The 144,179-nt window shown below is 44.7% G+C and overlaps 1 protein-coding gene across 1 annotated transcript; it reads left to right on the forward strand.

Moving 5' to 3' along the window:
* The first annotated feature begins 37,570 nt into the window (after window positions 1-37,570).
* On the forward strand, window positions 37,571-67,963 carry DYNAP (dynactin associated protein). Its single transcript, XM_088453008.1, has 9 exons — window positions 37,571-37,709; window positions 39,551-39,790; window positions 51,470-51,676; window positions 53,527-53,760; window positions 55,075-55,228; window positions 60,210-60,319; window positions 63,522-63,635; window positions 65,612-65,758; window positions 67,646-67,963. The coding sequence occupies exons 1-9, from the start codon at window positions 37,614-37,616 to the stop codon at window positions 67,778-67,780; spliced, it is 1,437 nt and encodes a 478-aa protein (XP_088309134.1). The 5' UTR covers window positions 37,571-37,613; the 3' UTR covers window positions 67,781-67,963.
* Window positions 67,964-144,179: the final 76,216 nt, after the last annotated feature.

A 144,179-nucleotide genomic window follows, 5' to 3' on the forward strand; every position in this document is an offset into this window, starting at 1 on the left:
CTTAATGGAGGGGCACTCAGCTTGAAAAAGTCCACAAGGGATGTCAAGATCACAGACCAGGTCACTAAACACCAGAGCAATGAGCAGGGACCGGACCAGATTAGTAATCACCAGAGACAACCTGACATAGGGTCTGATTCAGCGATGGACGGATTAGCAGAGCCGCACACAAGTGGATGTGCATCCATCTCTAATGCAAATACAGAAGACAGGTGTCAGACACCTCCTTGCTGCATTTCATATCGCAGCACTGCCACCAACATCGCAGACTGGGATCACCATTGCAACCATTGGTCACGATGGTTGCTCCTTTGGTCAGGCTGCAGGAGCTGAAGCTTCCCGTAGCCTGACCGGGTGCTGGTCACGTAAGAGGCAGTGGCGGATCCAAAGAGGGGGGGCGGGGCAATTGGAGCTATCACCCCCCAACATCCTTGCCTATCTGCTCTGGCTCTCGGGAGTCAGTTACAGCAAAAATTTCCCCAGACACTGCGCAGCGTCATCATCCACTTGCGATGACAACTGTGGCAGTGCTGCTGACTGATGGGCCCCCCATCAGTCTCATCAGGCTCCCCCTCCTGCTCCTGTGTCCAGGGACAATGCATGATCAGCACTGAGTACTCCTCCTGACCACGTCACAGGATTACAGTAATGTCAGAGGAGCAGCGGCTCCGAGCAGTAGCAAGGGAAGCAAATGTTCTTTTACCCACTGTTATAGCCCCGCCCCCTTGTGGCATTATGCCGCGATTCGGGGTGGGGGTGGAGCCAAAATGATTAGCATCTATGAGATTTGCATCATTTTAGTATCACCCACTCCCCCAGATCTGTGAATAGCAGGATTATGCAAACTGCCCTGCCCGCCCCCATCAACAACCTGCTGCACCATCTCAGGATGCCAAAGTAAGTGAAAGTGTGTCTGTGAATATATAAGTGTGGGTGCGTATGTATGTTCCTACGTAATATACAGTATGTGTGTGCTATACTATGTATATATATGTGTGTGTGTGTGTGTGTAAGTGCATGTGTGTGTCCTATGTAATATATGAATGTGCTATACTGTGCGTGTGTGTGTACAGTATATATATATATATATATATATATATATAGAACCCGCTCCTACAATTCCTGTGTTTCACGCTGGCCACACACTGTGGAGGAGTCGACGATGGCTGAGTTACCAAGGGGAGGAGTTGGGACCAGAATGGGGTGGTGTCAGGATAGAAAAGAGGAGGTGCCAGGGTTATTATCATTAAACAGCCCCTCCTAAATGAAAAGTCTAGGTCCTGGTAAGAGGCCATGTATCTGCGTACATTGACGCAGACTGTGCCCCCTTTTCTAGGAACGGTGACCAGGCACACCCCCCAAATGCCACAGCATGTTAGTCATGTGGCTTGGGGGGTCTGCGAGTGTGATCGCAGGACCCGTTCTGCACATGCGCAGAATGGGTCTTGCGCAGACGGAGACCCTTAACAATCGGAGATATACAGTACGTTCATCGTCAGATGAGCGTACATCTCTGAATCGGGAACATAGTCAGGAAATGGACAGGACCAGGAATCACCAGGGGACAGAATACAAGATAGGAGTCAGAGGCATTAGAGGTCATATACAGAGATTCACAGAAGACAGAGCCTGAACAGTATCAGCAGAACCAAATGACTAGCACGTGAATAGAGACCTCATACTCTGGCAACCCGCAAATAAACGGGATCGGTATGGACGCCGGAAGACCGGCACCATTGAAGATCCTGACAGCTAAAGGTAAGTACTAACTAACCTAACCCCCCCCCCACTAACCCTCCCTTAGGGGTGCCTGCCTACCCTCTCCCCCAAGTGCCTAACCCTAACCCCCCCTGTAAGTGCCTAAACCTAACCCCCTTTCCTCGCTGCCTAAACCTGTCTCCCGGGGGGGTGCCTAACCCTAACCTCCCCACGGGGGTGACTAACCCTAACCCCCCCCTTCCCCTAGCCTGAACCTAACCCTCCCGGGGGGGTGCCTAACCCTAAGTCCTCCTCCAGTCGGGATGCCAACGGTCGGCATCCCAATTGCATCCCAAGTGAACAACAGGCGGTACCCTATATATGGGAACTAATCCAATCAAGGCATTGAACCCTTCATGCAATTAGAGTGCTTAGCACTTACAGAACACCTGAGACCTATACCAGACTCAGGCACACGAGTACGAACTGTGACATGCGGAATCTGAGTCGTGTATTTACTCATGTATTTAGAGTTCTGGTACTTGTAAGGCAATCAGCAATCAGAATGGTGGTGAGACATGAATACTTGCTGGTACACACTGCACACCCTGCACCCATACTTTTTAAAACTTACCTCTCCGAAGTCCCACATCGGCTGGTGAGGCGCTACACAAACAACTGGAAAATGGCTGCGGCGGGCATTTTCACAGCGTTCTGCGCATGCAGTAGACTCTGGGCATAGACTAGTGCCTGGAGTCTACTGAGACTGTGTGCAGCGGCGGCCGCCAGAGACAGAGGAGGGGGCCCTGGACAAGTTGTGGACACGGTCTCCCCCCTCTCTTATTACGCCCCTGATTACGAATATGACCCAGTACTCTGATAGAGAGGTGATCTAAGGACTGCAGTTTTTCCAGAATGGTCATGAATCATGCCAAATTGTGCTAACTAAATGCAATAAGATCTGCTGCCACCAGTGCCAGGACTTTTTATATATTGCCACCAGTTGCCAGTAGTTCCTGAATTACAGGGAAAGTTTGGATTCACTAGAAAATCTCTATTTATATTTGCAAATGTAATACATTTTGTGTGTGGCCCTCGAGAGTTTTGTAAAAGTGACAAGATAGCTCCTAGAACTCTATCAGAGGCCTCTATTTACAGGAAAAATATCGTCAGAATATTAAAACGATATCCTTACTCAGAGTGGTGAAAACATACAGGGCATGATTCAGAGATGGCCGGATTTGCAGAGCTGCACACAAGCGGCTGTGCAAGTCCGTCCATCTCAGGGTAAGTGTCAGACGCCTCCTTGCTGCATTTGCGATCTCAGCACTACAACTGACGGCGCAGGCTGGGATCACCATTGCGACCGGCGGTCACGATGGTTGCTCCTTTGGTCAGGCTGTGGGAGCTGAAGCTTCCCGCGGCATGTCCGGTGCCAGGTTACGCTAGAGGCCAAGAATCTGCGTCCGCCAATGCAGACTCTGGCCTAGTCCTCCCGGAGAGTGGGGACGACCAGGCATGTCCCTGCTCCGCCTCCCAAACGCCGCAGCATGTCAATCATGCTGCAGGGGGGGGGGGTGGTCTGCGAGCGAGATCGCAAGACACGTTATGCACATGCACAGACCCTTAACCATCGAATATGTGCGTTCATCCACAGATGAATGCACGTCTCGGAATCAGGCGCTTTGTGTCTCAGGAGACCATCGAGAGATGCTAGTCTGGCAGATTATTATGGGTGTCAACATTTTAAAGAGATGTCAGATAAGCAGTGGTAATACTAATAATTGATGTAGCCAATGAAATGTTGATCCGCCCTGACGTCTTTTGGAATGGGCCATTCATGAATGACCTTGGTCTTGGCAGGATCCATACATAACCCCACTGGGACTCTTTCTCAAAGGAACATTTTTTTTTTTAACTTAGCAAAGAAGTTAGGGAAGACGAGCTAATACAATTCATATGTATCTCTGGTGCTCAGCATGGGACTGGAAATACATAGGATATCATTCGAAAAGTCCACCAGGAATCAAACAAGTATATTTCTCAACACATAGGGGAGCTGATTCACAGTTAGAAGCAGAGCAAACAATACACCTTGGTAAAATCCTATTGCACTGCAAATGGGGCAGATGTAAAATGTGCGGAGAGATTGAGATTTGGGAGGGGCATGTCCAAACTCAAATCTGAATTGCAGTGTAAGAATAAAGCTGTCCAGCATTTGTAGCAGACTTGCCTACACTCCCAGAAGTCGCGGGAGGCTTCAGATTTTTCGGGTAAACCCCCGCACCCCCGTAGGTGTAGGCAGATCTCCCGCATCCTGCCCACTTCCTAGTGAAGCAGGCAGGATGGGGAGATTTAGTGGAATTTGTGGATCTGCAAGGAGGGGGCGAGGCTAAACTACACGATTTGCGTCATTTAGCCCCGCCCCTCCTCACGGACCCGCAAATCGTGGCCTTTTCCGTGAAAGGGACGGGGCCTGATTATGTCAACAGTCAGGCCCCGCCCCACGAACTTGGCTGCTCACGGAAAGGATTAGTACAAAGTCGGTAAGTATGATTTGTGGGCTACATGCAAAAGCAGCCAGTATTGACCCTGCATGTAAAAATAATAAATGGATTTGCACACCTCAAACTAGATTGTAAATGTCATAGAACTACGAAAACAGCCGTTTCCCGAAGATTGTGGCATTAATTAAGTATTGGGGTAGTGTACTTAAAAGGGTAGCTCGGTACATATCATAGGTAGATGTGTCAGTCTCTCGGCTATTAATTGCAATCCCATATGTACAGTATCAAGCTCCGAAAAGCTTGTGCTGATCCCATCATTTTCATAACTTTTTTATGGAGAGGGATCCAAAGGATTCATCACCCTTAACTAACGTGACCCGATGACTGAGCTTGTGTATTGACAAAGATTGGGAATAATGTGGTCAGTGGAACATTGGCCTCATAGTGAGAAATGTGTCTCACTTATTTAAGATAGAGAATGCAGAAATCTTTGTTTCTAATGATAAATTAGTAGAGATGTGATTAAAATGTCATTATAGTATTTTTTAATTATTATTATTATTATTATTATTATGGTTTATTTATATGGCGCCACAAGTGTTCCGCAGTGCCTTACAAGGTACATAACCAAAAAAGTGACTTACAGTACAATACAATACAATACAATGAAGGACAAGGACATGGATGATATACATTGATACATTGGTGGCCATAACACCCAATTAAGCAACACCCACATAAGCACCAAGTGTTAGGTGTCCTATTGGTGAGTAAGAAGTAGATGAAAATAAAGTAAGGAGAAGCACAAAAGGGTAGAGGGCCCTGCTCACAAGAGCTTACATTCTCAAGGGCCAACATAAGATCTGCTACAGTAAGTGCACTTAATTATTAACACAGTGCCTCGTAAACTCAATCCATTTCCTTCTGTGCAATTGTTACTAGATTGTGACATGCCCAAACTCTATTAGCTACAGATCAATTTTTGCTGTGACACTGAAAATGCTGTGATTGCCAGACCTATAAATATGACGATGTCTTGATTATTACACAAGCATAATTTAGATAATACTGAGATAAGTTATAAATTTATGTAGTCACTCAGGCAATTTTTAACCTACAATTTGCTAAACTTGATTTAGTGTAATAGCACGGGCAGAACAGCGGTTCCTTATAACAGTATGCAAATGTATTTTATCACAGAAAGGAAAGATAGAATGTATCCTCATTTTTATTTTCATCACTGTGCTGTCCCTGGGGACTTGTCTCATATTAACTTTGGTCCCTAGCACACTATGGGCTCTATTTATTAACATTATTTTTACTAAAATAAAGTGAAAAAGGGTGTTTTCACACCCTTTTCACATTATTTTAGTTTCACCTGTAGTTATTACAGGGCAATTGGAGTAGAATTAGTAAAATTCTACTCCAACCCCCAGTATCACTTATTTTTAGTAAAGCAGATCGCATTTCCCATAATTGTAATGGGAAATGTGATCTGTGTGCAAGTTACTAAAAATAAATTGTAAAAAAATACCGGGGGAAGCCCTGTGATAATAACGCCACCTGGAGGTGGCGTTATCCAGGGTCTCCCCCGGTTACCGGGCTCCCACTCTGCTCTAACGGAGAGAGCAGAGGCGGGAGCCGGTACCAGTAATCAGCTATGTGGTCTAAGTAGACCGCAAGCTGATTACTGTAAAAAAAAGAAAAAAAAATTAAACATTTTTTTTTTTCCTTACCTGAATCCAGGGACCAGTGATCGGGCCTCCGGTGATGGCTCCTCTCCGGTCAGCTGGTCTCCCACAGTGCACTGGGGCCCGGTCATCAGGTGATCGGGTCCCAGTGCAGTATGGGAGATCACCTGATCGGGAAGCCCGGAGAAGATCACCGGAGGCCAGGAGGATGCAGGTAAGTGTAATGAAGAAAGGGGGGGTCGCGGGGGGCGGGGCTTAGCGTCAGTGGGGGGGATAGTAGCGGTGGTCGGTCGGCGCATGCGCGGGCTCTTAGTCGCGGTATTTTTTCAGAAAATACCGCGACTAGAGTGCGGATGGGATCCGCAGGGACAGAGCTTTATCGCAAGCTCTGTCCCTGCAAGGGATTTATAGTAAATCCCTGTGATATTGCCTGAATTCGCAATGCGAATTCACTCGGTAATATCACACTACAATCCGCATTCAATATGCGGATTGTAGTAAATAGAGCCCTATGGGAGAATTTGGGCTTCTTTTCCAAATGTAAATCGCTGTCCCCTCCGAATCCTCCTTAGCTGGTGCGTACCAGGAGACGAAATGAAAGATAATTGCAGCCTAGATGTTCTACATTTATTATGAAACAATTATTAATATGTAATACTGCCCCCATAGTATTATTAATATGTATCAGTGCATCTATTAACATTTAATATATGTGTGGTCCATTGATGTATGATATACATTTTGTTTTGGTCCCTTTGTTGCAGTCGTTTTTTTCCCGCTAAAATTAATTACTTAACTACAATCGCGTTTCTTGATGTGACTTAGGGTCTGATTCAGCAAGGATCGCAACTGTTAAAGCGTACGCAGACGGGCGATTGTTGCATACTGCGCATGTGTATGCCTCACAATGCGCATGTGCGAATGCCTCACTGCGATCGGGACTGCGATCGCTGTGAGTAGGCAGACCCGTCGCAGAATGATTGACAAGAATTACCATATGGAGGTTGTCGAAACTGGATTATTGGCTGAGACAAGATTAGTTTAAAATTGAATCGCAGCGACACCATCTTGCGACTGGCCGCAAGACGCCATTTTGCGAAATGGCCGCCTAAGCGCCATTTTAGATAAACTCACACTTTAGTACATGTGGCGATAATACTATTAGCATCATGCGAATGCATCTGTGACCATCGCCATAGGTTACGGCGATTCACCAAAAGCCTATTTCATTACATTACGTATTATAAAGGATATATTTCAGAAATGGCTTTACAGTATGTCAAAATTTGATTGCATTAGATGAATAGAGCAAATGGCCACGTCACAACTAGCTTGTGTAGATAAGCTTCCTGGATAGTGTTTGCCCTCACTACAGGTGGTCTGGCTCGAATACATATCTTACATTAGCAAGCTTCCTGCAATGACATGATTTCAAAGACTAGAGTGTCATCTTAGGTCTGTCTCTTGTAGCTGGGCTATTTGCATTTCACACAAGAGACTGGGAGAATAAAGAGTTTTTCTTTTGAAGCCTGGGACAGGTGGGGGGGACTGCTGACAGGGTGGGCATGTGGAACTATCTGGCTCAGCATGTCACACTGCTAAGATGTTCACTTAGTGAGAGTTAAGTGCACCCTTCCTCATACACACATTAATACGTCCTTATATCAAACCCCGAATACTCACACATTACATATTCACACATAAGGTTTAATAAGCTTTAAAGTATATGATTTAAGTTGGTTCAGTTAGTTTAAATGCTGTGAAATAAAGATATTTGATAACTAAGGTTCTATACATGTTAAGACAGCCGTGTTTGTGTTCATACTGATGCATACTCTTTCAACAGAATTCCGGTACTATCAGTGTGGAGATCGCATCAGGCATTCTCAACTTATGGACCGCAGAAACTACAAGCAACAAAATGTATATTTTATGAACAACTGTTAGGATGCAGCATGGGGAGGCGGGAGGGAAAAGACCCTCAGTTGTTAGAGGCTGGGCGAGTCTATTTGAACCAGCCTGTTAAATGCACTGTAACATATGCTTCTCCCCTGGGAACCAATGGCATAAGCAAGAAACTTCTCTATTGTCCTGTCTATTCTGGGGGGGTATAAACATGTGTGCTCAAACACTGGGTCTTTAGTCTTCTTGCTGAATGCCGATTGACGGAGGTTTTCTTTCTAAATGCCGGGATCTGGTCCAGAGGCGCTGCATATGTATACTGTACTTGGGTCTGTATAATTCCTTTGCGCTTATTATACACAGATCATAGCGTGTAACTGACTGTACTTTTTACTTGAATAATACTTTGTGCTTTGGAACCACATGTTCTAAGTCTGGAGTCTCTATTTACTGTATGACTGTGTACGCAAATTAAGCATCATCCTTAGAGGTTTATAGGTAGGATTTTAGAAGGTACAGGCAGGGGTATATAGAGGTTCAATTTTAATATTGTCAGATGGGGGCTCATCGAGTGAAGTCACTTACCTACTCACACGGCACATACGGCTATCGATATGTCAGCAAAGGGTGGAGTGGCCACATGCTGGGTTTTCCTGCAACCGCTTTGTGCTGAAAGATCGCTATCTGTTTTCGTGTGAGCAAAGGAAGCTGACTAGAATCCAGGGACAAGAGAGGAAAAAGTTTGTTTTCCTTTGTTGATAGAACCTAACGTTTAAAAGGGGTGCCGCAGTATTGAGTACGCGGCTGAGTCGCAGTTTTGCGCACAGCAAAGATGCACTTTTGCGTACGCAGTTAAAAAAGTCATTATACGGTTGTGTGGTAGTCGCATTATTGTGTATGCGGCTGGTCGCACAATAGTGTATACGTACTTCCGGTTCTACTGCCACATGTTTAAACAAAGCCGTCGAGGTTTACCTTTTTCAATTGTTATCAATACCTGGGTTAACGTGTATTTTTCTGCGCAGGAAAAAAGTGTGTAACAGTGAATATTTGTTGGACAAAGTTAAGGGTATCGTATGATCCTTAAGGGCTAGGTGCAAGGGTTAGTCTAGCCGCTCGGTAAGTAGCTTTACCGTTCTATACACAGTAGCAGGTGTACATGTTGTCTTTGTTGTAGAGAGGTGCGTGGAAGTTGCCTTTTTCAAATCTTATCCAGGTGTGTGGGCGCATCCTGTTAATATCGTCCACAGGTAAGTGAAAGTATCTTGATTGTCTTTCACCAGTTTAAATCTTTATTGAAAAGCGTAGAATTTTGTCTCAGAATGGGAGCCATGCAAACAGTAAAGATGTTAGACAATGATGTGCTGCTAATGGAGGCGCCGATCGGATCGGCCCGTCGTATTATGCATACTAAGTACGGTACTTATGCAATAAGGTATTGTGATGTATGGTTTAAATTAAAATGACGATGAAGAGTGTTAGACCGTTTCAGTCTGAGCGCTCCCGAGAAAAAAAGGTCAAACATTTTGAATGTTTAAAATTGTGGCAGCATGAAGGGGATGCGTGGCTTAAAAATGTGCAAGCGACGCAAACTAGCGTCGCAAGCGCATTGCCAGAAAATACATCCGCGACGCTGAATTGCAATACGGGCGAGCCGCAAAATGGCTCGCACGTGCGACAAGGTAGTGTTGTGGAGAGTATTGCAAGCAGTTCATGCTCACCTCCCCCACCTTATGTGGATGGAGGTGCAAGTACAGTTACCAAAAATACCCATAAAAATGTAACAAGCAATTTGTACCCTCTCTTAAGCAACCATAAAGAAAATGTTTATGATGTGGATGATGAGCCTATTGTAATGTCTGCCATTTCCCATGCTGTGCAAATGATAGATGCTGCATCACCACAGTCACGGGTGGTGCCGCCATCTCCATCGGTAACAGCAAGGGAAGTGTTAACACACTCTGCACCCGTAGAGGAAGTTGTTGATACCATACGTAGCAGCAGCAGATTAAACCCCCAGCCAGGTAACCAGGTCAAAAGGTAGCAGCGCTGCTGTTCTGCATCCCATTCGGACGATAACTGTTCCGAATGGAAATGCAGATGCGAACGGTGTAGTGCCCAAGAGGGAAGTAGTAATGCATTGTCCCTGGACAAGAGCAGAACTAAATTCCATCATAAATGATTTCCCCGATCCCAAAAAGGAACTAGCCAAATGTCAAAGATTTTTGAGAAATTTGGGTAGTTCTCATGAGCCAACTAATAAAGATTGGCGTGTGGTGTTAAGGGCCTGTCTGCCACGCAATACCGACGTGACAAAATTTATCACGGATTGTGTATTGGATGGTGACGTTCCCTTAACAGACCAAGTAAACCAAGGTAACATTTCCCGCATTGTAACTCAATTGGGTGTATATTTTCCAGTAGTAGTTAACTGGAACAAAATTTTCACAATTAAGCAAAAGGAGAGTGAATCTGCACAGGATTATTGCGATCGGGCTCAGCAGGCTATCACCCAGTACACTGGGATAGAAGATATTAAAGATAGCACTCACCACAGGGGAATGATAGTCACGGTACTCAAGGACGGTCTGAGAGACGACTTAAAGACTCGGGTTCAGACCTCACAGCCTGGCTGGAGGGGACTTACAATAGATAACCTCATAGAGTCTGCCATAGAACATGATAAAACTATCACAAAGAAGAGAGAGACCCAGAGCGAAAAACTAATGGCTGTCAGTATCCAAGCTCTGGAAGGAATGACAATAGCATCACAGCCAACCGACACACCTGCACCAGAACAATTACACGTCCTCACCAATCCCACACCACAGCAAACACATCCTTACCCTACATATCATACACAACCACAGGTCCCATACTCATATCCTTACCCTCCCTATCCTTACCCATACCCACCACCTTTCCCTCTTGCTCAAATCCCACAACAATCTTTTCATCCACCCCGTTCAAAATTATGTTTTAACTGTCACCAAGTGGGACACGTAAGTAAGAACTGCAAAGTGAAGAACACCACACAGGAACACGAGTTTCCCATGGGTTCATAGGTAACCCCAGTATCTTCTCCCAGGCCTTATATGACTGTTTACAATCTTTTCAACCTATCAATGGATCTGTTCTAATGTAAAATGTGGATGATTTATTGTTGTATTTTAGGTCATGTTTAAATGATATTAAACTGTTGTGCTTTATCTCCCACTCATAGGACACAAGGTTGCTAAGGATAAACGGCAGCCATGCCAGGCTGAGGTCGACTACTCGGAATACTATCCAACCTAGTGGCACAGGCATTATTTAGGGCAGTAGCTATTAATAAAAAGATTTAATTGCAGGAACCTGTATGCAGATACTATATCCCTAGAATTATTAAAAATGATAGGGTGACTTATTTTACAGGTGACGTTTCCAAGAACATGTGTAAGGTGATGGGTAACAACACTAAGATTATCCCACTGTCTTTTCCTTTATTTGCCCCACTTTGAGATACTGTTCAAACAGGCAGCCTCATGTGAAAATATGATAATGAGGTTACTGTGCAGGGTCTCATGAAGATGAATGAAAATAACCAAAATTGAAAGAGTTATTAACTAACATATTTAATGCAAACTGTCATGATGTCAAATCTGGAAGAATTTGTTATGATCCAAATTTTTTTTTAGCTCAGGTCGTTTGACTGATCGGTGGAAAGGTCCGTATCTGATGATACAGCATCCTCAAAGGGTGGCCGAGGAAGATACGTGGGTCCATTCCACTCACTATAGGGAGGTTAACCAACCAGTGGAGATACAAGGCAGAGACAAGGCCGATAACGTGGACCTGTCGATTGCGAACTTGTGCCTGAAGGATTAAAAAGGTGACGGTGAGATATCTGAGCTAAAGAAATGTGTAGATCAGTGCTTCCAGCAATGGAGTGGTCTGCTGTGGTCATCCTAGTTCTTTTTTTCCAGAGTTTTTGTCGTGATGATCTGTTTGGGGATACTCAGTGTCTGTGATGGAGGACCGATAAAGGAAATGTGAGCTGACGGAAGAGCTGATGGAGTGGAGTCAGGAGGAGGAGTGCAATGCCAATCAGGGGAGTGTCTGACCAATTTTAGTATGTAATTGTTATGTTATTTGGGAAGAATACTTCCAGAAGTTATGACCCTCACACATGTTGAAATGCTTGGTATACATAAAAACACACCATCACCATATCTTCACACGCAATATGAACACAGAGGCAAGAGAAATATGATACCTGGGGACGTGGATAAAGCCGCTCAGTTAATTAGTGAGACAACTGGCTTTTAAGTTTTAGTCGCACTGGATCCCACCAGAATTGCACGGGGTACATAAAATTTTAGATATATTCAGGAACTTGCTAAATTGATAGATAATATCACCGAGCTGTACGATGACACATTCAGATATACAGGGAGAGAATTGCAAGCGTACAAGAAAGAACTGGTGCAACACAGGTTAGTGTTAAATTATTTAACTGCTGTTACTGGAGGGTATTGTGTAACGTTAGCCACCCAATTTGGAGTAAAATGTTGCACCTATGTCACCAATGATACCAGCGACCCTAAGGAGGTGATAGACCGGAAGATGGATGAAATTCTGCAGCTAAAGTGGGAATTTTGCAAGAACCATAACGCTTCAGTGGCTGAAGTAGGGGAAAAGATAGAAGGATGGGTTTCATGGCTGAACCCAGTGAAATGTTTCTCAGGTCTAGGGGAATGGGTTCAAGAAGTGATCGCCAGCAAAGGCAAATTCTTGATCCTTATACTAATTGTCATCATAATAATTGGCATATGCGTCCGGTGTGTTCCTATTGTGTTGAAGTGTGGAAAATGTAAAAATAGAGTAAAACGAAAGAATGAAATTATGATAGTGGCCAGTATGAATACCGAGGTAAATACAGAACTGCATTACAACCCTGAGCTAGGAAATACCCTAATTTAATGTATTATATTTAGACATGCATAGAATGTATTATTGAAATGTTATTTTTAAAACACCTCAGATAATGTAAAGTCTAAATTAGTGGCCAGTATGAATACCGAGGTAAATACAGAACTGCATTACAACCCTGAGCTAGGAAATACCATAATTTAATGTATTATATTTAGACATGCATAGAATGTATTATTGAAATGTTATTTTTAAAACACCTCAGATAATGTAAAGTCTAAATTCCCCTTCAAGACTGCTTTTATAAGACTGGTGCATCCCCACACCTTTCACATGATCTTCCAAGATCCGCGGTGTGCGTATAATAGTAGTTTTATGTCCCCACTCAGAGACACATTATTGATGGATTAAGAACCACCTTGTGCCATCCCATAATAACACTAAATAATATATAAATATAAGCCTAAATTAAATTTTAAGATCAGACTGTGATAGCATGTTGTTCGCTATCAAAGGGTGGACTGTCGAAACTGGATTATTGGCTGAGACAAGATCAGTTTAAAATTGAATCGCAGCGACACCATCTTGCGACTGGCCGCAAGATGCCATTTTGCAAAATGGCCGCCTAAGCGCCATTTTAGATAAACTCACACTTTAGTACATGTGGCGATAATACTATTAGCATCATGTGAATGCATCTGTGACCATCGCCATAGGTTACGGCGATTCACCAAAAGCCTATTTCATTACTTTACATATTATAAAGGATATATTTCAGAAATGGCTTTACAGTATGTCAAAATTTGATTGCATTAGATGAATAGAGCAAATGGCCACGTCACAACTAGCTTGTGTAGATAAGCTTCCTGGATAGTGTTTGCCCTCACTACAGGTGGTCTGGCTCGAATACATTAGCAAGCTTCCTGCAATGACATGATTTCAAAGATTAGAGTGTCATTTTAGGCCTTTCTTTTGTAGCTGGGCTATTTGCATTTCACACAAGAGACTGGGAGAATAAAGAGTTTTTCTTTTGAAGCCTGGGACAGGTGGGGGGGACTGCTGACAGGGTGGGCATGTGGAACTATCTGGCTCAGCATGTCACATTGCTAAGATGTTCACTTAGTGAGAGTTAAGTGCACCCTTCCTCATACACACATTAATACGTCCTTATATCAAACCCCGAATACTCACACATTACATATTCACACATAAGGTTTAATAAGCTTTAAAGTATATGATTTAAGTTGGTTCAGTTAGTTTAAATGCTGTGAAATAAAGATATTTAAGGTTCTATACATGTTAAGACAGCCGCGTTTGTGTTCGTACTGATGCATACTCTTTCAATAGAATTCCGGTACTATCGGTGTGGAGATCGCATCAGGCATTCTCAACTAATGGACCGCAGAAACTACAAGCAACAAAATGTATATTTTATGAACAACTGTTAGGATGCAGCATGGGGAGGCGGGAGGGAAAAGACCCTCAGTTGTTAGAGGCTGGGCGAGTCTATTTGAACCAGCCTGTTAAATGCACTGTAACATATGCTTCTCCCCTGGGAACCAATGGCATAAGCAAGAAACTTCTCTATTGTCCTGTCTATTCTGGGGGGGTATAAACATGTGTGCTCAAACACTGGGTCTTTAGTCTTCTTGCTGAATGCTGATTGACGGAGGTTTTCTTTCTGAATGCCGGGATCTATTCCAGAGGCGCTGCGTATGTATACTGTACTTGGGTCTGTATAATTCCTTTGCGCTAAATTGTACACAGATCATAGCGTGTAACTGACTGTACTTTTTACTTGAATAATACTTTGTGCTTTGGAACCACATGTTCTAAGTCTGGAGTCTCTATTTACTGTATGACTGTGTACGCACATTAAGCATCATCCTTAGAGGTTTATAGGTAGGATTTTAGAAGGTACAGGCAGGGGTATATAGAGGTTCAATTTTAATATCGTCAAGGTGGTGATGGGAGGGTGGTCGGAGAAACGCAGGCGTGTCAGTGCGTTTGAACGCCATTGCAGGGGCGTGCATAAATTAGCCACTGCGATGAGCTCTCACTGCGTGCAGGAAAGTTAGCAATTTAGTGGTAGGGTCAGACCTGCCGTAAATGTGCGAGTGGCTCCCATGTGCTTTGATGTTTTGGCTGGATTGCAAGGTATTATGGATGTGCGAGAGGAGAAGTGGGCGTTGGCATGTTGTCCGTGTGAGTGCTTTGCGATTGCCATTATTAGCATGCTTTCGCAGCAGAACTGCGTGCGCAATTGCAGCCGTGATCTCATGAGCGATGCTTGCTCAATCGGTCCCTTAATCCATTGGTAAAAAAAATTCAGATGGACCGCTCACAAAGAGCTCCCAGCACAAAATTTGTTAATACTTAGTATGCCTGCCTACTTAATAGTCAGCCAATCAGGAATAGTCTCTCATCCATCAGAACATTTGTTTGGGGCCCCTCCCTAGAGGAACTGAATCAATGTTAAATAGCTTGAATTAGAATGAGCAAACTGTCCAGAAAGACTTTAGTTTATGAAGTTTACTTTAATGCGAAACAAGACACTGGCAAGATGGAGAAGACTCAGATTACTGCTTCACACAAAATGGATGACTTCCCCCTCAGTATTGTAATCCTAATAACTCCCACTTCACTGTTCTAATGCACCCTCACTAATATGGCTTTGGGTACTTACTTTGCAAGGAGAGAGATATCAATTTGTAACTTTGAAAAGTGTGATGTTCTATTTGTAATGCTCCTTGAAGGATGTGCACCACCTCCAGGGGTGTGTGTGACAGTGTTCAGTGGTTATACAGTGTGACTCTGAGGAAAGTGAGCCTGACTCGATGGGAAGAGTGCAAGGCATAAATAGAGGAGATGTATCAAACCTTCTAAAGAGGACTTGTGGAGGTTTCCCATAGCAACCAATCAGATTCTAGCTATTATCTGGTGCATTCTATGAAATGATAACTAGGAGCCGATTGGTTGCTATGGGTAACTTCTCCACTTGTATGTCTTTTGAAGGTTTCATGTTCCCTGCCAAAAGCTCAAGCCCAGTGATGGAGTGAAAGAAGGAGTCATGGGCTTCTAGGGGGAGATTTATCAAGCCTTGTAGAGAGATAGAGTGGAGAGAGATAAAGGAGTCTTTTCATGAAGTAGAGAGGGGGTCACCATGCAGAAGTTCATGACTTCTCCTAGAGCACCCCCGCTCCATGCCTGGATCGCTTCCTCATACAGTAGTATGGAGAGAGTAAGTCATAGAAGAATGGAAGGTTCAGCTTTCTGTTCCTCCGCTGTGTACAGACTCGCCATCTCAGGATGGCGTAATCTGTACTGCGAAACAAAAAGAGCAGGGAAGTTGCATACTTACCTGCTCTCTGCCCATCACCCGGTGCTGGCTCTTCCTCCTTCACATCAGCGTCCTTTGCAACAGGTCTGACGTGACCTGCCAATATCACACGCCAGCGCATGCGCAGTGAGAACAAGACGTATTGGACTCCTGATAATATCTGTCTTCTTGCTGCTTCCCGGGATCGTGGAGGGGCCATTTACCGGAGGACGACGCCAGACAGGCAAGCTTACGTGAATGGCTACATAACATTACTATACAGTGCATCCGGAAAGTATTCACAACGCTTCACTTTTTCCACATTTTGTTATGTTACAGCCTTATTCCAAAATGGAATAAATTCATTTTTGTCCTCAAAATTCTACACACAATACCCCATAATGACAACGTGTAAAAAAAATTTTTGAGACTTTTGCAAATTTAATTTTAAAAAAAGCAATCCTGAAGTACGCGCTAGCATCTACTATCCATCCGTGAGTTTGCGACAGAGTGATTGTGATGCCGCAGCTGGTCATGTTTGTGCATGGCCGGTAACAGAAATCTTGGGGCGCCATACACTGATGTCTCTGGGGGCCACACCACCCCCAGCCGCACCACCCTTGACCCCTCACCCACACATCCATACCCTGCATGTGTGATATGTCATGCATGATAATGTTAACTGAAAGATATGCCAGCCTTTAAATAAAGTAAAAATACACTTACCCCACTGTCTCTCTGTCACTGATGATGCAGGCTGTAGTTCTTGTCTGCTGTCTCTTCATAGGTCTTCTTGTTGACAGTGCTGTGAATGTCTCCGGGGTAGGGGGGAGGGTGTCTGCAGCCAGCTATCCTCAGTCCTCATCCCCTTATCACCTTCCTCAGCCTCTCATCACCACCCTCAGCCCTCAACTCTACCCTCAGCCCAAAATCCACTCATCATCTTCCTCAGCCTCAGACCCTCAACACCATCTTTAGCCCTCAGCACCATCATCAGCTATCAACACCATCCTCAGACCAAAAGCCTGTCTTTGCCTTTCTCAGCCTCAGACCCTTATCACCATCCTCAGCCTTCAGCACCTTCCTCAGCCCCCCATCACCAATGACTGCCCCCATCACCTTCCTCCAGCCCCTCACCACTGCAGCTTGCCTCAGCACAGGCGGGGATTTAAAATTTCTTTTATGAACAACATTATCACTTCTATCTTTAAGAATCTTTACTGTTGCACAAATATATGCCACTTCACTTCCTATAAATTAGAGATGAGCGGGGAATTCGGGGATCCGGGGGGATCCGGGACCAGTGGCGGGCTGGGCCGGGGGGCAGGGTGCCATGTGTCCCCCGGGCCGCAGCGTCATGCGGGCCGCGGGCAGTCTGTCACTGTGACACAGACTACACCGCGTGTGTAGCGCTGACCGGACGGAGTTCGGTCAGCGCTACACAGCACAAACACATAGCCGCCGGAGCCGGCATCTGTGTGTTTGCTGTAATCATCAGCCGCTGAGAGTCTGTCAGACTCTCATCGGTTGCTGCTGCTCCCACTGCGGGAGCCATCTTCCGGCTCCCGCAGTGGGTAATGGGAGAGACGTCTCTCCCATAATGCAAAGCGGCTGGAGGAGCCGGTAGAAGCGTCGGGACCAGGAGCTGGAGTTTCAGGTAAGTATTTTTTTTAATTTTTTATGAAGTCTCTCTCTACTGGGGGGGGGGACTACTGGGGGCACTACCAGGTGGGGAATACTATGGGGGCACTACCAGGGGGGGATTACTACTGGGGGCACTACCAGGGGGGGTGGATTACTACTGGGGGCACTAAAAGGGGGGGACTACTACTACTGGGGGCACTACAAGGGGGGACTACTACTACTGGGGGAACTACAAGGGGGGACTACTACTACTACTGGGGGCACTACAAAGGGGGGGCTACTACTGGGGGCACTACAAAGGGGGGGACTACTACTGGGGGCACTACAAAGGGGGGGGACTACTACTACTGGGGGCACTACAAAGGGGGGGACTACTACTACTGGGGGCACTACAAGGGGGGGACTACTACTACTGGGGCACTACAAGGGGGGGACTACTACTACTGGGGGCACTACAAGGGGGGCTATTACTGGGGGCACTACAAGGGGGGACTACTACTAGGGGCACTACAAGGGGAGGGGACTACTACTAGGGGCACTACATAGGGGGAGGGGACTACCACTGGGGGCACTGCATTGAGGGACCAATGCTGGGGGCTCTATATAAAGGGCAATATTGGGGGTACTGCATAGGGGGAGACTACAACTGGGGCCACTATTTAAGGGGCATTGCATAAGGGTTACCACTATTGGGGGCACTGCACGGGGAGTGGACTGCTACTGGGGGCACTATATAAGGGGCACTGCATAGGGGGTGCCACTATTGGGGGCACTATATAAGGGGCTTACTACTGGGGGCACAAGGGGCACTGCACAGGGGGGACCACTACTGGGGGCACTATATAAGGGGCTTACTACTGGGGGCACAAGGGGCACTGCATAGGGGGGGATCACTACTGGGGGCACTACTGGAGGCCTGCATAAGGGTGTTCTCTCCTGTGGCACACGGGGGCACTGCATATGGGCACTACGACAGGGGGCTGCCCCTAATCTTTATTTTTACCTTACATTAATCCCATATGGACCCGCCTCCTCCCTGAAACAATTGAGGGGGGGCGGCGCCGTAGCACGCATGTTCTTCGGGCACCCTGGCTACACGCTACTCCTCTGCCAGGGCCGCCTGCATGCATTTGCCCCCAGGCTAAAAGTTGCCAGCCAGCCCCTGTCCGGGACACAGCTCGGATCTCCCTGCCTGCTCCGGTTGCCTAATCGAGGCAAAACCTTGCAATCTCGCTGTTGGATCGCGAGGTTTTGCCTCGAGTGGGCTTAACGCTTATTAGCTGAGAGAGCCGTCTGTCACGGCTCTCAGCCAATCAGCGTTAAGCCCATTGAATATGGGCACAGGAAGTTAGGAAGATGCCCCCATCCCCCTTGCCTGACACCGCCGGCACCCCCCGCTGCCAACACCGGTGGTACCTCCTGCTGCCGATCCCCACTGGCAGCATCCCCCGCTGCCGACACTGCTGGTACCCTGCATTGATGACACCACCGGCACCTATGCACTGCCGACACCATCAGGACTCCCACACTGAGGACACTGTTGGCACCCCCACACTGAGGACACCGTTGGCACCCTGCACTGCTGCCCCATGTACTAAGGACACCATCAGCGACCTCACACCACCGGCACCCCTGCACTACCAACACTGTCAACACACGTGCACTGAGGACACCGCTGACACCCCCGCTTTGCCGACACCCTGCACTGAGGACACTGCCAGCACTCTCACACTCCCCATGTACTGAAGACACCATCAGCAACCCCACACTGCCGACATTGCTGGCAATCCCAAACTGAGGACACCACCTGCACCCCTGCACTGCCGACACTGTCAGCACACATGCACTGAGGGACTACTGCCCTACGTATTGAGGATGCCGTCATCGACCCTGCACTGCCGCTACTCCCACACCAAGGGCATCCCCGCACAGCCGACACTTTCAGCACTCCTGCACTGAGGACACTGCTGGCACCTCCGCTCTGCCGACACTGCCGGCACTATGCACTCAGGACACTGCCAGTACCCCCACTCTGTCAACACCGCCACACTGCCAACACCGCTGGCATTTCCGCATTGAGGTCACCACTGCACTGCCGTCACAGTAAGTGCACTATTGGTGTATCCAACCCACACTGTATAGCACACTGTATCCGTGTTGGAAGCTGAACTGCCACATGTTAGTGCCGCCCACTGCTGTCACTTAGCTTAGTCAGCCAGTTAGCTGGATGCAACCTTTTGGCCCTAAACTAGATGAAAAAAAATCAATATTGTGAGGTGGTCAAAATTGATTGGAAATGACTGGAAATAAATGTTATTGAGGTTAATAATTCTGTAGGAACAAAAACAGGCCCAAATTATGTGATTTTAGCTGTTTTTATGATTTTTATAGAAAAAATACAGATCCAAAACCAAAAACAAAACACGCAAGGGCGGTTTTGGCAAAGCCAATCCAGATCCAAAACACGAGGAGATACAGATCCAAAACCAAAACACGGGGTTCAGCGCACATCTCTACTATAAATAATGGATAAGAAGATCTGTCTTGCGGAGTCTGAGCAGGAACCAGGCATGAGCTTCAGCACTAGGAGGAGAAGTTGGTGATCGCGTCACCATAGGGGGCGTAGCCATGCCGGGCAAACACACTCCCTGTGCCTTTGCTATGTTTTTACATTTATTATATTTTTTTAAGCAGAGTGCCAAGCTACAGTAGATAGCTGTGAGTGCATCTTACTTTGGATTTTTAATGGAGCATATCGCTGCGATTCTCAAACTTGCAGCATATTTCATCGGGCGAATTGTGGCCCTCATTCAGAGCCGTACGCTCTGAGCAGAGCGCACGCTCTGAATGAGGGCCGGGCTCCATTTTCATGGAGCGTCCTCCTGGACGCTCGTATAGCTGTGGGTCACCACCCACAGGCTATACGAGCGTGCATTGTGATGGTCGCGATGGTCGAGACCATCGCGACCATCGAATTTGCGAGCCGGAGCCTGCGGTTGAGGTTTTCAACCGCAAGCTCCGGAGTGATTTTGGCTCTATCAGAGCCAAAATCACTCCCACTGACATCACTAGTGATGTCAGTGGGCCGGCTTCTGACGGGAGGCGTTCCCGTGGGAACGCCCCCGTCAGGGAGGCACGCCCCCGGCACGCCCACCAAAGGGGGCGTGCTGTCAATCAACATTGACAGCACGCCCCCTTTGATCGGACACAACGAGCGAAGGACTTTCCTTCGCTCGTCGCGTCTGGCGCATGCGCACGACGGAGCTCCCTCCGTCGTGCGCATGCTCAGTCCATAACATTGACCCACTTGCGAGCGGACAGCCGCTCGCGAGTGGGTCTGAATCAGGCCCTGTATCTTGTAAATTGAAAAATTAGGATTGTGGCCTGAGACAATGCATGTTTTAAATGCTTGTTTGTGTTTTTTGTGACCTCTGCAGCTATTCACATTGTATTACAGGCAAATCCCTGGCAATGCGCCAGAAATGTGATGAAAATAAAAAATGGGAAGTTGTTACATTTTCCCCTAAACCACCATTCATTCATTCATTCATTGGTTCGTTCATTTGTTCATTCATAATGAAGCCTATTATTCCTCTAAGAACCAGAGACATAATTGAGGTAGGAGGTACTGCTGCTGTCTTCTAGCTTGAGGTCTGAGAGCCTCATGAATCAGTGATGTCACTTGTCCCTAGTGTATCTTGTTCAGAATGTTATTCAAATATTTAAATACTGTACATTGGGCCTGATCCAGCACGGATCGCTATTGCGATCGTGTCTACGATTACGCACGGAGGTCTGCTGCAAAAATATGCTAATGTTTGCAACGCTCAGCCAGCATAGAGACGCCACTACCGCTTTCTCGCTGTCCTGCGTACACATCGGTAACATTGAGTAACATTGGTCCATCATGCACAATTACAGCAGCTCTGACCTGAGTCAGAAATTGCAACTCTCGTCAGTATAACGCTGCCCTTATATTGCTATGCAGCACTGTGTATATATTATTAGGTAGTTACAGTCTCAATATTATCTGAGTATCTCTATCATTGTACATTAGTTACAATCTCAGTTGTTTGCCCCTTGTAGTGAGGCAAACTGCAATACTATAGTGACAGTTTGTTACACTTGTGGATATTAAGCACACACAGCAGTATTTAATCAGTACATATTACGTCAGGAGGCGATAATGAGTGTCCATTAATCTCAATATTTATACAGGATCATTAACTATCGAATCAGTCAACAACTATTATTGCATAATTAAAATCATCATATGTGGATTTATCTAGTATGAATAAAATGTTAGTTGACTGACACTATTGACAGAATAATCACGATTCTGTGGTCCGCTAATTTCTCACTTACAGTGATATTGCTACAGTATGCTGTGAGAATTGATAGCATATCTTCAGGTTGAGTGTATTCAATCTATACGGAATATACTGTGACCTATTGACAGCATTCTTATTCTACTATTGATCCAATCAATATTGACAGTCTATATTCATTATTAATAAAATTGTATATGTTACTATCTTGTTACTTCATTACTTAATGGGGATTAAGTAATAGGATCCAATTATTATCGAGATATCCTACAGGATTGAAGTTATACTCCCTACAGGATATCCTACAGGATTGAAGTTATACTCCCTACAGGATATCCTACAGGATTGAAGTTATACTCCCCCAATATTTCAACATCTTTATTTACACACATATATATATATATATATATATATACTATATAACACACAGCGGAGCAATTTATTTTAATAAAACTTTCTTACTGTCGAGTCAACACTATATATGTTTGTCTTAAGTTTAGAAACATTGTGGGCCTGATTCAGAGCCGCTCGTTAGCAGCTGCTCGTTCGCTCCGAGCGATGTTTGCACAACTGCGCATGCGTACGGATTTTAATACGCATGCGCGAACCAGTCAGTGCGGCGGAAAATTGTTTGATCGCTAGATAGCGAGTGCCTGCTATTTTGAGTGACAGAATGAGGCGTATGTGGGTGGTAACAGGGGAAGGTGCTTGAAAACGGGGAGTGGAGATCCGAACGCAGGCGTGCTTAAAGGTCAAAACGGGCGTTTTATGGGTGTGCATAATTAAAACAGCAGCGTCATTGACCACGTCACTGGGTTATTTTATAGTCAGAACTGCTCGCAAGATTGTGGTAGCAAAAACCAACCACAAGAATAGCGAGCAGTTCATACGTTGGTCGATGTACTCGATTAATCTAATAAATAGCGGACATGACGTATGATGCGAGCGGCCAGGGGGCGTATTTTTCAAAATTACAACCGCAAGTTTTGCTCGCTCGTTCAGACTTTGAGGCGTGAACAGACCGCAATTAGCGAACGGTTCATTTGAATAGCCACCCCTTGTTTTAGAACGAATGACCGCAAATAGCGAGCGGCTCTGAATGAGGCCCAGTGTTTCTTTTAAATATTTTGCTGCTTCTTTCATGTTATTATTGTTTATTTAGAATGTAATAATCAATAAAAGTTAAGTTTTAATTAGAACTGTGCGCCTCAGATTTAAGCCACCTTTTCACTCTATCGTTGTTGAGTATGTTTTCTCCCTCCCTTCAGATGCAGACGTGCACAATATACAGGTGTGTAATGCATTTCTGTTTGTAATATGCATAATATTATTTATCATGTAAACCGTATAACCAGGACACGCCCACGATGCTCCCATAACACGCCCATTAGACAGATTTTTTTTCCGTTCACTTCAGATCACCACCCGGGCACGCCCAAGAATTTCCCACGCCATCCCTGTTACCATGGGTCCCATACGCAACAGAGCACTTGTGTGTACGCTCAGGGTAACGCATCTGCCGTAAAGTTTTTCAGGACATTTTGCACATGCGCAGTAGCAAATAATCGCTCAACTAGGTGAACATCGGCTTTGCGTGCAGTTAGCGCGCACCTCTAACTCAGGTTGATCCTTGGGAGGGGGACCTCAGTTTATTTTTGGGGTCCCAACTTTCCTGTGGATTGCCAGCTCAGGGCTGACCAGTTTGGGCCTGGTTTTACTTTATGGCGGGGGAATCCCATGCTGTGTCTCCCTGCTATAGTATAAGCCCCATGGCTCAGAAGTACGGGGCTTGTTATACTTTTTTTTGGGGGGGGGCAAACGCCATTTAATAAAAAAAAATTAACTCTTTATTTGCTCATTTACACCCCATAGCTGCAGGCAAACACGTCTGCCACAGGCAGGTCTATTTATTTCTTCTACGCTGATGCGATTTTGGTCAGGTTTGACAACACGATTCTCAGTACTGTAACTCTGTGATTTCTATTCTTGTCAATGTTAACTATACAATGTTTGGTCTCTTTGTCTAGTGAAGTCTAGCGCAGTCCAAAGTGGTGTTTGTCATGCGATCTCAATGCCAGTTTGCGTTTAGTACATCTCCAAATCGCAAAATCGCAAGGAAATCGCAGAAAAAGCACAAATCAGCCACATATCCCCTACAGACCTGTATGTTCAAAGACACCTAGAGACAGATGTATTAAGCGCTAGAAAGTGATAAATTGGAGAGTGATAAACTACCAACCAATCAGCTCCTAACTGTTATTTTTCTAACATAGCCTGTAACATGACAGTTAGGAGCTGAATGGCTGGTAGTTTATCACTTTCCAGAGCTTAGTACATCTCCCCCCTAATGTTTACTCTTTCCATCAATACCAATATAAGTTGCATGATCCTTCTGATTTGTAAGTTTCTATTCTGTCTTACGTTCTTCCTAATTCTTTGTAGATAATTCATTACGTTATGCGGATGATTCTGAGCAGAGCCGTAACTAGACTTTTTGGTGCCCTGTGCCAGAAAGAGCATTGCCGCCACCCCTATTTTTCAAATAGGGACATAAAGCACCCATAAAAGGGCCATGGCCTCATGGGGAAGGGCCAGGGAAGAAATAGGAGAGGCCAGAAGATGCTGCTTCTAATTAGGGGTGAGCGGGTTCGGTTTTACTCGGTTTTACCCGGATCTTTTTATTGGCTATGGCTGAACATGTGTTTTGGATAGCGAATAAAATCGAGCCAAATTTGCGGTAAAGTGGCGATAAGAACCGAGTAAAACCGAGTAAAACCGAACCCGCTCACCCTTACTTCTAATAAGAGGAAACTACAAGTGAGAATGATAATAAACAGAAAATTGACAGGCCCGAACAGCACCCACTGCCCTGCGGTGCCCTGTGCCATGGCACAGGTCGCACTACACTAGTTACGGCCCTGATTCTGAGTTGGGAGCAAAGCAAAAACAGCTAGTAACTGTGGGTTAAACTCACTAAGGGGTCTATTTACTAAGTGAATAGTGATAAGGTGCCAGCCAATCAGCTCCTAACTGCCATCTCACAGGCTGTGTTTGAAAAATGACAGTTGGGATCTGATTGGCTGGCACCTTATCACTTTTCACTCTGTCTCCTAACACTGCTTAGTAAATAGACCCGTAAGAATCGTATTTGACCTAAACCAAATCCCTGGACCTCTCCAGCGTTTTGGAGGTTCTACATGCAGTGTTTACTTACCATCGTGTTTGAGTGTCTATTGTCTTTCGATGGCATTAACCGTGGGTTTTTTTTATTTACTGTCTAAAAGTCTGTGGGATTGATATTTTATGATATGCTCCGCAATCAAATAGCCAAATAGATGGGAGAAACCTATAGAAAGTGTCAGAAATCAGAAACCACTTTCCTTTCGGTAGAAAGCATCACCAACTGTGTCATCACAATTCTCTTATAAACACGCCTCAAACCGCCCAAACACGAGCACTGTAATGGCTTAAGGAGGAAGGAGTTGGCACTTGTGGGAAAAGGTGAGCTCTGGCTAGTTTGGATTGATTTGGAGGAGTTCAGTGGGTTTTTTTGTGGTTGATTTTGTGTATAAGTAGTCTTGTGTATTTCTGCGATGTGTATTGTCTTTTTTTAAGTTTGTTGTATTTTTGGCATCTGGCGTCTTATTTTAACTTAATCTTGTCACTGTTTGTCTGTGGCTGTGGTGTGTTTGTGGTGAGTCTGTTATTAGTTTTATGTTAGTTTTTAGTTGTCTGCTTCTTTTTTATTGTCATCATAATTAAGTCTGGGCGAATTGGAGGCCTTTTCACATACAAACCAACCACTTATTTGCTAGTCTGTTTTTTTTTTTTATTATTGTGTTGCGATCCTTCAGAGTTTCTTTCGGTTTTACAAACATGATGTTTAGTAAATCTGGGATTTGTATTTGTATTGCTGTCTATGGAAAGTATTCAATGTTTGCTCCGGTGGGCTAATGCCATCTAATGAAAAAAAGTATTCCAAGGTGCTGTCAGAATAAAAATATATTTTTTACTCAAATAAATAATAAAACATAAATAAACATATAAAAAATACAGTACAATCAATATGGTAAACCTGAAACTATGACCCCCTAGAATTCTCTGAGACCCAAAAAAAAAAGGTAAATGTCTATGGTCCCATTACATTGTCTCTTTGTCTCTGAGGAAGCTGCTGACTTTTGCTAAAGGCGGAGAAACGCGTAGAGATGCCCTGGTGAGACGACTTGACCGGTCAATTACTGACAGCATTTCCCCGGATTTCATACCACGTGCATGGGCAACTTGGAGAAGCAGAGACAGTGAGACATATTCCGCTAATAGGCTTGTGCTGCACGCCCATTCACGGGCAGTGCAGCACGACACGAGAAGCTATGTCAAGAGCAGGCACATAGTATACCGATTGTGCTGGGAAGTACAAATATACAGAGTTGCTGTAGTATCCGTGATGACAAATGACTTGTCGGTAATTTACTATTGCATACGAGCCACATTACCAAGTACCCGCTCATTTACCCAGCTCACAATTTTTAGTGAACAGTTGACATCTTATACTCTTCACTAGCGCAATACATGCTTCTCTTTGCAAAGTAACAAAAATAAATATCCTCTTGTTAATGTTGCAGTTTGGAAAAAGGATAAATGTAATTATATGATTGGATCCATCTGTCTGCTTTGTTAGATACAGACTTTCAACTGTGTTATTGGATTCAAGATACAAGTATTTGGAATCTGATTAACAGAAACCTGCCCCAATTGGGACCATAAACATTTACCTTCTTTTTTTCTGGACTCAGAGAATTCTGGGGGGGGTCATAGTCTCAGGTTTACCATATTGATTGTACTGTATTTTTTTTTTATATATTTATTTATGTTTTATTAGTTATTTGATTAAAAATTATATTTTTATTCTGACAGCGCCTTGGAATACTTTTTTCATTTTCTGTGTCAGTTGTAAGCTGGTTGGTACTGTATATTTCCCCGCTTTGGTATTCCGGGTAGCAGTCAGAGACATATTCTATATAATACTACTTGATAAGTACGGTGCCAGATTTTTAACTTTCTCTAATACCATCTAAAGTCGGATTTTTCATGCGAATTCCCTGCGGATTAGACTTTAGTAAATCTCCAAAAGGGACTCCCTGCACCCATTATAAATACACCCCTGATGAAGCCACATCTTATATCTTTAGGATAATAACCTACTGGAATCTACTGCAGCTCATATAGCTTAGACTGCAGTAAGTTAAGCTGCTGTTACATCAGTTCCTCTCTATTTAAATCCATCAGTACACCCAAAGCGCTTATGTACAGCACATTGTAACGCTTATCACTGACATGGTGCATGCTCAGCAATGCTGGGTACACACTATGCAATATGCCGATTAGCCGATGAACGTCATATCGCATAGTGCATCGGCGGATGTGTACAGACGATATGTCGGTGAACGAGTGTGCTTACAGACATATCGCATCGGCCCTGCAGCACGGCCGATGCCGATATCTTGCAGATATATCGGCACATCTAGTTGTGTGTACGGGCAACCCACCGACCGTTCATACATTTGCTGGACCTGTCGGTGACTTACATCCCAACTGGGCGGTTGTGATGTCAGCGCAGACACACTGAGCAGCAAATTAGTAAGTGTGTATCGGCCTACCAATCGGCTGCTTGGTCTGTGGATCTCTGGGTGGCGGACCAGTTGTCCAGTTGTGTGCCCTCTTGTTCCTAACGTGATAGCCAAGAGCACAAGGAACATATTTAGTTACTATAAACACTCCAGTTATGTAAAGTACATTATTCAGTTTAGTATTACACAATTTTTGAGATGTATAATATCAGTGACTTTATTTGCTCTTTAAATGCATGTTTAAGCCCAGAGTATTGTATCTGTTACTATTATTATTTATTGTAATTACAAATCTGCTGATGATGATATTCTTATATTTGCTACACAGTAGACTATCTAAAGGAAGTTAGTCTAAAATATCCCCAGTCGTTATCCCAGACACTTGCACAATAGCACAATGATTTTTTCTCCTCACTGTATTGTTTCCTGTAATAAACTCTTGTATCTGGGATTTTTCTTATATTAATAATAGGAACCTTTGGAATAGGTGTTTTCTCTAACGCCAGTCATCGGCTCATTTACATACCGCATTGCTGCCACGTCTATCTCTTTCTGTTGAATGCGTTCTGACAATAAACTGCAATCATTTTTAGCCCAATCTATTTTGTCCGGGAAGCAATCGGGAAGCCGACTGCCTAAATACCGTCAGCCGGCTTCCGGACTGTCGTATCCCGGAAAGGGTGAAATGCCGGGCGTCTAGATGTAGACGCCCGCATTTCCCCGGCGCCGGGAGACCGGCGCCCGGCATCCCGATCGTAGTGATGCCGGGCGCCGCGAGCGGACAGCCACGGGGGGGGGGGGGGGAGGGTTAGGTTTAGGGCTCCCGGGAGGGACTTGGGGATAGGCACCCCCCCGGGGGACTTAGGTTTAAGCAGCGGGGAAGGGGGTGGTTAGGGTTAGGCACTTAGAGGGGGGATTAGGGTTAGGCACTTGGGGGGGGAGTTAGGGTTAGGCACCCCTAAGGAGGGTTAGGGTTAGGCGGGGTTAGGTTAGTAGATACTCACCTATCCACGATCGGGATTTCCAGCGATGTCGGGCTTCCGCTGCTCCGAACTCTGCTCATGTCGGCCGGCGGTATTTCATACCCATTCCATTTTGTCCAGTGGTAAATGACCTACTGTAAAGGTCACATTTAAATCCACAAAGTGCCGCGATGATGTAATCAGTAGATGTACGCAATGCCTATATTTATGCACATCGAGCGATTTTTTATTTTTTTTGCCATTGCACATGTGTATAAGGCGCACTGCGATCACACTGCGATTAAGGACACACATAGGAATACATTGCACAGTGATTGACAAGTAGTCAGCTTTTGGGGTTGGTGACGGGGGAGGTCAGAAGAACGCAGGCGTGTTTGTACGTATAAACGCAGTTACATGGGAGTGCATCAATTAGTCACTGCTATTGCATAGGCAGCAGCCCAGGCTCCCGGCGGTGTTGTGCAGCGCGGCAGAGGAGGAGTTGTTTCCTTTTAGCTGGAGGTGCCCTGCTGTCATGTTAAGTGCGCTGCCCGGGCGGCTTCCTCTGTCGAAGCGGGGCCAGACGGGCTGGCGAACACGTGGCCCGCCGCGACTCTGGGTCCCGACTCGGGTCACCGCTAATGACGATTGCTTCTGCAGCCCCGGCTCCCGGCACGGTTAGGTCTAGACTATACAGCGCTGATGGACCTGTGACATCACTCCTGCGTGACCCGGCCTGAAATGGGGAGGGGCGGGGATGCTAACGGGGACCAAAAGTGTCCCCTCGCGGGCTCGCTACGCTCGCCACGCTTCGGGCACGGTGGCTCACTGCGCTCGCCGCAAATATTTGTTCCTCCTCTATGCCCACGTGGATGGAAACACAGGAGCGGTCCAGCCCTCCTGCAGCGGTCACGTGGTGGATACGTCACAGAGGTCCTTTCTCCACATAGGAAATAGCAGCAACCCTCCCGGTATGGTGATGCAGCGGCGACGAGCCCCTGGGGGACACGGCCTGCGCGGCTGCAGCAGGCGCGCCCCTAGGGTCTGTATACATGACAGTAGCGGGGTCGGCAGTGCTTCCGCTTGTCCCTGCTGCTGCTGCAGGGCATGGTCCTGGGTCTCTGGTCGCTGCTGTCCCCGGCTGGGGTCAGCGGCGTTCTGGGCAGGGGGATCCTGTATGTGCTGGAATTAATGCACTGCCGTAGGCCATTGCTGACAGGTGCTGAGGGGCCCTAGACCAGGAAGAGGAGTGGAGCGGTTTTGACGGTCCCTGTTGGGCACCCTGCAGGCCAGGCTGGACCTGCGCATGGCTGCTGTATAGCGAGATATGATGCCCGATACAATAGATTTTAGTAATGATAGCAGTTTGCTAGTACTGCATGTTATTTTAACATGTGTCAGCCAGTGATGGGTGACCTGTGCACCAACAGGGAGATCTGGAAACATGCACTGTTGGGATGTGCTGCTATAGAGCCCATTATGTACATATATGCCCAGGGCAGTGTTAGATCGTTATGCTGTTCCCCCAGAACCCCGGACTTGCTCCAATGATCTGTAATGGTGCCCACATCTGAACTATAAACATTTAGTTCAGGCAGGATGGCCCTATTGTCGGATATAATGGCTTATTGTGATCGCTGGTCCTGTATATGCTGGAATTAATGAACACTCAAAATATTTTGTATGACACATATTAAAGCTGGATAAGTGCTATTTATTCTCTCTTCAGCGACTGGCCACACCCACTCTAACATCACGCATTGGGAGACCCTCCCCTTTAGAAATCCTTCGTTTAAACGCGTGTTTTTTCCCCGGCCGCGTTCGCTAGGTAGTGCCGCACCTGTGGTGCAACAGGCTCCATTACCTCGCTAATATGGAAAATAAGAGCGCGGCCTCCCCAGCATCAGCGCAGTCGTCTTCACACTTACAGAAAACATTGTCACCCCCCCTGACGGGTCAATTTTTTGCGCGTTTCCCATTTGCTAGGGGTATTAAGTCCTGGTGCTGCGCCTTTGGTCTCCCCTTCTACGTCTGTGAATGTGGTTATGGATTTTGTGCCTGTTCTCCCTTCTCCCTCCTCTGCAGGTGTTGTTGCGGCTGTGACCTCTGATGACTAGATTGATGGTGCGGTGGTTTGCTGCATATATGGGTTGCGTTGCTTAAATGGGTAACGTTAGCTGGGTGGACCAATTTGAATTTAATTTGCTCAAATTGGCATTTGCAACGGCGTTTCATGGCGCATTTCGTGATTCGGCGGCTGCGCTGCTTTATCGGGGCTTATTGTGCAGCGAGGATTATCTGTTGCGCAGGATGCGTTGTTTTAGCACTGACCAGATTGGGCGGGGTCACTGTCTAGCTTTGCAGAAATGTCAGGACGCCGGGACCTGCCCGGTGTTTTTGGCACATGTATATTGCAAACAGCGCCCAGAGGGCCTGATTCAGAGCTGCTCGTAAGCGGCCGCTTGTTCGCGCTGAGCGATGTTCACACAACTGCGCATGCGTATGGGTTGTAATGCGCATGCGCAAACCAGTCATTGCGGTCGGAAATCGTTAACTCGTAAAACAGCGAGGGGCTGTTAATTTGATTGACACAATGAGGCGTTTGTGGGTGGTAACAGGGGAAGGTGCTTGAAAACAGGGGAGTGGAGATCCGAATGCAGGCGTGCCAAACGGTCAAAACGGCGTTTAATGGGAGTGCATAATTAACAAAGCAGCGTCATCGACCACGTCACTTGGTTGTCTTTTAGCCTGAACTGCTCACAGTGATAGCGGGAAGTAAATCCTACCACAAGCACTGCGAGCAGTTCAGCTGCTTTTCGATGTTCCCGATTAATCTAATAAATACAGGAGAAGACGTATGATGCGAACGGTAAAGGGGCATCTTTACAAAATAGCGAGCGCATTTTTCGGACGCTGGCTCAGACATAGAGGTGTCCACAGACCGCAAAGAGCGAGCGCTCAATTTAAATATCTGGCCCCTTTTTCAGAACGACCGTCCGCAAAAAGCGTCCGGCTCTGAATCAGGCCCAGAGCGTGGAGAAGCGTGGTTGGTGCATCAGGATGAGGTTCCAGTTAGTAAATACCAATTTGGTCAGTTTTTTGCACCGATGTATTGCGGCTCTCGGTCTTCCTTCACACGAATATGGCGCTCATGCGTTACGAAATTGCTGCCACTTCCGGTTTTCCAATGTCAGAGATTCAGGCTCTGGGTAAGTGGAAATCAGGAGCAGTCCGTCTTTATGTGCGTACGGGCAGGGTGCTTGCTAGCGCTTCTGCGGCATGCTAACCAGGGGTTTAGACTACTCGCTTTCAGGGGTTTGGAAGGATTTTTATTTTTCCTACGGAGGCAACAAATAGTTCCCTATGTAAGTAGAAAAGATCCTAGTAGGTTTTGTTTTTACCTCCAGCCTGGTTAGCATGCTTGTGTTTGTCACTTACATCGTTATTGTTGCTTTATGTTGTTTTGTCTGTGGATGGATAGAGGAATGATGTGGCGTGAATTGAAGGGGCGTCTGATGTATCCGGTGCGAATGTTTGGTTGGCCTAAAGATGTTGATTCATCATGCACTCATGGTCTAATACGTGCATTTGTTAGGTCTGATAGGGACCTTGGTTTATAATGCACTTGTGACACCCTGTGTTAAATAGTTCAGTCTTCACATAACACCGGAAACCCATATATATATTATATATATATATATATATATATACACAGTCAGGTCCAGGTGTGGGCTATTCTCTTGTTATTTCATTATCAATTAAGCAGGTAAAAGGTCTGGAGTTGATTCTAGGTGTGACATTTGCATTTGGAATCAGTTGCTGTCAACTCTCAATATGAGATCCAAAGAGTTGTCACTATCAGTGAAGAAAGCCATCATTAGGCTGAAAAATCAAAACAAACCCATCAGAGAGATAGCAAAAACATTAGGTGTGGCCAAATCAACTGTTTGTAACATTCTTAAAAAGAAAGAACGCACCGGAGAGCTCAGCAACACCAAAAGACCCGGAAGACCACGGAAAACAACGGTGGTGGATGACAGAAGAATTATTTCCCTGGTGAAGAAAAACCCCTTCACAACAGTTGGCCAAATCAAGAACACTCTCCAGGAGGTAGATGAATATGTGTCAAAGTCAACAATCAAGAGAAGACTTCACAAGAGTGAATATAGAGGGTTCACCACAAGATGCAAACCATTGGTGAGCCACAAAAACAGGAAGTCCATATTAGAGTTTGCCAAACAACATCTAAAAAAGCCATTACAGTTCTGGAACAACATCCTATGGACAGATGAGACAAAGATCAACTTGTACCAGAGTGATGGGAAGAGAAGAGTATGGAGAAGGAAAGGAACTGCTCATGATCCAAAACATACCACCTCATCATTGAAGCATGGTGGTGGTAGTGTCATGGCGTGGGCATGTATGGCTGCCAATGGAACTTGTTCCCTTGTATTTATTGATGATGTGACTGCTGACAAAAGCAGCAGAATGAATTCTGAAGTGTTTCGGGCAATATTATATGCTCATATTCAGTCAAATCCTTCAGAACTCATTGGACGGCGCTTCACAGTGCAGATGGACAATGACCCGAAGCATACTGCAGAAGCAACCAAAGAGTTTTTTAAGGCTAAATAGTGGAATGTTATGAAATGGCCAAGTCAATCCCCTGACCTGAATCTGATTGAGCATGCATTTCACTTGATGAAGACAAAACAAGGGAAAATGCCCCAAGAACAAGCAGGAACTGAAGACATTTGCAGCAGAGGCCTGGCAGAGCATCACCAGGGATGAAACCCAGCGTCTGGTGATGTCTATGCGTTCCAGACTTCATGCTGTAATTGCCTGCAAAGGATTTGCAACAAAGTATTAAAAAGTGAAAGTTTAGATTTAGGATTGTTTAGTTTGTCCCATCACTTTTGGCCCCTTAAAAAGTGGGAGGCACATATAGAAACTGTTGTAATTCCTACACCGTTCACCTGATTTGGATGTAATTACCCTCAAATTAAATCTGAAAGTCTGCAGTTAAATCACATCTTGTTTGTTTCATTTCAAAGCCATTGTGGTGGTGAATAGAGGCAAAAATATGAAAATTCTGTCAATGTCCCATATATGTACATGATAAAGTTTAGGTAATAATGGTGTATATATATATATTATATGTGATTACAGCAGGCTTATGAATGCTCAATTTAGAAGGGCAATCTATTTGTATTATAAATAGGAGATTGTTGCTCTGGCTATCCTTTATGTGAAGGGAATGTACATGAGAATATTGAATTTGGTGGAGGCAAATCTCGTATATAAATGTTCATGTCACCACACGGACACATAGGTAATTGTGGATGAGTGGGCTCCAAACACAAGGACAAAGAAGGTTCCAGAGGGGCGCGCGGCAGGCGGGAAGGAGTGAGGCGCTCGTGGCAGTGAGGGGGGTAGGTTATAAAAAGGGAGAGTGCAGCGTCACCAGTCAGTGTGGAGTTCCCCCTTGTGTGCCCTCTGATCGCGGTTCCCGGCGCTGCGCTGAGGTAACCTGGCGGTTGGCGGCAGCTATAGCTGTGGAGCCGGATCTGATAGAGCCAAAAGCCCTCCGAGCTTGCGCAGACAAGACCCTACCGCAAGGGTCTCGTCGCAAGCCCGATGGTCGCGATGGTCTTGACCATCGCGACCATCTTTTTGGCCGCTCGCATAAGCTGTGGGTGGTCACCCACAGCTATGCGAGCGGCCAGGAGGCCACTCCAATTTTAGGTAGGACGGGCCAGATTCAGAGCGAGCGCTCTTGTCAGAGCGTCCGGCTCTGAATCAGGCCCTCTGCCACCGCTATCTTTCTCAGCACTTGGCATTCTATTTATGCAGGCATAACCTGTCAGCTAACTGAAAGGAGAACCACTATATTCAAAGGCTAGGATTGCATTATCATTTGTGATAATTACTGTCCATTCAACAGCAGCTGCAGCAGCAAAGGGGCACTAGAGTCCAGTCTATAATAAAAAATACCCTTAGTGAAGCCACCAGATCTTCAGCATAGGTAGAGTCTAAACCATCAAATACTGACATATATATATATATATATATATTATATATATATATTACATTACCGCTATTCTAGAGGCCAGGTCAGACAGTACACATAAGCAGCAATATACCAACGTAGTTCATCATTCCGATCTCCTCCTGGACCCGGGGGGCCCCCCTGCCCCGCACACACTGCACCCATTATAGATACGCCACTGGCTATAGCTACCAAGGGAGTATACAAAACTCTTTAGCACAGTTTGATGACTGCAACGCAAGGAAGAAAAGAAATGTCAGCTTCTATTTCATTCTGTTAATAGTGCTGGTCAATTAGACATCCACATATTGCAGTCACTTCACCAGCAAGGGACTTTTAATCTTATGAGATTCTTCAAATACTGTTGTTCAAAGACACTAGACAAGACATTCGGAGGAAGGGAATGTAACTTTATTGTATGTATTCAATTGTTGAACAATAAGTCATATTGCTCCCTTTTATGCAATTGTATTGAAGTGTTAATGTCGGCAGCATATCCTTTAGGATAATTGTATTCTTGTATACTACTATAAAGTGGGAGTGCATATTATTACCTTTGGTCAAGTAAAGAAAAAAAAGAGATCTGTGGCTTGTATATCATTATTTACCTGCTATTCCTGAAGCTTAGCTGTATCCAAAATGGGTCCTGAAAGAAAAAACCAAAGAGAACGTAAGTTAATGATATTGTGGGAAAACAATATATAAATATATGTTGTTACAATACACTACAATTACAATTGGGTTTTCCCGAGTATACCCATGCATATCATAAATACTTGGGTGGAGGCACTGATTAGACACAAGGTCATAATAGCAAAAGGCATGAAGGGGATCAGCATCTGGTGACCCTAAAGAGGAAAAATAAAAAAGGGGTTACACACTCATAATATAAGATGTTGACAGTGCACTTGGATGGACATGATGGGGAAGTTGTTGGTTAATTATGCACTCATGATATAATACGTGCATTTGTTAGGTCTGATGGGGACCTTGGTTTATCATGCACTCATGATATAATACGTGCATTTGTTAGGTCTGATGGGGACCTTGGTTTATCAAGCACTCATGATATAATTCGTGCATTAGTTGGGTCTGCTGGGGACCTTGGTTTATCATGCACTCATGATATAATACGTGCATTAGTTGGGTCTGCTGGGGACCTTTTTGTCAGGGGCATTTTTGCTTCTGTTTTGTGGAGGCGTTGTTTAAGGTGATGGTGGAGTTGGGTTTAGTTTTTTTGGTGGCGGGCTGCGGCTTTGAGTTGCCTCGCTTTGGCGGAAAGAACGGTAGTGTGCTTTTAGTTATACAAATTAGATGGGTGCGCTCTCCTGATTCAATGATAGGCCAAACCCGTCCCTTCCGGGAATGAGACAGCTCGTCCGGGTGTGCTTTTTGGGGAGAGTTGAACACCAACGGTGATGTGTTTGGTCTGTGTGTGTTTGTGGGAGTGTCCGTTCTTTGTGGTCCGCCACCATACTAACTTTAACCTCACAATTAATTTCAATTGGCAACATCTAATTATTTAATTAGATAACCCAAATTTAATATGATTAATTATTAATTAATTATTAATAATCTGATGTCAAATAAATTTGACCTTTAATTTTAAATCCAACTCCTGTTGTCCGTGTGTTTATGCTTAGATAAGTTTTAGTTGTGTTTAGTCGGTAAGGTATAGTGCGCATATCAATCACAGGGAGTTTAGCAGCATGGTGTTTTATATAAGGTTTATCCCCTCCAATTGTATATGAGGTGAGAGGTGGCAGGAGAGGAGGAGAAGTGAAGTAAGACCATTTTTGTGTCGACCTTTTGAGCCAGTCGACAATTTGTACCTGTCGACCTTCGTATATGTTGACCTTTTGTCCCTGTGGACCTACTGACTCTCTAACATCTGGGGGTAAATTTACTAAGATGGGAGTTCTATTAAGAAGTGATGATGTCCATAGCAACCAATCAGATTCCAGGTATTATTTTCTAGAAGGTGCTAGATAAATGAGAAGTAGAATCTGATTGGTTGCCAGGGGCATATCTATAATGGGTGCAGGGTGTGCGGGGCACACGGGCCCCTGGGTCCAGGGGGGGCCCTCACTGCACACTCTGCACCCATAGTATTATTTACCTCTCAAATGTCCCACGTTGGCGCGAGGGGTCCGGTGCTGTAAAAACTACTGGAGAATGGCCACCACGGCCATTTTCCCGTCGTTTGCGCATGCGCAGTACAGGGAAAATGGCCGACGCGGCATTTTCCTGGTGACCTGCGCATACTCTATAGACTCTGGGCGCACTCTAGTGCCCAGAGTCTATAACTCCAGCGCTGGCCGCGCACAGCTCAGTGCGCTGCCAGCCGCCAGACAGAGAGGAGGGGGCCTATGTCGGAGACTGCACACGGGCCCCCTCTTCTCTAGAAACGCCCCTGTTGGTTGCTATGGGCAACATCACTTCTTAACTAGAACTCCCATCTTAGTAAATGTACCCCCTGGTGTCTATCTAGACATTGTCAGCCTTTTTACTGTAGATCGATAGACCGGATCCCACTGTACATTTTGTGTAGTGTGTATGTGCTGTGTCCATTCTCTTCATTTACACAATTCTGTGTCTTGCTTTTAGTCTTCTTGTGAGAATATGTACAGTAATGTCATAAAAAGTAAAGAAAGTAGAGTTTGTTAGAGTTTTCCTGTTACTGGGTTATATTTCATGTCTCCTCAGCATGACTCACCCTGAGCTTATTGAGCAACAAACAGATGGATATAAATTTCCTCACACTTCTTTTAGAGAATATGCTGTATCGCCATTGGCTGTCTCAGACAGACCTGTATCACGTATAATAAACAAACACCACTTGTTTCCTTGTGAATAAAAACTATAAAAGGATTGTGCATAACACTAGTGGAATTCAGGCTACACACAGGCAGCCACTGAACACATTGTCTAAGAAACATTGGACCATTCTATAGAAGATCTGTCCACCATCCATAATGGAAAACCATGGGTTTGCGATGCAAGAAGATGGGCTGGGGGGTTCCTCCTCCAATAATAATCACAAAAAGCAAAACCACCCTGAATCCGGAAAGGTAAATGCTAATATATAATATATATATAAAGATCTGGCGTACATTTATTTAATTAATGTAATTACGTTATTGTGCACTATGGGGAAAGTTTGAGCTTGTCTTTACCAAACATGTTTCGAAATAAATATTTATCAATATTATTTTTGAAGAGCAGTTTTGTTATGATGGTTTATTTAATTTTTTTTTAAATGTCAAAAATATCTCTGTCGTTCCGAAAGATGGGCTGATATGTAATTTAAAACGCCCATGCTTTGTTACAGTATGTCATTATCAGTCAGTTTATAATTTTTCACTCCTTTCTTTTTATGCTTTTATAGTACATATTTTGTTTATTGGCCAAACTTAAGATCTTGGTAAATAGCTGAATAATGATGGAGCCTGTCAATGAATTAATTCAAAAGTGTGCTATAAAGACCATATAGTCCGGCTAAGTTTCCTATTTACTAAAGAATATTTGCGGTGCAGTATACCCAATGAAAATATTGATTTAAGAAGGGGGAGACCGCAGCGGATATCTCCAATATCTGCCGTGGCCTCTCCATCGCGGACCGCAAAGCAGCCCCCAATAGGTTCCAAGGAGGCTGCTGAGCTGTTAGATTTACCAAGCTACGGATTGCGCAGATGGCGTCGGCCTATGAGATATTGTGGCGCAGATTCTTTCCAAGGGGGATCTAATAAAATCTGCTTTGGACTTTATTATTTTTGTTGTTTTTACTGACGCATTGCTATTCCCGATACCTCCAGAGTGAAACTAATACCCCTTTTACACCAAAAACCCAGGTCCGACCTGGGTTTTTGGACATGGTTCCAACCCTGGTCAGACCCAGGTGAGACCCATTTACACTGCACCTTTGATCTGGGTTACTCCCAGGTCAGCCCTGTTCACACTGAACTCAGGTCTGCCCTGCTAAACCTGTGAGGTCATAAAAAGTGGGAGGTGAATGCTCCACAACCACTAATCCGCTCATTTTAGGTATGATCCAGGTCAGATAACCCGGGTTGCACCGTTTACACTGCACCATTACCTGGGTCCATCCTGGGTCCAACCCTGGTAGCTACCTGGGTTGGATTGCAGGGTTACTTGACCCAGGTTATTTTTCAGGGACCCTTTTACACTGAGCTGCGACCCAGGTAGACCCAGCAATAACCCAGGTTTTTGCTCTGGTGTAAAAAGGGTATAATAGAGTAATTCAATTTACTAAAGTGAGAGTTTTTAGAAGTGAGTTTTAAAAGTGATGTCGCCCATAGCAACCAATCAGATTCTACTTAACACTTAACTAGCACCTTCTAGAAGATAATAGCTAGAATCTGATTGGTTGCTATGGGCAACATCACTTTTAAAACTCACTTCTAAAAACTCTCACTTTAGTAAATTTACCCCTAAGGGTTATTTATCTTCAATGCTCAAAGGTCAAACTCTGCGGTCAAATTGTATTTGCATTTCCCATAGTTGACAAAATACGGTAACAAGTCTTCTTTAAATACTGTCTATAATTATGTTTTTAAATTGTACGCAATGCATTTTCCTGTAGCCTAGTCTTAGATCAACGTGCCCTTTAAATTTGAAGAATGTTGTAGACAAAAATCACATGCACAATAACATACATTTCTGTATGAAATTTATTTTATTCTGTTAAAACGGAGGAAAAAAAAAAGATAAACTGGAATACATTTGTGTAACGATAAAAATGTGATTATTTGCAAACAAAAGTTAAAATGTGCACAAAATGTAAACCAACCAAATAAACATTTGCATTGATTGTCTTGTAATAGATGAATCTGTATACTGGGCTTGTTCTTATCATCACAGGTAATAATGCATTAATCTCTCCTTCCTGCAGGATAAAAAACGTTCTTACTCTCTGATAAAAATCTTCCTGGTCTGCTTCATGGCTTGTCTCATAACCACAGCCATCGGGGTCCTGATTTTATCCTTGGTTTACGTGGGTCATTTTAATCAGAAAGACTCTAGCCAGGCAATGATCCCAGGCAGTGCGCCAGATAAAATGCCACCTCAGAACGGCAGCAATCAGAACGCTGAAAATCAATTTAGTTTTATGAATCACCTCAGCAAATCTAAGGTAAGGTTGGCAGGACTCAGATGTAGGCATGACATCTAATCATCGATTTGTATAGCCATTGATGCTTTTAGTGTGTGCATGTACAGAAGCATTCAGAGCTTTGTGCACATTAGCTGGGCTGCGGACAGTCTGCAGCCGCACAGAAGCAACCAGCCATCGAATGGGCATCGGAAAGCTGCATTCGATGGATGGCAACATGGAGTACTTCTATTAAATTGTGAACATCGATGGTTACTAACCATTGGCTTCCGATGTCCTTCCCTACTCAGAAGACAACCTGGGGATATCTGGAAATGATCTAGTTACTAGGACTAATTTAGAGTGAAGTCCTCATTAATTCTTTCCTTAATACTGGGGTATCTAACAATCACGGCCCCCAGAGAGAGGGAAACCAGGGTCCCACTGTACAATGTGTCGTTGTACGTGGGGGGCACGGTTACACGATTAACTGAGAATAACATTGAGTTCCCGAACCGCCCTCTTCTCTGTAAAAGTGGACGTCTCTGTGAGACTGCTCCACTCTCATGGAAGTTTGAGAGAGCTCCCCAAAAACTCTGGAGTCAACTGGACATTCCGGGAGAGAGGGCACGTATAGTACTGGCTCATGTCACATTGACGGTGAGTGAATCATGACTGTTGCAAGTTTGCAGCTTTTATTGTAGTGACAGTTTATCTCACTACAGTTGTCCGTATCACACTTCATTCGTTACAGGGCTCTGAGGAGCTTGGGAAGTGCTATTTTATAACCCAAACAGAACTGCCTTTGGCCTATGAACCATAGGCTTGATTCAGAGATTAACAGTACATTCATCCGATGATGATGTCGATGGTGAGCCCACCCTGCGTCGTCGCTCGCAGTGCTGGGATCGCAAATGCAGTGGTATCCGGACAATAAACAGTAAAAAGGTCAACAATGTCTAGATACATACAACATAAACAGTCAGTAGGTCGACAGGGACAAATGGTCGACATGGTCAAAATGTCGACACGAAAATGGTGGACACACAAATGGTTGACACTTTTTTTCACATTTTTTTAGGGTTAGGCACTTACCAGAGGGTTAGGCACCAGGAGGGAGGGTTAGGCACTTACTGGGGGTTAGGGTTAGGCACTAGAAGGGACGGTTATGGTCAGACGCCTACCCCGACGGTTAGTGTTAGGCACCAGGAGAGACACTTAGGGTTAGGTACCAAGGGGAGGGTTAGGGTTAGGGTGAAGATTAGGGCTAGAAAACAAACAAAACATGTGTCGACTATTTGTGTGTTGACCATTTTTGGGTCGAATTGTCGACCATTTGTACCTTGCAATCTTCTCCCATGTCGACATTTAGTGTGTCTACCTTTTATCCCTGTCGACCTTTTGTATATATACAATGCCAAATAATTGCTTGTTAAGGTGCATATCCACTACACAGCTAATGAACGACTGTACGATTACAACATCGTTATCGTACAATCATTCATTATACTGTGCAGTGGTTATTGTGCCAACAGTGAACGATATGTTGTTGAGTGCAGGCACCCTCCCTCATCCAGCCCGCCAAGAGCCGCGCCGGGCCCCAGTAAAAAGGGGGCATGGCCTAATCGCGGGAGGTGTGGTCATGCCCCCTTATGTTAAAAAAAAGTTTTGCAGCAGTGCTGCATGCTGGCGGGGGGGGGGCGCAGTGAGCCCCCTCAGCTCGGCGCATAACCAGTGGGGGGAACAATCAGCTTGAGCAGTCTCCCAGTGCAGCCCAGCACACAGCAGCGTGTGCTGGGCTGCTGTGATGTAAGGGGGGGGAGAGGAGTCGGACTCGGGCCCCTGCTGGGCCCCTCCAGCAAGCCCGGGCCTGGGTAATTAGTACCCGCTCCCCCCTCCCTCTCGGCGCCCCTGCCATCATCCCCGAACATGCACAACCTGTCGATATTGGCAGGTTGGGCAGTATGTTCGGGTGATGACAGATGACGATAATGACCAGTGGGAGCGCGCATCGCTGGTTGTTGCCAACATATTCACTACACGATTAATGAATGATAACAATGTTGTAATCGATCAATCGTCCGTTTATATCGTGTAGTGGTTATGCGCCTTATACTCAGTTGCTCATTAAAATTAAATTGGAGCTGGCCAATAATGATACATACCTGAGATACCTTGGAATATTAACCACAAACTACAGATGGGACTGCGCTTATTTATAGAGCCCAGTTGTGAGATGGCAGAAAATTAAGATAGCAGTCGGGTTTCCAAATAACATTAATTTAATCACAAATTAAAATATACATATATAACAATACACTTCAATAAATATTATTAGGAGTATTTATATTACTAAGATCACAATATGGATAAATCGATCTATGTACTTGCATTCAATATATTGGATAAACACAGTCCCGAAAAAAAAAACAGCTGATGGAACAATTAGATATTGCTGATAATTAGGTGGTGCATATTTATATGTGGAAAGTATCCCGTGCAGAAAGTTCTGTGGAAATCACAGATGCATAAACAGTTCCAAATAGGCAAAAGACGTAAGTATTTGTTTTATAAAGCTCTTGAAGTCACAAGCTATAGCCGCACGTGGTGTACCTGAACCACGGGGTTGCTCTGGGAGATAGCCTGACTCCAATCCAGCATTAAGTGTCCACCGGGGTCTTTTGTAAACACCTTGCGTTATCCTGAGCGCTCGCTGCGCTTCCTTACTAAAGTCCGTATTGGGGCGAAACCGGTCAGAGGACCCCCTGTTTACAGCACTTTTTGACCTGAGCTAAAGACCTTTTGTCCCTGTCGATCTGTTGTCCCTGGTATATATTGAAACATATAGTATGATCCAGCACAGGTTTATGTAACATCAAATAAATATATACAGTATACAATACCAAATAATTGCTTATAAGAGACTCACCAATAATCTGAATTACATGCTGTCCTATTCACAACCTATGCTCTCACTCTAGGTCAGGGATGGGGAACCACAGGCCAGGGGGCCATATAAGGTCCCCGGAATCATTTGGTCTGGCCCTCGAAGCTTAATTTTGCTAGCCTTATCTGGCTAGTGGTCCCTCTGATGCAGTGCCCTTTATATAGTGCACCCTGCAGCCAGAATCTATGCAGCAGTGCCACCTGGAGCATCCTTAGGAAGCTTCGGACGGTCACACCGCTGACCTTACAGTTCCCCGGAGCATTGCTGTAATCACCGGCGATTGTGGCCCCGCCCTCGTGTGACATCACACGGAGGGGTCGTGGCCTGCACCAGCCCCGCAAATAATATTTTATAAATCAAAATAGCCCTCAACAGAAAAAAGGTTCCCCACCCCTGCTCTAGGTATTAATTATACTCAATTGCTCATTAAGATTGCTGCCTGTACAAGTGATATATTACCTTTATTTGCATTAGTGAGATGGTTTTACAATTATTGCATTGGAAACCGTGACAAGATGTAGCAAACCTTTTCATAACATCGGCAAAGTTTAATTCAGCATTCACACTAGTACCTTATTTCTACCAACCCAGGTCAGACACCGTTTACACAGCACCATCGATCTGGGTTATTCCCGGGTCAGCCTTGTTCACACTGAACCCAGGTCTGCCCTGCTAACTTGTGAGGTCATAAAAAGAGGGAAGGTGACTGCTCCACAACCACCAATCAGCTAATTGTAGGCATGACCCAGGTCGGATAACCCTGGTTACGCTGTTTACACTGCACCATTACCCGGGTCCATCCTGGGTTCAACCCTGGTAGCTACCTGGGTTGGATTGCTGGGTCACTTGACCTGGGTTATTATTCAGGGACCCTTTTACACTGAGCTGCGACCCAGGTAGACCCAGCAATAACCCAGGTTATCGCGGCAGTGTAATACCTCTTTTCTACCAAAAACCCAGGTCCGACCTGGGTTTTTGGACATGGTTCCAACCCTGGTCAGACCCAGGTCAGACCCATTTACACTGCACCTTTGATCTGGGTTACTCCCAGGTCAGCCCTGTTCACACTGAACTCAGGTCTGCCCTGCTAAACCTGTGAGGTCATAAAAAGTGGGAGGTGAATGCTCCACAACCACCAATCAGCTCATTTTAGGCATGATCCAGGTCAGATAACCTGGGTTGCACCGTTTACACTGCACCATTACCTGGGTCCATCCTGGGTCCAACCCTGGTAGCTACCTGGGTTGGATTGCAGGGTCACTTGACCCAGGTTATTTTTCAGGGACCCTTTTACACTGAGCTGCGACCCGGGTAGACCCAGCAAAAACCCTCTGGTCTAAAAGGGGGATAGGTAGCAATGGAGAAGAATTCTTTAGTATAATCTCCTATAGCTGAGGTAGATAAATCACATAGGGGCCTATTCATCATACCGTAAAAATCGATGGAGGTAATTAGGTTTAGAACTCGCATGGAGTTTTACCTAATTACCAGAGGAATTCATCATTCCTTCTCCCCATAACTATCTATTCCAAAAAGCTGTCATTTTTGCGATGACAGCTTTTCGGGAAATAGATAGTTATCCCTGTCTGCTCTAACTTACCACAGCTGGAAACAGTGCTGCGCATGCGCTGTTACATTCGTAAACCCAGTGCATGCCCAGCACTACCTACAGCGGCGGTAAGTTTGTCTTGGCACCCTCAGCATTTCTTCAGCCTTGTGCCCTACCCTCAGATAGCTACACAAGCACTTTTACAGTGTCCCCAGTAGTGCCCTTTATAAAGTGCCGCCAGTAGTGGTCCCCCCCTATGCAGTGCCCCCAGTAGTGCTAGCAGTAGTGGTCCCCCTATGCAGTGCCCCCAGTAGTGATCCCCCCCCTATGCAGTGCCCCCAGTAGTGATCCCCCCCTATGCAGTGCCCCCAGTAGTGGTCCCCTCCTATGCAGTGCCTCCTGTAGTGCCCCCAGTGGTCATCTCCCTATGCAGTGCCCCTTATATAATGCCCCCAGTAGTAGTCCCCCTATGCAGTGCCCCTTACATAGTGCCCCCAGTAGTAATCCCCCCCTATGCAGTGCCCCCAGTAGTGGTCTCCCCGATGCAGTGACCCCAGTAGTGCCCCTTACATAGTGCCCCCAGTAGTAGTCCCCCCATGCAGTGCCCCCTGCAGTGGTCCCACCAATGCAGTGTCACCAGTAGTAATCCCCCCTAGCAGTGTCCCCAGTAGTGGTCCCTCTGATGCACTTCCCTTTATATGGTGCCCCCAGTAGTAGTCCCCCCCCCCCCAGCAGGTCCAGACAGACACACAGAAAATTAGAAAAACACCTTAATCCCCACTTTTGCGTCCGCTCCTCCGTCCTTCCGGGCCGGCCCGCTCTGCATTATGGGAGAGATGTCATGACGTCTCTCCCATCACCCACTGCAGGAGCTGGAAGATGGAGCTCATGAGGGAGCTCCAGCCTGGCTCCGGCAGTGGGCGCAGCAGCCAAATAGATTCTGTCTGACTCTCATCTGCTGCTAACACAAACACACCACCGCCGGCTGTTTGTTTGTTACTGTGTAGTGCGGAAGGCACTTATGTGTGGTCTGCACTACACTTCCAGCGGCGCCCTCCAGTGGCCGGCGCTCTAGGCAGCTGCCTAATGGTAGCGCCAGCCCTGGGTTTAAGGTAGAGATGAGCGGGTTCGGATTTACTCTGTTCTTTTCGCCTCTTTACAGCAAGTTCGGATTAGTTCGGATTTATTTTATTGGCTATCCAAAACACGTGATAGCCAATAGCCAATAAAATGCCGTTTTGAGATCCGAATAAATCTGAGTAAATCCGAACCCGCTCATCTCTAGTTTAAGGTAAGAAAATTTCTTAAAGACACTTTTTAATACCGCAGCACATTTATCAGCAAGTTCACCCTAATCACACCCTGATATTGACAATATTCCAAGGTATCTCAAGTATGTACCATTATCGTCCAGCTTCATTTTAAACACATAATAGGGATTAATAAACCTCATTAACTGATGATATATGAATCCTGTGACCTTTGTTATGAAACGGTTTGCTACATCTTGTCACAGATTCCAATGTAATAATTGTAAAACCATATCACTAATGCAAATAAATGTAATATATCACCTATACAGGCAGTAATCTTAATGAGCAGTTGAGTATAATTAATAACTATAGTGAGAGCATAGGTAGTGAATAGTACAGCACACAGAGGCGCGTCCTGCCTCTCTCCCCCCACTCTCTATGCTCTCCATGCGAGGATAAGCTTTACCTTGGAGCAATAGGAGAATCTACCCTGCACACTCTCATGCAGAGGCAGGCTGGGCCGGGGGGCAGGGTGCCATGTGCCCCCTGGGCTGCAGCGCCATGCGGGCCGTGGGCAGTCTGTGTCTCTGTGACGCAGCTGCCTGCACCGCACGTGTAGTGCTGACCGGACGGAGGGCCTGATTCAGACCCACTCGCGATCGCTATGCGCTCGCAAGCGGGTCGATGGTGGACCAGTGCACATGCGCACGACGGAGCGCATGGGCGAAACCCGGATAGCGATGGGCAAACCGTCGCTCCGGGTCTCGTACCAAAGGGGGCGTGCTGTCGATGTTGAGTGACAGCACGCCCCCTTTGGTGGGCGGGCCGGGGGAGTGGCTGCCCAAACGGAGGCGTTCTCTGTGAGAGCTGAAATCTCTCTGGGGCTTGCGGCAACGAGACCCTACCACAAGGGTCTTGTCGCAAGCCCGATGGTCGCGATGGTCAAGACCATCGCGACCACCTTCCTGGCCGCTCGCTATAGCTGTGGGTGGTCACCCTTCCTCCCAAGGGGGTCTATTTACTAAGCAGTGTTAGGAGACAGAGTGAAAAGTGATAAGTGATAAGGTACCAACCAATCAGCTCCCAACTGTCATCTCGCAGGCTGTGTTTGTAATATGACAGTTGGGAGCTGATTGGCTGGCACCTTATTACTTTCTTATCACTTTTCACTCTGTCTCCTAACACTGCTTAGTAAATAGACCCCCAAGTCCCGTAGTAACAGCAGGCAGCTCCCTCTCTCCCAAGTCCCGTAGTAACAGCAAGCGACCCCCCCTCCCTCCCAAGTCCCGTAGTAACAGCAGGCGACCCCCCCTCCCTCCCGAGTCGCGTAGTAGCAGCAGGCGGTGCCCTCCCTTCCGCTATAGCGGAGAACACGGGTGGCTACCTCTTAATCCCTGCAAGGCAGGGGCAACAGACTCCCTCCCAGCCCAGCTAACAACACGCTGGGCTGAGAAGGGAGGTCGCTGCCGGGCAGGGGTTCTAGAGGGGAGCCAGACTACATGTGCCGTGAATGAGAACACAAGGCGCATGCGCAAATTACAGAAAAATAAGGAAAACTTAATTCGTCAGCGCTGTTACAGAGAGAAAAAATAGCGCTGACAGGGTTTTTAACACTACCGCTCGCCGGGGAGCAGGTGGTTGTTCAATACCAGCCGAATAACGAAAAAAAAAGCGCAGAGAATGAAAAACTAAAAATATTACTCACCCTCAAACTCGTTTGTAAATGGAGCCCATGGTTTTACAATTATTGCATTGGAAACTGTGGCAAGGTAATGTAGCAATGGAGAATAATTCTTTAGTATAATCTCCTACAGCTGAGGTAGATCAATCTCATAGACATCTACTTGTCTCATATGGTTTAAAGTAAGAACATTTCTTAAAGACACTTTTTAATACAGCAGCACATTTATCAGTGAGTTCACCCTAATCTCACCCTGATATTGACAATGGGCCTGATTCAGAGCCGTTCGCTATTTGCGGTCGTTCGTTCAAAAACAAGGGGTGGCTATTCAAATGATCCGTTCGCAAATTGCAGTCTGTTCACACCTCTAAGTCTGAACGAGCGAGCAAAACATACGCTCGTTTATTTGTTAAAAATGCCCCCTGGCCGCTCGCACCATACGTCATGTCCGCTATTTATTAGATGAATCGAGTACATCGACCAGCGTATGAACTGCTCGCTATTCTTGTGGTTGGTTTTTGCTACCACAATTTTGCGAACAGTTCTGGCTTAAAAAAACCCAGTGACGTGGTCAATGACGCTGCTGTTTTAAATATGCACACCCATAAAACGCCCATTTTGACCTTTAAGCACGCCTGCGTTCGGATTTCCACTCCCCGTTTTCAAGCACCTTCCCCTGTTGCCACCCACATACGCCTCATCCTGTCACTCAAATTATCAGGCATTCGCTATTTTGCGAGCACATGAATTTCGGCCGCACTGACTGGTTCGCGCATGCGTATAACGATCCGTACGCATGCGCAGATGTGCGAACATCGCTCGGAACGAGCATACTGCCGCTAGCGAGTGGCTCTGAATGAGGGCCAATATTCCAAGGTATCTCAAGTATGTATCATTATTGTCCAGCTCCAATTTAAACACATAATCGGGATTAATAAACCTCATTAATACCCCTTTTACACCAGAGCTAAAATCCGGGTTATTGCAGGGTTAACTCGGGTAGCTCCTCGGTGTAATAGGGGCAAGGGTTGGATTCCCGGGTCGAGTGACCCAGCAATCCAACCCAGGTAACTTGCAGGATTTTACACGGGAACAACCCGTGAAACCCTGAAGTGTAAACGGGTACCCCGGCCATTCTGCCCGGTTCCCGTTTGCAGCATGGGTATTTCCGGGTTTCTCGGCGCTTAGAGATGAGGTAATCTCCAAGCGCCAGGAGGAGTGTTCCACTGCACCCGTGTGCAGTGTGAACGGCACCGATCCGGGAATAATCCTGATCAGTGCCGCAGTAGAAAAGGTCTGTCCTGGGTCTGACCCGTTTTAGAACTGTGGACTTGATTCAGAGTAGGGATGTGCAGGCTCGGATTAGTTCGGATATTCCTGCCAAATTCTGATTTTTCCCTCCAAAAATTGGGCCTCAGAAATAAGCAAAAACATCATCTTTCATGGACAAGCATCATCTTTCATAGACTTCTCTCCAGGAATGATGATGTTTGTCCATGAAAGATGACGTTTTGCCTCTTTCTTAGACCCGATTTTTGGCGGGAAATATCCGAAGTTGGCGGGAAAATCTGAACTAATCCGAGCCTGCACATCCCTAATTCAGACCCCCTCGCTAGGATGCATTAGCTCGTAGCCAGACGATTTTGCATTGTGCACATGCGTATGCATCGCAGTGCGCGTGCACGAACCAGTGCGAGAGATCGGGAAGCGTTCACTCGCTGTGCATAGACTGCCCAGCAGAGTGAGTGACAGGAGAAGCCGTTTGTGGGTGGTGACAGAGGCTGGCCATCAAAAACGGGTGGAGATGTGAACGCAGGCGTGCCTGAGCGTCACAACGCCGTTTCAGAGGCGTGCATAATTTAGAGACAGCGTCATAGTACAAGTCACCTGGCTGGATTTGACACTGAAGTGCTCGCAGTGCTTGCGGTAGAGTTTGGTTAGCCACATGCGCTGCGATCACATCCGATGGTACTCGATGGTACCGATGGTTGCATACACTTCCTGGAGATGACGTGCGCAAGTGGGTGCCTTAAGACAAGCTGCTGGGCGTCTGCATACACAATGCGATTGCATGCCAAGACATAGTTGCCGTGCTAATGCCTTGCCGTGCGATCGCCTGCCTTCCTAAATTTGCATACACATCGAGCGAGCAAACGCATCTAGCGAACAGGTCTGAATGAGGTCCTGTGTTCCAAATCTCGGGTCAGACCCAGGATTTAGGAGTAAAAGCAGTATAACTGATGATATATGGATCCTGTGACCTTTGTTAGGAAAGGCTTGCTACATCTTGTCACGATTTCCAATGCAATAATTGTAAAACCATATCACTAATGCAAGTAAATGTAATATATCACTTATACAAGCAGTAATCTTAATGAGCAATTGAGTATAATTAATGAAGACACGCAGAGGACAAGCCTCACAATGGCGCTTAGAGTGAATTATTAAACATCTCTCCACAGTCAATTTAGTGGAAATAAATTTCCTGCAAACAATTCTATGATAAGTAAATATGGTTGCAGCTACTACCGAACAGGGTGCTGAGCCCGATCTATAATCTCAACAGGAAAAATCAAAAATCAAAAAGGAGAGTGCTAACCAATTTAAATAAACACAGTAATGACAATAATATCAAACAAATAAAATGTGAAAATATATTAATAATATAAAACATTTTTACTAAATAATCAGCTGATCACAATTCCCATAAAAAACATAAATGACATACACATTAAACTGAACACAATATGAAACAATAAAAAAAGAATAATATGATCCTAATCATGGGTGCAGTTATACATATGTATTTAACACTAATCCATTGGTATAGGTTCTCCCAACCAATTAGAACAGATAAAAATGGAATATATTAAATACTACTGTATATTAATCAATCCTCAATTGGTATAAACAGCCTCAAAATCCTAGGGTCAGACACCTACCCCGACGGTTAGGGTTAGGCACCAGGAGGGAGGGCTAGGCACCAGGAGGTAGGGTTATGGTTAGGCACCAGGGGGAAGGTTGTGTAACATGATTTCACATTTCCGGACTGTTTAGCAGTGGCGTCCCTCCCCGCAGTGTCACCTGGTGCGGGCGGGGACGCTGTGCGCGCCACTGGAAAGGGGGCATGGCCACGTGGAAAGGAGGTGTAGTCACGCAGGTAGGGGGCGTGGCCTCATGGCCCGAACCCCCGTGGGTATTATTTAGGGGAGGGGGGGTGCAGGGGGTACCCGTGTGCAGTGTCGGCCGGCTGCCTCAGTGACAGGTGCTGAGTGCTGCGCTTAATGCTACAGGGCAGCACCCGGCTCCTGTCAGTGAGGGAGGGTCTGCACCTTGGTGTCACCAGGGTGTGGATCGCACCCCCTGCACCCACCTTGTGACGCCACTGCCCTTTAGCTCCATGCTAGTGATCTCATGTCTACAAGGTTTTACATTCATCAATGCAGATTGCGACAATCCATACCTATTACCCTGCACACACAATTTAATGAGATGTAGGAAAAAGGGGGCACAGGAAACAAGTGGTATTGCCCGTAGCAACCAGATTAAGGGGTCTATTTACTAAGCAGTGTTAGGAGACAGAGTGAAAAGTGATAAGGAAGTGATAAGGTGCCAGCCAATCAGCTCCCAACTGTCATATCACAGGCTGTGTTTGAAAAATGACAGTTGGGAGCTGATTGGTTGGCACCTTATCACAGACTTATCAGTTTTCACTCTGTCTCCTAACACTGCTTAGCAAATAGACCCCTAATTATCCTAGTACAGCTTAGATAATGAAAGCCACATTGTAGTCAGTTTCTATGAGTTACAGTACTTTTTCCATGTGACAAGATTTTCCCAGTTGTCCTCAATATCACCTGGAGATTATTGATGTTATAGTTACCACGTAACTAAACATAGAAAATATGTATTTTGCCTCCAACCAAGCAGTGTGTAGCATTAAATCTAACAGGGCAGCACTGATTGGCTGTCCCCAATAAATTTACAACCAATCATTGCAGACTTGGGGTTTATTTACTAAGCGGCGGCTTCCCAGTGTGTTTAAACCCTAAATATAAATAGGCAATGCTTTTAATACAGTAGCACGTGATTTGCTAGTAAAAACATAAACTTATACTGTCAATTTCTGCCTTAAACACTTTTGCAACCCTCCGCTTAGTAAATAAACATCCTAGAATCAAAATTTTTATTTTCTGTCTGTATGTTCTGCTCTATGAGCACAAAGCAACTGCCATTATAATGATGCAGGCCCAAATGATTAATATGCGCAATGTATTTTTTGTTTTTTAAGCTGTATCAGTTTGAAGGAGGAGCTATACAGTGGGCACGCTACAGGAACCAACCTAGTGATTATTTCAATGATGACGAGAAGCAGTTTGGTACCAGCATTAATAATCGTCAATCTAAAATGACCGTGGCCACTCTGCGTATTGTGAGCAAGGGGTTGAGAGTCCCGCATTGGCACTTCAATGCTAACGAGCATGGCTACCTGGTGCAGGTAAGTGTAGTATGGCAGGAAAGTAGCAGAGGGTGAGGGGGCGATCCTTAATTTCCCCAGTCATACTATCATTCTGGCAGCCAGTTAGACTGGTGTAGAGACCTATTTGTCTACAAATAAAGCTTTCACGTATTGAGTGAGACAAAATCCGCATCTGACGCTAACTTGTGTGAGTAAATGGGCGAATCTGTCCTTGCATGGACTAGTTTAGTGTTTGCCACATGTCACTTTGTCAGCCAGATTGTCCAGATGAGACACAAAGGGGTTATGTAAGAGGTTCTGAGATTAAGGAACCACCATGGTTCTGGCGAATTTGCTGCTAGATTTAAAGTGGCTGGTTTTGCCTTATAACTTATAGCCGCTTTAAATTTAGCGGCAAACTCGGCAAAATCCTGATAATATGACTGTGAGAGCTATGTACTAAGCCTTGGAGAGAAAAAAAAGTCCCAACAAATCAGCTCCTGTCAGCTTACAGGCTGTGTTTGACAGTTACGAGCTGATTGGTTGGTACTTTATCTCTCTTCACTTTATCTCTCTGCAAGTACATCTCCCCCTCTGACAGATGAAGGTGAAAATTTAAATTGAAAAGTGTAAGAACTTATTGAGCCGATTCAGAGTAGCAAGCAAGTTGGTCGCAATTACACGGAACTAAATGCATTTTTACGCCCGTCTCCTGAGTTGTGCTTGTTCATACAATCGGTTAAATCGTTGTCATCAATATCAGCGCGTTCTTGCATCAAACCTAAGCTTGGTGCAAAGGATGCATACCATACAGATCCCTGTATGGTATGCAGTCGGGAAACCGGCTGCCTTAATACCGACAGCCGGCTTCCCGGCTGCTTTATCCCGGCGTGGGATAAATGACCGGCGTCTATATCTAGACGCCTGTCATTTACCCGACACTGGGAGACCGGTGCCCGACAGCCCGATCGAAGGGATGCCGGGCGCCGCGAGCGGACAGCCGCTGGGGGGAGGGTTAGGTTTAGGGCACCCGGGGGGGGACTTAGGTTTAGGCACCCCCCGGGAGGGTTAGGTTAGGGGACGGGGGGGTTAGGTTTAGGCACCCCCGGAAGGGACTTAGGGTTAGGCACCCCACCACAGGACTTAGGTTTAGGCAGCGGGGAAGGGGGGGTTAGGGTTAGGCACTTACAGGGGGGATTAGGGTTAGGCACTTAGAGAGGGGATTAGGGTTATGGAATTGGGGGGGAGGTTAGGGTTAGGCACCCCTAAGGAGGGTTAGGTTAGTTTATACTTACCTTAGGGACGATCGGGATTTCCAGCGCTGTCGTGCTTCCGCTGCCGGGCTCTGCTGATCTGTTGGGCTGCCGCTGCCGGGAATCGAACTGCCGGCCATGCAGCAGCTGGGATTCCATACCGATTCCCTCTGTATACACAGAACTCAGTATAGCCACCATTCAGCCTGCATGCTCTTGACATGCTTTCATTAAACTTTGTCTACGTGCAATTGCCCCCTTACCAACCAGTTACACCCATTCAGCTGCCAGGGGAGATTCCGCTGGGATACCTACAACTCGGAATAGCGCCTGTATGTGAACGCACAGCTAAAGAGCCTTTGCAGTGCTAAAAATCTTAAGATCCGTCAGCACAATGGACCTGGGTGCAACTATGCAGCAGCCCCGTTACCTCTGACAGCCATGCCCTAAGCCCAGTAGAATGAGGGAGGTGGTGGTGCTGCTGCTTGTGACCTGATTGCACAGCTGTAGGTCTCGGTGTAGCTCTACAGTGTTCTAAAGTGCGCAATGGTAATATTAGATTTATTAACATTTTTAACAAAAACCTGTTGGGAGACATTTGTAGGGCTTCTGTAACTCCAATATTTGTTTTGCCAGGGCAAGGCGTGGGTTGGGATAGTTGATGACGGGGCCAACATTGTCACCACATACAACATTACTGCTGGCCAGCTCACCTTCTTCCCAAAGAACACCCTACATTGGTTGAAGAACGTGGGCGATGAAGACTGCCTTTTCGTTCTGTTCTTTACCACTCACGAACAGCTGAAAACTCTTGATGTTGATGACGCGTTTTACCTAACGCCGGAGGACATTGATGCAAGGTCATTGAAGGTCAGTAGTAAACATAAGACGTATATGAGGAGAACTCTAGTTTTGTGACCTTTATCTACCTGGTGGATTTATTTATTTAGAGCAGGTTTAAGTGCATCATATATATTTAATATTCAGGGGTCTATTTACTAAGCAGTGTTAGGAGACAGAGTGAAAAGTGATAAGAAAGTGTTAAGGTGGCAGCCAATCAGCTCCCAACTGTCATCTCACAGGCTGTGTTTGAAAAATGACAGTTGGGAGCTGATTGGCTGGCACCTTATCACTTTCTTATCACTTTTCACTCTGTCTCCTAACACTGCTTAGTAAATAGACCCCTCAATCAATTACATGCATGTTGTTAATATAGATAAAAAATACAATTGTTATATTTGTACGTAATACAAATAAGTTTATGTCAATATTTTTTTTGCTGTCGTTGTTGTCCTGAAATAGCTCAAGCTGCACTACCACCGTGGCAAAGAGCGGAGCATTATAGCACCATCACCTACCTGGAGCCTTGGGGTCTACGCCATATAGCAGCTTTCCTCTAGGCTCCATGTTAGGCATGGCCATCGGCAACTGATGGTTTACAACTATCAATATTCCCAGTCCCAGGCCGTAGCTCTTGTCATTTTATGCTGGGATTGTGATGGCCGCCACCAGTGCATGCTTCACCACATTGCGAAACACCGGTTCATCAGCCGCGCTCCTTTATTGCAAAAAAAACCTCTGACTTCTGCGCACGGCACGACGGCAGCATTGATGGGCTTAATGATTGATTGGTTTACAAATGATAGTCACATGCTATCGCAAGGCATGTTGGAATGGCAGCAACGCCGCCTTATTTCGATGGCGCCCATCCAATAGCCATTCTTACACCACGGTTTGTTTCTCATCCCTGGCTGGAAACTGGTGCCTTGTGATGTTTTGAAGGGAGTTTGAGTGAGAAGACCCGATGTGAAGCTGCTACCGTGGATATTACATCTTCTCATTGGTCCTCCCACTCACAATACCATTCTGCAGTCGCTTTAACGTGGTGGATAAAACTGTTTGAGGCTTTAGGTGGCGATGTAGCATTAAAGTATAAATCCAGCTTTACATACTTATTTCCAGTTCTATAAAGAAAATAGACCCATTGGTAGATACACTCCTAGCAGACTGCACCTAACATTTGTCTCCTGCACGGTTTCCATCTTTAAGAGGCCTGAACTATACAATTCCATGCATCAGACTAGCTGCCCCCGTTATCCAACATTATCAGTGTTAGTAGGGATGAACTGGCTAGAACTTGCATTTTGATCACCTGTTTCTTTTCCCTGTTTTTGTCCCATTCAGCCAGTAGGTGGCGTAGACTTCATCAGAACCTTTGTGAATCCAAAAGAAGACCAAGCTATAAACCTCCCCAAAAACCTGGCGGACCTAATCCAAAATGTCGACTATGTTCAGTCCAACGACTCGGACGTCTGGAAGTATTTTCACGACTTGATAGGTGCTTATCTCTTTCTGTTTTAATTATTACATACATATTGATAACTGTTACTGCTTATTAAGAATTTCAGTCCTATCCCCCCCGTTTCCTCCATCCTGTTCGGGGCAGCATTGTCCTGATCAGGCCGTCAGTTGGGTAAGTATGCCATAGCAGAGAACCAGTGAGCGGGTGTTCAGGGGAGGAGAAACTCTTGGGCCACGCCCCCTTTTCATGAACACTCCGCCCCCGCTCTTTTCTTGAGTCTCTAATGGTAAATGTTGGGCGGTATGTATCAGTCTGTGCCCAGATTCTTTCTTTAGACAACATTTATAATAGTGACATGTGCAGGTAAAAGAGTCATTTACAAATGAAAAAGGCATGAAAGGCTATTAGTGGGCTGTGGGTCTGATTCACAGTTAGATGGAGTTTGGAGAATTTTAGTATTTTTATGTTCTGCGATTTATTTGCAGTAAAAGTGAAACGATGACTTTAGAGTGTTGTATATTGTATGGTGTGGGAGGTGCCACATCACCGTGCAAGGGCGCAGAAGTCCAGTTTAGTGGCAGAACAGACGGCCATGCACAGGGGTGAGGTTCCAGCAACACAAAATCTTTCCACTTTGACTTCACCAGTTGCGCACAACGCTGTACCGCACTGTGGGCCAGATTCAGCAATGGTTGGTAATGCAGCCGGGGTCCCAACCGCTCTCGCAATAGCCATTGCGGGGGTGGGGTATGAGGGATAGACAGTAATTAGTTAGACAATGTCTAGATAGACACCAGATGTTAGACAGTAAACAGTTAGACAGGGACAAAAGTCAAACACTAAAGTTAGACATGTAAAGAGGTCGACAGGTACAAATGGTCGACAGGGTCAAAAGTTTGACATGAAAATGGTCGACACAAAAATGGTGGACATTTTTTTTTAGCCCTAATCTTCACCCTAACCCTCCTCTTGGTGCCTAACCCCTACCCTCCCTTCTGGTGCCTAACCCTAACCATGGGGGTAAGTGCCTAAGCCTCTAGTAAGTCCCTAACCCTAACTGTTTTCTTTTACAAAAATGTGTCGACCATTTTTGTGTCGACCATTTCCACGTGAAACTTATGACCCTGTCAACCTTTTGTCCCTGTGTAACTAATCACTGTCTAACATCTGGTGTCTATCTAGACATTGTCTCTAACTAATTACCGTCTATCTATAGTCGGGAACCCACATTGCGGGAATATGCAAATTCTAATCACAGCTCTCTTTTTGTGCGGGACGGTGTGCGATGGAGTTTATGAGCGGTGAGACGAAAACGTTTAGGCTGCGTGGTCTGTGCATTTGTGATAGGGATTGTAAACACTCCAACATCAATGCACCATCGGAATTTGCTGTAGCCTAATGCTGCCTATCCACTAGCAGACCTCAAAACGACTGTACGATTATGACATTGTAATCGTGCAGTCGTTTGTCATTCTGTGCTGTACCTACACTGAACGAGCAGTCGGTCAGTGTAGGCACATCAATCATCTGCAAACTTGCTGAACCTGACGTTATCGTCGGGTTGTCCAGCATGTTTGCCCATTGATAGATGTCTAAAATGACCAGCGGGAGCGCACATCGCTGGTCATTTCAGACATTTTTGCAAACGATTGAACGATAACGATATTGTTATCGTTCAATTGCTCTGTTTAATCTTCTAGTGGATGGGCACCTAAACTAGCTACTCTCCCCTAATCCAACCAAACATGGCCTCTGAAGCAATGGATTTGCGATTGCGAACGCAGCAGTGTTACCAGACACGCCTATAACACACCCATAAAATGTCCACTTTGTGTGACCACTTTAGGTCACCTCCCACCAGTCTCTACCCTGAAATGCCCAGGGATCACAAACCCCCTCCTCAAGTGTTAGCGATGCCATACACAATTGCGAACGGCACAAGACTCTTGGGTTCGAGGATGCGCTGTAGCGGTTTCACTGACTTTTCGCTCTTGCGCAGCTGCAAAAAATCGCTTTGCTGTGGGAGCATCAAAACTGCGTCCATCTCTGATTCGGGTCCTGTATTTATAAGTTCTCCTTTTATGGAATATATAGTCTATAAGTTGAGGCAATTGGTCATTGCATTCCGCTGTGGGTTGTTGCTGGGAGTTTTGTGTCCAGATGTGGAATGAGGTGAATGTTTTGCCAAAAAAGTTTCGAAACTTTCTATTGAACAGGTAAATGGCTCACAAATCACATCTGCTGTGTCTGCGATTAAGTCGGGATTATGACACAAACTTCCTCGACCTGTTTTATTACATGACCACCTAAGTGTCCTGACAGGGGTTAGGGGACTGTAATGCAATATTTTCTTTACTGAGTCTGTGATGTTCTTCCCGGAAAATGTGACTGTGGCTCCTTTGTATGAAAATAAGCAGATGCCGGCTGGAATAAGATTGCCTTACCTTTCTGCTGAATAATATATACTGACACACTCCTATGTATAGTGTTACCCTGAGTCAGATCACCTAGAATTGTGCAAGCCACCATCAGGGCAAGCATGAGAGATTTTCATAGGGGGATATCTGTCTGTCTATCTATCTATCTATCTATCTATCTATCTATCTATCTATCTATCTATCTATCTATCTATCTATCTATCTGTCCAGGGGGATTCTGGGAAACTGCACTTACCCCTCCCCCACCCCTGTTGTAATTGCCTAATTTTTTGCCCTCCTAGCGGGAGGTCCTAGTGACACGATGACGTGGTTGGCGTCATCGTGCCCCAAACTGTTCTGCACAATGATGTAGTAGTGTGGAGTAGAGTTGTGTTGCCATGGCGATATCAGTCCAGTCATCCTGCACCCCAATAACTTCCTGATGCAAATCGCCTCATCATGACCAGGACCACTCCAAAAGAAAGAGAAATGGGATCCGAGAGGGTGGCTTATTCTCCGAACTCCATGAAATTCATGAAAGAGTAACCAAATATGACCTCTGCGTCTGCCAATGATTTCCGCATTAAGCTGCACGGTTGTGGAAAAAGTGATAGTGTTTTATAAATATGTATATCTGAGAAGTGGTGATGTTAAGCTCGGTAACTAAACACCTGTAAGTGAAATAAGGAAATATTCAGTCCTCTATTTTCACGAATGACCTCATAGGCAAGAGCATGGGGTGGCATTGGCCGTGTTGTACAGATATGCTCTCATACACTAATCACATTTGCGCCATATGCGAGACACATGGCGTGACTTAGATGCTCAGACAATTTTTCCTAAATTTTGCATCTTATTTGCATCTTAGCTACAAAGTCACTTATATAATGTACTAGGCACTAGGATTGGTGCTTCTGTCACAAAGGAATTGGCACAAAGTCGCAGATTAAGCACAACGCACAACGCATGGCGCAGCTCACTCGTATCGGACTTCTGTCTTTTTTAGCCAGGTTAGCGTCTGAGACGTATGATGTAGCTGCACGCAATGCCTGCGCCAGTGTCCAGGGTGACCGTGCATTGTCATTTTGACGCATTAGAGAAGCAACTAAGGGCATTGTGTATGCAATAGCGATTACGCACACAGGGCCTGATTCAGACCCGCTCGCAAGCAAATAGCGCTCGCTAGCAGGTCGATGGTGGCCCAGTGCGCACGCATGGTGTGCGCACTGCGAGTGCGCGAGCCCCGGAGCGAGCGCAAAAAGCACTCGCTCCGTGGCTCACTACAAAAGGGGCGGCGGTCAATGTTGATCGACAGCTCGCCCCGTTTTGTAGGCGTGGCGGGGGGGTGGCTTCACAGAGGCGTTCTCATGCGAACGCCTGCCGTTTGTGGGCGGCCCCACTGACATCACCAGTGATGTCAGTGGGAGAGCTTCCAGCTCTATTAGAGCCAGAAGCTCTCTGCGGCTTGCGGCCACGAGACCCTACCACAAGGGTCTCATCGCAAGCCCGATGGTCGCGATGGTCTTGACCATCGCGACCATCATCCTGGCCGCTCACAATAGCTGTGGTGGTTACCCACAGCTATGCGAGCAGCCAGGAGGCCGCTCCAAAAAAAAAAAAAACGCCCTGATTCAGAGCGAGCACTCTTTCAAAGCGTCCGGCTCTGAATCAGGGCCACAGTTCAACTGCACTAATATGCTAATTCATTGCAATCTCAATCCCATAGCAGCACTACATAAGGATACACACTTTACTCAGCACACATACGTACTGTTTAGCAAGACTGCGAAACCATCGGTATAATCGAGTACCATCGCAGCCTCACGCACACTTGCACAAGATCTGACCTTACTCAGAAACTGCTAACTTCCATGCACGCTATGAGACCTCAGGCTGTATATAGCATCACAGTAGATAATTTATGCACACCCCTGCAACGGAGTGCAAATGCACTGGCGCACCTGCGTTTCCCCGACCACTCCCCCGTAACCACCTACAAACGGCACTTCCTGTCAATCACTCTGAGATGGGTCTGCATAGCCTCAGCGATCGCAGTCCCAATCGCAGCAGCCGGTTCGCACACTGTGAAATAATCGACCAATTACGTGTGTATTCGCAGTTGCGTACGATAGTGAATCAGACCCATAATTTCATACATAAGTGGCAAGACCCATGGCGAGGCTTAGTCGTAAAGTCCATGGCACATCAAATGGGTCTATTTGGTGCACTTTGATGTTAGGGGTATGTGGATACATCTATAGTTTAACTTCCATATTTATTGTTTGGGTCAGATAAATCTGCTAGCATACAAATCCATTATTAAATACTGGCAGATTGCTTTAATCTCTGTTACACGGATGAGTCACATAGAGCAACAAAGCCATGGGGGTGACTGGTGCTCACACAAATGCAGAGAATAATGGGTGTAATGGGGGTAAATTTTGCCTGTGAATAGTTCAACACGTTTTATCTCTTGGTGAATATTAGCAGTATAGGAGACTGTGATAATATATTATGTAGCGCTTTTTGTAAACATACAACTCTTCTAAAATAATTAAAATGTAAAAACTGTGTTAATAAGATGCCTGGATGTATTTTAGGGTCAAAACAATATATCTTCCCCGGAGGAATCATACAATGGGCTCGCTACAGGAAGAACAGCGCCAGTCTGAGTGCCAATGAGAGGACCTATAGTGAATCTATAAATTCAGTAAGTGCCTTCACTGTGTGTCATTTATTGCTCCAAGTATCGTTCACTTTCCCTTTGCATAAAAGCAAAGTGATATCATAAATTGCCTCTCAGCCTTTGATGGAGCAATGCTATTCTTTGGGCCAAAAAGCATATTCCAAATAACTGGTACTGACAGATGGAATGCAGGATTCTGGCTTGAATCACCTATAGGAATCAGAGCAATGCATTGTCAGTAAACTACCAGTGAAATCAGCTTTATAATGAGCAATGTGTGGCACTGTAGTTAGTATAATGAGTAATGTGTGGCACTGTAGCTAGTATGATGAGCAATGTGTGGCACTGTAGCTAGTATAATGAGCAATGTGTGGCACTGTAGCTAGTATAATGAGCAATGTGTGGCACTGTAGTTAGTATAATGAGCAATGTGTGGCACTGTAGCTAGTATAATGAGCAATGTGTGGCACTGTAGTTAGTATAATGAGCAATGTGTGGCACTGTAGTTAGTATAATGAGCAATGTGTGGCACTGTAGTTAGTATAATGAGCAATGTGTGGCACTGTAGTTGGTATAATGAGCAATGTGTGGCACTGTAGTTGGTATAATGAGCGATGCGTGGCACTGTAGTTAGTATAATGAGCAATGTGTGGCACTGTAGCTGGTATAATGAGCAATGTGTGGCACTGTAGTTGGTATAATGAGTGATGTGTGACACTGTAGTTAGTATAATGAGCAATGTGTGGCACTGTAGTTAGTATAATGAGTGATGTGTGGCACTGTAGTTAGTATAATGAGCAATGTGTGGCACTGTAGTTAGTATAATGAGCAATGTGTGGCACTGTAGTTAGTATAATGAGCAATGTGTGGCACTGTAGCTAGTATAATGAGCAATGTGTGGCACTGTAGTTAGTATAATGAGCAATGTGTGGCACTGTAGTTAGTATAATGAGCAATGTGTGGCACTGTAGCTGGTATAATTAGCAATGTGTGGCACTGTAGCTGGTATAATGAGCAATGTGTGGCACTGTAGTTAGTATAATGAGCGATGTGTGGCACTGTAGTTAGTATAATGAGTGATGTGTGGCACTGTAGTTGGTATAATGAGTGATGTGTGGCACTGTAGCTGGTACAATGAGCAATGTGTGGCACTGTAGTTAGTATAATGAGCAATGTGTGGCACTGTAGTTAGTATAATAAGCAATGTGTGGCACTGTAGTTAGTATAATGAGTGATGTGTGGCACTGTAGTTAGTATAATGAGCAATGTGTGGCACTGTAGTTAGTATAATGAGCAATGTGTGGCACTGTAGTTGGTGTAATGAGCAAAGTGTGGCACTGTAGTTGGTATAATGAGAAATGTGTGGCACTGTAGTTAGTATAATGAGCAATGTGTGGCACTGTAGTTAGTATAATGAGCAATGTGTGGCACTATAGGTGGTATAACGAGCAATGTGTGGCACTGTAGTTGGTATAATGAGAAATGTGTGGCACTGTAGTTAGTATAATGAGCAATGTGTGGCACTGTAGTTAGTATAATGAGCAATGTGTGGCACTATAGGTGGTATAACGAGCAATGTGTGGCACTGTAGTTGGTATAATGAGAAATGTGTGGCACTGTAGTTAGTATAATGAGCAATGTGTGGCACTGTAGCTGGTATAATGAGCAACGTGTGGCACTATAGCAGGTATAATGAGCAATGTGTGGTACTGTAGTTAGTATAATGAGCAATGTGTGGCACTGTAATTGGTATAATGAGCAATGTGTGGCACTGTAGCTGGTATAATGAGCAACGTGTGCCACTATAGCAGGTATAATGAGCAATGTGTGGCACTGTAGTTAGTATAATGAGCAATGTATGGCACTGTAATTGGTATAATGAGCAATGTGTGGCACTGTAGCTGGTATAATGAGCAATGGGTGGCACTGTAGCTGGTATGATGAGCAATGTGTGGCATTGTAGTTAGTATAATGAGCAAGGTGTGCCACTGTAGCTAGTATAATGAGCAAGGTGTGCCACTGTAGCTAGTATAATGAGCAATGTGTGGCACTGTAGTTAGTATAATGAGCAATGTGTGGCACTGTAGCTGGTATAATGAGTAATGTGTGGTACTGTAGCTGTTATAATGAGCAATGTGTGGCACTGTAGCTGGTATAATGAGCAATGTGTGGCACTGTAGCTAGTATAATGAGCAATGTGTGGCACTGTAGCTAGTATAATGAGTGATGTGTGGCACTGTAGTTAGTATAATGAGCAATGTGTGGCATTGTAGTTAGTATAATGAGCGATGTGTGGCACTGTAGTTAATATAATGAGTGATGTGTGGCACTGTAGTTAGTATAATGAGTGATGTGTGGCACTGTAGTTAGTATAATGAGTGATGTGTGGCACTGTAGTTAGTATAATAAGCAATGTGTGGCACTGTAGTTAGTATAATGAGCAATGTGTGGCACTGTAGTTAGTATAATGAGCAATGTGTGGCACTGTAATTGGTATAATGAGGAGCAATGTGTGGCATTGTAGTTAGTATAATGAGCAAGGTGTGCCACTGTAGCTAGTATAATGAGCAATGTGTGGCACGGTAGTTAGTATAATGAGCAATGTGTGGCACTGTAGTTAGTATAATAAGTAATGTGTGGCACTGTAGCTGGTATAATGAGCAATGTGTGGCACTGTAGCTGGCATAATGAGCAATGTGTGGCACTGTAGCTGGTATAATGAGCAATGTGTGGCACTGTAGCTGGTATAATGAGCAATGTGTGGCACTGTAGCTGGTATAATGAGTGATGTGTGGCACTGTAGTTGGTATAATGAGCAATGTGTGGCACTGTAGCTGGTACAATGAGCAATGTGTGGCACTGTAGCTGTTATAATGAGCAATGTGTGGCACTGTAGTTAGTATAATGAGCAATGTGTGGCACTGTAGCTAGTATAATGAGCAATGTGTGGCACTGTAGCTGGTATAATGAGCAATGTGTGGCACTGTAGCTGGTATAATGAGCAATGTGTGGCACTGTAGCTAGTATAATGAGTGATGTGTGGCACTGTAGTTGGTATAATGAGCAATGTGTGGCACTGTAGCTGGTATAATGAGCAATGTGTGGCACTGTAGCTGTTATAATGAGCAATGTGTGGCACTGTAGTTAGTATAATGAGCAATGTGTGGCACTGTAGTTGGAGATTTGTGGTTTGTTGAATATGACAGTTGTCGGGTTTTTCTCTCAGCACAGTGACACCCTCACTTTGGGGACCCTAAGAATAAAAAGTAACGGCCTAAGGCAGCCACATTTCCACTTCAATGCCCACGAAATGGGATATGTCATCAGCGGCTGTGGTCAGGTAAGTCTCTATATCCACTCTATGGCATTTTCAATGAGTTTGCCGTTACTTTATACCTATCTTCTGCTATAAGACGTACCAATTATAAACACATTTTACATGTGCTGCAATTTAGTACATCTCTAGGAGGTGCTGTATTCTGTGCTCAGGGCCTGATTCAGACCCGCTCGCAAGCGCTTGAGCGCTCGTGAGCAAGTCGATGGTGTGCTCTGCGCATGCGCAGCGGCCACACTGCACGTGCGCAAGCCCCGGAGCGGGAGAGAAAATCTCTCGCTCCGTGGCTCACTACAAAAGGGGCGGCTGTCGATGTTGATCGACAGCTCGTCCCATTTTGTAGGCGTGGCCGGGGGGTGGCTTCACAAACAGAGGCGTTCGCCAAGCGAACGCCTGCCGTTTGTGGGCGGCCCCACTGACATCACCAGTGATGTCAGTGAGAGAGCTTCCGGCTCTATTAGAGCTAGAAGCTCTCTGGGACTTGCGGCCACGAGACCCTACCACAAGGGTCTCGTCGCAAGCCCGGTGGTCGCAATGGTCTTGACCATTGCGACCATCATCCTGGCCGCTCGCTATAACTGTGGGTGGTCACCCACAGCTGTGCGAGCGGCCAGGAGTCCGCGCAAAAAACAAAAAAAAATGCCCAGATTCAGAGCGAGCGCTCTTTGAGAGCGTCCGTCTCTGAATCAGGGCCTCTGTCATAAAATTGGATGATTAGCTTTAGATAATATGTGATTTAAATAATTATTAGGCGCTAAACATTTCCATGATCATAGAAAGACAATATACAACAAGAGATCAGTTATGTTAATGTTGTGATAAATTGCATATTATTTGAGATGCACTTCCTGCTGTAAATTACAAGGATATTACAAGTCATCAAAGTGTTCTGTAACCTGTATAAAAGCACAAGGATATAGTAGGCAAAGTGACAATAGGGAGTGTGTTATATTCATTGCAATACACAAGTTTTCTTAATGAACACTGAAGTGATGACATCTGATCCACCGATTATAAGTGATTACATCAGAACTCACTAAAGATCTCCTACTGCAGTGCTGTAACAGGGCTCTATGCCACCCTGTTCTGGCCCATCCCCCTATACCCGTGACGTTATGATGTCACGCCTAGGAGGTGGAGCCGCTCTGGGCAGTTCCACAGCCTGCAGGGTGTCTGTCTGTAGCGTCCCTTGGTTGCTGTGGGCAGCTTTGCAGTAGCGCTAGTGTCTGCAGGGTGCCGTTCCAGGTACCCTGCAAGCCACATGCAGGTGCCGTAGTAACGGCCCTGTCTTACTGTACTGTAGATTACGCTTAGCTTTCTTAGCCATAGGCGTCTTTACAATGGCTGCAAGGTGTGCGGTGCACATGGGCCCCTGGGTCCAGGGGGGCCCCCACCGCACACCCTGCACCCACAGGTAATCATACTTACCTCTCCGCCGATTCCCGAAGTGCTGCTCCGCAGCGCCGGAGACCCGCGCATGCGCTGTAGATTCTGGCATGAAGCCAGAATCTACAGCACTCAGTGCCGCGCTGAGCTGCCGACAGAGAGGAGGGCGCCCAAATAGAGGCTGCACACGGGCCCCATCCTCTCTTAAAATGCCCCTGTCCCTAGCTTCTGCGCTGGTGCAATTGCCGAGTAGACTCTGGACCCCACCGTGGATACCTGGTGATTTCTCTACTGCGTAAAATCTTTGAGAAAATGGCGATTGTGCCAATTCCCTTTTGACTTCTGTTGTGCCAGACTCTGGATAGGCACGTACAATGTATGGGTGCAGGGTGTGCGGTATGACTGCCCCCTGGAATCAGGGACCTGTGTGGACCACACACCTTGCACCCATTGTAGACACTCCACGATGTAATCCCTGTGTCCATTACACCTGTAGTTACACTCTTGGATATGTTCCCACAAAGGCAGCATTTTATAGACTCTGGGCACTATTGCTCATTTGTGGCACTGGACTAAATAACACATTTATTTCTCAGATTGGAATAGTTGGAGAAAAGAGTATTACGGAGTTTTCAGTTGGCGTCGGCGATGTATTTTTCTTCCCGATCGGAACACAGCATTTCAGCAAAAGCACATGCGACGAGGACTTACTCCTGATACTGGCCTTCAGCACTGGAAACCAGGTGTGATATAATAACGGTTTATCATTTTGTTGTCTGTGTTACATTTTATTTGCTCTCATTTTGCTCTGATCGCCTTTTCAAAGTTGAAAATAATTAAAATATAATAAAAAAAAGAATTAATAATGAATTTTAATAAAATAAAACAGCACTTTGCTATTTTCCCTAGGTGGTTTTACAACACCGTTTCTTTTCTTGCTACCAGGATCTCCTGGTAACTTATAATGGCCACCAGGAGCACCGAGAGATGAGAAGGGGAGCGGGTATTGATTTTTCTGGGCCCAGACTTGCTATCGGGCCCGAGTCCACTGCTCCCCCCTTCCCCTCTTAGCACTGTGTTGGGCTGCAGTTAGTACTAAGCGATTGCACTGATCACACCCACCCTTGGGTCTGACCCTAGCTGAGGGGCACAACAGCACCCCCTTGTGTGTGGAGTGCATGGCGTCGCTGCAGATATTAGTTTTTATTAGGTTTTATGTAAGGCTCTCTATAGCCCTGATTACCACCACACACTGGGCCTAATTCAGAGCCGGACGCTCTGACAAGCGTCCCATTGGAATGCCTCCGTCTGGGCAGCCACGCCCCCGGCACGCCCACCAAAGGGGGCGTGCTGTCACTCACCATCGACAGCACGCCCCCTTTGGTGCGAGACCCATAACGATGGCTTCCCCGTCGTTATTCGGGTCTCGCTCATGCGCATTTGGGCAACATCGACCCGCTTGCGAGCACTCAGCACTCGCGAGCGGGTCTGAATCAGGCCCACTGGCAGCACAATATGGTCTAACACTTCTAAAATCAAATTGTACAAATCTGGTCGCTCATTGCCAAAGGAGAACCTACTGGCATAGGCTAGATAGTATGGTCAAAGAATGACTTACCACACACAGGGCCTAAAATTGTTGGCAACTTAGACAAAAACTGGAAATATCTGAACAATATTGGCGGTCATTTTTCTTGTCTTTGACAGTGAAATTTTCCAATGTCAGTTTTTGTACAGTGCTGAAATCTTAATGAGAATCTTAATTTTACTGCTGCTATCGCAAGCGCCATCCGCGTTTGTGTGTACTCTGCTCAGGGGTTCAGATGGAAACACCCCAAGTATCGATTATAGTACCATACTTGCTTACTTTGCTGGCCCCTCCTGCGGGAGGGGGCGGCCAGGTCGGCAGAGAGGGTGCGTGATGGTCCAGAGAGTGGTTCAGGGGGCGTGGCCACGATGATGCAGCACTCGGCTCTTGACATTGTAAGGGAGCCGGCACTGCCACAAGGCACCTTCTGCACCCCCCTGGGTAACAAGAACGGGACCACCGGGGTTCGAGCTGCAAGGCCACGCCCCCGTCCCACGAGGTCACGCCCCTTTTCGGCGGCGCGAGGCTCCATGGTGTGCACAGCGTCCCTCCCTGCGCCAGGTGACACCGCGGGGAGTGACGCCACTGGTTGTGAGTTTTGATTTTACAGTGCGGGAAAGAGGCTATTTAATTGAATAGCTTTTCCCCGAGCCGCAGATATTTTGGATGGCAATTAGTCGCGGGGAGAACCCCGTGGCTAATTTAATCTGCCCCTATAAGGGGTATATTTATTAAACTGAGAGTTTTTAGAAGTGGAGATGTTGCCCATAGCAACCAAACAAATTCTAGCTTTTATCTTCTGGAGGGTGCTTGATAAATAAGTAGAATCTGATTGGTTGCAACATCTCCACTTCCAAAAACCCGCACTTTAGTAAATATACCCCTACATTTCTGTCTCCCAACCCTTTCAATGTTCTTATTTCTATACAAATTGTTCTCTTACTACTTTGTTGCTGATGCCGTCATGATCACTGGATAAAGTATAAATATTGACTGATAAAATCATGGTGCTTTTTTCCTAAATGTCTCCATTTACTTCTAGCTGGAAACACTTGATATGGACGACTATTTCCATGCTACGTCCGACCACATCCTGGCACAGCTTTTCCAAAAGAAGAAACAAGAATTTAAGAAGATTCCGATATTTCCGAATGACCAAGCTGTTAACATGCCATAATCGCTACCGCCAATTACCTGGACACACTGGGCAAAATTTACTAAGCGGTAGTTTGACGGCGGTTTCTATACTATTCTAAACCCCGGGGGTTTGGTGGCGGTTTCTATTCTATTCAAAACCCCGGGGGTTTGGTGGCGGTTTTGCAGTGGGTTCTAAATGACAGCCATGTTCAATTATATTCTAAAATACACAACATAAACAATGTTGCACTGTGCTGGGATACAGTACAGAACCATAGAAAATGTGATACACAACAAGGCAATGATTGTCACTCAGAGGCCTCATGAGTGAGATGTTAATGTTGTATATATAAAATGAAAATACTCCCTGCACCTACTCCTGTATGAAACCGACGCGTCAATCAATGTATGGCTCTATCTCCTCGCACTCCACAATGACAGTATAAGGTGCGGGACTTTGAACGAGTTGATTGTGCTCTTTTTTTTTTACACGTTCCAGAAATGATAAAAAATTAAAAATGAGGGAACTGGAACAAGTGGGAACAGGCTGACAAGAAAAATCTAATAGGTTTTCCTTATCGTTACTCAGAAATACTGTGTCCCCTTTTATTTATACAATAGCTCTCATTTGACAAAGCAGGTTTTTTTCCCCAAATCATTGGTAGCACGACGGGCATAGTGGTCAGCATTGCTGCGTTTTATAGCTCTGCGGTCATGAGTTCAATTCCTGACCAAGGCTCTATCTGTGTGGAGCTTCACACCAACTGCTTCTCTCATCCACCCCCTGCACCTCACACCAACTGCTTCTCTCATCCACCCCCTGCACCTCAAACTACCTGCTTCTCTCACCCACCCCCTGCACCTCACACCAACTGCTTCTCTCACCCACCCCCTGTACCTCACACTACCTGCTTCTCTCACCCACCCCTTGTACCTCACACTACCTGCTTCTCTCACCCACCCCCTGTACCTCACACTACCTGCTTCTCTCACCCACCCCTTGTACCTCACACTACCTGCTTCTCTCACCCACCCCCTGTACCTCACACTACCTGCTTCTCTCACCCACCCCCTGCACCTCACACCAACTGCTTCTCTCACCCACCCCCTGTACCTCACACTACCTGCTTCTCTCACCCACCCCTTGTACCTCACACTACCTGCTTCTCTCACCCCCTGCACCTCACACTACCTGCTTCTCTCACCCACCCCTTGTACCTCACACTACCTGCTTCTCTCACCCCCTGCACCTCACACTACCTGCTTCTCTCATCCACCATCCAGCACCTCACACTACCTGCTTCTCTCACCCACCCCCTGTACCTCACACTACCTGCTTCTCTCACCCACCCCTGCACCTCACACTACCTGCTTCTCTCACCCACCCCCTGTACCTCACACTACCTGCTTCTCTCACCCACCCCCTGTACCTCACACTACCTGCTTCTATCAATCACCCCCTGTACCTCACACTACCTACTTCCCTCACCCACCCCCTGTACCTCACACTACCTACTTCTCTCATCCACCATCTCACACTACCTGCTTCTCTCACCCACCCCCTGTAGCTCACACTACCTGCTTCTCTCACCCACCCCCTGCACCTCACACTACCTGCTTCTCTCACCCACCCCCTGTACCTCACACTACCTGCTTCTCTCACCCACCCCCTGCACCTCACACCAACTGCTTCTCTCACCCACCCCCTGTACCTCACACTACCTGCTTCTCTCACCCACCCCTTGTACCTCACACTACCTGCTTCTCTCACCCCCTGCACCTCACACTACCTGCTTCTCTCATCCACCATCCAGCACCTCACACTACCTGCTTCTCTCACCCACCCCCTGTACCTCACACTACCTGCTGCTCTCAGCCACACCCTGCACCTCACACTACCTGCTTCTCTTACCCACCCCCTGTACCTCACATTACCTGCTTCTCTCACCCCCTGCACCTCACACCAACTGCTTCTCTCACCCACCCCCTGTACCTCACACTACCTGCTTCCCTCACCCACCCCCTGTACCTCACACTACCTGCTTCTCTCACTCCCTGCACCTCACACTACCTGCTTCTCTCACCCACCCCCTGTACCTCACACTACCTGCTTCTCTCACCCACCCCCAGTACCTCACACTACCTGCTTCCCTCACCCACCCCCTATACCTCACACTACCTGCTTCTATCACTCACCCCCTGTACCTCACACTACCTACTTCCCTCACCCACCCCCTGTACCTCACACTACCTGCTTCTCTCACCTCCTGCACCTCACACTACCTGCTTCTCTCACCCACCATCCAGCACCTCACACTACCTGCTTCTCTCACCCACCCCCTGCACCTCGCACTACCTACTTCCCTCTCTCACCCCCTGTACCTCACACCAACTGCTTCTCTCACCCACCCCCAGCACCTCGCACTACCTACTTCCCTCTCTCACCCCCTGCACCTCACACTACCTGCTTCTCTCACCCACCCCCTGCACCTCACACTACCTGCTTCTCTCACCCACCCACTGCACCTCACACTACCTGCTTCTCTCACCCACCCCCTGCACCTCACACTATCTGCTTCTCTCACCCACCCCCTGCACCTCACACTACCTGCTTCTCTCATCCCCTGCACCTCGCACTACCCACTTCCCTCTCTCACCCCTTGCACCTCACACTATCTGCTTCTCTCACTCCCTGCACCTCGCACTACACCCATGAAGTGACATAGGACTATATATATATATTTATATAATGGTGTCATTTGTGTTTGTGCTACTTACATATATATATCAGGCGTGGCTAGGCATTGTGACAAACCTGTGAAGTGTCTGCCAGGATCACGTAAGTACTGGGGGGGCACTACTTTAAGGGGCAGAACTACACGGGTACTACTTTAAGCGGCACTACTTTAAGGGGGACTGCATATGGACACCTATACAGGGGGCACTGCATATGGGCACTACTACAGGGGGCACTGCATATGGGCACCACTACAGGGAGCATTGCATATTGGCACAACTAGAGGGGGCAATGCATCTGGGCACTACTACAGAAGGCCCTGCATATAGGGTACTACTACAGGAGTGATACAGAAGGAGGCTGGAAAGCTGGGGCAGGAGGATGGAGAGACAGGGTGAAGAAGGTGGAATATATTTAGCCCTCCATGCCCCACTTTGATGTTGCCCTTAATCTTTATTTTTACTTCTCTTTACCTTAATCCCATATGGACCTGCCTCCTCCCTGGAACACTTGAGGGGGCGCCATAGCACGCACGTGCTCCATGCCCCACTTTGCACCCTGGCTACACGTTACTCCTCTGGTAATGAGTACACAGCTACCAGCATACACTGCTCCATCATCGAACCCGGACCCCCGCCAGGCTCCTCCAGCAAGCCTGGTAATTAGTTACCGCTCCCCCCCTTCCTCTCGGCGCCCCTGAGCACAGACTATAAAGTGACTTAAGCTGATTTGTTGCTTTGGCCAGCCTCTCCACATTATCTCTCTCGAAGCTTTGATACATATCCTCCATAGCCTTTTAAATTATTATTGCTTTCAATCTGGCTGTTACATCTCTGAAAACTCCCACTTACCTGAAACTCTTAGGCTATAACATTACCCCTCTTCTCAATAGCAAGTACCTCTCTACCTACAGTATCTCTGCACCTCCTTCATCAGCGTCTTGTGTATTATTTAATATATGATACGTATATTTTATGATCCAGTGCTGCAGTGTTCTGTAGAATCAATGATGATGAAATAATTCATGGGTGTGTACAACAAAGTCAAGATGGAACTTTTAGCTGCAGTTCTCAAGAGAAGCGCTAGAGGGCAGCAGATCCTTCCTGTGAATCACTTTTGAGCAATATGTAGGTGTTACAGTATATTGTCATATTACTGCTGTAAATGTCAGAATGTAAACAATCATGTTTTATGTTTGATGTATTCTCAGTCTAGTTGTTTAAAAATGATAGCTTTTACACTACTATAAAATAATATATTCTATTTTCCAATCATGTTACTGAAGAACATAATAAAGGAAAGAAAGACAAAATAGAAAATGTTACATTAGCGTTTGTACACGGCATCATATTTTGTATTATTATTATCCTTTATTTCTATGGCACCACAAGGGTTCTGCAGCACCTTACAAAGTACATAAACAATTAAGCAGAACAAGAAAACAGTGACTTACACAGTCAGGAGCGGATCCAGAACAAAATGACGGGGGGCACCACGATAGGGGAAGGTGTGGGACGGAGGGTATTTTCCTGGAAAAGTGGGTGTGGCATCATAGAAAGGGGCGTGGCTTCATAGGGAATGCCATTCCCACGAGCCAAGTCCTTCTTTTCATCACGCTGAGGGCATGGAGCACATACAATAACCAAGGCCAAGATAATTTATGTCCTACCTGCCAGCTGGTGGTCTCTAAGCTCCGTTGGTAGTTGTCTAAATCTTGGAAAGTTTAAGACCTGTCTGGAAAAGATAGAGAGGAAATACATATATAACTCTCCTCCTGAATCTTCAACTGCCAGCCAACATAAAGCATTAGAATGCATGGATCTCTCTCATTGCCCTCTCCCTGCCCATGTCTATATTACTACCTCCTCCGTAGCCGCCTTTTTTCCCCCTCCCTCCATATCGCCCTGATTGCCCCCTCCATTGTTGTCTCATTGCCCTTGCATGTCTCCCTGATTACCCCCTTCATAGCTGTCTCATGTAGTCCTCCCTGCTTATATGCGATTGCCCCCTCCAAAGCTGTCTCTCATTCCCCCTCCAAAGCTCTCTCACAGCCAGTTCCCTCCATATAACACTGAACCATACATGAAGTGGGCAGAATAAGGAGAATTTTCTTGCGGACCGACGGGTCCGCGAGTAGGGGGCGTGACCTAATGACGCGATTCTATGAGAATCACGCTATTTGGCCCCGCCCCCTTATGTGCCGATTGCGGGGCTTAATGACGTGACCCGTCAGGCCCCGTCCTCAACACCTACCACCTGCTTCTCCTCCACGGGCTTCTCCCGGGGAGGAAAAGTCAAATGTCGGCAAGTACGCACTGAACCCCTCACAGCACACACTGACCCCCTCACAGCTCACTCACTGACTCCCTCACTGCCCCCCTAACAGCACCCACTGTCCACCTCAGAGCACTTACTGACTTCCTCACAGCACTCACTGTCCCTTTCATAGTCTACCTCACAGCACTCTCCCCTTCACTGCCACCTCACAGCACTCCCCTCCCCTGTTCACCTCACAGCACCACCCAGCCAGTACCAGATTAAGGTCTATATGGGCCTGGAGCTGAATTTTTTGAAGGGCCTATTGTGTGCTGCCGTAGGAGGTGTGCTCAGCATGGTGGGGGTGTGGCTATTGATATAGGGGTGTGGTCTGTGCCGTTCCAGGCGCCCTGCTAGCCAGATGCCGGAGCTATGGGTCTGTGACGATGCTGCCCACAGGGCTCTCTTGCCCTGTGCGACGGCACTAGCCGCACCGCCCTCCTTACAGTGCTGGCTATAAGGAATATAAATTAGTGTTAGTACAGGAGTTCAGGGGCGGATTGGGAACTAAAAGTGGCCCTGGAAATTTTTTTAGAAGTGGCCTCATGTGGGTGGCTCCAAATCACTTGTAGGTGGGGTACCAATACCAGAGTACAGTACATCACTATGTATGTGTATCTACAGTATCTTTCTATCTATCTATCTATCTATCTATCTATCTATCTATCTATCTATCTATCTATCTATCTATCTATCTATCTATCTAATCGAAGAGTATGTAAATTAAAAAAAAAGTGAATTATAATTAAAATGAGTACACATGATGTGTATGATATCTCACTATTGCACCAATTATTCAATGAAAAGTTGTAAAGCACCACTATATACATTTACAACTCTCAGGGGCCTGTTCATCAACACTAAAATAAAATTTTTAAGGACATTTTCCTTAATTACCGTTATTTTAGTATTCATTAAGATACTGTACTTAACACAGGAGATATCACTGATATCTCCTGGTTAAATCTGCCTGCGTACATTTCCACACTTCCCATACATTAGTATGGGGATGTAGAAATTATGCTATTCATCAAATTCCGAAAATTATGTTTTTTTCGGAATTTGATGGTGTTACTATATGCCACTCTGAGGTGGCGTACAGCGGGATATACTTACCTGCTGTCAGCTGGGCAGGTCCTCCGCTGGCTCCCTCCATCACTCTGATCGCTTCTCAGGCTCCGTCTGCTGTGCTGTCACTGTGTTCTCCCGGCAAAACACAGTAAAGTTCAGAAAAAAAAAATGTTTTTTTTTATTTTTTTTCCAAACTTTACTGTGTTCTTCCGGGAGAACACAATGTCAGCACAGCAGACGAATCCTGAAGCGGCTGCAGCGGCCTGGTAAGTGGGGGACAGGGGGGAGGTGAGTTGAGGGGAGAGGGAGGACGGTTGATGGGGACAGAATTACCGCAGCTGTAGGCAGTGCTGCGCATGCGCTGGTTTTATGGATGTAACAGTGCATGCGCAGCACTGATTACAGCTGCGGTAAGGTAGAGTGGATAGGGAAAACTATTTCCCGAAAAGCTGTCATAGCAAAAATGACAGCTTTTCGGAATAGTTATGGAGAGGAGGAATGATGAATTCTTCCGGTAATTATGTAGAACTCCATGCGAGTTCTAAAACTAATTACCTACAGAGAATTTTTAGTCATGATGAATAGGCCCCTCTCTCTCTAGAAGATAGATAGATAGATATTTAAAGCTATCTATCTATCTATCTATCTATCTATCTATCTATCTATCTATCTATCTATCTATCTAATCTATCTGTAATAATCTATATCCAGCTCTGGTGATGCCTCTCCTGAATGCATGCCACAGTGAGTACCCAGTGAGACCACTCCTGTCCATGGCAGAGGTGCCCGGGTGCCTGCTCCCATTCCTGGCCCGGTTGCCCGTGCTGCTTTGACTCCGGCACTGAGTGCTTGACCAGCTGTGCAGGGTACAGGATCTTGGTGGGATTGTTCTTGTAGGACAGGCATCCACAGAGCAGGAGGCAGGCCAGGTAGAGATGCCAGCTCTGGAAGCTGAGGATGTGCATGGTGGGGGCTTGGAGTTACTGGGAGCTCCTTGTCAGCTCCCACCCTATATATACCAGGAGCGGGCAGAGGGGCATCAGGTATCAGCAGTCGCAGGGAGGGGGAGTGGCAGTTCCTCCCAAGGGACAGGGCAGCACGGCCGTACAGAGAGGAGGGACAGTTACATGGTACGAGGTGGCAGTTACAGGGTTCTGGGGTGCAGTTGTATGTAGGTAGTTACAGGGAATAGGTTGGGCAGTAACAGGGTGTGGGGGTTTTAGTTGCAGGGGGACAGTTACATTGTGCAGGGGTGGGAGTTACAGGATGCATGGGGTGAAATATACAGGGTGAAGGGGTGGAAGGTACAGGGTACAGGGGTGTCAGTTGTAGGGAAGGCAGTTTCAAGATGCAGGGATGACTGTTGCAAGGTGCAGGGGGGGCAGTTGTAAGGAAGCAGTTTCATGGGGTAGGGGATGGGTAGACACAATAGCAGGGTAAGTAAGGGATTGAAACATACCTTAGAAGGGGTGTAGGATCACAGCTCCAGGCATCAGGCAGGAACTGTCAGCAGGAGACTAGATGAAAATGAGTCAGGAGAAGAGCACTGCAGGAGCCAAAGGCCAGAAAGTTAACATCCCACAGCAGGAGCATGAGGCCAGATGGATACAGACAGAAGGGGACCAATGTGGAGCCCAGAGATATCCGTGCACACCGGCAGATGACCAAAGCAGGGGATTAGCACCGTACAGAGTATGGGGGCAGTGACAGCAACACACAGAGGCCGTGATGATTGAAGCGACAGGCAGGGTGCAGATGAAGCTGCACGTCTATGCAGGTCCACTCAAAAGCAGGTGGGGAGACATACATAAGCAGAGACCAGTGGCCGTCAGGACCCTCCACAGACGATCACTGCCGATTCACCAGAACCCACCACGGCAGCCAAGGCTTACACAGCAGCAGCAGAAATTCGCAGGTGCAGGCAGCAGAGGTGGAAGTTCCTTCCATTCACCGGGACCACCTGACCATCGGGCAGTTCAGTAGTTATCGGCAGAGGCAGGTCCACACTCCACAGGTGCGCAGGTAAATCCTGGAGCTGGCGCGCTTCATCTCCACACTGCTGCCGTTCACCACATGCGGGGGCAAGGGAGAAGTGGACCGGAGAAGTGGCATCAGTGGTGGTGACCTGTAGGAGGATGAGGGAGAGGCTATCCCGGCGACTCTAGATGATCTCGGGGGTACAGTTTACGGGAAATGCTGGCCCCCAAGTGGAGAGCTCACAGAATGGCACTGATCAGTCCAAGAGCCAGCGTGCAAAAAAAAAAAGTGACATAAAAAAAAATCACCCTACCGATAGATGGATTCAGCGGGAAGATTCCCGGTGGGCCGACTAACCTCAGTCAGGAGAGTCAGACAATTTGCAGAGCCGCCTTCACGGAGCTGCCTGTGAGTGACTGCTGTGCTGTACTGGTTGACTAGAACAGCAACAGCGCAGTAGATGTCGGGGCGGCGCCTTTGTGATGTCACACAGTGCGTGTATGCGGCGCAGGGAGAGAGAAGCCTTCCACTGCGCTGCCATAACATCACGTGTAACCACTACATGCCGGCGGCGGATTTGATCTGCCGCAGCCAGGCCGGGTCGGGGTGCTTAGCGGCTCACAGACAGGCACGGGGGTGGGCTGCATCGGATGCCAACTGGTGGGCTTCTGTACCAGGAATTTTTTTTCCTGTTTACAGCAGCACAGCAGATGCTGTGGGCCTATTTTGATGGGTGGGCCTGGAGCTGGAGCTCCATCCGCCCCATTATTAATCCGGCCCTGCCCCCAGCCCATTTAACAACCACCTCATAGCACCCCCTCGGCTCATCCAATGTCCACCTTACAGCACCTCCCCACTCACTAGCACCCTGTGTGAGACTTTTTTGAGCGTCCCCTTCCAACTATATCCATAATTATTACTTTTACTATTTTTAATATTAAAAACACACACATTGGCTCCCACAGGGGAAAAATAAAACACATTTGCCCCACAGGAAAAAAAAAATTGTCCCCTCAGGAATAAAACACACACATTGGCCCCCACAGGAAAATAAAAATAATACGCCCCAGCCCCCTCACAGATGACTGACCTGACCTGTCAGTAGCAGAAGCCATGGGTGGCACATGTTCTGGTGTTTGGCAGGATGAGAGATTCTTTGGGTACAAGTTTGATGGATAACAGGGTGAGTGCACGGGGACAGGTCTGGTAGGTGACAGGGTGAGGGTGCGGGGACAGGTCTGGTAGGTGACAGGGTGAGTGCACGGGGACAGGTCTGGTAGGTGACAGGGTGAGGGTGTGGGGACAGGTCTGGTAGGTGACAGGGTGAGTGTGCGGGGACAGATCTGGTAGGTGACAGGGTGAGTGTGTGGGGACAGGTCTGGTAGGTGACAGGGTGAGTGTGCGGGGACAGGTCTGGTAGGTGACAGGGTGAGGGTGCAGGGACAGGTCTGGTAGGTGACAGGGTGAGTGTGCGTGTCTGGTAGGTGACGGTGAGTGTGCAGGAACAGGTCTGGTAGGTGACAGGGTGAGTGTGCGGGGACAGGTCTGGTAGGTGACAGGGTGATGGGCAGGAACAGGTCTGGTAGGTGACAGGGTGATGGGCAGGAACAGGTCTGGTAGGTGACAGGGTGAGTGTGCAGGGACAGGTCTGGTAGGTGACAGGGTGAGTGTGCGGGGACAGGTCTGGTAGGTGACAGGGTGAGTGTGCGGGGACAGGTCTGGTAGGTGACAGGGTGAGTGTGCGGGGACAGGTCTGGTAGGTGACAGGGTGAGTGTGTGGGGACAGGTCTGGTAGTGACAGGGTGAGGGTGCGGGGACAGGTCTGGTAGGTGACGGTGAGTGTGCAGGAACAGGTCTGGTAGGTGACAGGGTGAGTGTGCGGGGACAGGTCTGGTAGGTGACAGGGTGAGTGTGCGGGGACAGGTCTGGTAGGTGACAGGGTGATGGGCAGGAACAGGTCTGGTAGGTGACAGGGTGAGTGTGCAGGGACAGGTCTGGTAGGTGACAGGGTGAGTGTGCGGGGACAGGTCTGGTAGGTGACAGGGTGAGTGTGTGGGGACAGGTCTGGTAGGTGACAGGGTGAGTGTGCGGGGACAGGTCTGGTAGGTGACAGGGTGAGGGTGCAGGGACAGGTCTGGTAGGTGACAGGGTGAGTGTGCGGGGACAGAACAGGTCTGGTAGGTGACAGGGTGAGTGTGCGGGGACAGGTCTGGTAGGTGACAGGGTGAGTGTGCGGGGACAGGTCTGGTAGGTGACAGGGTGATGGGCAGGAACAGGTCTGGTAGGTGACAGGGTGAGTGTGCAGGGACAGGTCTGGTAGGTGACAGGGTGAGTGTGCGGGGACAGGTCTGGTAGGTGACAGGGTGAGTGTGCGGGGACAGGTCTGGTAGGTGACAGGGTGAGTGTGCGGGGACAGGTCTGGTAGGTGACAGGGTGAGTGTGCGGGGACAGGTCTGGTAGGTGACAGGGTGAGGGTGCGGGGACAGGTCTGGTAGGTGACGGTGAGTGTGCAGGAACAGGTCTGGTAGGTGACAGGGTGAGTGTGCGGGGACAGGTCTGGTAGGTGACAGGGTGAGTGTGCGGGGACAGGTCTGGTAGGTGACAGGGTGATGGGCAGGAACAGGTCTGGTAGGTGACAGGGTGAGTGTGCAGGGACAGGTCTGGTAGGTGACAGGGTGAGTGTGCGGGGACAGGTCTGGTAGGTGACAGGGTGAGTGTGCGGGGACAGGTCTGGTAGGTGACAGGGTGAGGGTGCGGGGACAGGTCTGGTAGGTGACAGGGTGAGGGTGTGGGGACAGGTCTGGTAGGTGACAGGGTGAGGGTGTGTGGGGACAGGTCTGGTAGGTGACAGGGTGAGTGTGCGGGGACAGGTCTGGTAGGTGACAGGGTGAGTGTGCGGGGACAGGTCTGGTAGGTGACAGGGTGAGTGTGCGGGGACAGGTCTGGTAGGTGACAGGGTGAGGGTGCGGGGACAGGTCTGGTAGGTGACAGGGTGAGGGTGCAGGGACAGGTCTGGTAGGTGACAGGGTGAGTGTGCGGGGACAGGTCTGGTAGGTGACAGGGTGAGGGTGCGGGAACAGGTCTGGTAGGTGACGGTGAGTGTGCAGGAACAGGTCTGGTAGGTGACAGGGTGAGTGTGCGGGGACAGGTCTGGTAGGTGACAGGGTGAGTGTGCAGGAACAGGTCTGGTAGGTGACAGGGTGAGTGTGCGGGGACAGGTCTGGTAGGTGACAGGGTGAGTGTGCGGGGACAGGTCTGGTAGGTGACAGGGTGAGTGTGCGGGGACAGGTCTGGTAGGTGACAGGGTGAGTGTGCGGGGACAGGTCTGGTAGGTGACAGGGTGAGTGTGCGGGGACAGGTCTGGTAGGTGACAGGGTGAGGGTGCAGGGACAGGTCTGGTAGGTGACAGGGTGAGTGTGCGGGGACAGGTCTGGTAGGTGACAGGGTGAGGGTGCGGGGACAGGTCTGGTAGGTGACGGAGAGTGTGCAGGAACAGGTCTGGTAGGTGACAGGGTGAGTGTGCGGGGACAGGTCTGGTAGGTGACAGGGTGAGTGTGCGGGGACAGGTCTGGTAGGTGACAGGGTGATGGGCAGGGACAGGTCTGGTAGGTGACAGGGTGAGTGTGCAGGGACAGGTCGGGTAGGTGACAGGGTGAGTGTGCGGGGACAGGTCTGGTAGGTGACAGGGTGAGTGTGCGGGGACAGGTCTGGTAGGTGACAGGGTGAGTGTGCGGGGACAGGTCTGGTAGGTGACAGGGTGAGGGTGCGGGGACAGGTCTGGTAGGTGACGGAGAGTGTGCAGGAACAGGTCTGGTAGGTGACAGGGTGAGTGTGCGGGGACAGGTCTGGTAGGTGACAGGGTGAGTGTGCGGGGACAGGTCTGGTAGGTGACAGGGTGATGGGCAGGAACAGGTCTGGTAGGTGACAGGGTGAGTGTGCAGGGACAGGTCTGGTAGGTGACAGGGTGAGTGTGCGGGGACAGGTCTGGTAGGTGACAAGGTGAGTGTGCGGGGACAGGTCTGGTAGGTGACAGGGTGAGTGTGCGGGGACAGGTCTGGTAGGTGACAGGGTGAGGGTGCAGGGACAGGTCTGGTAGGTGACAGGGTGAGTGTGCAGGGACAGGTCTGGTAGGTGACAGGGTGAGTGTGCGGGGACAGGTCTGGTAGGTGACAGGGTGAGTGTGCGGGGACAGGTCTGGCAGGTGACAGGGTGAGTGTGCGGGGACAGGTCTGGTAGGTGACAGGGTGAGTGTGCGGGGACAGGTCTGGTAGGTGACAGGGTGCGGGGACAGGTCTGGTAGGTGACAGGGTGAGGGTACAGGGACAGGTCTGGTAGGTGACAGGGTGATGGGCAGGAACAGGTCTGGTAGGTGACAGGGTGAGTGTACAGGGACAGGTCTGGTAGGTGACAGGGTGAGTGTACAGGGACAGGTCTGGTAGGTGACAGGGTGAGTGCACGGGGACAGGTCTGGTAGGTGACAGGGTGAGTGCACGGGGACAGGTCAGGTAGGTGACAGGGTGAGTGCACGGGGACAGGTCTGGTAGGTGACAGGGTGAGTGCACGGGGACAGGTCTGGTAGGTGACAGGGTGAGTGCGCGGGGACAGGTCTGGTAGGTGACAGGGTGAGTGTGCAGGGACAGGTCTGGTAGGTGATATGGTGAGTGCACGGGGACAGGTCTGGTAGGTGATATGGTGAGTGTCTATGGGGCAGATGTTGTGGGTGACAGGGTCAGTGAGTCTGTAGGCAGATCTGGGCACAGCACTCCTTCCCTACTTTCAATGTTCTACTCTCATAGCACTCCCCCATTTCAATGCACTCTCACCCCTTCACAGCACCCCCCACCTTCCTTCATTATTCACCACATCACAGCACCCCCCACCTTCATTATTCACCACATCACAGCACCCCCACCTTCCTTCATTATTCACCATATCACAGCACCCCCACCTTCCTTCATTATTCACCATATCACAGCACCCCCCACCTTCCTTCATTATTCACCATATCACAGCACCCCCACCTTCCTTCATTATTCACCATATCACAGCACCCCCCACCTTCCTTCATTATTCACCATATCACAGCACCCCAACCTTCCTTTATTATTCACCACATCACAGCACCCCCCACCTTCCTTCATTATTCACCATATCACAGCACCCCCCACCTTCCTTCATTATTCACCATATCACAGCACCCCCACCTTCCTTCATTATTCACCATATCACAGCACCCCCCACCTTCCTTCATTATTCACCATATCACAGCACCCCCACCTTCCTTCATTATTCACCATATCACAGCACCCCCCACCTTCCTTCATTATTCACCATATCACAGCACCCCAACCTTCCTTTATTATTCACCACATCACAGCACCCCCCACCTTCCTTCATTATTCACCATATCACAGCACCCCCCACCTTCCTTCATTATTCACCATATCACAGCACCCCCACCTTCCTTCATTATTCACCATATCACAGCACCCCAACCTTCCTTCATTATTCACCACATCACAGCACCCCCCGCCTTCCTTCATTATTCACCATATCACAGCACTCCCACCTTCCTTCATTATTCACCATATCACAGCACCCCCCACCTTCCTTCATTATTCACCATATCACATCACCCCCCACCTTCCTTCATTATTCACCATATCACAGCACCCCCCACCTTCCTTCATTATTCACCAGATCACAGCACCCCCACCTTCCTTCATTATTCACCATATCACAGCACCCCCACCTTCCTTCATTATTCACCACATCATAGCACCCCCCACCTTCCTTCATTATTCACATCATAGCACCCCCCACCTTCCTTCATTATTCACCACATCACAGCACCCCCCAACTTCCTTCATTATTCACCACATCACAGCACCCCCCACCTTCCTTCATTATTCACCATATCACAGCACCCCCCACCTTCCTTCATTATTCACCATATCACAGCACCCCCCACCTTCCTTCATTATTCACCATATCACAGCACCCCCCACCTTCCTTCATTATTCACCACATTACAGCACCCCCCACCTTCCTTCATTATTCACATCACAGCACCCCCCACCTTCCTTCACTATTCACCATATCACAGCACCCCCCACCTTCCTTCATTATTCACCATATCACAGCACCCCCACCTTCCTTCATTATTCACCATATCACAGCACCCCCACCTTCCTTCATTATTCACCATATCACAGCACCCCCACCTTCCTTCATTATTCACCATATCACAGCACCCCCACCTTCCTTCATTATTCACCATATCACAGCACCCCCACCTTCCTTCATTATTCACCATATCACAGCACCCCCCACCTTCCTTCATTATTCACCATATCACAGCACCCCCACCTTCCTTCATTATTTACCATATCACAGCACCCCCCACCTTCCTTCATTATTCACCATATCACAGCACCCCCCACCTTCCTTCATTATTCACCACATCACAGCACCCCCCACCTTCCTTCATTATTCACCATATCACAGCACCCCTCACCTTCCTTCATTATTCACCACATCACAGCACCCCCCACCTTCCTTCATTATTCACCACATCACAGCACCCCCCACCTTCCTTCATTATTCACCACATCACAGCACCCCCCACCTTCCTTCATTATTCACCATATCACAGCACCCCCCACCTTCCTTCATTATTCACCACATCACAGCACCCCCCACCTTCCTTCATTATTCACCACATCACAGCACCCCCCACCTTCCTTCATTATTCACCATATCACAGCACCCCCCACCTTCCTTCATTATTCACCACATCACAGCACCCCCACCTTCCTTCATTATTCACCATATCACAGCACCCAAGCCCACACCACCCCAACCTGTCCTTCAATATTCACCACATCACAATATTCCTCCATTACACTCCTCACAGCATTTCTCCCCACGGGCAGCACCAACAGACTGATTACTTACAAACTAACGCCCCAGCAGTAGTGTCCACAGCAGCCTGCCCTGACCCCCTTCTGTATGTCCAGCCCCAGCAACCTCGCTTCTGCATGCCCAGCCCCAGCATCCCCCTTCTGTGTCCCCAGGAAGCCCCACTTCTGTGTTCCCAGCCTCAGCAGATCCATTCGGTGTCCCCAGCCCCAGCAGACCCCCTTCTGTGTCTCCTGCCAGCCCCCATTCTCTGTCCCAAGCAGCACCCTTCTGTGTCTACAGCCCCAGTAGCCCTCTTCTGTGTACCCCAGCAGCCATCTTCTGTCCCCATCCCCAGCAGCCCCCCTTCTGTGTCCCCAGCCCCAGCAGCCCCCTTCTGTGCCCCCAGCCCCAGCCGCCCCCTCCTGTGTCCCCAGTAGCTGCCCTTCTTTGTCTCCAGCCAGCACCTCTTACTGTGTCCCCAGACAGTCCCCCTCCTGTCTCTCCAGCCCCAGAAGCCCCTTTTCTGTGTCCCTAGTAGCTGCCCTTCTTTGTCTCCAGCTAGCACCCCTTACTGTGTCTCCAGACAGTCCACCTCCTGTCTCTCCAGCCCCAGAAGCCCCCTTTCTGTGTCCCCAACCAGCCTCCCTTCTTTGTCCCCAGAAGCCCCCCTTCTGTGTCCACAGCCCCAGCAGCCCCTCTTCTATGCCCCCAGCCAGGCCCCCTTCTGTGTCCCCTGCCCCAGTAGCCCCCCTTCTATCTCTTCATCTATCCCCCTTTTGTCTTTCCAGCCAGCCCCCTTCTCTGTCCCCAGCCAGCCCCCCTTCTGTCACCCTAGCTTCTGTGTCCCCAGCCCCAGCAGCCCCCCTTCTGCATCCCCAGTATACTAGGGGAACATAGCGAAACCATCAATAACATCGAGTAACATCGGACCCACATGCACAAGCCCTGACCTTACTCAGAAATTGCCACCAGCCGCACACACTATCAGTGCTTTGGCTGCTTATGGCCAAGCAGTGGCTAATTGATGCATGCCCCTGCAATGGCGTTGAAACACACTTGCACGCCTGCGTTCACCCAACTACCCCCCCTGTCACCACCCAAAAATGACACTTCCTGTCAATCACTGTGCTCTGGGTCTGCGTAGCCTCTGCAATCACAGTTCCCATCGCAATTGGCAGTTTGCGCTTGTGCACTATGATGCATGCGCAGCGCAAATTAATCGACCAATTGCATGCGTATAAGCAACTGCGTTCCTTGCTGAATCAGGCCCAGAGTGTTAGGATGAGAAATTACTTTCAAGCCCATAATACAAAATATATATTTTATTATACTGTTTATCAGAGTTGTAACTAGACTTTTTGGTGCCCTGTGCCAGAAAGAGCATTGGCGCCCTACTCATTATTCAAAGGGACATAATGCACCCAATAAAGTACCATGGCTTTATGGGGAAGGGCCAGGGAAGAGATAGGAGAGGCCAGGAGATGCTGGGGATGAAATAAGAGGAAGCTACAAGCAAGAATGATAATAAACAGAAATTTGACAGGCCCAAACAGCGCCCCCTGACCTGTGGTGCCCTGTGCCATGGCACCGGCCGCACTACCCTAGCTACGGCCCTGCTGTTTATTGAATGTCTGATGTATTTCAATATACTGCCTTTAGACATGAAAGTGTGTCCTGTAATAAAGCAATACAATAATATTTACAGTGTGATGGCATGTTTCTGTTTATATAATTGCATTAATTGTCCTTTATCAAGAACATATATTCAGAGTCAAATGTCACCAGTATCCTATCTGGGTGTCCATGTACCCCCTGGCAAAGGGACAGACGTGACTAACTTCTATGCAGCTGAGTGATGATGTCATGACTACTGAGTCACAGCAGCATGAAGATGATGATAGAGCCCAGACCCTGGAGCTCAGACCAAAAAGTAAAGATGGGGTCATTTGCAGAGAGGTTTCCCAGGCATCGGGTCCACAAGGGTTTAAAGTTGCTGGTGGTTGCACCTGGCACCCCCCTCCACCTCCTCGACCTGTGCCCCTGATATGCATAGGAGGCCATCGACCATCGATGATTCAAAATCATTGATGGTTTTTGTCTGATGTCAAATTCTATTACCATCGATGGCAGAGAGTCAATAGTTCTTTGCCATCGATGGACGACTGGGAGCAGATTTTTTTCCTGGTCTGAACGGATCTTAGCCCCGCCCCCGGTGCCACTAAGCACCGTCCCTGTGTTTTGTTAGGCTTGCTGTGGCTATCGAGGGGTGCAAACCATCGATGGGTCACCAGAGATGGTTTTTGTGCCATCGATGATAACCACCAATGGACCCATGGATGGTAACCATCGATGGACACCCTTCCGATGGCCATCCCTACTGACGAGTGATATACTGGCCAACCAGTAGTTACGGTCTGCAATGTGACTCTGATGAAAAGTGCACAAGCTTAAATTGCCCCTCCCTCTACTCAGCAGATTTACGTTACATTTTAAAAAAATGGGGGGGAGGGGGGGGAGAAAATACACTTTAGAAGGAACTCTAATAGATAATAAATTAATAAAATTATAAATGATAAACTATTGTTAAATACACTTTTACAAAATATATATAACCTATATACTATACAGTATATATATAACCTATATACTATACAGTATATCTATATATACACACAGTATATATGCTGTTGGACCGGCACTCCCATCCGCATGTACTGCTGCCTGTGTGCCCTTGCTCAAATCAACATACACAGAGATGTGTTCTCCCTCCAGGGGTGAAGAGCACTGCACGGCACTACAGGTCTTAAGAAAAAGTCTTTATTACTATGACGTTTCGTCCTCAGGTGAAAATACAATCCATTGTATTTTCACCTGAGGACGGGGTTACGGACTCCGAAACGTCGTGGTAATAAAGACTTTTTCTTAAGACCTGTAGTGCTGTGCAGTGCTCTTCACCCCTGGAGGGAGAACACATTTCTGTGTATATATTAGGGGTGTGCACCGGCCACTTTTCGTGTTTTGGTTTTGGATCTGGATCTTTCTTCGTGTTTTGGATCTGGATTGGTTTTGCCAAAACCACCCTTCCGTGTTTTGGGTTCTGGGTTTTGTGTTTTGGATCTGTATTTTTTTTTAAAAAAGCATAAAAACAGCTAAAATCACAGAATTTGTGGGTTTTTCTGCTCCTATGCTATTATTAACCTCAATAACCTTAATTTCCACTCATTTCCAGTCTATTCTGAACACCTCACACCTCACAATAGTGTTTTTATATCCAAAAGGTTGCACCGAGGTAGCTGGATGACTATGCTAAGAGATACGAGTGGGCGGCACAAACACGTGGCAGTTTGAAAAACTAGGCCCCAAACAGTACATAATTCAAAGAAAAAAAAGAGGTGCAAGATGGAATTGTCCTCCCACCCACCCTTATGTTGTATAAACAGGACATGCACACTTTAACAAACCAATAATTTCAGCGCCAGGGTCTGCCACACGACTGTGGCTGAAATGATTGGTTCGTTTGGGCCCCCACAAATCAAGCTGGCAATGAATCTGTCCCTGCACAAACTGGCTCTACGGAGGCAAGATGTCGTCCTCATCCTCCGATTCCTCACCCTCTTCAGTGTTGTGTACATCCTCATCCTCACAGAGTATTAATTCATCCCCGCTGGAATCCACAACCACAGGTCCCTCTGTACGTTCTGGAGGCTGGTCTCCCTGGAAGAGTTGATAATTCATTTTATGAACATCATCTTCTCCACATTTTGTGGAAGCAACCTCCTACGCCTTTTGCTGACAAGGTTCCCGGCTGCACTAAACACTCTTTCGGAGTACACACTGGAGGGGGGGCAACTCAGGTAAAATAGAGCCAGTTTGTACAGGGACCTCCAAATTGCTTCTTTTTCCTGCCAGTACATGTACGGACTGTCTGACATGCCTACTTGGATGCTGTCACCGATGTAATCCTTTAACAGACAGACGCACGCTTGTCGCTGCTGCTTTAAGGATGCAGGTGCGGCTACAGCCCACACATTTCACAAAGACAGAAAAAAAAGAAGAATTTTTTTATTGTTTGTGGAGCACACTTTGAGGGTTACACCACCCTTTAACAGACAGACGCACGCTTGTCGCTGCTGCTTTAAGGATGCAGGTGCGGCTACAGCCCACACATTTCACAAAGACAGAAAAAAAAATAAGAATTTTTTTATTGTTTGTGGAGCGCACTTTGAGGGTTACACCACCCTTTAACAGACAGACGCACGCTTGTCGCTGCTGCTTTAAGGATGCAGGTGCGGCTACAGCCCACACATTTCACAAAGACAGAAAAAAAAGAAGAATTTTTTTATTGTTTGTGGAGCGCACTTTGAGGGTTACACCACCCTTTAACAGACAGACGCACGCTTGTCACTGCTGCTTTAAGGATGCAGGTGCGGCTACAGCCCACACATTTCACAAAGACAGAAAAAAAAAGAAGAATTTTTTTATTGTTTGTGGAGCGCACTTTGAGGGTTACACCACCCTTTAACAGACAGACGCACGCTTGTTGCTGCTGCTTTGAGGATGCAAGTGCGGCTACAGCCCACACAATTCACAAAGACAGAAAAAAAAAGAATATTTTTATTGTTTGTGGAGCGCACTTTGAGGGATACACCACCCTTTAACAGACAGACGCACGCTTGTCGCTGCTGCTTTAAGGATGCAGGTGCGGCTACAGCCCACACATTTCACAAAGACAGAAAAAAAAGAATTTTTTTATTGTTTGTGGAGCGCACTTTGAGGGTTACACCACCCTTTAACAGACAGACGCACGCTTGTCGCTGCTGCTTTGAGGACAGTATCATATGCAGTGACAGTAGACTTGTCAGAAATTGTTGGCACGTCCTTCAGTCCGGACCAGATGTCAAAACCGGCCCTTGACTTATGACACAGGCGCACGCTTGGCGCTGCTACTGTGTTGCTGCATGTGCGGCTACATCGCACACAAGTCACAAACACATAAAAAAAATATTTTTTATTTTTTGGAGCACTTTGAGGGTTACACCACCCTTTAACAGACAGACGCACGCTTGTTGCTGCTGCTTTGAGGATGCAAGTGTGGCTACAGCCCACACAATTCACAAAGACAGAAAAAAAAGAATATTTTTATTGTTTGTGGAGCGCACTTTGAGGGTTACACCACCCTTTAACAGACAGACGCACGCTTGTCGCTGCTGCTTTAAGGATGCAGGTGCGGCTACAGCCCACACATTTCACAAAGACAGAAAAAAAAAGAAGAATTTTTTTATTGTTTGTGGAGCGCACTTTGAGGGTTACACCACCCTTTAACAGACAGACGCACGCTTGTTGCTGCTGCTTTGAGGATGCAAGTGCGGCTACAGCCCACACAATTCACAAAGACAGAAAAAAAAAGAATATTTTTATTGTTTGTGGAGCGCACTTTGAGGGATACACCACCCTTTAACAGACAGACGCACGCTTGTCGCTGCTGCTTTAAGGATGCAGGTGCGGCTACAGCCCACACATTTCACAAAGACAGAAAAAAAAGAATTTTTTTATTGTTTGTGGAGCGCACTTTGAGGGTTACACCACCCTTTAACAGACAGACGCACGCTTGTCGCTGCTGCTTTGAGGACAGTATCATATGCAGTGACAGTAGACTTGTCAGAAATTGTTGGCACGTCCTTCAGTCCGGACCAGATGTCAAAACCGGCCCTTGACTTATGACACAGGCGCACGCTTGGCGCTGCTACTGTGTTGCTGCATGTGCGGCTACATCGCACACAAGTCACAAACACATAAAAAAAATATTTTTTATTTTTTGGAGCACTTTGAGGGTTACACCACCCTTTAACAGACAGACGCACGCTTGTTGCTGCTGCTTTGAGGATGCAAGTGTGGCTACAGCCCACACAATTCACAAAGACAGAAAAAAAAGAATATTTTTATTGTTTGTGGAGCGCACTTTGAGGGTTACACCACCCTTTAACAGACAGACGCACGCTTGTCGCTGCTGCTTTAAGGATGCGGGTGCGGCTACAGCCCACACAATTCACAAAGACAGAAAAAAAAAGAATATTTTTATTGTTTGTGGAGCACACTTTGAGGGTTACACCACCCTTTAACAGACAGACGCACGCTTGTTGCTGCTGCTTTGAGGATGCAAGTGCGGCTACAGCCCACACAATTCACAAAGACAGAAAAAAAAAGAATATTTTTATTGTTTGTGGAGCGCACTTTGAGGGATACACCACCTTTTAACAGACAGACGCACGCTTGTCGCTGCTGCTTTAAGGATGCAGGTGCGGCTACAGCCCACACATTTCACAAAGACAGAAAAAAAAAGAATTTTTTTATTGTTTGTGGAGCGCACTTTGAGGGTTACACCACCCTTTAACAGACAGACGCACGCTTGTCGCTGCTGCTTTGAGGATGCAGGTGGAATCTAGACGGGATTTGGAACCGGGGACACACTACCTCCATCAATTGTCTAAATCCCACTGCACTAATGGCGGATACTGGACCCACATCTAACACCAACATAGCAGTCAAGGCCTTAGTTATACGTTTTGCTTCAGGATGACTGCTGTCGTACTTCATCCTCATCGCTAGGGACTGTTGGAGGGTCAATTGTTTAGCAAAAGTGGTGGTGTTCCTACTTCCTCTCTGGGATGATGAACAACTCCCAGCAGCAGCAACAGCACTAGGAGGAAGTAGTTCTTGATCTTTCCCTATTTTATTTTTATCAGAGAAAGTTTGGTCCTCCATTTATGTTATATTGATATATACGTGCGGCTAAAGCGCACACAAACACAGAAAATATTTTTTTATTTTTGCTGGAGAGTAGTGCACTTTGTGGGTTACACCACCCTTTAAGAAATGAGCCAGCCGGCTCTTTACTTATGGGACACAGGCGCACGCTTGGCGCTGCTCCTTTGTTGATGCACGTGCAGCCACAGTGCACACAATTCACAAACACAGAAAATATATATTTTTTTGGTTTGGACTGGAGTGTACTTTGGGGGTTACAGCACCCTTTAACTGTCAAGCCAGCTGGCCTTTTACTTATGACACAGGCACACGCTTGGCACTACTTTGTTGATGCACGTGCGGCTACTGCGCACACAATTCACAAACACAGAAAATATTTTTTTATTTGGTTTGGAGTGTACTTTGGGGGTTAGAGCACCCTATAACGGTCAAGCCAGCCGGCCCTTTACTTATGACACAGGTGCACGCTTGGCACTACTTTGTTGATGCACGTGCGGCTACTGCGCACACAATTCACAAACACAGAAAAAATATTTTTTTTATTTGGTTTGGAGTGTACTTTGGGGGTTACAGCACCCTTTAACGGTCAAGCCAGCTGGCCCTTTACTTATGACACAGGCGCACGCTTGGCACTACTTTGTTGATACACATGCGGCTACTGCGCACACAATTCACAAACACAGAAAATATTTTTTTATTTGGTTTGGACTGGAGTGTACTTTGGGAGTTACAGCACCCTTTAACGGTCAAGCCAGCCGGCCCTTTACTTATGACACAGGCGCACGCTTGGCACTACTTTGTTGATGCACGTGCGGCTACTGCGCACACAATTCACAAACACAGAAAATATTTTGTTATTTGGTTTAGAGTGTACTTTGGGGGTTACAGCACCCTTTAACGGTCAAGCCAGCCGGCCCTTTACTTATGACACAGGCGCACGCTTGGCACTACTTTGTTGATGCACGTGCGGCTACTGCGCACATAATTCACAAACACAGAAAAAATATTTTGTTATTTGGTTTGGAGTGTACTTTGGGGGTTACAGCACCCTTTAACGGTCAAGCCAGCCGGCCCTTTACTTATGACACAGGCGCACGCTTGGCACTACTTTGTTGATGCACGTGCGGCTACTGCGCACACAATTCACAAACACAGAAAATATTTTTTTTTTTGGTTTGGACTGGAGTGTACTTTGGGGGTTACAGCACCCTTTAACGGTCAAGCCAGCCGGCCCTTTACTTATGACACAGGCGCACGCTTGGCACTACTTTGTTGATGCACGTGCGGCTACTGCGCACACAATTCACAAACACAGAAAATATTTTTTTTTGGGGTTTGGACTGGAGTGTACTTTGTGGGTTACAGCACCCTTTAACGGTCAAGCCAGCCGGCCCTTTACTTATGACACAGGCGCACGCTTAGCACTACTTTGTTGATGCACGTGCGGCTACTGCGCACACAATTCACAAACACAGAAAAAATATTTTGTTATTTGGTTTGGAGTGTACTTTGGGGGTTACAGCACCCTTTAACGGTCAAGCCAGCCGGCCCTTTACTTATGACACAGGCGCACGCTTGGCACTACTTTGTTGATGCACGTGCGGCTACTGCGCACACAATTCACAAACACAGAAAATATTATTTTTTTTTCGTTTGGACTGGAGTGTACTTTGGGGGTTACAGCACCCTTTAACGGTCAAGCCAGCCGGCCCTTTACTTATGACACAGGCGCACGCTTGGCACTACTTTGTTGATGCACGTGCGGCTACTGCGCACACAATTCACAAACACAGAAAATATTTTTTTGGGGGGTTTGGACTGGAGTGTACTTTGGGGGTTACAGCACCCTTTAACGGTCAAGCCAGCCGGCCCTTTACTTATGACACAGGCGCACACTTGGCACTACTTTGTTGATGCACGTGCGGCTACTGCGCACACAATTCACAAACACAGAAAAAATATAATTTTTTTAGCACTTGGGTGGAGCACCCCTGATGGACAGAGCACCCCCTGGACAACACTACAGCACCCCTTTAGGACTGGGACACTGCACAGGACTTTGGAGTGGACACAGCCCCTATGGAGAACTGACTGCACAACACAGTCCAGCCAGCCCCTATGGACTTTGAAGTAGTGGACACAGCCCCTATTAACAACAGCAGCACAGCACAACACAGCCAGCCCCTATGGACTTTGAAGTAGTGGACAACAGCAGCACAGCGCAGCACAGCACAGCACAACACTACTCTGCACTACACTACACTACACTACACTACACAGCCCAGCCAGCCCTAACTCCCACCCTCCCTCTTCACTGTCCACAGCCGAGTGAGAAAATGGCGCCGACGCGGGTACCTTATATAGGATCCAAAACCCGCGAGACCCGGAAGGCGGGATGATGACGTTTTGCCTCGATTTCAGATCCGAGTCAGGCGGGAAAAGTCGAGCCTGACTCGGATCGGCCTCGGATCGGGGGGGCTCGGGGGGGTTCGGATTTCAGAAATCCGAACCCGCTCACCCCTAGTATATATATATATACCTGTATAAATTAGCAAGTTGTATAGATAAATGAATACCACTGTAAATTAATTGCATTTATTGAAATTATATATACACATATAAACCACCTATTTAAGTGTCTCATAGCACAGTCATCTATAACATACTCTGCAGATGAAAACATGTGCTCCGTGTTATACATAAATTCCATTAATTCATTAACAGCTGTATTAGGCTATAAATAAATGATAATTAAAATGAGAGACATGCACAATAAACTCACTATGTAATTAGTTGTGATCAGGACCAGTTGCTATGTGTGTTACCTATTGCCGGAATGGGTGACTCAATATTACTAGTATGAAGCCTTTCCTGCACAAAACTGCTGATATGGAACAGAGCAGCATGGTGCAGCCAATGTGAATATGTGTCAAGGCCCCCAAACATCAGCAATCAGTTGGGGCAATTCTGCATTTTGCAGATGATTGTGCAAAGAATCAGCAATGTACTGTATGAGGTTTACAGATCGCAAATTCCGACCAAACAGTGATTGGAAACGGTGAACTGGGGACCTCATTCAGACCCGCTCGCAAGCGCTTGAGCGCTCGCAAGCGGGTCGATGTTTGGCTCTGCGTACGCGCTGCGGCCGCACTGCGCGTGCGCAAGCCCTGGAGCGAGAGAGAAATTCTCTCGCTCTGGGGCTCACTACAAAAGGGGCGGCTGTCGATGTTGATCGACAGATCGACCCGTTTTGTAGACGTGGCTGGGGGGTGGCTTCACAAACGGAGGCATTCCCAAGCGAACACCTGCCGTTTGTGGGTGGCTCCACTGACATCACCAGCTTCCGGCTCTTTTAAAGCTGAAAGCTCTCTGGGGCTTGCGGCAGACAAGACCCTACCACAAGGGTCTCGTCGCAAGCCCCGATGGTCGCGATGGTCTTGACCATCGTGACCATCATCCTGGCTGCTCGTTAAGGCTGTGGGTGGTAACCCACAGCCTAGCGAGCGGCCATGAGTCCGGATAATTTTTTAGATGCGGCCGCCCTCATTCAGAGCGAGCGCTCGCATTTTGCGAGCGGCTCTGAATGAGGTCCTGGGTGTGTAGACTTCTAGTACTGTATATGGTAACATTGACCCGATATGCCGATCGTTACTAGTAAAATGATGAGCCTTTCATGATTGGCAGATCTGTCTTTCCTGAAAATGGTCTGCAAATCATTGAAAAATACCTGTAATGTATGGACACAGTAGATTGGGGAATGTAATTGTTTTAAGGTCTATACGATGCATCAGCTGGGTTTATGCACAGAACAATAAAACAAATCAAAATGCCATTTACTGATCTAACTTAATTTCTGTTCCACATTATTAATAAGAGGAGACCATGGAAGCTGCTCTGTGGAATTATTTTGGACAAATAAAACTACAGCACAGTACTCACCACGTAAAGTTGTCCAAGAGAAAAACAGCCTCCACTTAGGTCATTTCCAGCCACGTTACAGGGGCCTATCCATTAGCAGATCTTTCTCTACGATGAAAGACAAAAGATTTATCCCTTGAAAATTCCTGGGGCTGCGGTGACAGATATCTGTCATGTACATGACAGATTTTTGCAAACGACAAACGATGAACGATATTGCATGACCTCATTCAGGGAGTGCATTTTTTTGAATGTTTATCTATTAATTTTCATTAAAAATACCGTTCGTCGTTCGTTGTTTACCGCTTACAAACTGACAGATATTTCTAAGCGATAATTGACCAACATGTTGGAGAGACGAAAGATAAAATTTGTCGGCTGCGGGAGTGCACATCTGTCATCGTTCAGGGCCTATCCATGACATCTATCTCATATCTATCTATCTATCTATCTATCTATCTATCTATCTTATGTCTATCTATCGATCTATCTATCGATCTATCTATCCTATCTATCTATCTTATGCCTATCTATCTATCTATCTATCTATCTATCTATCTATCTATCTATCTTATATATATAATTTGCTTAGTCCCTTTGTCCGGAACGCTCTTTGAATTTGAATATCTGAAAGACTAATTAAGATATTAAAGTGATTCTTTTCAGAGCCGTAACTAGACTTTTTGGTGCCCTGTGCCAGAAAGAGCATTGGCGCCCCCCTCATTTTTCAAAGGGACATAATGCACCCAAAAAAGGGCCATGGCTTCATGGGGAAGGGCCAGGGAAGAGATAGGGTAAGCCAGGAGATGCTGGGGATGAAATAAGAGGAAGCTACAAGTAAGAATGATAATAAACAGAAATTTGACAGGACCAAACAGCGCCCCCTGACCTGTGTTGCCCTGTGCGATGGCACCGGCCGCACTATCCTAGCTACGGCCCTGATTCTTTTGCAACAGATTTCAATCAGCAATAAATTACAGAATTTGGAATAAAACTGTATAAAATTGGATAAAAACTTTTTTTTTTACAAAAACCATAATAAATGCTTTAGTATAGCTAACCTGAAAATGTCAAGTAAACTACCAGAACACAGGGCCGGCACAGTGACCCGGGGGAGGAGGGATAGGGGTGACCATTGGCGGATGATGTTCTCACGCACTACTGGTGGTCTGTGCTCTCACATGGACATGGCGCCCTAGCCATGTGTGGACACTGTTTACGTTCTGCCCAGTTCAGTTCCTGATTGGCCACCTGGCTGCGTGACCTAGCTAATACAGAGTGAGGGAGGGCATACGGGTGGCACAACACGTGAGGCTGCTGCCATAGGTGGTGCTCTTCCCTCACCTACTTTCTCCAATACATCGATTCCAGGCTCGCAGCTCCCAGCCAATCAGCACCGGGTTTGCGCCTCGAGAGCAACGCCTCTTTTCTCTGCTCTCCACGAGAACAGCCGGCAGCCACTGATTGGCAGGAGGCTGGGAGACGGTGAGGCGGAGTAACAGTGGATTATCATTTGCATCTATAGGGGCTCCTCTACAGTACAGTATTGTTATTATTAGAAGACTTCAGTATTGTTAATATTACTAACTACATTTTATTGGTGGCAGGACAGTGTTTAATAGAGCATGGAAGATAGATATTAGGTTGGTAGTTCTGGATCTGCTAACCCATCCATGCCTCCGTGTCATTCATGCCCAGATGAATAAATATATATATATAATATATTTGCAACAGTATTTTTTTTTAAAGAATTACAATTTATTCCCAGAGCTGTTTAGACTCTCTAAAATATGTGGTTAATTATAAATCTCTCTCTCTCACTCTCTCTCTCTCTCTCTCTCTCTCTCTCTCTCTCTCTCTCTCTCTCTCTCACTCTCTCTCTCTCCCTTTATATATATTATGTATGTCCCTCTGCCTGTATTTTGCAAATGATTCCCAGTTACAGTTTTGCCTTCCATGGTATTCACAACTTGAGGTATTTCTTCAATATGTTGTTCCAGATCAACAAGATGTTATTACCATTTGTACGTTAGCACTCCTCGATTATTAAATGATAAAACATCTTTAATTAATTCATAATCAACCAGGAATGACAACTGTAATTTTTTTTTTTATTATTTCTCATGATTCTTTTTTTATTTTAATTGTACATATATATGTAGTTACAGATAATTAGCTGACAGCATGATAACTCTGCCTAAAGGGAGGGCAGGTATACAGTCTTCACTAATTTTTTTTTTTTTAGTACTGGCCTCAGTTAGCATTGCAAGCATTAACAGTAATCTATTGCAGCACATTGTATTTTTAATTCATACTAAAAGACAGAAGTTATTCTCAATCATTTCCATAACACACCCAGACTGCCTCAGTCAATAATGGCCAGGTAGGGCATATGTTCAGGCAACCATTTAGTAATTTAAGTATTTATAATTAATTATTGAGGGTTCATTGGAACTGCTTTGCATTCTGGGAGTCCTCTGCATGTTTATAGTTGCATCGTATCCACATTTAAAATGGTTGCTTTAACGATGTTCAAGCTCTCAGCTTATACTTTACCATCTACAATTATTTCTTATTTAACAACATTGGTTGTCTTTTATACAGAAGGGGTGGAGTGGGTAGTGATTACCTGGGCCCAGGATTGCAGGAAGGCCATCGCTATGTCCTGGCTTTACCCACATGTTGCCATGGCTGGGCCACACAATGATGTAGCCACGCCCCCCAGAGTGTTCAACCACCACAGTCTTCCAGTGCCGCATAATATATACACGAGTAGATGTACAGTATATTGAAAGCCTGCTCCTTTTGCCATGCCAGCCCTACCAACACTCAAGCCGTCAGAACCCTCAGTGGCCCTGTTACATTTTATATTTTAGCATTACCTAGTAAATTTGCTATACTATATGTATTTGCAACAGTATTTTTTGAATGTTTTGCAGCAATGCCATATTTTTTTTATTAACTAGGTAATCACTTATTTCCTTGTTTTGTTTCTTCAGACTGCTTTTGATGAGTGGTAGTTCAGGAGCTTTTTGTAGTGTCACGTGACTACCATGGCAACCACAAACCCATGGCACATGATGAAGTGAACAGAAAGACTTTGGAACGCACTGCTGAGCTTTGTTTTCCCTGTAAAACTCTCCCCTACTTTCCAACCACCAGCCATCATGTGACATATGACATGATGAGAGTCTGAGGGGTATATTTACTAAAGCGCGGGTTTTTAGAAGTGGAGATGTTACCCATAGCAACCAATCGGATTATACTTAACATTTATCTAGCACCTTCTAGAAGATAACAGCTAGAATCTGGGAGGAGACATTTCCCCGTTCCTTCCATAGAAAGGAACAGGGGAAATGTCTGTCTGTAGCCCGATGTGGCCGACATTTTACCATGCAGATATCGCATTGGACGAGCATGCTGGATGATTCGGCATGCCTGACCCATCGATATTTAACCCTCAGTCGGCCACACACATCGGGTGGATCGGCCCGATAATTGTAGAGTGCATGCCCAGCAAAAGTAATATGCTTAAAAAGTTACTTAACTTATTTATTGAAGAGAAAACAAACTATGGAGATTGATGGTTTCTAAGAATTCCCATTGGGTTTTTGCTTTTATATAAGATTACAATTTCCCAGTCTAATTGTTTCAATGTTTTTCTTTACCCTTCTAAAATACAGCATTTTTGTAGCTTCCTTACAGCATGTTTTATTGACTCCAGATAAATGGCACTATGGAAGGCAGTGGTTGAGTCTGGACTCTGATACAGATGCAGAGTTCAACAACAGCTTTATTAAATCACTATATGTCAAAACTAAAGTCATAATAATCAGTAAGATTCTGAAATGAAACATACTGTATGCAAAAATATATAAGGAAAAATAATGGGATATAAAAAACTGAAAAAGAAAAACTTAAATGTAAAGAAAAAAACAACAATAATAATAATAATAATAATAATAATAATAAACAATATAATATAGAACAAATAATATCCGAATAATCTGAACATGTGTTAGCAGACTTCATTGGAAAGGAGGTAATATTCTACATGCATTACACACTGGATTTATCAGTGTTCTTAAGCTATAATGAGGGTACTTAACATAAATAACATCAACTAGTTTTTGCACCGAATAAAGCTGCTTTTTTATGCTTTATTTTTTCATCTCTTTATTTTCGGCCTTTTTTGTTGTGAATGGTCACAAGTAACATTTACAATCAATTTAAAATCAGTAATGGATAGTAACACAAGAAAAACTAGCATATAAAGAATAAACAAACAATAAGGTAGTAAAAATTAATATATGGCAAAGGAGAGTGGGTGGAAGGGTTGTGATTTATTATGATTTTATAGGTTTATTTATCTTTTTATTATAGATTTTCTTCTAATTATCATTTTATCCTTCAATTATATTTTTTGATTTATTAATATGATTTAAAATCTACTACTTCTGCTATCTTTACCACTCTAACTTCTTTACCCATTTGCGTAATTCACTACTTCTTCCTCAACTGCACAATATTTATCCTCACTTGTCTGCCTCTAGCCAGATATACTGTACTTCTGCAGCAGTTACCCATCCACACACAGCGCTCTCTACTAGCTAATTTTCAGGCCAATTTGTGGAAAAATAAGACCAGCGCTTCCCCATTTTATAAATATTAGTACAAATATTTTGGAGATGCAGAACAAACTCCAGTAACCCGTCAGGGTACGCCTTTGAAGAAGCAGAGTGCACCTGAAGCACACGTTAAGTAATTTAGCTTGATTTATTTAGACTCCTTTGTCATCCAAATTCTCCACAGAATCATTCCTCTTTTTGCCTCTTTGATTAAATTTAGTTTTTTATTCCAACCTATCTTTATACCCCTACCAATATTCATTCATCCCTTATAATTTGAGATCACCATACTAAGTTATAACTCAGGTCACACCTGTTCTACACTCACTAACTTCATCTATCAATTTTAAACCTGTTTCTTGTTCATCTATAGCAGGGATGGGGAACCTCAGGCCCGGGGGCCATATAAGGCCCTGGGAAACATTTGGTCTGGCCCTCAGAGCTTTTTTCTGCTAGCCTTATCTGGCTAGCATGGAGCCTAGAATACCACCCTGCAGCCAGAATCTATGCTGCAGTGCTACCTGGAGCGTCCTTAGGACACTTTAGATGATCACACCACTGCCCTTACAGCTCCCCAGAGCATCCTCAGGATGCTCAGGGCATTGCTGTAATCACCGTTGATTGTGGCCCTGCCCTTATGTGACATCACATGGTGGGGGCGTGGCCTGGCCTGGGCCCGCAAATAATGTTATATATATCAAAATGGCCCTCGGCAGAAAAAAGGTTCCCCACCCCTGATCTATAGCCATCAGTCCATTAAATTTATTACACGTCAATTATTTAACATTTCCAATTGGACATCTCTTCTGTTTGCTCACAGTGACATTTCTATTCCACATCAATTAGTAAAGCTATATTCCATTTTACCTTATGCGTAACCTCTTACTAATTCTTTCTTCACTTCAGTCTAGTTTGCACATGATTCTCTACTCTCTGTCATGACTCCCATCTTTCTGCACATGCAGTTGCTAACAGTCTAAGGGCCAAATTCAATTAGAGGCGAAAAGTCCGGTTTGGTAAAAAAGTTTTCATCGACAAGCACTTTTCGCCTGTTTTCCGCTTTTCGTCCTATTCAATTTCAGGATGTTTTCGCCTGCGTGAAAACTCCATAGGCAAAAATAGGCGAATAAGTTTCTCCACCCAGAGGCAGGCGAAATTAGGTGCAAAATCTCTATTTTGGGGTACAAATGTGGGGACTTGATTCAGAACCCTTTGGACCCCCACCCCCCAATGACTAATAAGGCAAAAAAAAAACTTAAAACACCCTAAAAACGACTTGTCATTTTTGGGGCGTAAATGTAAAAAGTGTTGGAAAATGGGTAAAAAGTAGTGGGCCTGGTATTTTGGGGGGCTTTATGGTGTTTTAAGGATTGCAGGAGGCTGCAGCAGGTGTATTTTTTAGATTTTTTTAAATCTTCACTTTAGAAACACCAACATATACAAGTACCCATTTACATGTACCCCAAATTTAGCTTATATTTCTCAAAGAACATTGCTTTCTATAATTTTTCCACACTTATACACATATGCATATAACAGCCCTTAGACGCAATATAAGATCACTAAATACTTTTATTAGGGTTTTACTACTCTTCTATATTGATTCCCAGGGTTAATGAGGGTTTTTATGGGGTACAGACTGATTTCCCCAAAATATACTGTTCTTTTTGCTAGTTTTGCTATTCACTAAATTCGCCTATCAGCGTTTTCGTCTGTTTTGGAATTGAATAGGGCGAAAAGCAGCGATGCACATGGAGAAAACAAATCACGTCCAAACAGGCGAATGAGGCGAAATCATCGCGCTTTTCGCCAAATCGGACTTTTCGCCTCTAATTGGATACAGGCCTTACACTCTTGTACTCTGACGCCTCCACATGTCTCTTATATGCAATGAGACACATGCCTCGTATATCTCATCTGTACTGACTGCGCATAGAACCTGATTCGGAGGTGTGCGCAAATCCCGTAGTGACTGCAATCCTGAATGCAGCGGATCTGCGAAAATGTGCTAATGCCGCGGCCACAGGGATTTGTACAGAGACATACACCCGCCGGTGTCCTCTTCCACCGATTACATACAAAAGACTCATAATCGGCAACATCGGTCGCCGGCCAGACGCAACATAACACCTCTGAGCACGCCTACGACTGCTCAGGTCCTATGTGTCAGCCTGGATGGCATTAGTGTTCTTCTTTAAATGAAAGAGCAGCTGGAAGCCTGGGAGCTGAGTGGCAGCTGTGCCAGCGAAATTTTAATTGGAAAATTGAGTGAAAAAATATTTTGTAGCAATAGAAATTCTTTCTTGTCATCCAGACTGGATAAATAGGTCAATGTACATCGTGCTGTTCAAATAATAATTTACGGTGTAATCAGCTTATGAGTCATACTGGTCTACGCTGTGATAACTATGCTATGAATGTTTTATAGATTATATTGAATGACAACATGAAATTATATCACATTCATTATAGTACAATTGTTCTGAGAAGTACAATGATTATTTAATTGACTGTTAAACATTATATGGTTGGCATAATTATTTACAGAAGACACAGTAAAGCTACTCACTTATGTACACTATTAATAATTTGTTAACCACGTTGGTGCAAAATACTGTAGAAAAGTATGGGGGGATCCGCTGATTACCTGTGCTGTGCAGGGAAATGATATTAAATTAAATAGCATTTTTCCCGTGTGGTAAACCAGGGATTAACACACGCTAGCTAGTAAACTCCATGGCTAATTAGATTCTCCCCTATATTTTATAATTCTGTACAAAAATTCTAAAGAAATATTAGTTTATTTTAAATTGTGCACAGACTAAGGGGTAAATTTACTAAAGTGAGAGTTTTTAGAAGTGGAGATGTTGCCCATAGCAACCAATCAGATTCTAGCTGCGGCTTGTTTCCCACCGGCTCGGGACCTACACTGACTCAGAATCCAGTTCCGCTAATTACCAAGCACCGGGGATGCTGCAGAGAGTGACTCATACTCCATATGCTGCTGATTGGCTGCTCCTCCTATTTGTAGCTTCCAGATTCATTCCCCCTCGCCGGTTATAGAGTTTCCTCCTTCAGCTCGGTCTGGTCGTTCCAGCTATCCTCCGTGATTGTCTACACTTCAGCCGCTGCTTCTGTTTACCACTCTCCATCTCCCTCCACGCTGCCTTCCAGGCTTCAGCAGGTAGCTCAATTATTCAAGACTGTTGTTCCACTCTGCTCTGATTGCTGTTAGCTTGCTGTCTGTTTTCACCATCCACATGCTGTGTTCAGTGCTTCCTCTGTATAATCAGCAGCTACTGTTTTCTCAGCCCTACTGTGTGTAATCAAACTGTACATTTACACCTGAACTATTTTCAGCCTGTGTTATCCTGCCCTCCTGGCAGGTAACTCATCTAGCCAAAAAATCCTGCCCTCCTGGCAGGCAACTCATCTAGCCAAGAAATCCTGTCCTCCTGGAAGGCAACTCATCTAGCCAAGTTATCCTGCCCTCCTGGCAGGCAACTCATCTAGCCAAGAAATTCTGCCCTCCTGGCAGGCAACTCATCTAACCAAGTTGTCCTGCCCTCCTCGCAGGCTACTCTACAAGCCAAGTTTTCCTGCCTTATCTGGTGAGACACTGTTCCATAACAATATAACCGGCCAACTTTGTATTTAAGACTGTGCGTTCCGTGTCCTTCATTATGGAGCAGGCTCAAAACCCTGCACAAATCCTTGCCGCACAGATCCAAGTGCTTACCCAAAAAGTTCAGGAGCTCTCTATAAGATTTGAGGATGTTCGGGCATCCACTCCTGGAGCCGTTCCCAAGGAACCTAAAATGAATCTCCCTGATAGGTTTTCTGGAGACCGTACTCAGTTCCTGAACTTCTGTGAGAGTTGTAAACTCTATTTTCATCTCCGACCTTTATCTTCTGGATCCGAGACTCAGCGGGTAGGATTAGTGATCTCACTCTTACAAGGAGATCCACAGACTTGGGCATTTGGTCTCGCTTCAACACATTCTGCGCTTTTATCAGTAGATGCCTTTTTTAATGCTCTTGGATTATTATATGCAGATCCTGACTGTAGTTCTTTGGCCAAATCCAAGCTGCGAGCCCTTCGGCAGGGAAAGAATCCCGCAGAGGATTATTCCTCAGAGTTTCGGAAATGGGCGGTGGATTCAGGATGGAATGACCCGGCATTGCGTAGCCAATTCCGCTTGGGTCTTTCGGATGCCATCAAGGACATTTTGGTCCAACATCCATCACCTGAGTCCCTTGATGACTTAATCTCTTCAGCCATCCGTATTGACCGTCGCCTCCGAGAACGCAAACGAGAACACAGTCTTTCTGTACAGTCACCTCAGTCACCTTCCTGGCTGCTGGCAGAGGACTCTGAGGAACCCATGCAACTGGGAGCTTTCCGGCTATCGTCCAGGGAGAGACAAAGACGACGATCTCAAGGCCTCTGCCTATATTGTGGAGCTAGAGGTCATCCGCTGAAATCTTGCCCACATAGGCCAGTAAAAGATCGGGTCTGAATGTAAAAGAGGAGTTATATTTAGGCCTGGCATCTGTTTCCTCAAAAAATTTGTTGCTAGTTCCTGCGATGGTACATCTATTGCAATCCGTCCATTCCGTATCGGCGTTTGTGGACAGCGGTGCTGCTGGGAACTTCATGGACTTATCATTTTTTCATTCCTTAGGTTTAGCTGCAGTTCCTTTACCTCAAGAGATTCCTATTTGTGGGTTAGATGGTGGTCTAGTGGCTAATGGTCTTATCAAATTCAAGACACCACCTCTTCATCTCTCAGTTGGAATTTTGCATACGGAGATGATTTCTTTTATACTACTCCAGTGTCCTTTTGCTCCCGTCATTTTGGGGTTTCCATGGTTAATGACCCATAATCCCGTCATTGATTGGATTACGGGGGATATTGTCAAATGGAGTCCAGCGTGTCAAAATTGCTGTTTATCTATGCCCATGCAGACGGCTATCTCTGCTGTCTCAGAGTCTCTTCCAGGACTTCCTGCTCAATACCATCTTTTTGCAGATGTTTTTTTCTAAATCAAAGGCCAATTCTCTACCACCTCATCGTCCATATGATTGCGCCATACAGCTGTTACCAGGAGCCAAGTTACCCAAGGGTCGTCTCTATTCTCTTTCTATACCTGAGAATAAGGCCATGGAGGAGTATATAGCGGATGCCTTGGCTAAAGGATTCATCCGTCCTTCTAAATCTCCGGTTGGGGCTGGTATCTTCTTCGTCCAGAAGAAGGATGGGTCATTACGTCCTTGCATTGACTTTAGGGCATTGAACGAAATCACCATCAAAAACTCGTACCCTTTGCCCTTGATCTCAGTACTTTTTGATCAGCTCCGGCAAGCTTCCATTTTTTCCAAAATTGATCTCCGTGGAGCTTATAATTTGATCCGGATCAAGACCGGAGATGAATGGAAAATGGCATTCAATACGCATATGGGGCATTATGAAAAACTAGTTATGCTGTTCGGATTGGCTAATTCTCCAGCAGTCTTTCAAGACTTTATCAACGATGTACTCCGGGAGTTTCTTAGCATTTTTGTGGTTGTTTATCTCGATGACATCCTCATTTACTCTCACTCCATGCACCAGCATGTCCAGCATGTCAGTCAGGTCCTATCTAAATTGAGAGAGAATTCGTTATTTGCCAAGTTGGAGAAGTGTGAGTTTCATGTGGAGCAAGTATCTTTTCTTGGATATATTATTTCTCCTCATGGCTTCTCCATGGATCCTGGAAAGGTTAAAGCAGTATTGGACTGGGTTCAGCCTACTACATTGAAAGGCATTCAACGTTTCCTTGGTTTTTCCAATTACTATCGGAGATTTATTGGCTCGTTTTCCTCCATTGTTGCCCCCATAGTAGAGTTAACCAAGAAAGGTGCGGATGCTTCTAACTGACCTAGTCAGGCAGTTCGGGCCTTTGAACATCTCAAACTTGCTTTCACCAGCGCCCCTGTTCTCAAACAACCGGATCCAGATCTGCCTTTTGTGGTTGAGGTGGACGCCTCTGAGATTGGGCTATTCTCTCTCAGAATAATCCGTTGGATGCAAACTCCATCCATGTGCATTTTTTTCATGTAAATTTTCTTCAGCCGAGTGTAAATATGACGTTGGAAACAGGGAGCTGCTTGCCATTAAGTTAGCTTTTGAGGATTGGAGACATTGGCTTGAAGGAGCCAAACACCGGATCTTTCTCCTCACCGACCACAAAAATTTGGCATACATTGAATCGGCCAAGAGGCTTAACTCCAGGCAAGCACGATGGGCACTATTTTTTACCAGATTTAATTTTCTCATTTCTTTTCGACCTGGATCTACTAACATCAAGGCTGATGCATTGTCCAGGAGTTTCACTCCTGTCCAACAGGATACTGTGATCAAAGAATCCATCATTCCCAGATCTTGTATCCAGGTGGCTTTATCTCAAAATTTGGCTGAGGATCTGTCTGTGTTTCAAGAGGACTTGCCTCCTGGTAGACCGTCCAATCACCTGTTTGTTCCTGTAAATTTGAGAAAAGCTGTCCTACAGGACTTCCATGTGAGATGGGCTTTCGGACATCCAGGCATCAATAAGACTGTTGAATTAATGTCTCGTGCGGTTTGGTGGCCGTCTTTGGCTTTGGACGTTCGGGAGTTTGTTTTGGCATGTGAGGTTTGTGCTCGTAACAAGACTCCTCGTACCCCACCATCAGGATTACTGCTTCCTCTTACCACACCAAAAAGACCCTGGACACACATTGCGATGGACTTCACTGTCGACCTTCCTCACACTGCTGGCTGTTCAGTTATTTGGACTATCGTGGACCGCTTTAGTAAAATGACGCACTTTGTTCCTCTGCCCAAATTGCCATCTGCCAAAGAACTTTCTGTCCTCTTCTTGGAACACATTTTTCGTTTGCATGGTCTTCCCTGTGACATTGTTTCTGACCGTGGGATGCAATTTGTTGCACGGTTTTGGAGATGTTTCTGCACTGCACTGGGTATCAGTCTCAGCTTGTCTTCAGGATATCACCCACAGTCTAATGGGCAGACTGAACGTGCTAATCAAACCCTGGAGCAATATTTACGGTGTTACGTCTCAAAATTCCAGAATGATTGGGTCTCTCATCTTCCCATGGCTGAATTTGCTTTTAACAATTCCTGTCACTCTGCATCTTCAGTTTCACCCTTCTATTGTGTGACGGGCCAACATCCTCGGGCCAATTCATTTGATTTATCATTCTCCAGATCCTCTGATGCAGGGACTGTTTCCAGACTCGGTGGTATTTGGGCCAAGGTGCATCATAATCTCCTCAAGGCATCTCTCCATTCTAAGAAATTGGCAGATAGACATCGGAGGCCTTGCACATTCAAAAGGGGGGACTTAGTGTGGCTGTCCACTAGAAATATCAAACTCCGGCAACCCTCTCATAAATTGGGTCTTCAGTTTATTGGTCCTTTCCGGATCATTTCTCAAGTTAACCCAGTTGCTTTCAAACTCCAAATACCAAATTCGTTAAAGATTAACAACACTTTTCATGCCTCGTTATTAAAGCCAGTCCATAAGTCAGATAGATTTGAGAACTGGAGTTCTTTCAGGCCTGCTCCGGTGGTGGTCCATGGTCAACAGGAGTTTGTGGTTGAGAAAGTGCTGGATTCTAGAGTATCTAGAGGTCAGTTGCAGTTTCTGGTCCATTGGAAGGGCTATGGTCTGGAAGAATGTTCCTGGATTCCAGAAGATGCCTTACATGCTCCCAGGTTGAAGAGGATGTTTTTTCAGGAATTTCCCATTAAACCAGGCTCTGGGGGTTCTTCAACCCCGCATCAAGGGGGGGGGGTACTGTCACAAGCCGTGGCAGCGGCTTGTTTCCCACCGGCTCGGGACCTACACTGACTCAGAATCCGGTTCCACTGATTACCAAGCACCGGGGATGCTGCAGAGAGTGACTCATACTCCATATGCTGCTGATTGGCTGCTCCTCCTATTTGTAGCTTCTAGATTCATTCCCCCTCACCGGTTATAGAGTTTCCTCCTACAGCTCGGTCTGGTCGTTCCAGCTATCCTCCGTGATTGTCTACACTTCAGCCGCTGCTTCTGTTTACCACTCTCCGTCTCCCTCCACACTGCCTTCCAGGCTTCAGCAGGTAGCTCAATTATTCAAGACTGTTGTTCCACTCTGCTCTGATTGCTGTTAGCTTGCTGTCTGTTTTCACCATCCACATGCTGTGCTCAGTGTATGCAGGCCCAAGCCTTTGGGTCCGTGCTTCCTCTGTATAATCAGCAGCTACAGCTTTCTCAGCCCTACTGTGTGTAATCAAACTGTACATTTACACCTGAACTATTCACCATCCACATGCTGTGCTCAGTTTATGCAGGCCCAAGCCTTTGGCTCCCTGCTTCCTCTGTATAATCAGCAGCTACTGTTTTCTCAGCCCTACTGTGTGTAATCAAGCTGTACATTTACACCTGAACTATTTTCAGCCTGTGTTATCCTGCCCTCCTGGCAGGCAACTCATCTAGCCAAGAAATCCTGCCCTCCTGGCAGGCAACTCATCTAGCCAAGTTATCCTGCCCTCCTGGCAGGCAACTCATCTAGCCAAGAAATCCTGCCCTCCTGGCAGGCAACTCATCTAGCCAAGAAATCCTGCCCTCCTGGCAGGCAACCCATCTAGCCAAGTTATCCTGCCCTCCTGGCAGGCAACTCATCTAGCCAAGAAATCCTGCCCTCCTGGCAGGCAACTCATCTAGCCAAGAAATCCTGCCCTCCTGGCAGGCAACTCATCTAGCCAAGAAATCCTGCCCTTCTGGCAGGCAACTCATCTAGCCAAGAAATCCTGCCCTCCTGGCAGGCAACTCATCTAGCCAAGAGATACTGCCCTCCTGGCAGGCAACTCATCTAGCCAAGAAATCCTGCCCTCCTGGCAGGCAACTCATCTAACCAAGTTGTCCTGCCCTCCTCGCAGGCTACTCTACAAGCCAAGTTTTCCTGCCTTATCTGGTGAGACACTTTTCCATAACATACAAAGTGCTAGTTAAATGTTAAGTAGAATCTGATTGGTTGCTATGGGCAACAACTCCACTTCTAAAAATGTTCACCTTAGTAAATTTACCCCTAAGTGTCAGCTATCAGCAAATCACAGTCAGCTTCTTCCGAGTTCATGATGTCTAAACTGAAAAATTGGGGGCTTAGGGGCATATTTATATAAAAAAAAGTGGGGTATCCCCTGTGCATACCTGCAAATATTAAGAATCCCCTGAATGTATGTACGGGGGACTGCAGCAGAGATATATTAGCGGTGGTCCCCTGTTTTTAATATAGCAAAAGCAACCTCTGTAGGTTTTTCTGAGGGCTGCTAAAATATTACATTTGAGAAGAATGAGGAAGAAAGAAGAACTCTCTAGTTGGGGTCACTCTTTACTGATACTAGATTGATAATTAAAAAATAGCATTTATTAGATATGCATTAAAATGTCTGCCAAAAACAAATACAGATCCTAAATAGCACAATTAACAAAGATACATAATCAATATTGGACAAAACAAAACACAATACTAAACACTAATATAGGAAGCAAAGTGAAATATGAGTCAGTGGAGTGACTTCAGGAGAAAGGGTTATATATTCAACAAGTATGGTCATATGGAAAAGACCACTAAATGAGCCCCCCTCGAGATGTCAATCCAAACAATATAATGTTAATAGTAATGTGATCATACATAGAAAAAGTAAGTTCCATGAAAATAAAATTCCATGACATATCACAGCAACAACACACATATAATATAATAAATCTCAAAATTACAAAAATTGTCAAAAATTGTTTAATATCATCAGATATTTGTAGAGAACTCTCAATGTGTATATCTTCAGGTTAATCAGATAGAGAAATAGTAAGTCTATCATATATGAAAAAAATGAAAATCCATAAAAAAGAGAGGAGACAATAATAAACTTGTGTAACAGACTATGGGTCCACCGATTGCCGTATATAAATTGTTACAGGTACCACAGAAATTAAGATTACAGAATAAGTGTGAAAATATAGGTAAGATGTACCCTTTGTATGGTGTCAAGGCAACAGCTGCTGCCTGTCATTATGTACCCAGTGAATGACACGTGAGCGTGTTGTCAGACTTGCCCAAGGGTATAGAAAAGTGTATTGAGCATCTACTGTTAAGTCTGATGTGAAAAAGGAACCTGATGTGTAAATAGTGCAGGAACCTATTCAGATCTAGCCTTAATGAGAGTGCCCATAGTAAAAAGTATATTGTAGTAAATATTTGACATAAGGTCAGGTAAAAGCCACAGTATGTGATCGTCCCCAATGCTGCTGCTACTCACATGTCATATGGGCAGTGGTGAGTAGTGAGAAGCCTAGGATCGTGTACTGTGGTAAGAAGAAAGTAAAATATTGGCAGCACTGTAGTCCATGTAAGGTAAGTTATGCTCTGGTTGCCTCTGGGGTAGTGCAGGGCTAATCACTCACACATAACACAAATGGTCTATACGTGCGCCTGGAAATGAAAATAGTGTGGTACCTGATCGCTCTAGTGAGAATCGGCATGGGGTGAACAGAAGTCTGCCATCACCGGAGTCCTCAGCGTGTAGTGCTGTGAGATCCCGCCTGTACACAGCGGGAGTGCACCTGATCCGAGACGCGCATTTCACGTGCTGCTTCCTCAGTCGGATGCCGGTTACCTCACACAGGTGATCTTTAACCTATGCGTTAACCAATCAGAGGGCTAGGTACTGCTGTGCATATGTTAAACGCCCAGTGATAGGTCAAACTAAACTCACTCCTGATTGGCCCAATTACGAGAAACCAGGGAAAGAAGAAATGAAATAATACCACGTGATCACAACAATACCACGTGACTTACTAATCGGGAATTATGATGTTTATGGCTTAATAATGTTAAAAGACAAGAGGAAATGTGTAAAATGAGAATACAAAACTTAATGGATCTCTGGACCCAAGATTATAAACAATGTTTATATAATTGTATACACTCGTTTTTTTATATGGTAAGTATAAATAAGTGCTGACAGTAGGAGAGTGACGGGGAGGAGGTGAGCGGAGGGTAATTGCAGAATTTATATATATAGAGAATCACTGTGTTATATGTTAAGCAAGTGATAGGAAGTAATGATGATCATGTGGATAAAGTGAAAAAAGTGAGAAAAAAGTGTATGTAGATATGATATTGGTGAATTAATATAAGGGGTAACGAGAATGATTATCCTGATTTAGGATGAATAGTGGAGACTATGTGCTTGTAATGAAATAAAATTGTGTATATATGAATAATGGAAGAAAAATAAACTAAAATAAAATAAAACAAAAAATTACAAAATAAAAAATATTTATAAATAGTGAAATAATGGTGTGAGGTAGTGTCTGTATAGTATTCTAAACAATTGTGAATGAAAAAATTGTGAAAATAAAAGAATATATAGTAGAACATAAATTAATATCAAAAATAAGTGAGTGAAATAGAAATGTGAAAATTAATAATATTAAGAAATTATTTAGAAAAATTAAATAAGTAAAAGGTCCGAGTCAATATGAGGTTGATAAAATTAATTAACGTTTAACATTACAGTAGGCCTTTTATACTAAAAGCTATGAGGAAAATCATTCTATGATCCTTTATTCTTCCTATAAAAAGGAAGAGAAGTTAATCATTTCATTTAGTCCATAAGGACTGACCGTATTGAGCCTGAATGTCCATTGGCTTTCTCGCTGTAGTAATACTCTCATAAGGTTGCCGCCTCTCACACCTAGTCTGACATGCTCAAGTCCAAATGCTTTAAGACTTTGCGTGGTTCCGTTATGATGTCTCAGGAAATGTCGGGCAACAGAAGTTAATTTCTTCATTTTCGTAAGGTCATGGTGGGCATTTCTAATGTTACCTACATGTTCCAAGATCCTTTGTTTAAATATGCGGGTGGTCATGCCTATGTATCTGAGGTTGCAGCTACACTCTAGACAATATACAACCCCCATGGCATCACAATTAATGAATTGTTTTAATTAAATGTTGTGGCCAAGTTTGTCGGTAACATGATCTTTTTTAATAACGTACGGACAGGCCTTACACTTGCCACAGGGGAAAGAGCCTCTTAACTTGGGTTTTCTCCTAACATTGCCCACGTAGTGACTTTTCACTAGTCTGTCTTTTAGGTTATAGGATCTCCGCCAGCTAAAAGTGGGTTTATCCTGTAGGGATTTCCGTAAGTCGTGATCCATTAGAAGGATGTGCCAGTGTCGTGTGACAATCTTTTGGAGATCCTTCCATTCGTTACAGAAGTTTGTTATAAAGCGTATCTGATCTGAATCTTGTTCAAGTTTCTTACTATTGGAGAAGATCAGAGTGTGTCTGTCTGTTTTTAATGCCAGATGTTTGGCGGTCTTAATCATTTTTTTACTGTAACCTCTATTAAGTAGGCATGTGGTAAGATCTTCAGATTTTGCCATAAAAGTCTCTACTGTGGAGCAATTCCTTCTGAGTCTAAGGAACTCGCCTTTAGGTAGGTTTCTAATAGTCGGCGGAAAATGTGCACTGTTACTATGTAAGAGGCTATTTGTAGCTGTCTCTTTTCTAAACAGTTCCGTTAGGAGATGTTTTTCCTTGTCTAGGAACAGATGTAAATCCAAGAAAGTTGCCTTCTCTGTACTAATTGTGTGTGTTAATTTTAAATTGATGGAATTATTGTTCAATTCTTGAATGAAGGCCAATAGGTCAGTGTAGCTGCCCTGCCAAATCATGAAAATATCATCGATGTATCTCAGCCATGTTGTTATATGGCTGGTATGATGATCGTTACTCTCATTGAAGACTATCTCCCTCTCCCACCATCCGAGGAACAGGTTGGCATAGGTGGGCGCACACGCCGCGCCCATCGCCGTTCCTCGGATCTGTAGGAAGAATTTGTCATCGAAAGTAAAGAAATTTCTTTGTAAAATGAACTCCAATAAGTTCAAAAGAAATCCTTTAAATTCATCCATACCCTCAATTTGCAGGAAATACCGAATCGCTGAAATGCCTATCTCATGTATAATGCATGTGTAGAGGGACTCCACATCAAGTGTCACAAGCAGATGGTCTTCCTCTAGTTGTATATCATGTATTTTCCTCAATACTTCCCTTGTATCTTGAACAAAAGATGGTAAGGTTTCCACATGGTGACGAAGATGTTGATCCAAGAAAACACTTGTTCTAATAATCCTCCTATTCCGGACACTATAGGTCGTCCGGGGGGATTTATTAGATCTTTATGGATTTTAGGTAGCATATAAAATGTTGGTGTTTTGGGTTTGTCCACAAGTAGAAATGTTTGTTCAGTTTTAGTGATGGTCCCTTCATTAAATGCTTCATTAATAAGTTTATGATACAGTAAGTTAAAGAGTTCCATGGGATTGAAGAGCATCTGTTTGTAGCACGTTTTGTCATTTAGTTGTTTGTAAGCTTCTATGAGGTATTTGTCTTTGGGCCAAAGGACTATATTGCCTCCTTTATCGGAAGGTTTGATAATTATGTCGTCCCACTTCTCTATTTCCTTGAGTGCCCATCTTTCCTCATGGCTCAAGTTGTCCCCGAGATGGCTAACGGTATTTTTGTTCTTCTCTAAGTTGTCCATATCTCGAGAAATGAGGTCTAGGAAAATCCTTACCTCTGGGCAAATATGATCTAGTGGTGTGAAAGTACTTTTCTTCTTACAGATCTTCCTGGAGGTGGTATCTGTTCCTCCTAAATTAACAGAACGATCTGTGGGTTCCGTCAATTCCTCTAGATCTACGAGGGCCTGCAATTCTTCCTCTGTATTAAAAGTGGAAGGGACGTTGACTGAAGAAGAATCTGTCATTTCCATTTGATCCATACCAGCATCTGTTTCATATTTGTTAGAGAAGAATTTTTTAAGTAGCAGTTTATGTCCAAAAAGACGTAAGTCTTTCTCCCACGTAAATCTGTTTAGTGACGTGCTGGGAGAGAAGGATAAGCCCTTGCTAAGAACTTTCATATCTGCTGCAGTAAGTTGTCTTGAGGATAGGTTAATAACTTTGAGGTTCGTAGTGTCACTAACTACTTCTTGCGGGTTCTGGATGACTGTCTGAGTGGTGTCGGAGAGTCCCATGTTCTTACTTCTCTGCTTCTTCTTATTGCTTCTCCTCGTCCTCCTCCTCTTGGGCGATGTCCCCTTGCACTCCTGCTTTCTTCTAAAAAAGAGAGCGTAGTTCTTCTTGGGGGTGATAAATGATCTTCCGTGCCTGACGATTCTGTCTCAGAGGAGCTGTAGTTCATGGGTCGTCTCTGTTCTCTGTTACTCGTTTGTGATTTCCATTTAAAGATATTACCCTGGGAGAAGTCTTTTTTATCTCTTATAAATTTGTGACGTTTTCTTTCTATGAGAGTTTCTTCATATATTTGCAGATCTTCTTTGATTTTTTCAAAAGATTTTTGAAATGAGTTATCTTTCTCCCACTGTTCTAACGTTTTTCCTAGTGCTTCAACTTCCCTATCCACCTCCTCTAGTATCAATAAATTATGTTTCAATAGGATGTTCATAAGATCCTGAGAGCATTTTAAAAGGCAAGCTTCCCAGTCATTTTTGAGAGTAGTGGTAGCGAGTTCAAACGTAGGAAAAATTTTTGGTCTAAGTCCTCGAGGGACAATTTTCTGCTTTAAGTAGTTCTCAATTGTTGTTAATTCCCAGTTGGTTCTGGTTTGTTTTTGTAATATAAATTTAAGTTTTTTGAGGTCTTCTTCCCAGTTTAAGTCATTAGATAGATCAGTGAGTGCACTGGGGAAGATACTATTTAGTTCCTCCGCAGTTTTACGTTTTGTGCTTAGTTCATTTTTAAGGCTAAATGCCATGCTATATCGTCCGCTCCCTAAGAGTGTAACGTTAATGGCAGCAAGTCAAAAAATTCAATTTCTAAGTAATATATGCGTAGTATATCGCTTTTAGTAATTATAAGTGTATCCGTGCATCAGAAAAACAGGAACCTGGGATAACCCAGACAAAATCGTAATAAAAACCAGGAAAAGGGAATTGGAGAAGTTCAATGAGCACAGGATAAAGAGGTCACTGGTATGTAGATATAGATATAATATTGACAGATCCACAATCATAAGAAACAATTAAACCCACTATCCAATAGGGGTATACAAATTATTGTTAGTTATGTGGAGGTGCTCCCCTGAGAGTATGAATTAATGAGAAGAATGAGGAAGAAAGAAGAACTCTCTAGTTGGGGTCACTCTTTACTGATACTAGATTGATAATTAAAAAATAGCATTTATTAGATATGCATTAAAATGTCTGCCAGAGCACCTCCACATAACTAACATGATGTGTGCATGATGAACGATGCGATGGACGATATGTTGTCACTTTTCCTCCCATTATTTAAATTCCAGCATCGTGAGGTTGTTTGCAACAAACGATATATCGTTTACAATCTGCAGTCGTTTGCCACCCATCTATATTGTTTGTACAATCGTTCCGTGTGTGGGCACAATATCGTTTGACCGGGAGAGGTCAGAAATTCAAGGGAAATCATAAACGAGATTGGATCATTTGCAAATCTCACTGTGTATGGGGGCCTTAAATTAGTGCATTAACATTGCAGTGAACATTCAGTTAGCATGTAGGCTGCTGGCCGGGTTAGTAAAGTGTGTGTGAGCCTGGAAATAATCCTGTGGTCACTGCTCCATTCGGGCTATTTATGCGGCCACATGGGTCAAAGGGGTGTGTTTAGGATCCTCATTGTCTCCATGAATTTGCATATTTTTACTATGGAGATAGAATGAAAATTTTGGAATAAAAGCCTTCTCATATTACAGGTAAGTAGCTACAATTTTTAGTAACACAAAGTTCATAGTGCACTCCACACAGATTATTAAAAAAACATTCTAGAACCATAATAATGGTTTAAAATGAAAGGATTTATGTTGTTCCTATCCTAGGAGATAAAGCAACTTAGGTAAAAAAAAAAATCTCCTGTATTGAAAAATTATAGTTTTATGGGGAATGGAGGGAGGGGAGAGACCTCCCAATTGTGTGTGTGTATAAATATTTATATCTCTCAACCCAATCAATTATATATTTTATAGAAATAATGCATTCCCCTTTAGGACATACATCATAATATTATTAATAGATGCTCAGGAGTGTAATTATTGTCTAGGAATATGTGGTGATATATTTATACAACATAAAAAATAAACAATTACAGTTTGCTTACATGTACTTAAATTATTAAATTAATATCCTTTAATTAAAAATAATTTAATTAAATATAATTTAGATGATATAATATAGTGTAGACCCAGTTAATGATGTATTATCTGATAGGTTCATATTATCATAGATATAATAATTTATTCATGAAATAAGGACAAAAAATATACAAAATGCAGCATATAGATCTATATTGTAGGTCCTAGTTTCCACTCATAGGTTTAATGTATGTATATAGAGTATAAGGATCAATTAAAATAACTGTCTAGATTGTTTATTACCATTAAAAATATTTAGTTAAAAAAAATCATGGTGAAATGACAAAAATGTAGGAACAATCCATGTGATTACTATACTGAGAAAGTGTAAGTCAAATAAACTGTTCCATAAATTAATGGTGAAGTGTTATAGAGTACAATTTGATATGATGACTGGAGATCTTGTATTGGAAATTGTTAAAGGGAAAAAAAACCTCCTGAAATTACTAATAAAAAATATGTATTTTGAATGAACATCTCCTTTGATATATGTAACAAATCCTATTGATGGAAAAATTGCTAATTAAAATATGAGGAATGATTTATATATCCATTCCTTATGAGATAGGTTTGCTTTGGCGCTATATCTTGTTTTATCTCCTTTGCTGTATAAATTTGGTCTATAATTCAATAGATTGTTGACCTAGCATCAAATAGTTATCGCTTCTTGGAGGCATGGTAGTAACTACAAGCATTCAGTACTTTTATTTCGGGTGGAATGACATTCCTTTATGTTTCCTATTTCAAGAAGGCTGTATAGTTATTGTTCTCATTCAACCCATTAGGGATTACAGAGTTCAAGACGAAGATCATTTTAGTTTATTTTCTTGTCAATTCTTTCTTAAGATCCCCCCTCTTATTCCTAAATTTACTTTTTCAATCCCATAGGTTTTGAGATGGTTGAGGTTGCTTCTGTGTGCTTTTAGGAAATGCCTTGCAACACTTGTAAACTGTTTGAATTTTGCTTGATCTTTTCTGGCATTTCTGATGTTAGCTAGATGTTAAAGTACTGTTGTCTCTGTTTTAGTTTTCTACTCGTCATTCCTACATATTTCATTTGGCAATTGTACTCCAGGCAATAGATCACCCCCAGTGATATATCCTCTAATGATGGTCTTTCAACCACATCTATCCACATATTCCTTTGTTGCTTTTATATGTTGACAAGCTTTGCAATGTCCAAAAGGGTAGCATCCATCTAATTTTTCCTTCTTGTTGTTAAAACCAGAGAAATTGCTGTGAAACAGTTTATCTTTAATATCAGGTGGCTTTCTCCAAATGATATATACTTAGTTTCCAATTTCCTTAGCCAGTTCTTCTTCTGTTAGGAGGACATGTCAATGTCTCTGTAAAGCGTGGTAATTTTTTTTCTACCGATTGCATAAAATGGCAATGAATCTAATTTTATTGTCATGTTTAGTTTTAACACTCTTCTTGGGGATCAAAAGAGCTCTGCTATTTCTATTTCTAGTGGCCTTATAAGCTTTTTTGACTATCCTCTTTCTGTATCCCCTCTTGGGGAGATGTTATTTTATTTCTTTAGCTCTGCTGTTAAATGTGTCTTCTTCTGAACAGTTTCTTTTTGTCCTAACATTTCACCCATTGGAATTCCTCTCTGATTTGCTGGGTAATGAGAGCTTTCATAATGAAGTAAACTATTGGTGGCCATTTGTTTATAGAACATGTCTGTGGCTACTTGTCCTGATCGTGTGATTATTATTTGTAAATTCAGAAAAGTTACCTATTTTTCACTCATTTCCATAGTCATTTTGAGAATAAGAATGTTATCATTCAGTTTTGCTATGAATTCCAGTAACAAATTCTGAGGTCCTTCCCATAATATCAGAACATCATCAATGTACTGATACCATGCATTAACATGTCTTGTGTACATTTCCATTTCTTCATTAAAAACATGTTCCCTCTCCCACCACCCGAGGTACAGGCTAGCATATGTTGGTGCACATGTAGTTCCCATTGCTGTACCCCAGGTCTGAAGAAAGAACCTCTCATCAAATATAAAATAATTCTTCATCAAAATGAATTTCAGTATTTCACATAAGAACAGATTATGATCATTCTCCCATTCCATTTTGAGATAATATTCCACTGCTCCTACCCCGATGTCATGATTTATACTGGTATAGAGCGATTTGATGTTGCAAGTGCATATCCAAGTATATTGTGTCACTATCATGCTATCAGTTTTGTTCTGGATGTCAATGGTATCCCTGATGTATAAGGGTAGCTCTAATACAAATATCCGTAAATGTGCATCCACATATCTACTGGCATTTTCCTTTAAACTTCCCATGCCAGAGACTATGGGTCTTCATGGGAGCATAATCTGTATATATGATTATTTTTGGGAGAGCATAGAGGGTCGGGATTTTTGGATTTTGCACCCATAAAAAATCATATTCATCCTTATCAATGATATTTTTATTCAAAACTGTTTTAATGATGCTCTGGAATTCTTTCTGGTAATTTGCTGTGGGATTAACAATGAGGCATTTACAACTTTGTGCCTCATTTTTAATCCCATCATTTAGTTGTCTGTAGACCTCCATAAGATATTGATCTTTGGGCCAGAGAACATGTTGCCCCCGTTGTCAGATGGATTTATGATTATTGCATCTATTTCTTTCAGAGCTTCTCTTTCCTCTTTGTTCAGATTATTTTTCTTCTTAAAATATTTTTATTCTTCATGATGTTATCGTGATCTTTGGAAACTGGGTTTTGAAAGATTTATATCTGGGGCATATGTTTAAGGATGGAGTGAAAGTTGATATTTTTCTTAACCTTTGGGCATTCATTCCTCCTAGATGTCATTCGTCCAATTCCTCTAAAGTTTGTAAAGCTTGTTGTTCCAGTGATCTAGACTATTTTCTAGTTTTGGATAATATTCTCAGCCTTCCTGCTATAGAATTTCTTTAAAAGACGTTTTCTTATGAACAGTTGTAAATATTTTTCCTCATCAAATCTGCACATACTGTGTCCTTTGATGGGGAGAAAGTGAGTCCCTTAGAGATGACTTTCATGTGTGTGGTGCTAAGGGTTTTGTCAGATAAATTGATGATTTGTAAAATGTCAGGTTCTGTTACTTCCTGCGCGTTTTGTGCTTTCGTTGTGATCTTGTTTCCCAATCTCTTTTGTCTCTTTTTCTGATATTTCTTGGATCCCCTTCTTGTCTCCTGCCAGGGCCGTCTGTTGCATTGTGGCCTGATTCTAAAAAATGGCTGTTCCATTGATTACTGGTAGTTGGTTCTGACATCTCACTCTCTGAGGGCTCAGCCCCAGCAGATGTTCCTGCTATGTCGTCCCAGCTGATATTCCTAATATGTTGGCCCCAGCCTATATTTCCTCAGCATTGGTCCAGATGATACCTCACTTACATCAGTCCCAGCTGACATTCCAGTCACATCAGTTTCAGCTGATTAACCATACCATTTTTTCCAGTCTAGAGTTCTGCATCATCAGTTCCTACCAAAACTCACTGTACTCTCTAGTCTTTTCTTCTAAAGTGGAGTCTTAGAGTCTTCCTGGCCAGGTTACGGGAACCCAATCATGGGTCCATGACCTGCAAGTCGGTTGCAGCCAAGTCCATACTTCCTTGTGAGAGTTTCTGGTGAAGACCACTGGTATGTTAGACTTTGTGCCCCTGTTCTGGGTGTTAGCCAACCCCTCTCCCTGTTCCAAAAGTTCCATGAATTAGATGAGGAAGACTTACATTTGACCACCCTGCTAAAAGCATATCAACACCTCTACTAACACAGACCAGAAGTCTCTACTGAGAACAGAAGACCCAGCTTCCTTGACACAGCACAAGTAAAGATGGTGACATAGAAAAAGAGGATGTTACTGTGGAAGTGCAACAAGGTGAAGGGGATATTTGTGTATTTGATGCTGATGAGGCTATTGATCATGAGGATGTTTTTTGTGTCAAACTAATTCAGCCACCAGTGGCAGCAGTTTTTGCCACTGATATGCCTTGTCAAAAGTGTAAATTTTCTAAAAAGTATTTCTTACACTGATTAAACAACATACATAATAGACACAATTCACTCTCATTTAGTAATACAGGCAAATATATACAACAGGTATAGCAGCACTAAACCCAAAGTTCATAGTATCTCACCCTCTGTGGATATTGCAGTGGGCTTATGCTTTAGCAAAGCAATGTTGGGTCCCGGGTTTAGTACTTAGGCACCACCGCAGTAAACTTTTCAAGTTGGTGAATCCAGGCCATCAGATGCTGTGATCATCAAATATCAAGTCATGCCGTACAAACAATGTTTTGGAGCGATGTTCCTTTCTCCTTCCTAAGTAAGGTCCAGATATTTATACCCCTCCATAAAACAATTAAGGCAATCATGGGGGTTCAATTTACAGATCTGCTAGCCAGAAGTGACACGTGCATTCCACTGTCAACTTCCTGGTTGCGTTCCACACAGCGGGCATTTACATGTACAGTACACTTCAGCTGAGGAAGGAGCACCGCTATGACACTATGAACTTTGGTTTCAGTGCTGCTATACCTGCTGTATATATCAGCCTGTATTTTGAAAGGAGAGTACATTGTGTATATTATGTATGTTATTTAATCAGTGTCAGAAATACATTTTATAAAATTTACTCGGTCCTCCAGTATATCATTTTTGAAAATACTGGTTATATAGTACATCTTTTTGGGAGAAGGCGCGCTATTCTGCATATTAACTTTTGTAGAAATTGTTTTGCCATAAGGGATGTGGTGTTCCCTTTTCTATATGTAGAAGGCAGCCTGATTCAAAATTTACTGCACACTATAATAAATACATATGTTTAAATTTTTCATGTTTCATGCCTGGTCAAAAGACCAAAAAGCCACCTTTTTCGTGTGGTATTATTTTTACCCAAATCCTATCAATATTTGTCAAGTCATGTGTAACGTTTGTGAAGCCAAAGAAAGTAGAGGAAGGGATGTTAACCATCTAGGAACCTCCTCTCTGTTGGGTCATTTGCAGCGAGTTCATGCAAAGTTTTTGGAAAAACCTGAAAAATCTGGTAAAATAATAAAAAGCAGACCAGCATCAGCTAGTTCTCAGGGTCTCATTCAGAGCCACTCGTAAGCGGCCGTTCGCTCGTTCCGAGCGATGTTCGCACATCTGCGCATGCGTACGGTTTGTAATACGCATGCGCGAACCAGTCAGTGCGGCCGAAAATCGTTTGTTCGCTAAATAGCGAATGCCTGCTATTTTGAGTGACAGGAGGAGGCGTATGTGGGTGGTAACAGGGGAAGGTGCTTGAAAATGGGGAGTGGAGAGCAGAACGCAGGCGTGCTTAAAGGTCAAAACGGGCGTTTTTAGGGTGTGCATAATTAAAACAGCAGCGTCAGCGACCACGTCACTTGGTTATTTTATAGCCAGAACTGCTCGCAATAGCGAGCAGTTCATACGCTGTTCAATGTACTCGATTAATCTATTAAATAGCGGACATGACGTATGGTGCGAGCGGCCAGGGGGCGTATTTTTCCAAAAAACGACCGCATGTTTTGTTCGCTCGTTCAGACATGGAGGCGTGAACAGACCGCAAAGAGCGAACGGTTCATTTGAATATCCAACCCCTTTTCCTGAACGAGCGAGCGCAAGACGGAAGGTAATATCCCCTACTATTAGCCGGTAACTCTGACATCACATTTGGCCTTAGCAGACGGGAAGTCATTTCCCCTCACCGCTATCCGGAGCCTCCGCTCAAACAGCTCCCACTGCCTGCTCCCAGGTGAGCGGTCTGCTACACGTGGATTTCAGACAGAGTGCTTTACCGGCTAGAGAGGAACAGCGCCCTGCTGTATGATCACTGGTGTCAGCTGCTGACTTCCCACATTGAGCCACATAAGGATCATTAGTCTCAGCATTAGAGACTGTGTTGCCTTATTTACAGGTACGCTATCGACCCTGCTACAAGTTGTTTACAATATTGCAATTGATGCTGGTCAGCCAACTGACTTTTATCAGTACTTTTAATTTGTCATATGACATCTACTTATTGTCAGTCTTACTATTAAGCTGACCAAAATTATTTGTGACTTTGCTATAACTATTGGTTGGAATATTCATTGTGATGGGCATACAGTACTAAGTCCCATTACAAATAGAGAGAGGTCCAGTTAATATGTCTTTTAAATGGTATTATCAGTATATTATATGTCATAGCCTAATAGGCTTTCCATTCACCTTGTTGTTATTTCTTGCCATCAGCGTTATTGGAGACTTTTTTGGAGCCTGATCAACTCCTCATATGTCTCTTTTTTACTGTGTTATTTTTAATTAGATATTGTAAAATGTGTTATTTAATTTAGTGGAGGCCCATCTTGTGTTCTCCTATATGTGTATGCATAGTACTAATTCGTACTGTGTAATTTAGACTATTAAACTGGTTATTGACAGAATACGCGGTTGTGTTGTTCTTTGTCCCAACAGTAACATCAGAGCACAGTACATAAACTTTATTTTTAATTCTCTTTAGTGAGGTTGGCAATCACCTCTATACGTACTGCTGCATTGATTTTGAGTCTCTGGTTAGCGCTAAGGGTTTTTTCTGTGTATTTCCTGCTGGTGCAAAGGCTGTTCCGATGCCGATGATAGCATTGTTTCGTGTTTCTGGTTCTAGCTTAGTCTCCTGTTTGGTCAGTCGAGTACTCAGTCCTCCTGTCAGCTTTGTTTATCCTGCTGTTTGTGTCATCCAGGCGGCACGGTCCGCATACATACCACCTGTCGTTTGTGTCAACCAGACGGCATGGTCAGCATACCAACTTCCTGCCGTTTATGTCGAGCAGGCGGCATGGACCGCACTCCTGTGTCCAGAGTGTGCAATCTAGCGTACAGCTGCTTGTGTCAACCCGGCAGCACAGGCCACACTGTAGTGTCCAAAGTACGCAACTCAGTGTACTGTCACTTGTGTCAACCCGGCGGTACAGGCCGCACTCGTGTTCCAGGGTACGCCATCCAGTATACTGCCACTTGTGTCACCCCGGTGGCACAGGCCACACTCCAGCATCCAGAGTATGCAACCCAGCGTGCTGCCGCTTGTGTCAACCCGGGGGCACAAGTCGCACTCCAGTGTCCAAAGTACACAATCCAGTGTACTACTGCTTGTGTCAACCCGGTGGCACAAGTCACACTTCAGCGACTACTAGCCAAGGTTTACCAGCCCACAAGGCTGCTTCACAGCTCAAAGGCTGCATCTTGTTTTATGCCCCACAGGCCACTACTAGCCAAAGTTTACCAGCCCACAAGGCTGCTACACAGCTCAAAGGCCGCATCTTGATCTATGACCCACATGCCACTACTAGCCAAGGCTTACCAGCCCACAAGGCTGCTACATGGCTCCAAGGCCTCATCTTGTTCTATGGCCCACAGGCCACTACCAGCCAAGACCTACTAGCCCTCAAGGCTTTCCCATGGCCCAAATGATGCATTAGGTTCTCTGGCCCACTGGTTATGACTAGTCAGGATTTACCAGCCCTCAAGGCTGCAGCTAGCCAAGTTATCCAGCCCTCAAGGCTGTTGCTGGACTGATTTGTAGAGGTATCTCTATCCTTAACAGGACACAGTTCTAAAAAGATGCAAAGAGATCCTTGCCAGCAAGTTGTCAGCTCGAATGGCACAGGACATGATGATGTCTCCTGCTTCAGTTTCTCCTACAATTGCTGATGGGGGTGTAGATGATGAGTCAACTCAACGCACCAAAGTGAAACACTATTTTGACATCTGGTCAGGCTTAAAGAAATTGCTCACAATTATTGACACCTCTATTGTGATTAATCTGATACACTAAGGACCTGATTCAGACCTGGTCACTAAGGCACGATTGCTCGCTGCCGGGCAATTGTTGCTCGGTGTGCATGCATCTAATTCGCAGGGTGCATGCACAAGCCAGTCTCAGCGATGGGGAATCGAGCGCTTGTAGCACACAGACTGCCCGCTAGTTTGAGTGCCATTTGTGGGTGGTAACAGGGGAAGGTGCTTGTAAACGGGGGAGTGGTGTTGCAGATGCAGGCGTGTCAGGCTGCCAAAACACCATTTAAAGGGCATGCATAATTAGCAAAGCAGAAAAAATACACACACAAGGGAGCGCTATAGTAAAGAGTTACAAATTAATTTAATATAACATAATTGTTAGAATATAGTTTACACCTTACATGTAATAAAACCACTTAATATGGCCCAAAATAGTTTAAATATATGAAAAACTAGTATATAATAGGGCAAAATAGCCTAAAGAAGAACAGATATAAAGTCCACTATGTCTTTAGAAATCCGTTTAAGATGCAGGGATCCACTTTGTGAAATAACATGTACATTTATCCAGGTATACAATATAAGGATCAGTAAGTCCAAATACTGGCTTTTCAAGCTCAACCAATTATTTCATATTTGGTGGTAAGTTTTATTTACAGGTGATGGGTACCGCCATGGGCACCACGTTCGTGCCAAGCTTTGCCATCTTATATATGGGGCTTCTTGAAGAAAAATGGCCCCTTTGGTGCGAACCTGGTGCTCTATGGTTGGTACATTGATGACATGTTTTTTATTTGGGATGGGAATTTACAATCAACCTCTTCATTTTTAAGTTATATTAATACTAACACTTTTGGTTTAAAATTCACTGGCACTATTCATAAAACTTCTATTACATTCTTGGATATTGCCTTCTTTATCAGAGGTGATAATTTGGTAACTTCTACTTAGCAGAAAGAGGTAGATTGTAAAAACTTTCTGAACTACCAGAGTTGTCACTACCACCCCTGGCTTAGGAATATACCTAAAAGCCAATATTTTAGACTTAGGCATAATTGCTCAGAGATAGACCAGTTTAATATACAGGCTTCAGATTTGACTGAATCCTTTAGTGCGCAGGGTTATCCTGATGAAATTTTGCACTCAAAGCAGTGACCGATAGAGACAGAGACTCCTTATTATGTCCATCTACTAAAAACATCAATGTGAACCATTTGGTGTGTAATTTAAAGTTTAGCTCTAAATTTAATTCCTTTTCTAGAGAACTAAAGGCTGTGATAAAAAAGAATTGCCCTATTCTAAAAACTGAAAACATCTTATCCACATTGCTTGAGGATGAACCAAGAGTCATCTTCAAGAAAGCAATGAATTTACAGAGATACTTGGCCCCTAGTCATTTCAGATCAAACAATATAATTACTTATAATGCTGACACCTGTCTTGATGAACACTCCCTTAAAAAGGGTAATTTTAAATGTGGGAAAATTGGTTTCATTACCTGTAGATTCATGCTTGATAAAAGCACTCAATTCAAATCAGAATCATTAGGCTCTGTCTTTGACATCAAGAGTAGGATTAACTATCAAACTATATATATAGTCTATGTCATTACATGTAAGTGTGGGGTCCAGTACGTTGGAAGGACAACTCATATGCTTCATATAAGGTTTCTTGAGCATAGAATAAATGCCCTAAAAGGAGTTAAAACACACAGTCTCTCCCAACATGTTAACTTGAAACATGGGGGAGATGTGAGTGGACTCCATGGTATTGAACATATCAAAAAGACTCCCAGAGGAGGAGAACGTTCTAATCTACTCTGCAAAAGGGAAGTCTTTTGGATATTTTCTCTGGGCACTCCATTTCCAAATGGTCTTAATGACTGCATTGAAATGAATAATATCTATTTAATTTTGGGATATCTATTTTATCTTTGTTTGTGCAACATCTAAATACCTCATCAATTTATCTAGCCCAATTTCCATGTTAACCTTATTGTTAATTAATTGTATAGTAGCCTTGGCTATAAAATGGAGTTATGGGTTCCATAGACCTTGATGATGATCATTACCAATGAGTGTAATATGTGCATGTGAAAAGAGATATATATAATAAAAAAAGATAATTAATAAAGAACATTATTACTGTTGCTTTGTGCTGCTTTAGAACCTGGGTCCTTGTGAGCATTGTGCTCTGACATTAGCCCACTAGACCATTATGTCTGATCAACTGTTAGAGCTACTCTATGGGTTTTTGTATTTTCAATTTTCTGTATTAAACATCAAAATTACTGGGGCTAAAAAGAGTGACCATTAGTTCTATCTCTGTCTATATATATTTCTTTCTAGTCATCTAATATGTTGAATGTGGATATATAATTTATTGTCAAGCCATAAAAGTATTTATATAAAAAAAATTATTTTTTCCTGTATATATTGTATTTTTTTGCTTCTTTTCTCTAAATAGAAATTATCTGAAATTTATTAAGATCTCCCTAAATAGAATACTGAAAATATGTTAGTCACTAGGTTATTAAACTCAAAATATCACTCTGTGTTGGATTCGAACCTGGGTTGACAGTGGTCTGGCATTAGCCCTCTAGACTATTTGGGCTGATTGAAATCTATTTGGATCTCTCTCTCTCTCTCCCCCCCTCTCTCTCTCTTTATTATCAAAGTTTTTTTGGTAATTACCTGTTGTATTATGAATATCCGTATACTAAACTGTCACAAAAAAGTTTTGTTCACCAGCAGACTTCCCTCCTCTCTCCTAATTAAATACATTTGTGACTGTTTGGTTAAGTTAATTGTTGGATGGAAGCTATTGGCTATGACACATTTAAATATCTTACCTGTGAGATACCTGCAATACCCTTCTGAAGAAACCGTTACACATTTATAATGGAGAAACCGGTCAAGGACTTATGCGCAGGCTTGCCCACTATTGCCACAGATTCCGGTGATTTATATGAAAACAATCTGGACCCCGTGGATACAAGCAATTTGGATCTATTACGCCAATGATGTGCTGCTCCCGCTGACACAGCTCCATCTTCAACATCAGGTAGATGCGTGTACATCTCATGGTGAGCGTAATTCACTGAGGTATTGCCCTCTCACCGCTGCTACTCCGGGACAGAGTACTGGGGATCAAGATCTGCAAGGTGGTGAGGTTGATTCACGGTGAGGAGGTTGAGCTCGAAAAGCCAGTATTTGGGCTTGCTGATCCTTATATTGTATACCTGGATAAATGTACATGTTATTTCACAAAGTGGATCCCTGCATCCCAAACGGATTTCTAAAGGCATAGCAGACTCTATATCTGTTCTTCTTGAGGCTATTTTGCCCTACTCTACTAGTTTTTTATATATTTAAATTATTTTGGCCATATTAAGTGGTTTTATTACATGTAAGGTGTAAAATATATTCTAACAATTATGTTATATTAAATTAATTTGTAACTTTTTACTATAGTGCTCCCTTGTGTTTGTATTTTTTCTGCTGTGTATTTAGTGTTTCCAGAACCTATTTAGGAGCTGCAATATGGGTAACAATTAATTATTAATATATATACATTTTTGCACCTGATCTAGATATTTAGTTATATCAGTGTTCAAATTTCTCAATTAAAAATGTAGCGTCATTGTACACATCACCTGCATGTATTTCAACCAGCACTGATTGCAGTGCTTGCGGCGGGGAAAGGCAACCTCAAGGGCTGCGAGCAGCTCCGATGGTTCTCGATGTTACCGATTAATTATGTGTGTTGCGAATGGAAAGGGGGCATCTTTATACACTAGCGAGCGCTCAGTGCCATAGCTCGCTAAGACATAGAGGGCATCCTTACGCCACACAGTGCGAGCGCTTAATTTAAAATGTCTGGCCCCTTTTTGCCAGCGAGCGGCCGCATCTTGCGATAAGGTCTGAATGAGCTCCTGAGTTTCAATAGGATGGTGGAGAGTTATTTTAATGACAATGTAAAAATTTACATGACACGCAGTCCTTTTGATTACGGGGGAAAAATGGCAATTTGGAGCCTCTTGTACACACTAGCTTTGGTGTACTTAATGTTCCCACCCTCCAGTGTATACTCAGAAAGAGTGTTTAGCACAGCCAGTAACCTTGTGAGCGATTGGTGTAGGAGGCTACAGTGCTTCCTCAAAATGTGGAAACATTCATATTCATAAAATTAACAACAAATTCTATGACTAAGATTTTTGCTGTCAAATGCAACAAAGTATAGAGACTTCTGTAATGGTGGATTCCAGCAGGGATGCGCTAATATTGTGTGATGATGATGTTAAGGCTGATAAGGATGAGGATGATAATGACATCTTCCTCATTCTGTATAGATGATTAACAACACTTTTAGCCACCTTAAGCTTATTGGTAGCTTAATTTGTGGAGGCCAAAATAAACCAAGCACTTCAGCCACAAAAGTGTCAGTCCCTGTCTCTGAACTGCTTGGTTTGTTAAACTGTTTATATCCTTTTTAATATACAACATAAAGGTGGGTGGGAGGGCCCAAGGACATTTCTATCGTGGACCGCTTTTCTTTGAATTATGGGCTTCAACCTGCGGTGTAACTACAATCCGGAGCGGGGTTGAGCCCCATGATGCAATGAAGGTTGAAGCAGGGTTGAGCCCTGTGAAGCGGTGTGGTTCCGGAACAGGGTTGAGCACTGCGGTGTGACTAGAATCCGGAACGGGGTTGAGCCCCGCGATGCGGTGATGATAACTGTAACGGTGAAGTTGACAACTGTAATGAAGATGGGTTCAATGTCCACAGGAGTAAGAGACAACAGGCAAAGTAAATAGTGCAGCAAAAGGTGAAACCACAGCAGTGGAGCAGAAAGCAATACTTAAGCAATGGCTATGCTGAGCTCTGTAGTGCGGCTGGTAACTGGCATCAGAAGTTTAGCTGGAACATGAGCGGAGATATACCAAAGTCCACAGCAACCCACAGGCACAGCAGGGATCTGGCAGGAGTCCAAGAAAGACCTGAAAGTAACGTTGCACAGACACTGAGACACAGTTAGTAACAGGGTTTATACTAGAGGTCTGTGATCCATAGGAAGTTCAGAACATGTGACCCAAATGGAATCAGGTTTGAAATAATGAGCAATCTAGGAATCCCACAACCTGACAACACCTTGGAAACAGATGATCACTTTAACTCTCCCCTGTATGTGAAGAACGCCAGCAGGCAGGATAGCTCCTCCAACGACCACAAAGGAACTTTGGAAAAGTAATCTATCTTTATGTACTGAAATAGTAGCAGTCCTGACATAGCTCATATGCCGCGAAGAGGTGAAATAAAATTTTTGCTCACGGAGGAATGACACAGTGGTCAGATCTCATAACCATGGGTATGCACTCTTGTTCCGCCAGACTCCTACTCTGGACAAATTTGGAGGGAAGAGTGGAAAATAAGATAATATTTTAATTCCCATTATACTGTGATGGATTAAGAATGAAGATTGATTGTTCTATTTAAGAACATGCTAAGCAAGTGTTTGGAAGTGTTATCTTTTATCTGTTTTTAAACCATTTTGGAGTGGTGGACTTTGCTTTTAGGTACCGAAGAGCCAAGTCCAGCAGTTAGGTATTAAATAAATTAGATTGACTTATACTGTCTACTTTCATAGTGTTGATATTCATGATGTCAACATTGTTGAAATATTGACATTGAACATGTTGTCATCTGCAGAATGTCAACATGTTCAATATTCTGCATGAACTGGCAGCAGAGGGTTAGGCTACAGGAGGTTATGGTTAGGGACTAGGGGAAGGTTAGAGTTAAGCTACAAGCAGGGCTGCCAAGACAAATCCTGGGCCCTAGTACAGCAACTTTCCGGGGCCCCCCCAGCCATACGCAGCACATGACATTTATGCTGTCTATTAGAGGGGGAGACAGGGCAAGATCTTATTGGCCACAGTGCATAGCATCTGGATTAGTGTTTCCACCAGACTGCGGGCAGGGCAGGGAGTCTCTACATGCCTGTTCCCAAAAGTAGGCATGGTGTGTCCTTTTTACATGCCACCAATTCTTCAAACTTTTTACATGCCACCAATTCTTCAAACTCGTACCCAGCACTTATGGAGGTGCTGGGCTTCCCCGAAGCTCTCCCGTCACAGTATAAAAATGATGTGAACACACACATAGCTTCTATTAACACGGCAGTGATCAGTCTTCCCACCAGCGGGACACTGCGGCCCACTGGTGGGGAAAGCACAGGGCAGGCTGTTTTAGTGGAGCGCTGCTAAGAGGGCAGGGCAAATTTTGTCCTTTTAAAATTGGGCAGGACGCGGCTCCCCACTATCATCTGCTGTGCATCTCAGCTGTCATATATATATATATATATATATATATATACATACTGTATGGTGGCTATATATATATCACTAAATATATATATATCTATGTATATATATATATATATATATATAATTATATATACACACACTAATACACACACATGCACATATTTGTATTTACCTATATATATATATATATATATATAGTATATATACACAGTACGTATCTAATAAACTGAAGTATGGATACACTTATTATATTTATAAATTAAAAATCTAGAAACTGCAGCACCGCAGTGTCAAAGTTACTTACAGTCACAGCAGTTAGCGGGGCACTCCTTGGCTCTTCCCCTCAGCCACACTATCACCACTCTGTGTCTGAGCCCAGGGTCATCCAGCCTGATGTCTGCCTTCTTGATATTTCCTCCCAATCCCAGCCCGTCTCCTGCAGCCTTGTGTAGAGAGCCTCGCGAGATGATATCAACATCTCGCGAGACCACGGCATTAGCTCCGCAGCAGTGTGACTGCTGGGAGTGAGTAACTTCAGTGTGATGCACAGTGTGGTGACCCAGTCCAGTGACCCACTACCCCCCCCTGCCATCACCTCATGAGCGAACTGCCACCCCCCCAGGTGGAGGTTTAATAAAGGTGATTTCATATTTTTTTTAGTAAAAAGGTAGAAAAAAATTCAAACGGCAAAACAGTTACTCGTGTGCTGCGGCCCGGGCCCCCTGGCATGGCCAGGTCCGGGTAATCAGTACCCGCTCCCCCCCCTCTCGGCACCCATGGCTACAAGAGGGGGGGTTAGGCACTAGGGGGAGGGTTAGGCTTAGGCATTATGGGGAGTTTAGGGTTAGGTTACAGGAGGGGAAGGGGAAGGTTAGGGTTAGGCACTAGGAGGAGAGTTAGGATTAGTGTGTGGGAGGGGAGGGCTAGGTTTAGGCTGTGGGAGGGGAAGCTTAGGGTTAGGCACTAGGGGGAGATTAGGGTTAGTCTATAGGTGGGTTAGGGTTAACCAATGGGAAAGGTTAGGGTTAGTCTAGGGGGGATGGATGGGGTTAGGTACTAGGGGGAGGGTAAGGGTTAGTCTATGGGAGGGTATGTTTAGGATTAGGCACTAGGGGGTGGTTAAGGTAAATCTATAGCAGGGTATGGTTAGGATTAGGCACTAGGGGGAGGCTTAGATCACCATCATCTTCATAAATGTCCTCCAAATGGTAACTGTACAGTATTACAGGACAGTAATGTATAACAGGCAGTGGTGTAACTAGGGTCTTCAGGGCCCAGGGCAAGTTTAAGATTGGCACCCCCCCACAGCGAAATATATTTAGCATGCCGATGGCACGTGGCAAAAAATGGGTGTGGCCATATACCATAAGGGGCATGGTTACTGAAAATGTGGTGTGCCAACATGACACGCCACCCATTTCTTGTCACTCCCAGAGCATTCCTTTCCATTCCATAGGCATCTTACCTATATGGTGGTTTTTTACAATGTGGAACCTCTGAAGAAATATATCCTCCCTGGGGTGAAGGTGTCTTCAGTTGGTATTCAATATTCATGAAGGTCACATCGTCTGGAAGATGTCTGTTTGTGTAGGAATATTAACATGGTCATCATCATACAACAGTGGTTCAACCAGACTCATACCCCATGTGTAACTTCCTTTCCTCTGTGTCTCTCTGCCACCCCATAATCTCACTGGATCATCTCTTAGCCACACCATCATCTCCCCACCACGTTGTCTCCCAGCACACCATCACCTCCCCCCTGCCTCAACTGTCAACACATCATCATCTCCCCCCTGTTTCAACTCTCAGTGCACCATCCTCTCCCCACTGTGTTGTATCTCAGCACACCATCACCTCCCTCCTACAGTACATTGCCTCTCAGGTACACCATCACCCCCCCATGCATCGTACCATCACCTGCACCACCATGTCATCTATCAGCACACCATCACCTGCCCTCCCACGTAATCTCTCAGCACACCATCACCCCCTGCGTGTCGTCTCTCAACACACCATCATCTGCCCCCCACGTCATCTCTCAGCACACCATCACCTGCCCCCCCATGTCATCTCTCACCACACCATCACCTGCCCCCCCACATCATCTCTCAGCACACCATCACCCCCCGCATCATCTCTCAGCACACCATCACCTGCCCCTGCATAATCTCTCAGCACACCATCACCTACCCCCCTGCATCATCTCTCAGCACACCATCATCTGCCCCCCACATCATCTCTCACCACACCATCACCTGCCCCCCCCACATCATCTCTCAGCACACCATCACCCCCTGCATCATTTCTCAGCACACCATCACCTGCCCCTGCATAATCTCTCAGCACAGCATCACCTGCCCCCCTGCGTTATCTCTCAGCACACTATCACCTCCCCCATTACGTATTTCAGCACACCAACACCTCCCCCCGTGTCATATCTCAGCACACCATCACATCCCCCTGTGTCATATCTCAGCACACCATCACCTCCCCCCGCATTGTACCTCAGCACACCATCACCTCCCACCCGGTTGTCTCTAAGTCACACTATCATCTCCCCCTGCATCATCTCTCAGCACACCATCACCTCTCCCACATCGTCTCTCAGCACACCATCACCTCCCCCCATGTCATATCTCAGCCACACTATCATCTCCCCCTGCATCATCTCTCAGCACACCATCACCTCTCCTGCATCATCTCTCAGCACACCATCGCCTTCCTGCCTGCATCATCTCTCAGTCACAGGATCAGCTCCCCCCTGCATCATCTCTCAGTTACACCATCATCTCCCCCTGCATTGTCTCTCAGCACACAGGCACACACTGACACAGATACACACACTGACATAGATACACACTGACACAGATACACACACTAACACATATACACACACACTGACACATATACACACACTAACATGTGTATATATATATATATATATATACACACACTGATATATATATCTACACACACTGACACATATACACACACACTGACATATATACACACACACTGACATATATACACACTGACACATAGACACACACTCACTGACATATATACACACACTCTGACACATATACACACACTCACTGACATATACACACACACACACACTGACACATACACACACTGACATATATACACACACAGATTGACACATATACACACACATTGACACATACACACACTGACACATATATACACACACACTGACACATACACATACACTGACACATACACACACAGACACATATACACACACACTGACATATATACACACACTGATGCATATACACACACTGAGAAATGAGGTATACTAATGTCTCTAATACAGTTTAATATCAGATGTCCGGTTTCAGTTATTCCCCTTCCCCCAATCTTATATGAGGAGGAAGACAACCCCCGCCCCCCACCTCTTCCTCCTCTTCCCCCTGTCTGCTTGTGTGAGTATGCTCAGTAGCTATGGCAACATTTGTTTACATTATGACGTGGGCATGCAGCAGGGTTGAAGCCCGCCCAATACAATTTAAATTCCACCTCCAAGATGGCGCTGACCATCACTCCCTAAGGAAGGCTGTTAGCCGACACGCGTAGGACCACCAGAGCATTATTACATTTCTCTGTACCAACACTGCCAACATTGTGACTGAATCCTCCCTCCCTGTCTGCCAAAGTCTCCTCATCTTTGGCGAGTAGAGCGCACAGGATTTCGGAGCCGCGTGATCCCCTGTGGCCCGCGACCTCTCGCGAGATCGCGGTGCTGCATGAGATCCGGCAGACGGATTCTGTGGGGGCCAAGCCGGTAGCCGTGCAGCGCTAAGCACCGGAATACGGCCCTACCATCGGCGGCAGTAGAGGGGAGCAGGAAGTCTCGATGCAGGACAGAACAGGACCGGGAACCTTCATATGCTTATCATCAGGTGAGGCCTCACTAAGACTGTGACTGCATACAAACTAACTTTTGTTAGACTTAACTATACTTCTGAACTGTGTATTTGACTTTTGGATCTCTGTTGGGTTCAGTGGGGTGTGGGACGCCCTCCCACTGTACCAACACTACAAGTTACTGAGCGATACAATCACATTGGTCTTTCACTGTGGTGTGATCTCCATTCCCCCCCCCCCCGCTCATCCTAAGGTTTACACATAACCAGTTCCCATCATCATCTTGTTTCTCCCCCCTATTGCGGCTGCTCAGCCACACTCACCACGTATATGATTAAGACCATTTTTTATAAATAAATATTTGTCAGTTTATGAGAGTATTCCAGATTCATTTATTCTCATATATCACCTTTTACACACCATTTACGGAGCGCAATCCCGCTTATGATACATGTGTGTCTGTACACACAGATCATTTCCAGTTACAAGTTGCTATAGTTAGACTTGGGGGAGTCTAGTATTGGGATTTGCAGCACCTTTTTTCTTCAACCATCTACCCCTTGATTATAAGCGCCGATTCAACCCACTTATTGTACACACACTGAGAAAGCCTACACAGACACACACACTGACATATATACACACACTGACATATATACACACACGGACACATATACACACACACTGACACATACACTGACACATATACACACACACACTGACACATGTACACATTGACATATATACACACACACACTGACACATATACACACACTCACTGACATATATATACACACACACTGACACATACACACACTGACCTATATACACACAAAGATTGACACATATACACACACACACTGACACATGTACACACTGACATATATACACACACACTGACACTGACATATATACACACACTGACACATATACACATGCTGAGAAAGCCTACACAGACACACACACAGACACATATACACACACTGACACAGACACACACTGACACATACACTGACACACATACACACACACACTGACACATATACACCCTGACATATATACTCACTGACACACACACACACTGACACATACACACACTGACACTGACACACCTCTTTCACAAAAATGCAGCCAGCACCCTCCCCCCACTCCCCCCAGCACCACAAATGAAACAACTAACACACACCTGCGGTGAACCCCCCCACCGCCAGCTTAGCCACCCATTCACCCCACCCCCAATACACACCTGCGATGAGTGGAGACTGAGAGAGTGCCGGGGAAGATAGAATCACTCTTCACCCGGCACAGGTGGCAGCTCTCAGGTCAGGAGGAGAAAGAATGGGAAGAAGTCTGCCAGGGAGAGGCTGCGCACTTCCACTGCAGCTCCTCCTACAGGCAGCCCAGCCAGCACCAGGCTAGCAGGGACACTTGCCTTCTCGTTAAAGTCAGGGTGCAATGGTGGCGGGGGGGAGGGTAGCCATGCAGGTACGATCCCCTGGCCGGCCGCGCCCTCCTCTGCTGTACTTGCCATGGCGCCCAGGGCACAAGCCTTGCTCAACCACCCCTAGTTACGCCACTGATAACAGGATAGTAAGGCCTGTTTTCTTCTTCTTAAAATCTGTAAAAAAACACATTGACAGCCAGGTCAATCAGATTTTATCTGTCTGTATTCTCTCTTTGAGGTTTATGTCTCCTTTATTAAAACTTTCATGCATATATTGATGAATGACTATTACGCACAAGTTTTGTCATGATGTGTTGCTGCTGGAGAACTTAATGCATGATAATTACTGCAGCCTTAATTAAACTTTACAGAACAGTTCATATATTTTTTGCTACAGATAACTAAATGCCACATATACATATATATATATATGGGCTATTTATATATATATATATATATATATATATATATATATATATATATATCACAAAAAAATCCTAGACTGCACTATTTATACAGGTTACAGCAGCACCCTTCAGTAAGTCCTCTGTTAGAAGGACTATTATACAAATGAACAAACAAATTACTGATGGGGCGCTCTTAATAGAACTCAACTTTTTTATATAATAACATGCAATGCACTCCCTCTTAAAATGTATATGTCTTCTATTCTTTGAAGAGACAATTTCGCTGTGGTTCCTACTTGCTTTTCAATTCAAATCAGTTAGTCCAGATAATGAGCTTGCTTCAAATCCTCCTCGAGGTTCTATAAATAGATACCCTCATACCAAAACACCCAGACAGTTGGCCCAAGGCCAATATTAATAAACAAATTAAGAAACAATTAAAATTCGAAAATGATAGTATTATTTCTTTATTAAAAATCCATGAATATAGTAGATGAACATTTCTTACATAATATTGATATTAAGCAACTACCGATCTTTAAAGAAGGATAATTTTCACCTTCCAATCGGAAAAATGTTTAGATGTAGTGTCCACCTTTCTTTTAAAACCCAATGTGTTTAGTCTCTTTATGAGACTTCCTCAGGGGTGAATCTCAAAATACGTGTACACACTTGTATTTAATGTGAAACCAAAAATTATTATACGGTTCTCTGAATCAGATGTTGTAGAACCTCATAATTGGAATGCATAAACTTATGCCCGTGGTTTATGATTGACCATCTAATAGTTGATTCATAGAAACGTAAAAACTAGATACGTGCTTATGCTTCTCAATCCAACTGCTACCTATATATATAAATAGCCCCCCTAGTAGAAAAAATTATCACCCCCTTAGTGTTAATACAAGAGATGACCATGACATAACCCCCACCTTGATCATCAGTACATCCTGCTGATGATGATGACCTGGTCAGGAATTGCATGGATGCAGTTGCATCTCATGAGTTAGTGCCAGTCAAGAGGTTAAGACACAAGGCTAATTGACTGTTTTATAACAATAACATACTGTATTGATATTGTCCCCTCCAGCAGACAGTCCTTGATTTATAAGGATTACGGCTACATTACATCAAGTCACAGCCATCTCTTGGTATTGCATTGCATGTGAAGCAGTTAATCATGGATGTCTTTGTATTTAATTTTATAAGGGAACTGCAACTGTCACCTTTATTAATATTAGTAAAACTGTCAAGACACTATGGGGCCGATGCAATTACCTGTGAACTGATGCCAGAATGGCTTCCAGCAGCTTCTCAGGATGTATGAGCAGAAAATAATTTAAAAAAGAAATACACATTTTACCCCAAACATCTGAAGGGGAGTATGGTAGATAGCTTTCAAAAATCTGTTTTAGAGGACATAAAAAAAAATGAAGAAATCCAATTTAACTAAAAAAAAATGATTGCCCTTAAAACAGTACAGAAAGATGACACTATTGTCATTAAACTGTGATAAGGGGGGGGGTCGCAATCAGGAATAGGGAAGACTATATTCAAGAAATAGACTGACACCTTAATGATGGAGTCACATATTTAAAATTAAAAAATGACCCTACACTAAAGATTTAGTCAAATCTCCTGAAATTTCTAGATGAATCACTGGTGAGAGATATAGTTACCAAAAATTAGCAAAAATGAATATACATTTTTAAAGGTAGAAGATCCTGTAATACCAAAAATATATACCCTACCTAAAGTGCGCAGGAGTAGGAAGTCTCACCACAAATCTTTCAGAATTCATAGATGCACATTTGTAGCCCTTGGTGAACAAGACTGAATCTCATCTAAAGGATACTGTGGATACCCTTTGAAAAATCAAGGGAATAAATTGGAATGAAAAGATGGTTTTAGGAATGGCTGATGTCATGGCTCTATATACAAACATTCCCCACAATAAAAGAATAGAAGCCACAAAATGGCTTGAGTGAATACAATGAAGATAAAAAATATTAAATTTTTAGGGGCATTGACTTTATTTTAAAAAAACAATTATTTTTATTTTAACGGGAACTTTCACTCTCAAGTTGTGGGAACTGCGATGGGTACAAAACTCACTCCAAGTTACACCAACATTTTTATGGCATACTGGGAGGAAAAACATATTAAAAAGGATGGGGATCAACACCAATGCTTGAAAGTTTGCTATCGATATATATAGATGATGTCATCTTTGTCTGGGAAGACACAAAAGAAAACAGATATATTCTGTGATGACCTGAACAACAATGACTTTAATGTACATTAGATCTTCTTGACAAGTCAGAAAGAGATTCACTTTTTAGTCCTCACTATATATATATATATGTAAATATATAAATATATATATATATATATATATATATAGAGAGAGAGAGAGAGAGAGAGAGAGAGAGAGAATAACAAGCTGGAGACCAAATGTATAGTAAACCTACTGATGTCATTAATTGTATTTCAAATACAAGTGAACAACACAAAAATTGGCTCAAGAGTGTGCTAGAGAGCAAATTCTTGAGACTAGACCAGAACGGTAGTAAACTAGAAGTATGCATGGAAAGAAGGTTGAAAGAAAAGGGATACAATAAGAATATGCTCAGTAGTTGCAAACAGAAAGTTCTTAACAAAAACAGGGGATCCTTGATCCAAGTAAAAGAAAAGACAGAAGCAAAACAATAAAGTACTCATCAGTATGCTTTCATCACAAAATATACAAGACATCATAAGGAAATCGCATTTACTGTTAAAGGATCCAGTGCTTAGGAAGATTATTACGACACACCCTACATTCATTTACAGAAAAGCCCCCAACCTAAAGAAGAAATTGATTAAAAGTGCCCTTGCAACAAAAACTCTACACCCCATTAGGAATAAAGGGTTCTTTAGGTGTGGGAGCTGTCTTGCCTGTAAAGAAGTAAAAACCCAATTTACAAAATATACTGACTTTAAAATTAATGGACACCAATTCATGATGTATCACACAAATAACGTAATTTATTATATTGAGTGTAGCTGCCATTTAATATATAGGCAGAACCAGTAGAGCCTTAAAACACTTAAAACAACAGATTAGGGGAGCACCTCCGTAACATTAGGAAGAGGGTCACTACACATTCCCTCTCGAACCATTTTAAGAAGGTCCATAAGTGTTTGCCTAAGTAAATGATCAAGTTTATGGCAACCAAACACTTGGCGAAACAGAGATGAAGAAATAAGACTTGCCAAGAGGTAGATGAATAGGATATTTAAATTAAAACATTATCTCCAAGATGGCTCAAGCTGAACTTTGAACTAAAGTGGTTCCTATAGAAGTCCTAAAGATCTTGAGAGATATATGCTAGTATTTTTCCATTATATATATGACCCTCCTTTAAATGTCCCCCCGCCGTTTTTAGGATAATTTTTATTTGATTTTTTAAATATTTTATCTTCCATAGGATTGTTCCATTGATTTTTTTATTTATACAATGCCCTTTTTATATTGAGTATTTATTATGGAACTATATGCAAATTATATATCCAATTAATTTGCAAATAATTTACTGATTACCTTTTTTATTTGCACTTTCAGTGTCCTGAATTTTATGAATATGTCAGCTTTATATTTATTTTATACTTGTATATACTATATTAATTTTAAATCGAGTATTTATTATGAAAAATATTTGATTTTATGCACATTATATATCTTAAGAAGTTACTAATTACCATTTATATTGTATTTCATATGTCCTTAATATTATGAACATGTCGATTTCTATTATTTTATAATTCCACATATTTATATTTTTTATATACGTGTACAGTATACCACTATGTTAGAACCATCTCTAATATATGTTCTATCATATTGAAGGGACTATATATGTCATTGCCTCCATGGATCGGTTGAAGGAGGGCCACCACATAGAAGATGAATTTCCACATCCAAAATGGCCACTTGCCCCATTCAACATGGCTGCCGCAACTGAACCTTACCACACTAATGATGGAGATCATCCACACACAAGATGGCCACGAAACTGGAAGTATCACGGGTCACCTTTGCTTTCCATAGACAGGAAGAAACCCCTGCCGATGTTTATGCAGCCCCGAAATAAGGAGAACGGTGCCAGTGAAATGTGGTTGCACTAGGAGAACATGGCACGGTTATTGAAGACACTGGATGAAAGTTTTATATTCACATATAATATTGCTAGTATTGAGATTACCAGCTAAAATCTTAATTTTAGATAAATTATAAGATATTTTGGTTACCCTCTTACATATGAATTAGGGGGTTATGGTTAATAAATAACATAGGATTATTTATTCTATCAGTGAGGGTGACCCATGACCAGGAAGTCCATCCCACTAAAGGTATATAAAGAGGATCCTGTGGAACATAGTCACACTGCCTTGAGGAAGACAGTCTGCTGCTCTCAAACACATTGGTGGAAGTGAGATTTTTGAATAGGAGATATCCAGGGACACCCCTTCATTTGGACTCTGAATGAGGTTTCAGGAGACCTCCACCTTGTAACAGCTACAGGCCCTTATAGAAGGACATCTGGTAATTCTCCAATTCATTACCAAAAAGTGTACCCTTTTCCACTTTGTTTTATATTCGTTTATATGGTTATTTAATTACTACTAGTATGCCCACATGTGTCTACTGGATTGTGTTCTATATTGGGTTTTTACCTTATGTTGTCTGGAAATGAATAAATAATGTGTGATGCATTACACCATATTCTTTGCACCACTTTTGGAAAAACATCCGTTCTAAGAAATTACACCTCTATACGAGACTGACTGTGCAAAGATTAAAGGAAAGTATATTATATATTTTGTTTTCTCTAAATTGTAACACTAGAGCACTCTAAATAATCACCATTTCCGGATTTATGTTCTCAGCCTTCGGAGGTGTAAGCACAAATCAGGCTGCTGGAATTGCACATATGTGCGCAGTGCGAGCTGCCGGAGAGTGCGTGCTGGCAGCGTTCAGGCGCAGAGTCTAAAGGCCCCCCGTTGTTCATCAAGAGCCACCAAAAGGTGGAAAGAGCTTTCGCTTCAAGGATAGAGCAGGTCGTGGCCCTCTAACTGCCCCCTTAACGTGACTAGCTGGGATATATAGTAATAGTAATATCACGGTACAGAAACGTGATCTGAAAGAGTGTCAAACGTAAAGGGGCCCAGCAGGGGCGTTTCTAGTGAGGAGGGGACCCTTGTGCCGTCTAGGTCATGGGCCCCGGCGGCCATTTTCCCTGTACTGCACATGCACAAACGATGGGAAAATGGCCGCTGTGGCCATTTACCAGATGTTTCTACAGCAGCGGACCCCCGCGCCAATGTGGTACTCCGGAGAAGTAAGTATATTATGGGTGCAGGGTGTGCAGTACGGGGCCCCCCTGGACCCAGGGGCCTGTGTGCCCCACATACCCTGCACCCATTACTGCGGCCCAGACACTAGTTCAGGAACGGTAGACATACACAAGGTCAGGGTCACAGGCAAGATGTGACATTTTATTTTATACATTGAGTGTATGTACAGAGTGGAAATCACAGACTGTTAGACTAACAACATTAATACAGTAATTGCAACATAAAACTAGTGATGGGATTCACCATTTAAATATTGCTGACAGCATGTAAGTAAGTCTGAAAAGCATCCAAAACTGCAGGGTGTGACTTGTGGTTTGGCTGCATTTTATCACAGTAATTAGAATAGAGAAGCCACACTAATAATTATACAGTAGCCTATGACAACATAAACATAGAATGAAATTTGACACGGGAGATTACATCTTAACCACAAATAGCGACGGCTTGTCTTAAAAAGCTATGTTATAAAAAAGGTTAGCGTTAATCATTCCAAATCTGACAGACTGTATAACTGTCATGCAGACAGTTAGACTTGGACTGGAGAAACAAACGGGGTAAACTATTAGGATTGTGCAATTGGATGGTGATATGTAATACACGATAACGAAAGGGGAAGGAACTAAACAAAGGGTTTACATTTAGAGATAATTAGATTTAAAAAAAAAAAACTTATTGGATTTGGGGAAGAAAAGTCAGTTACCACTGAACAGTCCAACTCTTGTCCCCATGTCTATATGTATTGTCTTGGATTTAGATAAATAATATATAACTGTCTCCAATAAAATATTTTATGAAATAATTAAATAGTTGATTGTGTTTAGCATTGTGTTTTTTTTTTAATTTGCCAATTCATATTATTTAAAATATGTAGAATTTGTTGTTTGATGATAAATATAAGGGTGGTCAGCAGTGGAGGACTAAATCTTTCCTAAATTATACCCACCAGCTGTCATAATTATAGCCCAATAACCAAAATTTGGAATTATTATATCAATGTGGTTATAATCAATCCTAAAAAAAAAAGAAAAAAGTTTGTTTAGATAAAATGGATTCCAAATCACTGGATTAACAATAAGAAAATATTAAATATTTTTGTCTAATGTCAGCTTGATTTGATTGCTTATTCCAAGATGCCTGGTGTCATAGATGGCCAATCAACAATTTGATTTGATTGCCCAGTCCTCAAATTCTAAAAGCTCGATATTCCTTTGGGTAGAAAGGATTATATTTGTTGTCACTATAATGATTGAGAGCACTACTGTGTAAATTTGTAGAAATAAGCTTATGAAATGTGACCAATATATAGAAGCCCCATAAAAAATGTATAGGGATAACATATACCCCAAAGAATCAATATAGCACAATTATATTTCATATGTATATGTGCATAAAAACATACAGTAACATTTTTAGTTAAATGAATGCCATATTAATTATTACACTAAGGGGTATATTTACTAAAGTGAGAATGTTCAGAAGTGGAGATGTTGCCCATAGCAACCAAACATTTACCTAGCACCTTCTAGAAGATAATAGCTAGAATCTGATTGGTTGCTATGGACAACATCTCCACTTCTAAAAACTCTCACTTTAGTAAATATACCCCTAAGAGTGTCAGCGCTAGAACTGAGTTTTTGGAAGGACTCTGTTTAATTGTAAACGTGAGATATATTTTGGGGGGAATTTAGTCAATTTTAAACACATCAGGTCACACTTTTCGCACCTACATTTCACCCCCTCCTCTTTCTTCAGCAGCCGGCAGCGCACTGAGGCCCCCATTTACTCAGAGTTTTATCACCAAAATGAGAGATAAATGTCATTGTGTATGATAAATGGTGCTCCAGCCAATCAGCTCCCAACTGTCATATTTCTAAATTTATCACTCGTTTTGGTGATAAAACTCGTTAGTAAATGAGGCCCTGAGGTTGGCGCCGCAGCAGTAGATTCTGGGCACTAGTCTGTGCCCAGAGTCTATTGCACATGTGCAGTTCACGGGAAAAAAGCACGGCGATTTCCCCTACTGCACATACGCAAAAAAGTGCTGGGAAAATGGCCGCAGCAACAATATTTCTGGTGATTTTTACACTGCTGATAGCACCGTCGTGAGACTCTGGAGAAGTGTAAAAAATATGGGTGCAAGGTGAGCAGTGTGAGCCTCTCTGGACCCAGGGGCCCATATGCCCCGTACACCCTGCACCCATTATAGATATGCTCCTGCTATTTATATATATATATATATATATATATATATCTTTGCTATCTTAGCAGAAGTTGCATTTGTTAAGACTTTTACTGCCTATATTCATCATGTGGACTTTTTAATATCTGAATCATAATTGTATATAGATAGATATATATATAAACACACACACATATTATAGATATCTACAGTATCTATCTATCTATCTATCTATATATATATATATATATACAGGGCCGTAGCTAGGGTAGTGCGGCTGGTGCCATCGCACAGGGCACCACAGGGCAGGGGCCGCTGTTTGGGCCTGTCAAATTTCTGTTTATTATCATTCTTGCTTGTAGCTTCCTCTTATTTCATCCCCAGCATCTCCTGGCCTCTCCTATCTCTCCCCTGGCCCTTCCCCATGAGGCCATGGCCCTTTTTTGAGTGCATTATGTCCCTTTGAAAAATGAGGGGGCGCCAATGCTCTTTCTGGCACAGGGCACCAAAAAGTCTAGCTACGGTTCTGTATATATATATATATATATATATATATATATATATATATACTTCTCAATAAAGCTGCACACTGGACCTAACTCAGGTCATCATGGGGTGCTCCATTAAAGACATAGGGGGGATTCGATTAACTGTGATGGAGAATAGCTACGGGAGGGAGCTCCCGCAGCTATTCAATTCAATGCGCTGTTTGGGCGAGCAAAGGATTTTTTCTCACACCCCCCTGGGGATGCGGGGAGAAATCTGCCAAAACTGCCGCGCGCACAGCTGTTTGCCGGAACAGCCACGTGCCCGGAACTTTAGTCAGAGAATGCCGGTTGACACAGACAGAGTCTCGGATGCCTAGTACATTCGACCCACAGACCCCTAACTCCAGCATTAAAATGTTTCTACGTATGGTAGAACAGAATATGGCTGCATATACCGATAACAAGAGATACGACAACCTTACTAGATCTCTGCGACAAGCCTTACAGCACTCATCTGTGATGATAAAATTGTGGTGAGACAGGCTGACAAAAGGGGCATGGTCGTCCTCTAGGACTGGCTGGGACACGACAAGGAGGTGCGTCGCCAACTTGGTGATGACAATACCTATTTGAAAGTGACCCATAATCTCATGTATGACATAAAAAATGTATTTGATGATGTTGTCGATCGGCGGTTCAACACAAATGGTTAGACGAGGGGATAGCCTCTTTTATTAAAGTACAGCACTCCATCTGTCCGATTATATATTTGTTACCTAAAGTACACAAATCCCTGGTTGACCCGCCCGGTTGTCCGATAATCTCGGCAAAGGGATCGGTACTCCAGTCGCTTGCGATGTTCATCGATAGCTTCTTACAGCCACATGTCACTGGTATGGGAAGTTACATCTGGGATACGGCTGACTTTTTGGATAAGATCTTGCCGTTGGAAGGCCTGACGGATGACATGTGGCTGGCCACAATGGACGTCGCATCTTTGTATACGGCTATACCACATGATGCCAGTCTAGAGTCATTGCTATATACATTAAGTATGGGTTCACATGTAGGACCTCCAATTACTTTCCTCATGGAATTGGCTGAGCTAGTGTTGAAAAAGAACCATTTTTCATACGGTAAAGGTTACTATATGCAGATAGTGGGGATGGCAATGGGTTCTAACCTGGCACTGTCCTACGCTAACCTGTAAATGGATCACTATCTTTAAGTGCACAGATTGTACTACACGCAGGTCGATGATTGCTGGCACAAGTTTTCCACACCCGCACAACGGTAAGAAAATATTGATTAGACATAAGTTGCTGTGTACGATGGACCATGTGGTCTATATTTTGACATGCCCGTGTGGACTGTATTACGTCGAGATGACCACTAGAGGGTTCAAAAAAGATGATGGCGAACCATCGGTCCTCTATACGCCTCCATCGGTCCTCTATACGCCTGGCGTTACAGCAGTGTACCTCTGATAAACCTGTAGCGAAACATTTCGCCGAACTGAGCCTCCACTCTCAACATTGAGATGTATGTTGGTTGACTGTTCCCAAGCCTACAAGGGGTGGCAACAGAGAATTACTATTAAAGAAATGCGAGGCACACTGGATTATCTAGTTAGACACAGAGGCCCCACGGGGACTGAACGAATACCATCTATTTAATTTTTTTTTTTAGGTGAAATCAAGTTAATTGTTTTGCAGTGTTGGCAGACAATCTTTATATGTGTATTTTGATATTTATGTCTACGATGCAATCTGCCTAGACAGATTTTGCATAACGTACGATCAAAGTAGTCTGGCGGGTTGAACATGTGCTCTAATGTGCATGGGTGCAACTTATGTACATAAGTGTAATATTGGTATTTTTTGTCTTTGCAGCGTTTAGTTGTATTTATTTTCTTTTTGT

This window comes from Taudactylus pleione, unplaced genomic scaffold, assembly GCF_031769625.1.
Source record: "Taudactylus pleione unplaced genomic scaffold, aTauple2 ptg000562l, whole genome shotgun sequence".
NCBI lineage: Eukaryota > Metazoa > Chordata > Amphibia > Anura > Myobatrachidae > Taudactylus > Taudactylus pleione.

What these genes read in the sequence shown, in the direction of transcription:
- DYNAP (XM_088453008.1), top strand. Translation starts at nt 37,614, where the DNA reads ATGGAAAACCATGGGTTTGCGATGCAAGAAGATGGGCTGGGGGGTTCC. An exon ending in AGCATGGCTACCTGGTGCAG is followed by an intron (nt 51,677 to 53,526) that starts GTAAGTGTAGTA and finishes TTGTTTTGCCAG; the next exon opens with GGCAAGGCGTGGGTTGGGAT. An exon ending in TCATCAGCGGCTGTGGTCAG is followed by an intron (nt 63,636 to 65,611) that starts GTAAGTCTCTAT and finishes TTTATTTCTCAG; the next exon opens with ATTGGAATAGTTGGAGAAAA.